The 141,026-nt window shown below is 52.0% G+C and overlaps 3 protein-coding genes across 5 annotated transcripts; 1 reads left to right on the top strand and 2 right to left on the bottom strand.

Annotated features, from left to right (window-relative positions):
• Positions 1-48,621: 48,621 nt before the first annotated feature.
• Positions 48,622-50,667, bottom strand: C23H1orf109 (chromosome 23 C1orf109 homolog). 2 transcript variants are annotated; one of them, XM_035562199.2, is made up of 4 exons: positions 50,366-50,667; positions 50,116-50,295; positions 49,918-50,036; positions 48,622-49,549 (listed from the first exon to the last, which is right to left on the bottom strand). In XM_035562199.2, the coding sequence occupies exons 1-4, from the start codon at positions 50,638-50,640 to the stop codon at positions 49,509-49,511; spliced, it is 615 nt and encodes a 204-aa protein (XP_035418092.1). In that variant the 5' UTR covers positions 50,641-50,667; the 3' UTR covers positions 48,622-49,508. The 2 variants fall into 2 exon arrangements, with proteins under 2 accessions (XP_035418092.1, XP_035418091.1); XM_035562198.2 differs by having other exon boundaries at positions 49,820-50,036.
• Positions 50,668-50,837: 170 nt separating this feature from the next.
• Positions 50,838-56,706, top strand: CDCA8 (cell division cycle associated 8). Of its 2 annotated transcripts, none has more exons than XM_035562280.2 (10): positions 50,838-50,983; positions 51,861-51,989; positions 52,251-52,291; positions 52,750-52,825; positions 53,155-53,294; positions 53,672-53,751; positions 54,088-54,186; positions 54,370-54,496; positions 54,934-55,020; positions 55,371-56,706. In XM_035562280.2, exons 1-10 carry the CDS (start codon positions 50,902-50,904, stop codon positions 55,413-55,415), a joined length of 906 nt encoding a protein of 301 aa, XP_035418173.1. In that variant the 5' UTR covers positions 50,838-50,901; the 3' UTR covers positions 55,416-56,706. The 2 variants fall into 2 exon arrangements, with proteins under 2 accessions (XP_035418173.1, XP_035418174.1); XM_035562281.2 differs by having other exon boundaries at positions 53,158-53,294.
• A 24,500-nt stretch (positions 56,707-81,206) lies between these two features.
• Positions 81,207-119,506, bottom strand: EPHA10 (EPH receptor A10). The gene is made up of 18 exons (XM_035562187.1): positions 119,410-119,506; positions 118,215-118,279; positions 116,380-117,049; positions 100,285-100,440; positions 98,862-99,200; positions 93,712-93,836; positions 91,248-91,410; positions 89,897-90,005; positions 89,597-89,652; positions 88,847-88,972; positions 87,093-87,278; positions 84,861-84,922; positions 84,549-84,752; positions 83,066-83,215; positions 82,738-82,916; positions 82,493-82,657; positions 81,723-81,924; positions 81,207-81,280 (listed from the first exon to the last, which is right to left on the bottom strand). Exons 1-17 carry the CDS (start codon positions 119,504-119,506, stop codon positions 81,810-81,812), a joined length of 2,967 nt encoding a protein of 988 aa, XP_035418080.1. The 3' UTR covers positions 81,207-81,280; positions 81,723-81,809.
• Positions 119,507-141,026: the final 21,520 nt, after the last annotated feature.

A 141,026-nucleotide genomic window follows, 5' to 3' on the forward strand; every position in this document is an offset into this window, starting at 1 on the left:
CGAGGTGGGGGCTGGAGGGAAGGATAGCTGGAACAGATGTGAGCTAATTGGAAGCACAGCAGCAGCACCAGCAAGTGCCGCATGGCTCTTTGCAGGCTGAGAGCAGCCACAAAGACTTTGTCACACCCTATTTGTGAATTACTCTGGCCGTGGGGAGAAACTGGGAAGGGAAAAAGATGCCGGGGTCGGACGGAGGATGCTAAACAGTGAGTCTCTGCACTTCAGTGTGTGTTTCAGCCCTCCTCACCCTCACCCACCATCAAGCAAGAGGAGCACCAGGTGTTGCCCAGCTCGCAGGCTTCTCAGCCCAGCTTTGAAGTTGGATCATTCCGATCTCCATTTGGTTTACAAATAAAACTGGCTGCGCAAAGGCAAATAGGCTAATGGCTGCAGAAAACAGATCCTTCTGATTGTCACTGCTGCTGGGATGGGGATGAGACAGAGCCGGGGGGCTCGCTCAGCAGCGTTTTGGTGGATGGGCAGCGTGCTGCTGGACAGAGACATCCCCTGCACTGCCTTGTGTGGAGTGGGATGAGGTGGGATGGGATGGAATGGGATGGGATAGGACAGTAGGCATGCCTCCAGAGTGACTCATTGCTTCTCACACTGGAGGCCACAAAAGGATTTTGCAGAAAACACCAGGAATAGGCATAAAGACCCTTTTCCTTCATTCCTGCAAAGACGGCACTCTCTAAGCACCTCCACGCCGCTATGGGCAGCGTGTGGCTGGCTGGCCTCTGCTTGTGTCCAGCAGGTGCTGAGTCCCCAACATTTCCCATGGGAAACCACCCAGATCCCCAAAAAAAGAGCTCAACCCCAGCACCCTGAGCTGCAGGGCTTTGCTGATGGGCCATACGCAGGCCCCTTCACTCCCCCTGTCCTTCTGCATGAGCCAAGATGGTGAGGGTCTGATGCTGATGCTGTGGTGCACGGCCCTGTGCTGCAGAGCTGATAGCAGCAGGAAGGGGCAGGTGACAGAAAGCGAGGTCCCTGGGGCTGCTGGAAACGCTGCATCTGGGTTAGAAACTGGCTGGATAGCCGGGCCCAGAGAGTTGTGGTGAATGGAGTCAAATCTGGTTGGAGGCCGGTCACAAGTGGTGTCCCCCAGGGCTCAGTACTGGGGCCGGTCCTCTTTAATATCTTTATCGATGACCTGGATGAGGGCGTCCAGTGCACCCTCAGTAAGTTTGCAGATGACACCAAGCTAAGTGCGTGTGTCGATCTGCTCGAGGGCAGGAAGGCTCTGCAGGAGGATCTGGATAGGCTGGAGCGATGGGCTGAGGTCAACTGTATGAAGTTCAACAAGGCCAAGTGCCGGGTCCTGCACCTGGGGCGCAACAACCCCAAGCAGAGCTACAGGCTGGGAGATGAGTGGTTGGAAAGCTGCCTGGCCGAGAAGGACCTGGGAGTATTGGTTGATAGTCGGCTGAATATGAGCCAGCAGTGTGCTCAGGTGGCCAAGAAGGCCAACAGCATCCTGGCCTGTATAAGAAGCAGTGTGGCCAGCAGGTCTAGGGAGGTGATTGTCCCCCTGTACTCGGCTCTGGTGAGGCCGCACCTCGAGTACTGTGTTCAGTTTTGGGCCCCTCGCTACAGGAAGGACATGGACGTGCTCGAGCGAGTCCAGAGAAGGGCGACCAAGCTGGTGAGGGGTCTGGAGAACAAGTCTTACGAGGAGCGGCTGAGGGAGCTGGGCTTGTTCAGCCTGGAGAAGAGGAGGCTCAGGGGCGACCTTATCGCTCTCTACAGTTACCTTAAAGGAGGCTGTAGTGAGGTGGGGGTTGGTCTGTTCTCCCACGTGCCTGGTGACAGGACGAGGGGGAATGGGCGAAAGTTGCGCCAGGGGAGTTTTAGGTTGGATGTTAGGAAGAACTTCTTTACCGAAAGGGTTATTAAGCATTGGAACGGGCTGCCCAGGGAGGTGGTGGAGTCGCCATCCCTGGAGGTCTTTAAAAGACGTTTAGATGTAGAGCTTAGTGATATGGTTTAGTGGAGTACTTAGTGTTAGGTCGGAGGTTGGACTCGATGATCTTGAGGTCTCTTCCAACCTAGAAATCTGTGTCTGTGTCTCTGTGTCTGTGTCTATCTTCAGACCTGCTGAGGAGCCTGCCCTCTGCATTCCTTTCTGCTGGAAAATATTTGCTGTACCACAGCTACTTTCGTCAGGGCAAGTCTTAAAGCTGCCAGATTATTCATTGCAGTGATTCAATACTCATAATATTAATAAATACCACTCCGAGACCCAGCTAACAAACTTCCGTCGAGGCAGGCTGGCAGCTGTCGCTTTCATAACCTCATCACCTCCTGCTCCTTTGAAGCAACGTGCTGGAGAACATTGGGGGCAGTTCCCAAATGTGGATTAAAGCCCTAAAATCCCATCTGCACAGGAAAATTACAGTAGCAGAGACATTCAGCAGTCAGTGAACTACACTAGCTTGTGACAAGCATCACCTCCTTGTTTTGCCAACAGCAGTGAAGGGGCGCTGAGGCTGGTGTGAGCGATCACACCTCTCCGTTGCAGCAAGCAGGGCAAGCAGGAGCATGGGGGATTGGGGCTGATGATGGGGGCACAAGCCTGGGAAGCTCCTGGGGAAGAAGGTGAGCTGCTCACTTGTCTGTCCACGACAGCACGGAGCAAAGCACAGCCAGGCTGCCTGTAGGGCATGGCTAGAGCTTGCCTTGCTTCCCCAGACCAGAGCAAAGCTTCTGTTTCTCTAAATCCTGAAGAAAAAGCTCCGCCACGTTGGGAGACCTGCTGGTGCCTGCAACCTGCCCCAGCCCTGCGCCTCGCCCCACAAGGCAGGGGGAATCCAAGGGGTCCACACAATAAAAATTCAAAGCATCCCAATCCAATAACCAGATGGAGCTGCAGGTGCTAATGAGATTGCGCATTGTCTGTCGTTCCCCAGCTTGCATCTGTCAAGATCTTTCTATGCCCCACCATGGCAACATTTGCTTTAATTAAAGAATCTCCACGCCGCACCAGAGGGCAGATTCACCCCAGCCAGGATTTGCTGCACTTGCCGAGCCGCTAGACAGTCTGTCTCTCGCTAGGGATTAGGCTCCGGGAAACTCTCAGGCTGCTTGGCATAGAAAAACAGGACAGTTTCTGTGGGAGTTTGAAGGCCAGAGTTCAATTAACTTTTCTCACTCTCCCTTTGGGCCAGACGAGGGGAATGTCTGGTGGCTAGCACCCCTGGCAGGTGACGAGGCTGGGGATTAATTACGGAGCTGACATTCCCGGGGCCATGCTCTCCCAGGAAAGCCGCCTGGCGCTGGGAGCTGCTGGTTCCCAGCCACCTCCAGCTCCTGCTCCCACCATCACCTGCCTCCGTCTCCATCACGGTGCTGGAAAATCCCATCCATCATCAGGCTTGCTGGCACAGCTGGAGAAAGCAGGCATGCTGCAGGTCAAACAGAGCCTGCTCGCTCCAGGCCTCTGCTGCCAGAAAATACTAGAATAAATCATAAATAAAATACTGGAATAAAGACAGAAATGGGAATCTGTCTGCCTATATCTTGCACATGGTCCTTCCAAAATCAATGTCCCCTGGCACCTTTGGGAGTGCGGGAGGGGGACAGGCTCTGCCCTGAGCAACCAGTTGGGGATTCCCCAGCTCCCCAAAACCTACAGCTTATCCTTTACCCATCCAAAGCTGCCTCCTGCCAGGACTCCGTCACCTGCAGCCCCCAGGGAGTGCCAGGACCTTGATAAATACTGAGGGAAAAGGTCCAAAGCCTCAGGGAGAGGCTGGGTCTGTGCCCAACCTCCCCAGGTGAACTTCTGGGGGCAGTTAGCTCCAGGGCAGGAGGTGACGGACCCACCCATGGGCACCCTCGGAGCCTGTCAGCTGCTCTTTGGCTGCAGCATGGACAGCTTTCTCTGCACCATCAGGACGAGGTTCCTGCAGTTCATCATTTTCAGTTGTTTCTGCTCTAATTGGCCTTGTACCAATAGGACACGGCTTTTACCGTGTGTTGGAAACCAACCTCCAGCTCGTCCATCACCTCTCCTCGGCAGGTGTGCCGGGCAAGCGCGGCGCTGACCGACCCTCCTGCACCACCCAGCAATGCCATTTGTCAGTGCTGCATCAATGCTGCTGCTCCTGGGGCATCCTGCCAGCCTGCAGGGCTACCCTTATGCCCCAGCCCTTTGCGATAGCAGCTTGGGAGACTGCAGCGGTTCCAGGTCTTGGTGAGCAAGGTGCTGGGAAGTGGAGGAGCCAGGGGATAACACAGGCAAAGCAAGAGCCTGCGCTCTTTTTAGGCTGCTGGGTTTGGGCAACAACGGGGAGACTTGCTTGGATTTTTGGGGGGGGAGTATTTTGAGTGTCCGCCCTCAGCTCGGCTTCCCCACTCAGCTTTTAGGATGCGAGGTGCTGAGGTCGGAGCCCGCTCAGCAGCGAGTCTTAATGAGTGTTGGAAGAAAATATTGGAACAGACGCAGCAGTGGGAAATGCGTCTGCCCGTATTCTGCCAGAGCACACAGCCTGGCTTCCAAAATCACAGCACCTTGTGCAACCTGGTCGATATAACCAAAATGTCTTTCGAAAGAGATCTGGAAATAGCCTGTTGATGCTATCAAAACATCCTGTTTTGACATTTTCTGAATGAATCATTTTGATTTTTTTATTTGAAATGACCTCACTGCATTTTTTTTTTTTTTTTGGTGGAGTGGAATAGGTTGTAGCTATTGAAATGTTGTTACCAAACCAAACTGATTGATCTGTGCCTCAGTGAAGCGTTTGGTCACCCCTCCCTCACAATTTCCTTCAAGGTTTTATTTCTTGCAGTGGAGAATTTCTAAATATCTGAGTTTCGTTCCAACTTCAAGCCAAATTTTGCAGTCTCAGGATGAACCCATCGCTCCGGACACCCAGCTCCTGATCCGGCATCTGGTGGCTCAGCACCAGCAGGGTTTGTCCCCTCCTGTCCCCAGGGACCCCGCGCCGGGTGGCTGGGGAGAGAGTGGCGACGGGCAGCCCCAACCTGGCTGGGGTGACCTAGCAATTAGCACTATCTGACAACGTGTTAGAATTAGAAAACTCATCATAAAAATCTCCAAAATGAACGCTTTTTGGTGTGTGTGTGCGAGTTAAGCTTTTCTGCCCCAACCAGGAACAGATGTCTGAACTGGTTGATGAATTGGAAACATCTGAAACAACTTTCCAAGCTGAAGTACAATAAATATACCTTTCATCACAATCCCTGCAAGAGGGTTTTAGAGGCAAAAATCACTGAAGTGTTTAATATGGCCCACGGTGAAGAATCATTATAACAAATGAACCAAATTAAATGAGCATTTCTCCCCTTCTTAGTGACTTGCCTGGGACTCCAGGTGTCACCTTCTGAGCTCTGTCCTGCCAGCCTTGCCCAGGTCGCTCCTTGTTCGCTTTACACCATCCTCCTCCGTGGGCAAGGGAGCGCACCTCAAGGTGCTCCTGGGGTCTTTGTGTGTTTCTGCGCCGAGGCAGGCAGCTCTCCTCTCCTGGGAAATCTGGATCTGCACCCACCAACAAAGGGAGGCCGAGTGTAGGACAGGTGGCACAAGCCCTGGGTGCCTTTGCAGTGCTCTGGTGGCTGCTGGTGAAGCTGGAGCTCCACAGAGCCCTCTGTGCCCCACTGCCCATCACCTCCACACCGGGTGGGACACTTGGACATCTCCCCCCTGGGTGATGCCCAGGGCGATGCTCTTGGCAAAACCAGTGCCTGCCAAAAGGATGGAGCTCTCTGAAGGCTGTGACTGCCTCCTGCAGCCCCATGGCCATGGTTCCTGCACGCTGGGGCTTGCTTTCCGTCCAGGAGCGAGTGCTGTCAGGACCAGAAGCAATCAGCAAAGCATCCTCATGGGTTTGTGCCAGAAACATCTGTCAAAGCCATGGAGGGCTTTCTGCCAAAGTTCAAGTGGCTGCCATTCTTGCTGTTGATCCCATGACCTGGATAGATGAGAATCTTTCAGCAGGAGTTGTCAGAAAGAGTTTATTTTTCCATGTCTCCACTTGGCTTATTCCACTGAGCAAAGCCATGTTCTATTGATTTATTCTGAAATCACATTTATTTTCCTTCAAGAAATAAAACCCAATATTTCTCCCTTCAAAATTCATGTGCATTGCATGGGATTTGAGGGTCAAATTTTCAGGCGTGAGTACATCCATAAAAAGCTCATGCGCTGGCAGGTAGCGTCATTTACACTTAGGAGCCTGATACTGAGAACATGTGCTGGTGCTCAGTGAGCGAGGCGAGTTACGGCATTGCAGCAGCTCTGCTTGGAGGAGAATTCGCTCCTGTTTGTGTTCTGCAGCACCTCGGGGCTTTGTACAGTGGTGGGCACCCACCCATGGTGGGCACACACCTGTGATGGGGACACACCAGTGGTGGGACACACCAGAGATGGGACAAACCAGAGATGGGACACTCCAGTGATGGGATAAACCAGTGATGGGACAAACCAGTGACAGGACACACCAGTGATGGGACACACCAGTGATGGGACAAACCATTGATGGGACACACTAGTGTTGGGGACACCCCAGTGATGGGACACAGCAACCCCTGCTGTCACCTCCTCACGGACTCTACTGTCCTGGAGCACTGCTGCAGCATCCCTGCCAGTGCCACCATCCCTGCTGGTGCCACCCTCCCTGTCCCCACAAGAACAGGGGACATACGGTGCTAGATATCAGCCGGGTACTGCTTTTACACAAATACATTACCAGAAGGGCTAAAACATCCCCCAACACGTGCTCTGACCAGAATGAGTCACTCAAACATGACTCATAAATAAAGCAGACACCTTTGATGTCTCCATTTTCAAACGTGCAGCGAGCTGGCCGGCACAGCAAGGGCTGGGGAGCGCCGGGGCTATCATGCAGATGTCCGTAATGGGATACCGATGCTCACACATCGCTTCCACGCCGTAAAACGATGGTGCCCCTTCTGGAAAGGAAGCATGTGCAGGGATTCATTTCCTCCAACTTGCTTGGCTAAAACTTCTCCGGGGCTGCCTGCTAATCCCCAGCAGCGCTCAGGGAGCAGCGTTTGCTGTTGCTGGGGATTAGGAGCGGCTCCCCGCTGGGGGCAGGACGGTGAGATGTGTGCGCAGCCGGGGTCTGGCAGGTGCTGCTGGCACATCCACGTGCTGGCCAGGCAGGGCTGCTCGGCTCTGGCTCCCTTCGTGTCCTTGCATCCCTTATAACAAGCCCTGCAACATCCCAGCAGGAGTTTGTGAACAAATTGGTGGGAGCTGGGCTTTAGCAGCGCTGGGGCAGGATGCTGCTGGCACCTTCTCCCGTTCCTGCACCCCGACCATGGCCCTGCGCACAGCAGCAGGTCACTGGGGCTCCGTTCCCAGACCCAAAGGGTTGACCAACCAAACCCCATCCCCGCTAATCACCTGCCAGCTCCCCAGCTGCCGCAGCCCGCGGTTTGCTTTCGGGAGCCGCGCATCCCTCCCAGCCCAGCCCCTCCCGTGCCAGCAGCTGGGCTCTGGGGACACGGCGGTGACAATGCGCAGGCTGTGGTGGTGCTGGCTGAAAACTAGATTTACTTCTTTTTAATTTTTCTGCTGTTCTCTGTTCTATTTTTTTCTATTCTGTTTCTACATAGAGACAACTCAAAACCCTTCCCCGGCCCTTATAATAAAAAGCCAGCGGCAGAGAGGCCATCCCAAGGCTGCCAGGCACCTTGCACTACGAGCACCCGCATGTAGTTGCTCTGAAATTTGCAAAACGCAGCTCAGCTGGGCTGACATTTGCTCGACTGCATGCCTGCCTCGGGATTTGTTTTTTTATTTCATTACATTTTGCTTTGTTTTCTGGAAGGTTGCACCTGAAATGGTTCAGTTGCATCTGAGAATGATACTAATGGAAGAATTTTTACAATGCCTTAAAAAAAAATATTCTGGCAACCCCCTTTCTTGAGAAGCTCTCATACTTCCATGCCCTGAACCAGAGGATTGAAATTTGGCAGAGAGCAACCTTCATGTCAGGGATGCAGTTTTTGCTGTCCTTTTGGAAAATAAAACAATACTTGGCCAAAGCATAAACCTCTGAAAATATCCGCACACGCTCATCAGAGAGATGTTGTCTGCCACACCGACCCACTACAAACTCCAGTCCTTCACCCATCGGCATCGACAGCATCGTGCAGCTCCTGGGCAGCACTGGGCGTTGCCGGGGGGAAGCGGGGCAGAGGAGAAGCCCCCGCTTTTCCCACTAGAGGCTGGGCTGTGCCTGGTGCCTGCTCAGCACCCAGCTCCTCCCAGCACCCGCAGGGTGATGGCTGCTGCCCTGATGGGTGCTGCCGGGGCCTGGCACTGGTTGCTTGGAGCACGGTGACTTGTCGTCTGGGTTCAATTCGCTGCCTGCTGGGTTCCAGGCAGGGCTGTGCAAAACCGAGCTCCTCCCTGCATGTGCTGAGCCAATTTCTCCATCGCCCCTGACCCCAGCCAGCCAGGAGGAATGGGATGGCAATGCCCGGAGCACTGCACCCTGCATCTGGCACCTTACACCATGCGTCCTGCACCCTACACTCCACACCCTGCACCCTGCACCCTGTATCCTGCACCCTACACCATGCATCCTGCACCCTACACCCTGCACCCTACACTCCATACCGTATATCCTACATCCCTCACCCTTCACCTTGCACCCGACACTCTGCACTCTCCATCCTGCGCTCTGCACCTTGCGCAAAGCACAATGCACAATGCAAACCAAACCCTGCATCTTCCTGTCCCCTGCACCCCTCATCCTGCCCCCTGCACCCCACATCCTGCACCCCGCATCCCTTATCCTGCCCCCTGCACCTTGCAGCCCTGCATCCTATACCCTACACCTCCCACCCCACACGGGGACAGTCCCCTATCCCAGGCAACGAAGCCTGGGCTGCTCCCCACGTCTACTCCCCAGTGTCCCCAGCTCCCCAGCGCTCCCAGTGCCCCAGCAAGCCGGCGCTGCTGGGCTGTGCTGGCTGTGGCGGAGGGCAGCATGGCTCCTGCTGTGAGCGTGGTGAGCTCAGCCTTTGTTTTCCTTCGCCTGTTCCCGTTCAGATGCAGCTCGGCCCCAGCCCAGCGTGCCTGCATGAGAACCCTCTCCATCTGAAGCCGCTTTCTCATTTAAGAAAAAAAAAATATTTTGGAAGCTGCCGCCTCCCTCCTCTTGCCAGCGAGTTTAGGGTTTCATGAAGCCCATGTGGTAATAGGTTACAAATGTACCTATCAGTTTTACATTTGTTTTCATTCAGGCCTCGTGAACGCCCCGCAAACCCCGGCTGAGGCAGGGAAAGGCCGGCCCTGCCCTGCCTGCTCCTTCCCTCGCTCCTCTCAAAACAAGGCCACGAGTGAATTGTTCTTCCATAATCTAAACCAACACTCCTCCCCGGCAAATTGGATTTCGGTTAAACCCTGTGACTTATGTGCAAATCCTCGCAGCCGATCGCCTTGCGCAAAGCTCCCCACGGGGCGCACGGGGGGACAACGGGCACGTGGAGCCGGGGCCTGCCCAGCTGCCAGCAGGTCTGCAGGCGTTGCACCCATGGGTGCTGGGCACTGCAACCCCACGTCTGGCCACTGCAACCCACAGGTCATGGGCATTGAGCTCCTGGTCCTTGGCATTGCGCCCCAGGTCCTGGGCATCGCACCATTGGCTCGGGGGCACCCCCAGGTTGTGGGCATCGCCTCTCTGATAAGAAAAAGAAAAGTAATCCCAGTGACAAGATAAATGGCAAAGTCTTGAGTTCAAAGAGCCTCATTTTGATGTCAGAAATTCAAAATATTAAACTTATCACGGTAAAAATCTCAGCTCCAGCATGGCAGGCACTAGTGAGATATCATAAAAGATATCTTTCTTCCGAACGTTTTTGAACTTTTGAAGATATAATAAAGTGCAGCTCCCAGATGAGTCAACCAAACAGGTCTTGTTTGGATCATGTGAAATTGAAACTAAGCAAAGTCACCCATTTCTAATTTAGTTACATGGTGATTACATGGGTTCTCGGCTGAAAAGCAACAAGGACTTTTATTTTCTATGATGAATGAACATTTTTAGTGTCTGGAGTAGCAGCTGTCACACAGCTTGTTTTTTCGCCAAGAAAGTAACTCCGAGGGGAAATATTCATTTTGGCTCTCCTTTTTTTTTTTTTTTTTCTTCGTGATTTTCAGATTTGGGACAGGAATGTGACCGAGTGAACCAGCTCTGGGTCGTGCCTTCGGAGCTGTTAAGACATGAGCCGAGCTCGGCGCGAGCCCCAGCACTTGCAGCGCTGGGAGGGGGCGTTATAAGCGATGCAGTGCAGCCCTCTCAGGGCGTTATAAGCGATGCAGTGCAGCCCTTTTGGGGCGTTACAAGCAATGCAGCGCCTGCACAACGCCCCCGAGCACCACGTGTGGAAGCAGCGGGGAAGGAGCCTGTGGACGCTCAGGTAAGGACCGAGGCACAGCCGGGATGTGCAAGCTCAGTGCCCGGCCATGGTTTCGGGTCTTTCTGTTTGCCACAGCTCCGCAACACCGGGGCAAAAGCAGCAGCAATTAGTGAGACCCACTTCCTGCACAATTCTTCGGAGATATTATCGGGTCCTCTGTGATTGACTCTGCTGCGGAGAGTTCTCAGATGGAAAAAATCTATTTAGTTTTGTGGTCTGTTAGCAATTTAAGTTGAAGAAGTGGTGTTCGGTTCTATTGTTTTCAGGCTGCGATGTTCGTGTGAAAGATTTCTTTGATTCGGGGTGCTGCAATATACGAAGGAAACTCCGCGCTATACAGTAACAGCACATTTGTAAAAACACAGATAATTGATCAGGAGCTGATTGGTAGCGAGATACCAATGTTGTTGTTTGTTTAAAGGGATGTCATCAACTTAAAAACCATGTTTAATTTATAAGTCACTTCGCATGCTAAGATTGGAGAGGTCTTGGAGCACTCTTAAAATGACTAAATGAATGAGATCAGAAACTGGTATTTTTCTCTCTTTCACCCATCTTCTGGTGTGCTTTTCGCTGCATCTTGGCCGTGCCCCGCGTTCCCCTAGCGTGCAGGCTGACACGCACAGACCTCGGGGGAAATCCTCACCGTTGTAAAACCAAACATGTGTGCAGCCCTGCCAGGGCGGGGCCCATGTGCCCGGGCAGCTCTGAGGGCTTCTCCCACACCTTGTGCCTCACCTTTCCCTTGGGGGCAGCAGGGGGGAACGCTGCTGCAGGTCTCCCAGCCTCCCCACAAGGCTTCCAGAGGGCCACGCAGTTTAATCCTATCCCTGCCTCCTTTTTTCCCAATCCCATATCTGGTTTGCATTAATCAGCTCCATTGTTTTAATCAGAATATCTCAAAGATGAGCAGCAGTGGCTGCAGTTGTTTCTCCAGAGCCTCTTCCCGGGTGTGGGAAAGCCGGTGCTGGACTGCTGTGGGGTCCTGTGCCCATCCTGCTGTGGGGTCCTGTGCCAGTCCTGCTGTGGGGTCCTGTGCCAGTCCCACCACAGCAGCAAACCCAGTGGGGGGCTCATGGGGAAGCAGCAGGGCAGCAGTGGGGCTGCGGGAGGGAGCAGGCGAGCTGGGCAGGTGGAAGGAGGAAAGGCAGTGCTGCTCTGGGATGGGGCTCCTATCCCCTGGTCCCATCCACACCAGCCCTTTGCTCCTTAACCTGGGGATGCCCAGGGCAGAATTATTTCCGTACTCTTCAAAATTGCATATTTGAGGGACGTCCACCGCATCTGCCCACCCCCAGACTGAACAAGCTGGGCCCTTCTCCCAGTCTCCAGACCCCAAACATTTTCCCAGCCGGGTCCATCTCGTGCTGCTCCCCAGCAGGCAGGCAGGGTGGGCGATGAGCTGGGACCCCCGGCTTTGCGCAAGGCGATGGGCAGCCGAGCCCCAATTCCCAGGGCTGCAATCGCAGCCGCGCTGACGGGCTGTCCAGCGCACTCTGCTTTTATGAATTTGATTGAAGCAGGGAAAGATCTCACTTCATCCAGCCCCCGGCTGAATTACGAGCAGCAGTCCTGGGGCTCTACTCTCGTAAATGAAATACATGCTGCGATGACTGCTCCATTTGCCAAGAGGCTGTTAATCGGTGACCCAGCGCAGTGCTTATAATCTGGTGTTTTCCTGATTTCACCAACCTCCTCCAGTAGTTTATGAGTACCAAGCGGTACCAGAAGAGCCCCACTAGGTGTAACCTCGCTGCTGACACATGGTAACACAGAAAAAGGCTTTTTTTTACACGGGCAGGCTCAGCTTTCACAGATTGCTCGTTGGTTTGGCTGCTCTTAGATCCCCTTGCAGAAACACAGCGAAACTTCTGCCTGCTCCGCCAGCCACAGATGCCACCGGGGTCCACAGCCTGGTGGCTGTGACATGTGCCACCAGGGCTGGGGACCACATGGGGACTGCAACCATGACAGTCGACAAGCCAAGGAAGCAATGAGACCTGCCCAAGGATGAAATGACCAAAGTACAAACAGGACTGGGCCAAAACATCCCAGCTGCAATTTTACCTGCTCCGACAGCATCGCATCCACTGCATTCACTAACACTTAGCATTTATTATGCTTTATTAGCATAGGCGCTGATGTAGCACATAAGGCAAACTGAACTTGGCCCACTAGCTCCAGAGTGACATTAAGCAAATCTGCTTTTTATTATTATTTATTTTATTCATTTAATGAAGCAACAGGGACAGCTCCATAATTAAGGTCAAGCTGGGTTTTGCACTCAAAGTAAAACTCTCATTGCAAACTCTCCCTGAAACTCCACCACTTTAGAAAAGAAAAGAATGCCGCTTCTGAGATTTTTACAAGCAAGCCTCTTAGGTCAGTAATTTCAGTGGGAATTTTCCTGAAGGGGAAGATTTTATATATACCAGGATCAAAGGAAATAAAACCTCTCAAGTTATGAAGAATAATGACTAAAAGTGTCTATTAATGCTGAATAATAAAAATTGCTTTTTTTTTTTTTTTTTTAAACTAGCCATTCTGCTAGCTGGGAAAGCAGAGCAGGGGGTGGAGGTGAGGTGCACGTGTGTGCAAGGGCACGTGGAAGCAGAAAGGCATCGACCAGATCTTTCTGCATCGCCCTCCTGGCTGCAAGGAGGGGATGAGCTGGGCTGCTGGCCCCAGCCGCATCACCTAAGGGTGTGTGGGTGCAGCACCTTCCATCAGGGCTTTCCAAAATGAGGGGTTTGACCCAGGCCAGGCGTAATCTTGATTTAATCCTTACGAAAGGTCAGAAGAGCAGGAGAATGCAGCACACTAGTTCCATGGCAGGGGGTTTGACCAGGTGATTTTGAAGGCCCCTTCCCACCCAAAACACGGGTGTCCCTCGTCAATAAACGCAGGGAAAGAAAAGCACGTTCCCTTGCCAAACTACATAAACACTTTTTGGTTAGGGCTGGAGCATCCCTGTGAAGCCAGCACCAAGGGACACGGTGCTGCTGCCATCCCCTGGTCTGCCTGCACTCCCCAACGTGCCCTATGGCAGGAATGTCACCAATGTCACCGCTGTCCCTCGGGGCCGTGCTGGTGACATCTGTGTGAGAGGTGCCTGTGCCTGTGCCAGGCACCTTGCAGCAAAAGGGGAAGGGGATGGGGCAATATACCATTTAACAACACCTTTATTAATAAAAAAAAAGAGCATTATATTGGCCTGTAGTCCTCTTGAAACTTTAATAAAAGCTGAATAATAGTTTTTCTTTTCCATTTTCTAATGCTGACCTGCACTGGAGACAGACCACGACTGCTTTTAACCTGGCCGGAGGCACACTTGGTGCACAGGAGGTGGTCCCAAGCTGCCTTTGTCACCCTGCAGTGCGTGAGGATGTCCCCATGCCTGGCCCCATCACACAGCGATGTCCCACCAGCCCCACGAGGTCCCACCACACCATGTCCGTGCTGCTCCTTTCAGCATGTGGCAGCGTAGCAGTTGGGATGTCCCTGTGAAAGCAGCATTTTTTTTCTTCTTCTTGGAATTCTGATTAGCTGCGCTTGGTAGAGATGATGAGATTTAACACAATGCAGTTTTGTAACTTTAATGAAACACAAAGATCCACCAGCATTCTGGAAACAGATATCCAGCAATCGGCTCAGAGACTTTCAACAAGGACACACACACACACACACACACGCAGTCTGGCCGCGCTCACAGCTCTGCCCTCAAGTCCAGAGCTAATTCTCCTGCCTTTCATCAAGCCCTTTTGCAACACCAACTCATTTTCCCTGCCTCGCTCCCCACGCCGCCACCAGACGTGTCGCAGGGCTCCCTGCTACCGCGAGCCCCGCACCGCACCGTCCCGCTCCCGAGCAGGCGCTGCCAGGAAACAATTGCATTTCGTCTTCAGATGGGATTAATCGTAATCTGTTTGCATTGGCCTTAAATTCTCTGGAGGAGCTTTAGCCCTAAATGCAAGCCAGGCGGGGGCTGCGCTGCAGACCTCTGCGGGGCCCCCACTGCCCGGCCAGCAGCGTGGCTGCAGGAGGACCTGGCTTAGAAAGATGCTAAGGAAATGTATGCCCAAATGTACAAGGAAAAGAGTGATTTAGGCTTAGAATTGCCTGAAATTCTTTGTCACTGGGTTTCTTAAAATTCAAGTGTGTGGCTAAACCTGCAGTCCCCAGACCTTGGGGAGTTTTCTGCATGCTTTTTTTGCCTGCCTCATTGGGTGTGTCCTGGCTCTCTGATTTATCCGACAAGAAAAATTTTTGAGCTGTCATATTAAGATAAAGTGATTTATTTTTTCCTCATATCATTGCACCTCTGTGTTTTTTCTCTCTGTCTGAGGACTGCTCTGCTCCTCCTGCCCGCAGTGTGCTAAGTGTGCTTGGGCCCCCGCTGCACTCAGCCCTCTGGGGCTGGCACGGTTGTGTCCGACAAGCTGGGATTCCCATTTGGAGGAAAACCTCTGGGTTTTGTAGTGTGAGATCTGAGAGCAGGGAACAATGCTGCTGGGTGAGCAGGCTTCACTTAACCCTTCCCGAGGCTGCCCAGGGCTGCATCTGCTGAAGATAATAATCCACAGTATTGCTCCCAAAAAATTCTTTAAGCTTATTAAAGTGGCTTCATAATCTACCTCACCTGCTGTGGTTGGGCAGCAGGTGAGAAGTCCCAGCCAGGAAGGAGCTCTCATTCCCAGAGACAAGTTAAAGCTAAAATCTTGCTACTAATTTTGAATCCAGCCTTCAGAGAGGCATTATTTTCATACAGAGATGTCAAGAAAAATGGGACAATTATTATTCAGCGGGATGTAAAGACACTCCACTTGTGCTTTTCACATTTTTCTTATCCATTTCACAGCACCATACTGAAGTTGGCAAAGCAAAGCGTCGTTTGTAATCCTAATATCATTTTCTGAGTGTGGGACCCTCCTCAGACCGGACAGATCCTCAGCTGGTGTTAAAGGTGCCACTCTGCTAAGGCCAAGGGCTTCATGTTGGCACACATCAGCAGCTCATCTGGCTCAAAATTTAGGTCCTTGCAAATATGGGATTGTGCAAACCAGGAGAGGAGAGAGACAGACGCAGGTGAAGGCAGGGGAAGCTGAATGAGACCGGGATTTGTGCATTTCTCCATGCTCTGTTCTTTTTAGACTTAATGCCCTCAAAGCCTGGCCATGCAGCTGCATGCAGACTTCCAGATCAAATCCCACACTTACTTGGTGGAAACAGCTTGATTTGCCAAAGGATAAAGGAAAATGTTTTCCATTAACACATCTAACACCCCCATTAGTGCATTCTTGGTTGTACTCAAGTGCTAATGAGATTTCACTCTTACACCAGAGGAGGAGATGGCAGTAATTGGGGCACGTTTCATTTGCACGGCTGGAGAGGCTGAATTAATTGACTGAGATTAACCCTTCTGCATGAGACAGCAGCTATCCTGGACGGTAGCAAGGAGGAAATTAGTGACTACTGCAGTGATTATTAGATGACTAATAACAGGTGCAAAAACAGGTGAAAATGAGCAGTTTTGCAGCAGCAGTGCTAGTTTGTGCATCCCACAGGGAGAGGGGCATGGAGACCAGAGGTGCATGCAGGGGTGTTAAAGCAATTTTATTTCATTCTCTAAAGGTTTTGCACATGCAAAAATCCCCTTTACCTAGGGAAACTCAGGGCTAGCTTGGGGAATTTCTCTCCTAGGGCAGCTCTCCCACTGCCTAGGAATGCACCGGGAAGCTTCCCTAGTCGGACGCAGCTCTGGAGAGAGACACGTCTCATCTTAGCAAATGAGAAAAAGGCAAAATAAGGTGAGCAAATGTTTTATTTAATGGAGGGATTAATTGCTGACATCTGTGATAAAAGCTCAGGGTTTCTTTTGTTTTGTTTTTTGTTTTCCAAAGTGGAATTTGTTTCTATCTCAGGATGAAGCAGGGATGTGGGGGCAAATTCTTTGGAGAGTCCCTTTGAGTCCTATCCAAGGAGGATAGCGAATAAAATGTGGCACATGTTAAACATGTAAATGAGGTACTGATTTACTGATTTATCTGTTTCTCGCATGAGATCTTCTTTGGCTGCATCAAAATTACTGTATTATTTATAAGCCTTAAACATTTAAAATTAGATGTGTGGTTTTAAAACAAAACATCAAAACCTTCATGCAAACCACATTGTTTCAATAAGAAATTAGATTAAAAAAAAGCAAATTGAGAATGTTTCTGTGCTGGATCAAACCTGCACCTCATGTGGTTCACATCCACGTTGGATCCATTCTGCAGGACTGGGTTCTCTTTGCAATGATTTGCAACAGTGAACTCAAAATAAACAGATCTGGTTTCATTCAGGAATATTTCCTTGTTATTGAAAAGCATCATTTTCTACACTGTCCCCTGACATTTCACGGGGAAATACTGGAGACTCGTAACACATCTGAGACACCGGGACACCCCACTGGAGCCAGCAGCGCTGCAGCAGCTGCTGTCCCCGATGTGCAGCCCAGTGCTCGGGAGCCACAGTTGGTGCTGCTCTGCGCTGGAGCAGAGCTGCCATGGGGATGAATTTTTGCAGTATCTCTGCTTGTTTCTTGGTACAGCATCGTCTGTGCTACCAGCTTGGTCAAGGCTTGCCAGCTCCTGTTTTAGGTTGTACAGCCACCAAGAGCTGATGGTGCCAGCGGGTTGTTGGCTTTGCTGTGAAAGTCTGCTGAAGGTAAAGTGTGTTTCTGAAAGGAGCTGGTCCTCACGGAGCCAGCTGACAAAGGATTTGGAGGAAACTGCAAACCAGGGCTTGTCATTTCCATTTTGTCCCACAGAGCATGATGCTCATCTACCTTCACCAAAGAAGATGCTCTGAGCTAATGAGTCTGGCCTTGTGCTGGGGTTGGGGTCCCCTCTGGCTGTAGGACAGCCTGTAGGTCCCACCCCATGGGGGCTGCCATGGCCATACAGAGCTGGTAGTCTCAGAGGAGTGATGTGCACTGAGCTCAGCATCCATCGGCTTGAGGTTTTGACGTGCTGGTGTATGGCACCCTGAGGCTGCGTGAGAGATGTGCTGCAGCACGTACCCAGCAGACACTATACCTGACACCGTATCTCATCCACCACGTTGTGCAAGCAGACGCTTGGACATCTACGTCATGGTTGGAATTGTTCACCAGAGGTGAAATAAGTCCGCCCTGGGAGGGTGAACCACTGAGCTGCGTGCTGGAACGTGAATGTGGGCAGCCTCCCAGCCCCTCTGCATGCCCCTAGGTCTGGAGAGGACATGTGGGTGCTCGTAGTCCAGCTTAATTCTCATCTCAGTCCCCACCATCACTCCCTCCCTTTCCAAAACCAAGATGAAGAGTAACTATTGCAAGTACCTTGCTGATTTGCTTGCTTGTAAGGGGTTGGCTGTTGCATACTTTTCCAAAGCCAGGCTAGGTCTGCACCTTGGTGATCAGAAGAGCAGGGCTGGGGCTGCTGTGGCCTCAGACCTTTTAGTGAAGCTGTGAGAATCATGCCTTGGAGCATCGCAGGGTCCTGGATTCACTCATACCACAACTTCCAGCTTCTGGCTGTTCCTGCAACTTGTGCGTTCTTCAAACAGGGGGAAAAACGCCGATGTCTCTCGCTTACTATCACGGGCCGTTGCCCCAGCATCATCACCCCATAAACATGTCAACAGTGAAATGCAAACCAAATTACACTGGAGAAGCACAGCCATAGTCAGAGTCATGTTAGCCGGGTTGCCGCTCAGCCTGTAATTGAAACTGAAATGAGAAAATGGTTGAGAGAGGCTGAAGGACTCCAGGGCTCCTCGTCATGGGGTGAGGCACAGCTCAAGGTGTGCTGGGACCCGTGCTGCACCTCTTCACGGGCTTGTGTCCCATGGTAGTGATTGGTGTTCCCAGCTCATGGGGAAAAAAGTTACTAATTTGGGGAAAAACCAACATCCCCATCCAACCACAAGGCCGAGCAGCCTGATGGCAGGCACAGAAGCGGCACGATGCACTGCTCGCTGGGCAGCCCCTTGGCTATGGCAGCAGCAGCACTCAGCTGTCCCACAAACAGCAAGATGAAGTGCTGACCCACAAAAAACATCAAGCGAAGAGGCAGGCTGCTCTCCAGGCTGCCCTCTGCATGCTGGTGGGTCTCGTGTGCCGCTGCCCTTTGTCATCGTGGGGTCTTTGTCATCCTTTCTTCGCTGACCCTGATGTATCTCCTCTGCTCCGAGCCCCATGGTGGCCAGCAGCATGAGTCATGGCTGCCCTCCGTGGCCCTTCCCCTCCATCCTTCTCAGCACCCAGAAAACCAGAAATCTTACTGGAGGACAGGAAGCATTTGCTAACACCCCATTTAATGCATTTTTATTTTATTTTATTTTTTTTTTTCAAAGAGCAATGGAGGAGTTGAGGGGAAAAGCAAGAATTGCAGGAATTGCTCATTCCATTTCCTGTGGTTTCATAATTTTGTTGCTTACCAATTTTGAATTTCACGAAGCTTGTGGTTTCCCAACAGCCTTCGTCTGTGGGGAGGATACATTTCAGTAGCATACTGAACTGACATGAAATTCCAAACAAAAATAATATGACAGCAATTGGCATTCTAAACTATGTGAAAAAGAAATACAAATACCCCGCTGGCTGACTTTGGCCCAGACGAAGGAAGCAGAGCAAAACATCCCAATGTCAGCAGGTCGCTTCTGAGCCGTCAGAAACTGAGATCATCCGAGATCCTCGGTCTCCATCTACATGTGAATTATGGCCAAGGGTGGGCTGGGGGGGTTGCAGCCACACTGCCCCACAACTGAGCGCTGGCTCCCAGGAGCGGAAAGCGCCCGATTGCATGTTGGAAAACCACCGCGTGTTTCCACTGACCGTGGGTGCTGGCAGCAGCCAGGTTGCAGTGGGTGGCAGGAAGGAAGCGGAGGGGGCTTTGGTGTGGTTTTCACCCCCCCAAATGAAAAGAAGAGGTTTGCACTTGGCACCCTCTGGCTGTGTTTCTCTGCCCCTTGGGGTGTGCCCGCAGCCTGGTGCATGGCTCTGTGTTCGCAAAGCTGGGTTGTTGCTCCACAGTGATCCCAGGGACAACGATGAAAGGCAACCAGGCAAGAGAAAAATATCCTGCTAAATAAACAGAGGAGCAGGAGTGTGCTCTGATGATGCTTTGCATGAGCATGGGCAGAGACATCACGATGAGCAGTGCTGCTGAGCCAGGCTGGGGATCCTCTGCATTGTGAGTTTGTGCGGAGGAGCTGGGTGGGTGCTCCAGGGAAGCTCCATCCTGCTGCAGCCCAAGTGGGGCTTGGGGATGCCAACAGAGGGAGTCCTGGTGGCCTGGGACCAGGTCTGTAATGAATGAGACCCTCCGTGATGCTCCCCACTGATCTCAGAGGCTGCAAGGTGAGCCTTGTGCAATCCCACAGTGCTGGGACAGAATTAAAATCTGTTCCTAAGTGTCCTGCTGGAACAGTCCGTGGATCGCAGTTGATTAGATACAGTAATAGCTGCTAACATCCTCCTCTGGAAACTGCTGGAGATTTAGCTTGTGTTTATTGAAAATAAACTCTCAGAGGTGAAGAGAAGCCTATTGGTGACATGAACTTGCAGCGAAGAAAATACATGTGTGAGCTCAGAATTTATAGCCTGCCTCCATAAAGCTGTCCAGAATCTGTGGATCTTTGCTTTAGATACTCATGTTAAAATAATTTTCATTCTGTTAAATGAAAAGTGCTTTAAGTTTGGCAGGCCTGTGCTGCTCATGCTCTCACCACTTCATAAATAATTCTTTATAATAACAGCTCAGAATAAAACAAAAAAAAAAAAGGGGGGGGGGGTAGAGGGGCCAAGGTCTGCTCCAAGCTCTCCTTGTCGGCTGTAAATACCTCTTGCTATGATGTCAGCGTTGCTCTGACAGCGTATCTGCCCAAATCACTACCACATGTGTAGCCAGGGGATGTGTTTTACCTGGACTTTCCACTTATTGAGTAATGTGGCTCGCAGTCCTGGCAGCCCTCTGACGTGGCTCATGGTTCCAGGCTCCTCTCGATTTTCCTGTTAATCAGTTACTAATAATGGACCAGGCTATTTCATTGGATCATCTTCTTTCTGCTCTCCCACCGTTTTTTCATCCTCTAAATAAAAATTGCTTCACACTTTCCCGAGTGCCTCAGATATGACTTAATTCAAAACACGCAGTCGCAGGAATGGGACAAGGATGAGCGCTCTTCATCTGGACAAAAACCAGAGCCCACGTAAGGACAGAGAGTGGAACAGCCCTCCTCTGCGAGGGCAGGGAAGCAAGTGTCAAGAAACCAACTCCTCCTCACTGCCGAAGATGCGTCCAGCCATTTGAGGCTTTCCTACAGCATTACAGGACTGTCCTGGGTTGAATCTGTGGCCGGAGACACCCAGTTGGTGTCCCGTGGACTGCTAAGAGGCACCAGATGCGGCTCGGGGAGGCTGGGAACACTCAGTCCTTCCCTCCCTGCTGGCCAGTGGGCAGAGGCAGCATCCTCTCAGCATCTTGAAATGTTTGAGGACGTGCAAAAGGAGCCGGGGGAAGTCACAGCCTCCCGCCGTATCCACTGGCAGTGTCCTGTTCTGCCATGTGCCCCGGCTCCTGCTGGCTTGCAGGCAGCCCGAGCGCACTGGTCCTACTGGCAACCCAGGGATTTTAGGTTCAGTAAAGCTTCTAATGACCCTTGAAAATTGTTTACCAGCCCTTGAGGGGGCCAAATTAATGAAATCTGCCCAGATTTTGCATGGGTGTGACTGAGACCAGGGAGGAACCCACCGGTCACCCTGCAGAGTAGCCTGTGGGCTGAACGTGATCCCCTCACTCTTTGGATGCCTTAAAGAGGGCTTTTTCTCCCTGCATGGCTTTGTACCCATGATTTTAATTAGTCTGCTCTGTGAAGTGGTTTGGGGATGCAGCTTGTATGAAAGACACAGTGAAAAAGAGCACAGTCTGGTACTAAATAGCAGGAGGACGTGTCCACATGTGGCAGATGTTAGTCACATTGCCGAGCCCATTGTCTGCAAGGGCTCGGTCACATACTGCCTGGCTCTGCGACCACGAAAGGACAGGAGACAGCTTGTGAACTGAGCAGGCGCTAAAAAAAATGGAGTATTTCAGCCAAAAACCTTGAGAAATACGTGTATAATAGCCCTTCGCTAATGTCTAAAGGCAGCAAGGCATTTCTTAGTGCGTGCTTGCCTTGAATCCTGAGCTCTCTCTTGCTTGCACCTCCTCATCCAAGCTGAGCTGATGCTCCAGGGTCGTGAACTCCACTTTGGTTGATGCGGGTGCTTAAACTTAATGGTATGGGTTGGTGTTTCCCAGGGCAGGGCGAGGAGGCCTGGGGGGCTTGGGATGCTCGGGGGCAGGCTGGCCCCCAGCCATGAGCTTCGTTATCCAGCCCAGCCACGGCTCAGCCGGCTTTTGTGTTAGTGGGAGGGAGATCTCTGAGGATTTGGCTCAGAGCAGACAATGATGCCATGAGCGCAGAGTTCTTCTCCGTGCCAACTAGTCTAACCTAATAAAAGGGGGAAATTTCCACTGACCCCAGGGGAGCAGGATGGTTGAGACAGAAAAAAGAGGTGGAAAATTATTTATGACAGTGTAATTGCATTTGAGACAACTTGTGTCCAGCCAAGATTCCACAAGAAATTTAGGAAAGAACAACTTTAGGTCAATCTGATTTGTTGTCCTGTGCGTGGGGGGGTAAATTTCCCTTGTGAAAATTGGGCTTCGTAACCATATAAGAACTCATAATCAAAATTAATGTGGAAAATAAATTGCTGGCTGGCATCCCTGTCAGCGATGGACACTCGCTTTAACTCTGCTGTCCTGAGACCGCTGCGTGTCTCAGCCTACCCAGCCCCACCGAGCTGACATTTTCCTTTGGTTCCTTTAAAATCTTGTTTTATTGTCCCTGGGGCTGGAGGGAGGAACAAAAGGACGCCAGCGCTCGGGGCAGGGTGGCAGGAGCTGCGTAATCCCAGCTGGGAGAGGAGGGGACAGCTCACAGCCCGGGCCGAGGGCAAAGCACCGCTGCTCCTGGCTGCCTGCCCCAACAGGGCAATGCGTGGCGCAGCATGGGCGCACTAGGGCTGCACCTCAGCTTCCAGCCGTGGCAGATGCCGGCCACATTTTCCTGACCATGCTACAACTCTGCTCGGGTTTCTCAAGCATATTGAGCCTGGCTGGTGCTCCCCTACCAGTGCTCAGAACCCCAGTTTCGAAAAATGGATATCTGCTTCTCCTTAACTCCAGTTGCAATTTTAAGTCTTTAATGGTATCATATTTTCAAGCCTTTTTATTCATTTCCCAAGGAAGCTAGAAACCTTCATTTTTCTCAAATAAAGGTAAGAGTTTTGTGAACTCTCGTGAATCTCCCTGTCTCTGGATGCATTCACTCGAGTCCAGAAGTTGGAGCTTTAAGGAAAAAAACATTGGTTATTGCAAAAATTTGCATCTTTGTAAGGTCAAAGGCTATTTGCTCTCTTTCCCAACAGAGAAAGGAAAATTCTGAGAGTCCTGGGTCATGCTCAGAGACGCAGTGCTTGGGCACTGGAGGTGCGGTAGAGAGGTTACGAGGATGTGACCCAGGGATTTTAACCTGGCTCCATTAAAGAATGTGCTGCTAATTCCAGTGGTTAATTTTATTATGTGTCATTTCCCTCCATTATTTGGTTCAAAAGATGAAGACTAAACGTAGATCTTAAAATTGTCCAGATTTCAGATATTGCCCTTGGGAAAGCTTCAATCTCATCTTTTGTTTTCATTTAGTTTTTTTGCAGGTCTGCAAATGTGTTTGTTTTAATAATACAGCTGCAGGACAGATTAAAAAAAGCAAGTATCGCTGGCATTTAATATCTCTAATCCAGCAGTAAGACAAGCCTGCCGACTGTTTGCTTAATGTTTAACATCCCTTTCTGATTAAGCAAAAGGTTTGAAGTGATTATAGTTTATTTACAACAAAAGTGGACTTAAATGAGAGTTAATTCCTCCCCCTCCTCCCTCATTGGGCCCTTTGCCAGTTACCATGTGTCTGCTCTGCTCCCTTTTCAAGAGCATCCACAGAAGCCAGGGCAGATGTTTCCACCAGGGCCCTCCAAGAAGGGCTTCTCCCCTGGGTGCTGGGGGTACTGGCTGCCCCCCAGCATGTCCTGCGTGCCTCCGTGCCCAGCCATGGAGAAAGGCTGGCAGGGACAGGAGAAAATCCCTGCAGCTGAGCACCTTCCCAGCTGAGCAGGAGCAGGATGCTGCCCTGCACCCGGGGGACAGGCAGTGCCGCTCCCCCCAGTCCCAGTTTGGCCCAGCTCCACTGCGCGTTCAAGCCACTTGTGTGCCAAGCAGGGAGACCCAGCTCATGCTGCCGTCAGCCTTTCTATGCCCTGTTCCATCTCCGGCCTTTTTGCCTAGCTATCCCCCTGCCTTTGGAGACATCAGCTCTCAAAATGTCTCATCACTGCTGCACAGATCACTGTTATCAAAAATACTAAACAGAGTTTGATTTCTAATCTTTTTTTTTTTTTTTTTTCTCCAACAGAAATCAACATTTGCCAGAATAAAAATAAATAAATAAAAAATAGCCAGAGGAGCATCATCCGGGGGCTGATTTCCAGTACCACGCCTGGGACTGCCTGATACCACCCGGCTCTGCTGCAGCTCACGACCGCATCCTCACCCAGAGCACTCATGCCAGGGTCTGGTGCAAGTCCCAGCCACGGGGCTGTAACGAGATAATTATTCAGCACTGTAATTGCATCCAGTTGGCACAGAGTTCTGGGTACCTGACAGGTAACCACATCACTGGTATCTCTCTTTGCAGCCTCCTGCAAGGTCGTTGCGGAGGAGGCGATGCTCGCGAGGAGGAGGAGGCAGGGAGGCAGCACTGGGTGACCTCGGTGCTTTCCTCCCTGAGGGACAGGTGCAGTTTCTGTGCTGCTGGGAATCTGGTGGGTCTCAGACCTCTTTGAGGAGCAGGAGGGTCAGGACAGAGGACAGCAGTACGACTCACTGCCTGGGGGCTTCGGCTTCGCGCCCGCTGCACGAGCGCAGCTGGAGACCTTCGCTGTCCCCGTCGGACAACTCATCATCCCCGAGCGCGGAAAGCCTTATTTGCAACTTCCAAAGGCCTCATCTCTTTGCTAATGGGAAGTAATTTTCCTATAAAAATGTAAAATTGCTTCTCCAAACAAAACGTCCGGCGCACGCTGCACGCTGATGTGGTGAAATGCTGCGAGCGTGGCACTGGCCCGAGCCGGCGCAGGGGTCGGGTGCTGCGAGGCAGGGCTGAGCTCGCCAGAGGCTCCCGCACTCCCCAGCTCCGTGCACACAATAAAGCCCCACGGGAGCCCCAGGGGAGGCTCGCCGACATTGCCCGTATTACTACCTAGAGGATCAATGGAGGCCCCAGCTCTCACCGGCAGGGAGTGCGAGGAAGAAAGGCACAAAAGCTGCCGAGAGTGAATAAACTCAATTAGATCGCTGTAATTGCAACAAGAATTAGTGTGGGGGTCGGGCACATGTGCCGTCTCGGAGCAGTAATTAAAAGCGCAGTGTTTGCCGTGCTGGGGAGGTGGCCTGCTGGGTCCCAGCAGTGCCCTTTGAAAAGCTCCATGATGGAGCTTCTAGGCTGGATAAATACAAATGTCAGTGCCTCGCAGCCCGTGGGGGGACTCTCAATCCACAGCCCAGTGGGAGAATCCCCTGCTTTACATTCCCAACAGTTGGGCTAATTTCAGAGTCAGGCTTTGATGTGCTTTGGGGAGCCCTGTGTGCTACACACTTTCCCAGCGAGGCGCCCCCTCCCTTTCTCAAATGCTTTATTAATTTTCTCCTGTGGTTTTTTTTATCCTCCCTTTCTCTTGGGCCCGCCTGCAACTTCTCCTTTGTGCTCACACAGCGGGGTTCATAGCGGAGAATTTATATCATTCTGAAATATATATAAAGAAGGGATAAAAGAGAAGATGTAGGAACCTGCGGAGACTTTAGCAATAATCGGTCCTGGGAGCCAGGGTCCTCTTCCTCCTGCCACCTCCCCGCGCGGCTCTGCTAACACCAGGCCTCCCGGCAGTCGCAGCGCCGGCTGCAGCAGGGCTGCTCCTCCCCTGTCTCCTCCATCAGCGGGGAGACGAGGCTGACTGATGCCCAGGGGACACACAAGTGACACGGCTGTTAATAACCAGGGCTGCTGGAACACCAGACCGGCCGTGCAGTGGGCAGGAAGGCGCAACCAAGTCTTCCCAAAATGGTTTCTATGAAAAGCCACGCTGGGGGTGCCTCGGGGAGCAGCCCACAGCCACCCAAAAGCACAGGGGAATGGGGTAGGGGGAGACGGGGAGGGGATAAAGCCCATGGGGCTGCTCATTCCTGCATGTGCAGGTGCATGCATGGTGGCCACAGCCAAGGGGAGAAAGTAGCCAAAGGGAGGAAGTAGCCATGGGGCTGCTGCACCCACGGCATCCGCTGGCTGTTGGCGGGGCTGCTGGTGGGCAGGCGGTGGTCACGCAGGCACAACTCCTGATGCACCAGGGCAGGTGTGCCCAGCACAGCACCCTGCCCATGCTCATCCCGTGTTATCCTCATGCTCCTGGTGCTCTCCAGGAGCATCTCACGCCCACCAGGTGCTGCGGCCATTGGGAGCATCACTGCCGGTTTGTGCAGACTCACGGTGCTTGATTTCGCCGGGGCCGAAGCCCCCCTGTGCTGCCCCAGCCCTCTCCCCTCGTCTCCCCCCCCCATCCCACCCTGCTGCTGGGCGATGGCGACATCCGCATGCCGCAGCGAGCAGCCCAGTGCTGCTCGGCTCTTGCGAAGCTGGCATCAAGCTCCTTTCCTGTTTCTTATTATCAACTGAATTTGGCATGGAGGGGATTCTCTCCCCACATCCCGTTGGCACACAAAAGGCTCAAAAACCAGCAAAACCATTGTTTGTACTTGAAGGGTGGAGACCAGGGTGAAAAGAACAGCATGTTTTAGAGCCCAGAGCTAGGAACCATTAGAGCATCTGGAACAGTTAGTGGGACAGGGGCGTTACAATTAAATAAAAATGGGTGATTACAGAACCGTTCCCTCGCTCTGACATACACAAGGGAAGCAGCGGCACATGCCTGAGCATGCACTTAAGGGGATTCCTCTCCTACAGGCCCAGAATAAATGGGGTTTTTCATCTGGAAGGCTTGAGGTCAGTGCGACTGCCTCGCGAGGGACGGAGGAGTTGCTGCTGCCTTTCGCCAGCTGCGGCCACGACAACGTGCAGAGGCGTTTGCCGCTGGAGGAGACAAAAACGGGTGCAGGGAAAGGAGCCATGATCCTCGGGGCCAGAGAGGCACAGGAGCCCTGGAGCAGGAGCATCGGCTCACGCTCAGCCACGGCTGCAGCCGCTCACTCCTCCGCACAAGCCGACGGAGAGGCTCTCGCAGCTGCCAGGCTCCCCCACCTCTCACCCAGCCTCCGAGAGCGCGGGGCGTTCAGCCTTGGCTGTCAGCTTGCAGCTGGGATGGAGCTCCTCGGCCAGAAATTGAGCTTTCTCTTTTAATAAGTCCCTTAGGAGCGTTCATGCCCCGTCCCTCCAGTTCCTGCTATTCAGAGGGAGCTGGCAGGACTGGACAGCTCAGCTTTTGCAAAGATATACAAGTCCTGCAGAAAAAAAAAAATATTAAAAAAAAAAAATCCTACTGTTCAAGGACCTCAGCCCTGTCCCCTAAAATATGCTGTTTTCATTAAAACAGTGAAATCGGATTTCAAAAAAACCAGGATTTGGATAGCGGCCCTTGATTTGGGCCTGATGAACAAGATCCAGAAGCAAAACAAAGGCTGTTTCCACAATGGTTGGAGGGAAAGGGAACCAGTCCAATTGCAAAACTTGGATCCTGGCACCGAGGGAGTCTTTGTGTGCAAGACCTGTGGCAATGGATGGCAATGACTTCGGGAAATTCAATACTCGCCCAGCTCATAAACAGAAAACAAGGAAAATAAACTTGGGCAGATGGGAGGAAGCAGAGAGCCAAGCCGTGGATTTCTGCGAGGTTGGACAAGAGCCCGGCCGGCCGGGGCAGCGGGTCCGGGCTGCACGGTGCCGGGCGCTGCGCGGGGCTGGGGGCACGGGGAGCAGCTCCTGCCTGAGAGCCTCAGCACAGCCCCACTGCGGTCCTGAGCTGCGAGATGAAGCAGAGGGGGCACAGCTGCAGCCCCCGCCATGGGATGGAGCAGGAATGGTGTCCGTGGCCAAGGGACAGCCGTGGCTCAGCCCCTGCGGAGTGCGGTGCTCGCCCCAGGGCGCAGTGCAAGGCGAAATCGCCTTGTGCTCTTTCATGTCGAAGCCCGGGAACGCTTGGCTGCTGCAGTGGCAAGGGTGGGATGACAATTGGAATAGAAAAGAAAAGAAATTTCTCTGCCAGCCCCTTCCTCGCTCTCTTTGGTGCATCGTGCAGCTGGACTCCTCTCGTAAACTCCCGCAATTGTGCAACTTCCCCGTGCAACGCCTCGCCTCCGCGCCGCTACCTCATCTTCTGCCTGCTCGCAGCCTTTCAGCGGAGGAGATCAAAGATTTATCTGTAGGGTGCCTGCAGGTGGGAAGTTATTCCTCTTCAGGTGAAACCATTCATTTTATCCACTGTGTGCCAGAACAACCACCCTCGCAGCACACACAAGACAGAGACGTGACAGCTGAGGATGCGACACGAGCAGGGAAGGACTGTGACGGGATGAGAGCAGCGACTAAAGGTTCAGTGCAAGAAATGACTTTTGAAAAAAGGTTCTGAGAAACAGAAACGATGACTCCATAAAGCCTCAAACGCCCTGCCAGATGATGCTGCCTTGTTCAGAAACACAAGAACTGACTGTTCCCTTTTGGCCACAGACAAGAGGAGTCAGTATTTAGATCATTTATGGGCCATAGCGGGTCAGCGGAGATATGAAGTCTGTGGGTTCATTGAATTCCCTTGTTGCCACAGCCCCACATTTGCAATTACAGATTCATGAGGCTCTGCTCCCCGCCTGCCGCGGAGAGCTGCCTGCAAACACGTGGCAGCAGGAGAGCCGCTCGCCCTCCTGTGCCACACCGGGCACTGGGGACTGGTGCTTGTGACAACAGGACACCAGAAATAAACCCAAATCCGGTGCTGGAAGCTGCAATCGTCACAAAACTTTAACGCACGCCTCCCCGGGCGAGCCGCCACAGAAGCAGTTTGCGTGTAGGGAAAGCCTATGGTATTTTTATGTCCTGACAAATTTTCATTCCTTTGGCACAGAAAGAGAAACAGCGTCCTCCCCTCAAATTAGGCAATTATCATTGTTTATTTCAAGTTTTAAACTACTGGCTCATAAAAGCAAAGCAACCAAGAGCAGAGAGGCACGTCTGAGCCGAGCACACTGCAAGGCGGCACAACCGCCGGCTGCAGCAGCCGGGGAGCTGGGGCTGGGGGTGTCCCCGTGTCCCCCACCTCTTCCCAGACCTGAATGCTCTCCTGTGGGGCCAGCAGACATGGGGGCTCGTCGCAGCAGCCCAGTGGCTGCCCCTGGTGTGCCCATCGCAAGAGGGTCCTGCTGCTCCTGGGGGCTGGCCACCCAGCCATCACAAATCGGGGTCCGTGTTGCCACCTCCTGCTTGGCAGCAGGGACCAGCTGGCATCTCTGTGACAAAAGATGTGATATCAGTGTCCCCTCCTCATCACCCTGAACAAATCTCAGCTTCCCAGCAGCTTCCTCAGGTCCCTAGGCCAGTCTGAGCAGCATCCTCAGGGCTCTGCCCTGCTCCACCTGCCAACATCCACGCAGGAGACGTCCCAAATTCTGCTCATGTGTGTACCACCCCACCAACTTCAGCACTTAGGTCAAGGAACAGAACTTGGCTGGCCCTAGACCTTTAATAATCATGCCATGATGAAGTCTTTGCCTGCCTGAACCAGAAAAATTAAACTAAAGAAATCCAAGCCAGCCACCTACTGCTCCTCCTTGGAAATTCATAGAAGCATCTTTGGTCTGATCTTTGTTTCTGACAAAAAAATGGCGTGAGAAATACTAGCGATAAAATACAGTGGATACTTTGTTAGAGAAAAAAAATCATAAATCAGTATGAGAAGCACACTTGAAGCAGTATTTTAGAAGAATATGTCAGATACACTGGCCAACCACTAAATTTCACAGGTTCAGTTTAAGAACTTCAGGAGATTGCTGGCATTGCCTGAAAGGGAGAGGAAAATTATAAACACATGTTTCGGGCTCCGAGTGAGATGCAGAAATCTGGAGGATAATCCTTATTGCTATTCAAGATAGAACCAAAGAGCCACAATAAAGAATTCCCTTCACCTTCCCGCGGAATGACTGACTGTAATCTTTAATGCCAGCGAGATGAAAACCATTTCTTTCGGGTGAGCAGACCTGACAGTTTATGACGATGTGGGTATTGCTCAGACCTCATCTGGCCTTCTTCAGCCCACGCTCCCAGCCGATCTCCTCCTGCACCGCTAGTCTGCAACGTTGCATAATTGATCCTGTGGCTGCGAAGGCAGATCCCACACCCCGAGGGATCCCTGGGGGGTGATGTGTGCCGTGGGGGGAAAACCTTCTGGAGCTGCCCCTCCGCCAGGAGGAACGGGGTGTGGTGTGGTGTTGGTGGGCAGAAGGCTGCTTTGGGGGGCAGAAGAGATGCTTCCTGTGGGATGCAGAGAAGATGGAGCCTTTGGAAAGCTCTGGAAGTGAAATCAGGCAGGGGGAGGTGGGACCCAGACTGGATGGGGTCATTTTGGCTGCTGGGACAGGCTTGCATCCAGATTAAATGGAGGGAGGCCAGGACGTGGTCCCGAAACCCGCCCGGAGCCCCGGAGCTCTGCTTAGAAATCAGCATCTTGCCTGGGCTGTGCGACGCAGAAGCAAAGTGCTCGAAGCCCGAGAGCAGCCGTGTAGACGCAGTGGAAAAGCCAAGGAGCACCGTCTGCACGGGCTGCGGAGCTGGGAGCCTCTGGATCCAGGCAGATTGTTACTATACTTCAGATTATATAAATAACTTGCTGAATAAAACCACATGTGACCACATTCTGTTCTCCATCCCTCAGTGCTCTGCCGACAGCACACAGGCTTTTGCAACACTTGTTTACTAGGGAGACTGTATATAAAGTGAAAATAATTTGCTAGGTCTTATGTTTCCACTTTAATTCTCAGTGTATAAAAAAAACCTGTGAATTTGCTAATGGGCTTTGAAAATGTATTTTTAAAGCTAGGGCAGCATGAGTCGGTGAGTTGTTACAAAGGATTACAGAAGGAACAAGGTTTGCTAAAAAAATTATTCCCTTGAGAAAATCTGTAACAGCTGAAAGGCCAGGGCCTGTTTCTTTCCAAGAAAATAAACACACTTCTGCAACCAAAATCAAGTTTCGTTTCAGGTATGAAGCAAGCTTGTTTGTTCTTTAGTGTTTATGTACTCCCCATAGGCTTTGGTGTTTAGTTTAACATGTTTGAAGGCCAAACACACACTCACAAATTCCCTCTACAAAGGAAGATTCCTGTTGCATCTTTAAAGCACACTTTTGGACAGAGATAAATGGCTACAAGCTTTGGGAACGTTAGAGCCAGATGGTCAATTGAGATCTCTTTGTACGTTTCTGTATTTCACTCCAGAGTTGATCTTGCATAAAAAATATTTTTTTAGCATTTGCTATGACTTGCAGACCTGGGGAAACCTTCTGGAGCAGAAGGATTTGCAAATGCTCCGTGCTGAGGGGTCACAAACCTTCGGCTCACTTTTTCCTGGTCATTAAAGTCTACACACTTTGGGGGTTTTCCTACCAGGGTAATTGAGAGCTTTTGATTTGCTGGGTATTCTCAGTTAAACGATGCCCATGTGCGCTGAGAATAGGTGAACCTGGTGTGAGCACTGCATTTTTCCAGATAGTTTGTGATGATTTCATATCTGCAGCCTAAGCCTTCTGCGAGTTGGTGAACATGTTCTGAAATTCTCTGCAACATTTGCAAACTCTTTATCCAACAGACAGGAGTACAAGTGGGAAGACATGAAGAGATGATCAGAATCATCATTTTACAAGTTAATTGTACAAGAAACTAAGCACAGGGCAGACTCTCAGCCGCACTAAGCTGGCGTGTCTCCTGGCTTCGGAGGGTTTTACCAGCTTCCCCCTTTCAGTGGCCACCTCTATTTCTGGTCTGGGGAACGTCCTTGATTTTCTGCATTGCTTTAATTACAAATAGCTTGATTTGCTTTGGAAAGGAGCACACCGGTCCAGCAGATGGGGGCTGTGGTTGGCATTAATTGTGGCTAAGATTAACGGGGTTTTTAGGACTGCCAACTCTGAATGGACACAATGAAGACCAGCAACCAGCACCGACTTCTAACAACCAGTGACCAGTGGCGGGAGGACATATGGAGGCAGTGTGGCTCAGCTTGAAATAAACCCTGGAGGTGTCAGGGCAGAGGGATAAGGACTGTGCTGGCAGCGGGAAGGTGGAAAAGATGAAATTCTGAATGTTGGGGAAACAAACAACGCTGCCAGCCTGGATGTGCGTGTGAGCCTCGTGTCTCTATTCCAGCCTAAGGACCCTAAAACACTGCATGCTAGTTGACTAACAGATGCTGGCTTGTTTTGAAAAGGCCAACCCGTGTTGCTGCAAAACAGCTGCTGGCTGCATGGCTCCCAGGAGGGCCACATCTCCAGCAGGGAGCCAGGCTCCTTTGAACCCAGCTGCAGGAGCCAGGGTGAGAAGCAGAGGACAAAACGAAGAATCCGGGTGTGGGGTTTGACTCCCGGGGGACTACAGCAAGGCTGCACGTCCAGCAGGAGAGCGGAGGGACCCACGGGACGCGCCAGTATCCGGGCACTGGCCGGGCAGAGCCACCTCCCTGGGGAACACGGTTTTATAAAATACTTCCCGCAAGGCAGCGTGGTTTCCTGGCCGGGGACCGTGCTGCTCCGAGGGCTGTGCCTTGTCCTGTCCCTCCTGCGAGACGTGGCTGGGGTCATGGGGGGACTGTGCTGCCCATCCCCAGCACCGCCACCACGTCTCCACCGGGTTCTGCGGCTCTGGGGAATGCAGGGGACTTGCTGTGGCATCTGCCCTGCCTCGGAGCAGCTTTTGGAGACCCAAGCAGCAGTGGACATGTTTAAAGCTTGTAAATTATCTTGCAAACAGTTCCATTGAGCATGGGCAGTGGTGCTTGTATGGAGGAGCAATGGCTAAGTTTAAACATCTGGTTCTGTGAATTCCTATATTGCAATAAAATAAGTCTTCCCACAGATTTCACGTCATCTTTGTCTGGGCATCACTGAACTGTGAAGGGAGAAACTTTTTTGTGGTTTTCAGAGGAACAAAGAGACAATATGCATCTGGTGAGGTGTCTTGGCAGCCTCCTACACCAAGCCTGCATCTTGAGCTGGCAGCGTCGCCCCATGTCATGGGATGATAACTGCTGACCCGCCGCACCGAAACAGCACAGCCTGGAGGGGTCCTGGGTCTCGAGGGCTGCGGAGTGCCAGCTGACCTCGCTGCAGCCCACAGAGACCGAGAAGAGCAGCCCTTGCCCAGCGAGATGCGCCAGGACAATGCCTGCAATCTGGATCCCACCTTTTTGGCTCCCGTTCAAATGCAAGGGCAATGAAGAACATCCAACAAACTGGGTAAAAACTCTCAGGTTTTAATCAAGTCCAGAAAGGACTGTTCCCTTCTGGTCACCCAGCGCCCTGCTTGTCGCAGCCTCCAGCCCCTCGTGGCAGCACTGAGGCTGGCAGCGAGGGCACATGAAGCTCCACCAGCACCCTGCCTCACCTGCAGGTATTTCTGCCTTGGCAGAACTATTGATTTCTCATCCAGATGGTCTTCAGCCTTTCCCTTTGGTACCAGAGCAGCTAGGAGCATCTGATGGCTTTCAGTGGATGGAAGATGGGTGGATTTGGGTGTGATGCTCAGCCTCGCATTGCCAGTGCTTGCCTTCACCCAGGGGAGGACAGCTGCTGAATCTCCCTGAGGCTGCCAGGCAGCAGCTACCCACAGGCTTTGTCCAGATGCTCGTCGTTTTTTGAAGATCTTTGCTACAAAATAGGAATCTGGTGGAGCAGGTGGTTAAGCAGAGGGAGTGGGCACAGAAACCTGCTGGGAGGTGAACAGTGCAAGCTGCATTGCATCAGGTTTTTCATCAAACCTCGGGCTGTCTTCATCCCACGGGAATAGATTCAGAGCTGCGCGCTGCCAGACCTGGGGAGCAGCTCGTGCATGCCGTGGGCTGCTCCCTGTGCCCATCCCAATCCAATGCTCTTTGCCTTTGATCATTGCCTCCAGACGTCACAACGGAGGAGCTGGCTGGCAGGTTTCCCAGCCTGATGACCTCCTTTGCAGACAGGTGACTTTCCATCGCCAGCAAAATACAAAGAGAGCCCCCTTCTCCTCCTCAGCTGGATGATTCTCGGAAATGCAGCCTGTAACACATCACACCCGCTCTGTTTACTCGGAGGAAGGCGTGTTTAAGAGACCCCGGGCTTATCTTAAGTCCACCACTTATGCGGAGAAGAAAGGCCCCCAAGTCTGTTGAAAGCCAGCATGGACATTTGGCCGCAGCCACCCCTTGTGGGTGATTAATGCCTGATGGGGGAACACAATTGCAAACGGGACGAACTCAGCCATAAACGAGCTTGGATGAAGTTGGTTTGACGAAGCCTGAGCATTTTGAGGAGGGGAATGTGACCCCGCTCCCCAGCCTCGCCTTGCCCAAAGCCTCCCTTGCCTGGTAAATGTTCGCATGCGTCGCCCCTGGGGAGAGCAGAGAGACCGCAACCATCAATCTTCAGGAGCCATTTTTCAGTGGGACGAGGTTCCATTTAGTCCACCAACTTGCCAGTCTGTTTGGGAAAAGGGATTTCATTCCTTTGCTTCTTTTTGTCAGGATGGATTTACTGATCCTGAGCATGTTCCTCACACTTTATTTAGGGCTTAATGTGCATCATTTACATCACCGAGCTGTCACCAGCCTGTCTGAGCTATATAGGCAGACAGGCAATGCATTTCCCTTGCCCCATTGCTCTCCCTGCCAGATGTGGAGTCTGTGAGGATAAAGCAGCAAGGAGATCCCTTGATAGATAAAATTTGCCTCTTGGGGAACTCTTGCTTATTCCCCTCTGTACAGGGGACAGGCTCAGTATGGATGGATATTTTCCTACATTCCCACCGACAGGTCACCTGTAACCTGCAGTGCTGCAGGAGAGAACTCGATATTCTCATTAACGGGGGCCAAGCGATGGCTGTTGAGCCCAGCAAAAGCTTGCCTCTTCCTGCATCTTTACAGAAGATCCCAGATGCTGATACATGTTCACTGGATAGTTCACATCTGCGTACAATTTAAGAATTCTTTCCCGAATTACGGGAGTTACAGAAATTCCAAGTAATTAGAGAGGGTGCTTAGAAAAATAAGATGGGCATCTAATATGTAATGAAAAAGGGCAGAGGATGGGGGTGGGGAGCTCACGAGGCTCGTGAAACCCTTTATAACAGCTAAAAAATGACCAAATCTGATGAGGACCCAACTTCACCAGTGGGCCCCCTCTCCCTTTGCCCCCAGTGAGGGATCTGTTCTCCTGTCTTCTCCAGCGCTGGCTGATGGAGGCAGCTGATGGAGCCTTTCCCTGGCTGTGCTTGCAGACACAGGTGTTTGACACCTGCTTCTCTCTGGAAAAAAAAGAAGAAAAAAAAAAGCATCATTTTTCTAGCCTCATCCCAATGGGATGTCTACTTTAGACACGCAGCTCTACAACAGGGCTCCTCGTGTCAGAGCTGTTTGCAGGCAGCCTGTGGCAGTGCCCCAGACGAGGCAGCAGCTTGCTTTCGGCACCCTGGCTCCTGATGTTCCAGATTTACAAGTGAGACAGATGCGTGGGAGCACCCTGCAGCTGGCACAGCTGCCTTCCCCAGGGCTGACAAGAATTATACATTTTGTCACTCGTTTCCTATGAGAAAAGCTTCCTTCTCTTCTTCAGGAATCAGTCCCTGCTCAGGACTCTCCTTGCTCTTGCATCTTTGCTCATAGCAGCATCTTCACTTGCTCCAAGCCAACTATCTTCCTCTGCAGCCACAAGCCATGCTAATTCAGCAGCTTGCTTCACCACCTTGTGCACAGCATGATGAACAGAGCCAGAGATCCCAAATCTCTCCACCTCCATCTCCACCTTCCATCCTTATGGAATCTGCAGCTTCTCCCAGGTCTTCCAGAACTGAGCTGCCGACCTCTGGGAGCTTTGAAAGCAAAAGGAACAAGCACCGCTAGCGTGATCGATCCCTGATGATAACACAGAAGGGAAAACAGGCAGGATTTAGATTGTGTCCCTTACGAATGGTTTGGCTGATATATTAGAAGCAGGATAGAGCATAAAAATGGAATTTATTCAAATTAAATGCCTGCGAATGTCATACTACGTTGAGCCAGAAAGTCTTCCTACATGCAACAAACTGAATTTCTGCTTCTAGAAAGCATGCAATTTTACCTGCCACTTCCGACAAATGACATCCTTGTCCTGGACTTCTGATTGCAAAAATAAAGAACAAACAGCACCGCCTTGTCGTGGTGCCAGGATCTATCCAGAAAGATTTAAGAAAGGCAACATATATTTCTCAAATTAATTGAATGAACACTGTTTCTTTCCAGGTGAATAGCGAAATTATCTGCAGATGTGACTTTAACAGCAGTTGCTAACATTTAACATTTGCCCTGCAGCTCAAAATCACTAACTCATGAAGTGAAAGGGAAGTCATGCCGTTTTAGAGGAGGCCGGTGACTAGTGGGTGCTGACACGGGCATGCCTCAGCAAGAACGGATTACAATGTGGAGGATCTCCCTTCCAGAAGGCAGATCCCTTTCAAGGCTTTTTGGAAAAGGACCCCGAATCAGAGATCCCCGCAGAGCCTCGGGGCTGCAGAAGGGGTGCTGCACCGAGTGCTGTCCCCAGGCACAAGCAGGCTGTGCTGACCTGCCCCAGCAGTGTCACTCCAGCCCCAGCTCCCCACCACGAGCAGCACCTTCCCAACCCTGGCTGGAGGGTGCTCAGCACATTTTCCTTTCATCTGATGACAAGAGGCAAAAAAAAAAAATCACATTGCTTCAGAGTGCATTATAACTGCGAACTACTCATTCCTTTTTTAAGTGTGTTCATAGGGCAGGTACGAGCTGGAAATTCTTAACAAATGACAAAACCACCAAGATCAAGCAAGCAAAGCCTGAGGATGCAGTTGTTCATGGACTGGAAGCACACTGAGGGGTGCACAGGAGTGTGCTGTGCCCACCAAACCCATTCTGCCCATGGCTGCTCCCCAGACCTCTCTCCCAGCCCCCAGCAGGGTCAGATCTACACCGACAGCAATCAGCACAGCCCCTGGCATCCCCTTACCCTGCCCTTCTTCAGACAGCATCCCCTGCAGCCCTGAAGACACTGCACAGTGGCCAGCTCATATTTCTGAGGATTTCCAGCGCGGAGAGCAGAGCTTAGCACCCCAGGCCTGATCAGTCCCTGGAGCCCAGCTAGGCCGATGGCTCCCATCCAAGAAGGACTTATTTTAAGCACATGACCGGCCTGACTCGAGATAACTGGATTATCTTTCTGCCTGCTGCTAAATATATATTAACGTTAGGCATTTTTGGGCTAGGGCACGGCACTCAGCACCTTGGTTGTGCTCGCTGTGGGAGGTGCATGGGCTGGGGCTCAGGTGGACACTGGGGCACCCGGCAGCTATCATCACACGTTCCCCTACATGCTGAGCCTGCTTAAATCAATGGCTTGTAAACGCAAAGCTCCATCTCTAGTTACTGTTCCTCTGAATCAGCCAGTCCCCTGCTCTACATGAGATATGTTTCGAATGATAGCATTTGTCTTTAATAAATGGTCACTCCATAAACTGCCTCCTATGGAAAACCTGGGATGTATAAGTAAAACCTGATGTTTCCATTTCATTATAATGCATTCACTCTAAGATGAATACCAACTCATCCTCTGTTTAATATCAGCCTAAGGTGTGCAGTGGTTTTGTATTACTATTTATGAAATTCATGTAGCTGGGCTTAATCTGTTTCAGATCCCACAGCTGTATCTGCATCAGCACCAGCTTCACCTGAAACAGGGATGTTCATCTTTGCTGGAGCCCGTGGCATCACTAACATTCAGAGGGGATAAGGAGCCAAGCCCTCTGCAACACCACGGCAAGTCCAACGGTAGGATTTAAGTTCTTTAGCCAAATGTTTGCCTCTGAATTCCTTCTGAGCTGCTTTATTTTTAAGGCCAAACCTGTCTGTTCTTGTCCATGCTCTAAAAAGGAATCTGTGATGCATAAACAGCTTTCATACTACTTTTAACAGTAACTCGGCATGCCATACTCATGCATGTACCGTAATCCTATAACCAGACTACCACACCGCATACACCAACACTCAAATTCTCCCTGCTTTCCCATAAGCTAGCCCTAAACACACCATGCTGATCACATACAGCTCATATCTTGGCACTTCAACAGCAAAAATCTTCATAAGTAAATGACAGAATTTCTCAACCCTTCAGTAGACATTTACAGCATCACGTTAAAATATTGCTCATCGAGTACAAAACTCATCCAGAGGATAACAAAGTGGCACAGGTAGTCAGCATATTCACATCCTTCTTTGGCTTAAACGAATGTAAAGCATGCGCTAAGCCGCCCCTCAAATCCAAGCTTCTTGTTTCACAGCCATCAGTCATGTTGCGGTGCTGCATCACTCAGATATTTCCAACAAAAGCAATGAGATAATCTCTGTCCCATGAGAACTGCCTCGCTGGTATCTCCTGTGGCTTAAAAGGGGAAGCAGAACTCGACTTAATCCCCTGCTAATCTGTGCAGGGGCTTTTCTGACTCAGTCTCACTAGGGACTGAAGGTCCCTCCAATAACCTCATGAGGTTGAGAAATTAGGTTCAGGGAGTCACTGCCGATTCGTGCTACTGCTGGAGAAAAAAACGGATGAGAAGTATATATTTTAGCTCGATTGCTTCTCTTCCCCTTTTTTTCCAGGGCTATATAGACAAATATTACCACAGCAGAGTAAATGAATGAAACCACAGAGCAATTAGTTGAATTTTCCAGCCCTGAAGATGTCCAGATTGGGTTTAGGCCAGCTTTAGCAAGACCTCAGATTCAGCAGCATGCTAGAGTAGACAGATTCGCATCTGCGGGGGGTGACGCTGTCGTGCTGGATCCCCAGGGCTCCCCAGGGCTCTCAGCCCCTCTACCCCTCAGCTCCTGGTCCTGAGGTCCCCCGGCGAGGACGAGCTCTACCCACCAGCAGCCTCGGGCGCTGGGCAGATCTGCTGCAAGCCAGAAGATGGCTGCTTAGCATTTCCTCGGCAGGGAGAGTTGTTCGAAGCTTCGACGTGGTTACTCACAGGACTGGCTTGTTTCACAAAGCCACGATCGGAACCTATAGTTTATAAGTTCATAGCAAATGCCCTTTCAGGATGGAAAAAAAAAAAAAAAAAAATGGACTGACCCATTTGAGTTCCATCTGTTGGAGTTTATAACTGTTCTCCTTATAATTGCCAACAGACAATGTGAATTGCAATTAGCTAATTGCTTGCTAACTTTCCGTTCTAATAATAGTCATGTTCCAGAGTTATACAAGCTTGGAGACTGCTGCTGTTCCCTTGCAACTGGCAATAATAAATAATACCGTATTCCCTCAGCATTGCCCTTTCTTCCAAGTTTCATCCCCATGCAAATTGCTCCAGCATGTACTAATCCCTGACGGGATGGCAGAGGCATCAACAGCATTTATTTGGAGTTCATTGCGCTCGGCGTGTTCAACACTTGCACGATGATGTGGCACCGGGAAGCTGCCACTCCTGTGCTCCACTTGTCCCTTGCACATGGCAAACGTGGTGGGCTGGGGAGGTGCCACTCCGTGGAGGGTGCTCAACGTCCCTGGAAACCCAGCCCTCTTGTCAATATGTGTTTGGTTTCATTTTTTTGGGGTTTTTTTGTGTGTTGGGTTCTGTTTTTGTTTTTGTTTTTTGCTTTCCCTTTACAGGATCAGATGTGGCCCTGGCCCCTGTAGTGACATGCTTTATTACCAGTAGCTTCAATAATGTCAGCACAGACCTAAACTGGAGCTTTTAGAGAACACACGCTCCCCAGCAACAGAACAAGCTGTACAATGTCACTGCTGCGAGCTGCAGCAATAAGGAGGGGCTTGGATCCCAGGAGGGTTTCTGATGGAGACAGAAGTCAGGTTGGGTGCTGAGCCCAAGCCTTCCCAAGGTGCCGGGAGGGGGGATGCAGGGAACTCCCTTCCGAGTGGCTGAACTCCTTTGCACCCTCCTCCAGGCTTTCTAATCTCCAGCGTGTTACTGTTGTGCAGATGCGGCTAATTGAGAAGCAAAGCAACAGCCTGATCCAGCGAAATCAAGGCAAGCCAATGAAATGAGCAATAGCATTCCCTGGCGCTCAAGAAACTACTGAACGCAAACCTGCCAGCAAAATGACATCTCCAGAGCTTACAGACTAATCTTATTAAACTCAACCAAAAAGCCTTTTAGAGTTGGGGGAGCAGTGTCCAGCAAAAGCTGGTCTGGATTATTCCCCTGGTGCCTTTGCATTTTTTCCACGCTGTTGGCTCCCCATTGCCTTGGGTTGGGGACGCAGGGCCCCCCGGCCACGATGCTGTACACAGCACGTGTGGAAGGGGCACTGTCTGACCAGGACCCCCTGCTCCGAGGGGCTCTGCCCTCCTGAAGTCGTGCATGCCGCAGATGTGATGAACACGCATGGCAGCCTCGGATGGTTTCAGGTTCCTCATTAGCAGAACAGCTCGGTCTCTGTCTTCGATGTTCTCCCAGCCTCCTGCTCCAGGCACATCAGCTGCAAGCTCTTTGGGTTCCAGAATTCCTTCAGATTCCTCCTCTTTTGTGCACAACAATCTGGACTTTTCCATCCCTTACTTCCCTCCTCCCTTGCTTCTGACATTTGACTCACGGATAGATTTATTAAGTTTAAAAGCAGTCCTTGTGCAAGCCACAAGAGCATGTTCCCCACTCCACAGCCTCTTCTCCTCTTTTCCACTTGCACAACCTGCTCTGACCCTCTTCCCAGTGTTTTGGTACAGAGGCATCAAAATCATGCCATGAAACAGAGTTATCCCAGGCAAAACCACACCAGGCGATCTCTGCTTTGCTTTGCGTAACAACATGGTGATTTCTTGGGGGAGGAGAGCTCTGCGTACTGGCCCAGACAACCCAGGATTCCTCTTTCAACCTTTTTCCCCTTTCTCAGCCTTGTCCCCAGCAGAAATTTCTGGAATTTTCAGGTTCTTACTCCCCTGTGCACCATACCCGCAGATACACAGCTTCACCCACCACAGCTCTGCACCTTTCTCTCAGTGAAACTCTTCTGCTCCTATTCCCCTGCCCTCCAAAACTTACTGCTAAACAGAGGCTGATTTGCAATGCCCAGAAATGAGTGAAAATTGCAAGGTTCCTCAGGCAAGAAACGTCGTAGAGCCAACTACAACTTGTTGCAAAAAAAAAGGTCATACATGGCAAATTAGCCCCATTTTTGAATGGCAGGGACACCCTCTTACTGCAACAGAGGGAAAGTCAGACCGTTTTTATCTTCAGAGTGTGTAAATCAATGATGCCTTTACAAGTCTTGATGGGCCAGCCTCTGATTTTCTGTTTTGTTTTCAGCTCTATTTAAATTACTTAGCCATTTCAGTTTCTCGGTGAGGAGAGAAAGACAGTCGAACCACTTTCGAGGGTAACGTATAAAGGACGGAACTGAACAATGTTATTTCTCAGACACCCAAAAGAGTGAAAATCATAGGATTGATTCCAGAATCCCAATTCCTCCTGCACTGAATGGAGCCACCCTTTCATTTCTGAAACAGGGATGCACAATTTCTGCCAGTGAAGGCAAGAAATAAAGCTGTGGTCGTTGCTGTCCTCTCCCCCTAGTTCAGGTGCACGAAGCAGGAGCAGCTTTCCCTTCCTCAAACGAAGTAGCAGGACACAACGAGCTGGAGGAATCCAGCCAAAGGAACAGCTTTGCTTACTTCTGCTTTGGCTTCTTCCTCGAATGTTTTTTTCCTCAGCACTGGCTGATGGATTTCAGACCGAGGGAACATTAGGAAACGAAACGGAGAAGGCTGTGACACACTGCGCGCGGTGCCAAGGAATGGCAGTGACGCACGGCAGCTGGTGAGGTCCCTGGCACGCACCTCGCCACAGGACCCCGGCCGGTCCCAAGCTGCTCTTGGTTGCTGTCTTCCAGTCCCAACGGGGTCTTCTCCGTGCACATCAGCAGCTGGGGCATCAGCAGCTGAGGACAATCACCTGCTGCTGCTCTGCACCTCCCGCGGATGTGCCACGGCCCCGGGTTATGTCAAGAGGACTCTGGCAGGGTTTGCAGCATCTTCAGAAACCTTCCCCTTGAAAGCCAAGAAAAAAAAGGGGATCAACAGGAAAACTGTCGGGGCCTTGCACAGCACAGTTTGTTCCCGGAGCTGGCGGCGCTTTGCGGAGAACAGCATTACTTTTGGAGCAGAGCAGCAGGCAGGATCACAGAGTCAGGAAGGAATGAGGCATTATCAGACTACGCCGATAGCATCCCCTCCACTGCGCCACGGAGGTCACATTGGTTACTCCCCGCAGTCACTGCCAGGTACCCTCTGAAATGAGGCCCTAAGGTTTGACCAGCTTGAATTCATCTCCTAACCTCCAGAGAAAAGAGAAGAGGTCCTATTATGCTCAGCGCAAAGTTGAATCTGGTCTCTGGCTGACAAGTGGCTATGGACTATACACAAAAATGCTCTAAAGATGACTGCACCAAATGTTTCTTCTCCACCTAACGCAGTTGTTTGGGATTCGGTTAGAAACAAAACTGCATCTTGTAGTTTTTAATAAAGCTCTTGGCGAACAGTTCAAACACTGGAGGGAGGAAGCAGGAGAGAGAGGTTGAATTTATGGGAGCGGGAGGAGATCGTTTGCTTTCTTAGGATTGGAAAAGATTAATAGTGTGCAAAGGCACTTGGATTCATTCCTCACATAGCAGAATGGTTAGGAGACTTACCGGCTTGATATTCTTCATTCTCCCTTCCCCAGGTGGCCTAGAGACTGTCTGGACTGCAGGAAAAAAGGAACAGGGAGCCATCCCATATCAGCTCCCAGTGAGGAAGTAGCTGTGGTACGGTAGGGAAGGAGGAAAACCAGGCCTCACAGGGCTTGCTCTGCTGTGAAACTAAAGACCTGCTTACTATTCTGTAAGCTCGGGTCGAGGGGGAAGGCAGTGGTGACTGTGGAGGTGGCAGGGAGCAGAGCACAACAAAGCAGATTCATCCTACCAACATTTACCCATTCCAGGGCCCCAGACCACCGATGGCACCAGCTGTTTCATAACAACAATCTGAATTTATGGAAGCTCCCTCTCTCCTACCCCCAGTATTTTGCAATCGATACATAACACACCAAGGTGAATCCCAAAGCAAAGAAAATTTGAAGGAAAGAGACAGGAATTTCCCAAGTCCCACTGAACAGCCTAAAGCTTTCCAATATCCCCAAAACAACAGAGTGCAGCAGAGTGAAAAACAGATTAAAAACACAGTGGAAAAGAGATGAAAAGCCATTGGATGCACATGGGGAACCGCAGGACGTGACTTCAAGGCAAGCCAGAGGCTGTGTTGAAGAGGCAGTCTCCAGGATTGTAAACTGACTTATTCATTACTTCCAGTCTTACAAATCTCATCAACCCTCTGGACCTTGGGATGACAGACAGTCCTTTCCTCCCTGAGGCCCACGTCGAATGTGGCTGTTATGCACTGACCATGAGGTTGCATGCAGCTTGATATACTCAACAGCAAAGACAGAAGACCGCAAATAGAAGCCACTGGCCCTCTCCCCCGGTGTGAAGTAACAGACACCTCCCCAAAACCAAAGTTATTCTGGAAACTAGATGAGAGGACAGGCAGGGAAACTTGGTTTCCGTTGTTGGCTCACTGTTGTCTCAGTAACATCGGACAGATCTCCTAATTTCTCCATGCTGCTGCAACTGGGAAATTGGAAGCTAACATCCCTGTCTCTTGGCTGGGTACAAGTCCAGCACCGAGTGCTTTCAAAACGCCACAGAAAGCCATGGAGTGTAGTCGGATACAGAAAATTAAAATTGTAATGATATCTGTGAATATCTGTGGAGCTCCAGTTTGTAGGCAGGAGGCTGCAACGGTGCTTATAACGCTGTATTTTGAGGTGACAACTGCTTCCTAGAAGGCCACGATCAGCCTTATTTTTCAAATAATATTAAGAAATATAATGTTTGCTCTGTCTGAGAATGAATGAGGAACTTGAGCAGAACTGCTAAACATAAAAGTTCCTGGACATCTGGAAAGGATTAGTCAGGAAGGTGCTTGGGACGAGGAGTTCAGGCCAGTTCAAGAGACACCTACTGTAGATTTGTTTCCACAGAAGGAGGGAGGAGGAGTGAAAGGGCTGAGGGGAAAAGCAGGAAGGGAGGATTGAAATAAAACCTACACAGGACTGGTAGATAAAGCGAGGGAGATGAGAACAGTCTGCACTCCGCTGAAGCGTGAAGTGCCAAACAGCCAGTCTTTGAGGGTCTGCTGAGCAGGAAGGGCAGGATGTAGCAACATGGGCTAAATCACAGTGGCAAAGAACTGGCCAAAGAAATGTTTGTGCCCATCTTTGCAAGGCCAGACAATGCTCCCTGAGCTGAGCATTTCCTCGCTGCAGGAAAGCACATCCCTGCTTCGCAGCCAGATGTGTTCCCATTCAACTCACGTCGATAGGATTAGCAGATTTTGCTCCCCTTAGAGCCTACCAACAACTCAACAGGGCAAATGCTGTGATAAAGTCAAGAGCACTAGAGAAACATTAAAGCGTAGACAGCCGAGTGCTAGGAACGAGAGCTGCACATTCAATTAATGTAGATGGGAGAATGTTTGTTTTATTTCTGAGTGGATAAGCACTCAAGCAGCCTCTGGGGCCCTGCAAAATCACAAAGGAGTTCTGCTCCAGGCCAAGATGAAAGTCACAAAGAATAAGCATGAAAACCACAGGGGCTTGTGAAACTCATGCTTGGTTTATTAAATGACTCACGAAGCTTTTTATCACATATTTCTGCCTCCAAGTAAAATCAAACTTAAATTCAGGTGCCAAATTCTCTACCTTTTTTCTAAATATGGAAATTCAGTTTTGAAATCTGTCTGAAAACACATGAGTTAATGCTGGAGCAAAGCTTTCGGGTTTCTTTTAGAAGTCTGGAGTTCTGAACCTGGTGCTAAAAGTCCATATATTTGGTTCCAGCATAACCCTGGGCAAAGATGTTGGGAACCTGGAATATCCAGAGATGGGCACTAACTGTTACCACTGTTTGGAGGATCGGGAGGGATATGATGAATGAGAGCTTTTTATTGTCAGTATGGTGGCAAGCTGGTCAGAATCATGAGAAGACAGAAAGCACAACTGTACTCTATTGCACAGTGGGAGAATGGGGTGATATAAATGTGTCAAAAATAAAATTACCCATAATTGGTCTCATTTCTAAAGCAGAAATGTGTAGAGACATCACTGCATAAGAAGCTAACTTGCACCCTACATGAAAAAACAAACTAACCAGATAGAAGTCAGATGCTTTCCATAAATGTTTGTGGGTATTTAAATTTAGTAACTGATTTTAGTTTGTGCTTTCGCTGTAAGTTAAGAATAACTATTTTCAAACTACGTTAGTGGGAGGTAAAGCTGAAAATCAAAGCATGAGCTTTGTGTTTCCTGAAAATTTTACTTCAGCAAGGTAGCTCCAGCTGCTAACTTTGTTTTATTGCATTCCTAAAAGACAGATCTCCATGCAAGAATACTTTAAGAGCTCTGTTCCAAAAATAAAGGCACTCATTTATTTTTACGGTTAGGTATATTTTATCAGTCAGTCTCGGAGCTAGCAATGCCCTTGGCATTGCTGTTACCCACTGGCCTCACTGAGGCATGGCACAGGCCTCTGTCCCCACACACAGCTTCCTCCAGCCCCTCTGTCTGCCAGGTGAACATTGCTGCTGTCCTAGCACTAAAACACTGAAATTTTTCAGTGATGAGAGCAGGCAGACCTGACTTGCTAATGGTGGGCCACATTGCAGCTGTTTTGGAAAGTTCAGGCACAGAAACAAATCCTGAACGAGCCAGGGACCTTCAGGACGAAGAAGAGAGATGAGGGGAGGAAGAGCAGCACCTACCTCAGTCTGTCCTGGCTTCTTGGAGCTGCAGGCTGGGACAGCACCGCAAAATGACATCCAAACCGCCTGTCTGTAGGTGGCTAACTCAGTGGGGCAGGCTCCCAAGTATCTGAGGAGGAGGAGCGGCCTTCTCACTCGAGTGCTCTGAAGTTAAGCACTTGGATATGAAATACCCACCCGGACTGTCGTCACGGTGGGACGCTTTGAACCTGCAGAGGTTCTCCAGCAAATACAGGCTGAAGGGAGGCTCGCACACACAAGGAATGACATTCTTGTTAACAACTGGGGATCTTGGCAGCCTTCCTGAACTGCAAAGTACAGATCTTGAAACTGAGCAAAACTCACAGTTGTATCCAATTAGAGAGCTGTGATGCAGAGGTTCGTTTGTGCCCTTGCAGAACACTGCAGACAAACGCAGCCGATGACACGGCCTATCAGCCATAAACAGTCCTTTGTAATTAATCACACCAAAACTTCAATGAGCACCTCCTTCACCCCATTTCAGTGAGAGTCGGAGTCAGGTCATGGCTAGTTTTAATTCAGAAAGCTCTCTCAGCACTTTTAACAGGGCTGTTGTTAACCCAAAAGACAGATACTAGAGGGCCGGACTCCCAGTAGAAGCAGAGAGGCCACCACTGAACTGTTCTGAAGACCTTCCAAAATTTAAATCCATTTATTCTTTATGCAGCTGTAAGACAGACTGCCAGAGAAGAGGGGTGTTGAAGGGCTGTATAGTGTGTGCTTATGTAAACACAATTTTGCATCCACAAACACCACGATTTACTGTTTTTGATGATGATACCTCAAGGCCCAAAGAGGACGATACCCCAAGATTCACCCTACAGTCATCTGTCTTTACCCCCTTCATGCCATATGTAATGAACATAAGTCTATACAGCTGTTCCCTGTTAGTCTGCCTGCCCTCCCCTCTGGCTTTACACTCTGCCATTTTACAGTACAGTTTTTTTGCATCCTATCTTCACTGAAATATATCAGTACGGGGTTTAGCTCAAATCATGGCAAAGGGGCTAAGTTCAGAATACGTCACTGTGCTTCAGAAGTGACAGTAAGAAATGCAAACTAGCATCTACATAACTCCTATTGAATTTCAGCCCTTTTCCTCAAACCATTTTATGGATTTGGGTAACCTTCATTTTACTTTTTTTCATCTACTTTGTTATCTGGCAATGTGGGATGAGTTTGTTGTGGAGACAGATCACCTTGGCCCGTCCTTGTGTGATTAAGAAACTCAAGATGTTTATGGATGGCAGTCTTAAGCTCAGAGAGCCCTCGGACAGCAAACCAAAGACAAACTATCAGGGGTGGTGACAATGGCTGCAGCAGTACACACTAATCACATGTGGAGCCAGGCAATGAGCAGAACTGCCGCTCCTGTCTGCCTGGTGGAGATGTGCAAAACAGAGGCGAGAAGCAAAATGCACCAGCATGCACTGAAAGAATGTCAACAGACTTGAAAACTGAAGTTTCTTTCTTCCCATCAAAATGCCTCCTACAAGGCAGCAAATCACACAGCTTGGCAGCACAGTCCCAACACAGGCAATACATCTTCACTTCTGCCACAGGTTTTTAACTATCAGAAAAGAGACAGGGAGATGGATGGGAGAGACTGTTATCATCTTTGCTCTCTTCTGTATCACAACATACAACCTCGTTTGTCAGATGCATTTCAGACTGACAGCCTCTGCAGACACCGGCAGTCAGCTGTCACAGAAACAGCTAGGAGGTAATCTACATAAATCCACTGCAGTCTCCCACAGCAGACACTCATCCTTTCCTTAAAATCAGAAGTCAGTAATGTCCCTAAGGAAGATGCATGGGCTGAACACTAACAGCAGGCACTAGCTAATAAATTTAACCTACAGCACTTCACTGACTGGAACCTAAATACTGGGAAAGTGAGTCTGAGTTTAAATAATCCAAAGGTAGAAAGTGAATATCTAGAGCTGAGAGAGGAATTTGTGGCTGGGAGCAAAGTTCTGGAAAGGGACATTACATGAAATCGCTCACCATGCTGTGGACATGAAAATAAATGCCTTACACTGAAATGATACCGTGATGCAACCTGCTGCACCAGAAGCAAACTGGCAAAATGAGTCAGTGACAGGTCACAGTGAGACAGAGCTACTCAAAGATGGGAAATGCTTCGCATGCAGAAGCAGCTGCATCGAGACTGCTGTACATTTGCTAAATAAACTGCATTCTTGGCTCATCTGCCAAACCAGTATCTTAAATGTATCATCTGCTTTATCTTAAACCGAGGCAGGAGGAGCCCATTTCTCACTTTCCTAGCAAGGAGATGGCCAAGTGAAAAGCTCCAGAACAGTGGCACATTGACTCACAGCAGTTAAGCTGCACTCTTGCACAAGGTCTGTAGGGAATGCGAAGAGCAGAAGCCACTCATCCAGCCACAAGAGCCACTCTCGCAGCAGGCTGGAGGGCAGGATCAGCACCGGCAGCACTCCAGGGCCCTGAAGCAACGTGGGGCATGCAGGCACAAAGAGGAGCTGCTTACAGCCGTGCCAGCAAACCAGCTGAGCGCCCCACCAGCCCCCATGAGCAGCAGCTGCCTGGAACACCAGCCCAGTATGCGTGCTCAGAGCAGAACTTGCCTCGCTTTCCCTCTGCTTAATGCCATTCCTTTGACAAACGCTGATTTCATCAGCCGTGACACCCTGAAGCCATACCAAAGCCAAGAGGGTGATGTTACTTTTCTTTGCAATTAAAACTGCATATTAAGTACCATTCTAAAACAGTTGTCAGCTGATGGGGAAGAACTGGCAGCACCAGTCCTGCACAGCCAGCAGCCTCCAAAGGCCCTCTGAACACAGCTCTCCGTAGGTGGAGCAGTGCCCTCCGGTGGTCAAATGGATTCCCCGCGGTTTGAGATCTATTTTGCCCCCTTCCCAAAAAAAAAAAAAAAAAAAAAGAGAAAGAAAAATGTACTCAAGCACATCTACAGTCACAATTATTTATTTGACCTTCTCTGACAAGTTACAGCTCTTATCAAGTAAGTTACAGACACGAATCCCATCATTTCCCGTGAACATTACAGAGGATCAGTTTCACGGCCAACAGAAGATGACCCCTAACTGACAGCAGCTGCTGCTGCCACAGAGTGTAAAGTTTTAAGGCTGAATTAAACATATCAATATTTGTCACAAGCAAGTGATTTTAACTGGTACAGACACGTCTTTCTCAGAAGCATACTGTAACACACTCAAAAACTGCCCATATTATCAGAAGTCAGGTGTTTATGCTAGATCTGTGTAAACGTAGTTACAAAGGTACAAGCCAAATTTGCTCCTTCCTCTTCAATATACAAGGGGGATGAAAGCAAACACATTGCTCAGAAGCACAATGTACAAACTGGTTTTAATTCCTGACTTGACATCTTTATTTAGTGTTAAGGATGGTACCTAAAAATCTTTATGTGGTATCAACCTGCTAGACCTCATGTTACATTTATTTATTTGCAGTGCATATCACCATTTGTTTACAAGTCAGTAAGTTTCAACTTTTTTTTTTTGTATACAAAACACCTGTAGCAGAAAAAAGAAAGGATGACTTCCATAGTTGAAGATGCTGGCTCCCTTCTATTGCTATGACTTGATCAGCTCAACCTCTTCTTCAGACGTTAAGTCCATCTCCATTTGAAAACGGAACAGTCCAAGCATTTCCTACCAATGCCAACTCATTCAGCTTCCAAAACACCATCAGTAAAGCTTCCTCAACTCATCCTCCTCTTTGTGGTTATCTTGGAATATACCAGGCACTCATAGAAGCTGGTCAACATCAGTCCTCCTTGGATTTTCCATCTGGAGCCTGGTTAGCAGGGCAGCTGTCACTGGTTGTCCAAAAAGAGAGAAACCTTAAGAAGAACATCTGAGTTGGGGAAGAAAAAAAAAGCCATTAGTTTAACGCATTTTATTTGTGTTCCGTACCTGCAAAAATTTAACTTGAAACAACGAAGAAAAATGTATATAAAGCCAACTTCATAGAGCTAGTGAAATGGATCACTAAGCCCCCATTATAACGGGAGAAAAGACATCGCTCCCAGACAATCCTTGGGTGCAAAGGTAGTATTTACCACCAAATCATTTATGAGATCTGAGCACAGATTGCAAAGAACCAGTGCAAAGGAAGCAAGCTCACCCACTGCTACTGAGCCCAACACAGGAGCTGGGTGGTTGGCAGGCCTTCAGCCTCCGGGGCTGAGAAACACCCTTCAGGTCTGCCCTGTGAAGAGCTACCTTGAACAGTGTCTTCCTCGTACCGCTCCAAAATCCTCTTCCAGGCCTGCGGGAGGGCTTCCATGTCTTCTGGGCTGTCACAGCTGATGCGCAGCAGGAACAGCTTGCTCTCCAGGTACCTGCGGGCTCCGTAAGGCCAACACACACATAAAGCAGCACCTGCCACCCCCCCCGGAGAGCCCACCACCGCAAGGATACAGGTGCCGGTAGTACCGCTCCACATCCTGCAGCCCTTCCAGCACATCAGCCAGCGACGGGCGGCGAGGCCCGCGCCGCAGGCTCTCGGCCAGGCCCAGCTCCGCCGCTCTCTCCTCGTAGAGCCGCAGCACGGCGGCGGCGCCGGCCCCGACGGCGTCCCTCAGGGCTCGGAGCTCCTCCCTGCGGGGCACAGCTCAGCCGAGCCTCGCACCCCGGCACCCAGCCCGGCCCCGGCGCCTCCCCCCCTCACCGCCGCCGGCCGAGCTGCTCCAGCAGCGCCTCGGCCGCGCCGCGCTGCTTCCTCCACAGCCGCTCCCGCAGCTCCCCGAAGGCCCCGAGCGGCGAGGAGCCCCACGCCAGCCTCCGCGCCGCCCGCAGCTGCTCCGCCAGCCCGGCTAGAGACACCAGCAGCGGCTCCCAGGAGGCCAGCGCCTCCCTCCGGGCCGCCTCCTGCCGCGCCGCCGCCGCCGCCCACTCCCGCAGCGCCGCCGCCATCACGCCCTCCGCCGCCGCTGCCGCCGCCATCTTAGCGTCTTCCCGGAAGCGCTCCCCGCGCCGACGTCACCAAGCGGCGCCAGGCTCGGATGGCGGCGCCGCCGCCGAGCTCGGCTCTGATTGGCCGCGCGGCGCGCGCCGGGTTCTGATTGGGCGGCGGGTGGGCGGGGCTTGCGTTTAAACGCGGCGCGGGCGGCGGCGGCGGCGGCGCTGGGGTTGGGGGGGGGGGGGCCTGGGGCTGGGCAGGCCCCGCACGGCGGCAGCGGCACCTCCAGGCCCCGCGGCCCCGCCATGGCGCCCTCGCGCAAGAAGGCGGCCGGGGGGGCCCGCGGCAGGAAGCTGGCGGCCTTCCTCAAGGACTTCGACCGCGAGGGTGGGGGCCGGGAACGGTTTTTTTTTTTTTTTGGGGGGGGGGGGGGGGGGGTCTGGGACCGGTTTTATTTTGGGGATGGGGCGGCCCAGGGACCGGTTTGGGGGGGGCGGCGGCACCGGACCCGTTTTTTTGGGGGGAGGGAGTTGGGGGGGGAGCGTATCCGGGCCTGTTTTTGGGGGGGGGGCCAAGCCCGGTTTTGGGGGTAGGTGGCAGCCAGGTCTGGTTTGGGGGGCGGCTCGGCCCGTTATTGGGGGGGAAGGAGGGACCTGGTTTTGGGGGGGGGGGGGGGGTTGAGGGTGGTTGGGCCTCGTTGGGGGGGGGGGTGGTCGAGCCTGATTTTGGGGGGAGGGAGGCGAGGGTGGCCCCGGGCCTGGTTTTAGGGGTGGGGGTCGGGGGGTCCTGGGCCCAGTTCTTGGAAGGGGGTGGCGGCGGTACCGGGACCGGCTTTTGGGAGGGAGCGACCCCAGGCCCGGTTTGGGGGGGGCGGGGCGGTAACGGGACCGTTTATTTTTTTGAGGGGGTTGGCCCCAGGCCCGGTTTTGGGCGGGGGGTGTCAGCCACGTCCAGTTTGGGGACGGGGGCCTGGGTCCATTTTTGGGGTGCGGCCGGACCCGGTATTAGAGGGGGGCGGTGTCGATGGTGGGATCCGGTTTGGGGTGGGGGGGGTTAAGAAGAGGGCTGGCCTGGTGGGGGGGGGTAAGGGGGGGTGGTTGAGCCTGGTTTTGGGGGAAGGGGGGTGGTGGTGGCCCTGGGACCGGTTTTGGGGGGGTCCCAGGACCAGATTTTTGGATTGGGGGGGGTCCTGGGGCCGGTTTTTGGGGGGAGGGGGCATCCTGGGCCTGGAGCCGAGCATGAGCCTGTGCCTCTGTCCCCACAGTGAGGAGCCGGGTCGAGCAGCTTCAGACAAACGGGCAGCGCCTGGTCAAGGAGGCAGAGAACCTGTACAACATCGAGATCCTCCGGCTGCCCGTGGCGCTCCGCGAGATGAACTGGCTCGAGTACTTCGGTATGGGGGTGCTGGGCTGGTGGGGGCGTTCCTCCCTTTAAACGGTGCTGAAAGGGCAGCAAAAAGTCGAGGCGAGTGGACTTGCACAAGCAGAAAGCCTGGGGGTGTCTGGGAGTGCTGGTATCCATCTGAGGCTGCTCGCTCACTGCTAGGAAAACCACTTTGTGCTGCTTTTTGTTCTAGTGCAGTGTTAAAATATAGCTGCGTGTATTGTAGGAGCTGTTGTGGATCACTCTTAAAAAAGAAATGTTTTCTTTCTAGCTAAAGGTGGGAGTAGAAAGGTCTTGGAAGCGGCAGCGACAGTAAGTATTCAACATAAATATTAAACTTGCTTGATGGTGTCATATAGCCCTGTAGGAAACAAAGGGGTTCTTGAATCTGTAGGAGTGTTGCAGTGATACAGGTTACACTAAGAACTTTGTAAATGCTGCTTTAAGACTTATCAGTAAGAGATCCTTCCTGTATCCAGTATAAGATTTGCCTGCTCGTACTGCTCCTTGCCTGGCCTGCTTAACTTCAGTCTTGTGTACCTAGAGGAACACAGAGTCTTCAATACACCAAAGCATTTCTAAACTGGTTGAACAGCAGGAAGATCTAATACATTGTGACATCCCTAATAATAGGGATGGTCCCCATTTGAGCTCAACAGAAGAATATGAAGGTGTTTTTGCTATAACATCCTTAAGGATTTGGTTAACAGTTCTTATTAGCGATCTATCCTATTGATAATCCTAACAGTATGTTGACTTTTTAATTTTAGGCAGACTTGGAGATAACAGAAATAAACAAGTTAACAGCAGAAGTTATCCAGACTCCTTTAAAAGTCATCAAGAAAGGTCAGTTTGTTTCTAAGCATTGCGATGAGCTCAGTAAGAGGAAAGCATGTCGTGGTTAGCATACTGTGAATAATAATTCAGTTCTTAAAGCTTTCAATGTGTTTAAAGATGTGGAAGTAATTTTACCTTTATACTTGTTATCTGAAGTAGCTTTACTTCTATCAAAATGTTCAAAATAGTGTTGTGTCCACCATTTTCATTGGAATTCAGATTTTAGAAGCAAATTGTTGCCAAGGATGCATGTACTAGCTTAATTTTTACCTTAGGTGGTAGTCAATAATGTAAAATTACTGCGTGTTCTCAACTTGGATAATGCTTTCTCCTTCTAGTAGAAAAATCTAAACAGGGTATTGAAGCCATTGAAGAAGAAGCAGAGTCTCCTTTGCTTCCTGTAGCAAAGAAAGCAAAACACGATAGCCAAGTTGTTCCAATGCTAGAAGCTGAAAATACTAATCCAAGAATGGGAAAGGTAAATAGCTACTCTTTGTGGTTACTTTATTCCCAAGATATAAGCTACTTACTGAGATGATGATGCCTTTACCAATAGTAGCATGTAATTTTTTAATGGATTCATTTTGCTCTGGGCAATAATATGTAAATGAACAGGACTGAGTCAGATCAAAAGTTCACGTATCCTCCTTAAGTTCTACAGCTGAACTTAAGGGAGAGAACTAATACTTGGATGGGGATGGTCTCAGAAGTTTATATGGGGTTTGTTTTGGACTCTTGTGTTTTAAAAAGGAGCCTATTAAGTCAAATGTTTTGTATGGAAGCATTTGTTCCATATTTGGAACTCAGCTGCCACATGAGAGGGCGTTAACTGATTTGGGAAGTAATGTGTTTCAGGTGAGAGCATCTATTAAAAAAGCACCAGTGTCCAGGAGCAGAAGAGCTCCTTCAACAAGAGTGAAACGCATGAGTAAAAGGTAAGAAAAGATATCCCTTATTACAGGATTTCAAAAATGGAGATTGCTAATGTATCTTTTACATGTAATGGAATGTGGCTTAGTAGGCTGGCTGATGTAGGCATGCCATGCTGGGGACAGGGTGGGGAGGCAGTCCAAATGATGTGACAGTGATGGAAAGTGGTCAACTTCTTCTCTTGTAACATCCAGCTATCCCTAGCTTTGGGTTTGCCCTGGATTAGTAAGAATCTCTGATCATCTCACCTAAAATTTTGCGAAGATGCCACTTGTACCTCTCTTAAAATGATTCTTTTCTGAGCAGTAGGGCTTTACTTATTTATTTTTCTTTTAAAACAGGTCGAGCAAAAATAACTTTATCACTCCAGCTACTGGTCGAATTGTTGATTTCTGTGTTCAGGGAGGTACTTCCATTGTCACACCCAGGTTTGATTCCAGGTCTGTGTTCTATTAAATAACTCTGTTAATCTGTTATATAGATGAGTGCCTTGCTGCTTGCTTTACGTATCAGTCATCTTTATGCAGAATATTCCCCAGTGTCTCTTTGAACCTGAAATAAGACTTTTAGTCAGTGTTTTAAGCAATTGCAGTAAAACTATTTACCTATAACTTTTGTTTCAGAATTTTCAAGACCCCGGGTTTGCGCACGCCTGCAGTAAATGAACGTGTTTATACCATCTCTGCCAATGGCAGCCCCCTCGCTGACGGCAATGATATCTTCATTACAGTCCCTGTCGGAGGAGGGGAGGTAAAGTCAGGAACTTTAACCTGTCCAATCCGTGCTGAAAGGATAGCTTGTAAATTCTTGGGCATCTTATCAGTTTCTACTGACTCTTGGTCATCCATTCTTGTCTGTTTACTTGTGCCACTACAGGTTATCAGGGAATAGTTGTAGGTTAAAAAGAACCTTAAAAACTATCAGTCAGAAGTGGGAGCTGGCCTAAGCAGAATATAGTGTGATGTTTTGCTGTGCATTTATGTATAATTAAAAATAGCTTCTGCTGGCAGTTATGTTGGTAACACTGAAATGCAGGTATGAGTTGAGCTTCTGGTCAAACTGGATGTAGATCTTTGCCTGTACATGGTCTTCTAGTATGCATGGATTTCTTTATTTTTTTTTTTGTCTTCTAGCTACTACAGCTACCCAAACAGGAAACCTAAGGTTTGTTTTTGGTGTTTTTACAGAGTATTCGTTTAACAGCAAGTGATTTGACCAAGAAGAATCTTCTTCATCTGAATCCGGAGGCACAAGGAATTATGAAGAAGCTATCAGTAAGTCTACTTCTTTTAATCAAGTCCTGAAGTTATAATGCAGCACTGTCTCTGTCATTAGTCACTGGACTATTGACCTGTAATAGCTTCTTATTTTTTTCCCCCTTGTCTTGTATCTTGGCTCATGTCACTGATCAAGAGAAAACATGACCTGAGAAGGGAAGGATGGGAATACCTTTACTTCACATCTAGCTTATTCTAAACAATGGATTAAACCATGCAGTTGTTGGGAAAACTATTATTGATGTTTTGAAAAACAAAGTGTCTTCCACTTCAGGCAGAATTTCTAAGTGTCTGTGGGATATAATAGTATCTCTTAAGACTGCTGATGAATTTCTCTGTCTTTCTAGGTTCGTCTCGCACAAGCTTGCAGTGGTGCAAAAACCCATAGATGAAACGTGATGAATGTTGGCATCCCTCTGTAAATATGGAACTCTACATTTAGGACTACTCTCGTTAGTTCTTCTAATCTGTCATCCTTCTATTAGCTTACAGAATGGAAGTTAGGAATTCTTTTTTTACCTATATGTGCTGGGATTACAATGCATTTTTTTACTTAAAGTATTCAGGTTTTTTTTAATTGTTATTATTTCCTGTTTATTCTAAGGTGGAGACCAAGGCACACTTACCTTGGGCTTGTAGACCAGCAAGCTGAGTAGAAAGGCTATTGTGATATCTTGCAAAAGACAAGCAGTGGATGCAAGTGACTGGAGTTCACTTCTGACTGGGAAAAGAAACCAACAGATCAGATTTGTTGCACTTCCTTCCAGGCATGGCCTTTCTCTGCTGATGGCTTTAAAAGTGATGACTATCTCAGTATAGTATCTGAGACGCCTCAAGGCAAGTTACAGGTGCCCGGGATTAAATGGAAAGTTTCTTATAGTTTATGGTACTGCCATGAATTTTAAACATTTTGGTTTTGAGGTTTTATAGTGGAAGTATTCATTTTATTGGTTTAAAAGAAATAAAAATCACTAGTGGTTTAACAAAATCTGCCAGCTAGCCTTCTGGCTAATCAGATTCCAGTAGCTGTAAGGTTATTCAGTGATGTCTCTAATGTGAGAGAACTTTGCTTTTCCTATATACTTCTCAAAAGCTTTAGGAGAAGACATTCTCCTGAAATTGAATGTAGACAGGGAAGAAGGAAGTTAAGACTAGTCAAACATTGTTTTTCCTGTCTACTCATTTAAATTGAATTGATTCACTGCATTTTCTTAACAAAGAGATAAATCCAACAAATACTATTTAAACTGAATAAAATAACTTCAGTCGTTAATAATGGCATTTTTTCATCATTGCTTATAGGAAATAAGCAAGATTTCTCTCATTCCAAATTTAGGAAAACTCACCTTTAACACTTCCCCAAGAAGCTAGATTTAATGTATTTATATTAAAATGTAACAGGAACTCTTATCTGGCTTAATGCTTTGTGAAATGAGGCTGGAGAGGCAAGTCTTGTATTTGCTTTCCTGTAACAATGGTCTTATTTTCTTAACAGCTTAGAAAGGGCAGAGCTCCCTATGAAGCACCAGCTACCTATGGCAAGGTGGCATGATGTCTTATAGTGCAAAAGATGTCTCTCAAAACCCAGGGTTCCATTTTCATTGTGAATCTTTGTGGGAGAGGACACGTATCTTGTCTATGAAATAAAAATATGTAATTCCTTAACAGCATCATTAGCTTCAATTCCCGAAGTGTTGTTCTCTACTAATCAAAGTCAGATGTGTAAAATGGCATCTGCAAGGGACAGCCTGATAATCCTCCCTCTGTTTCAGCTGAGGGAGTTGACACAAAGATAAGAAGGGTGTTCATGGTAAAGAATTTCGCTTTGCTAACTTTGTCTAAGAACTTTATTTCTAAAAATAGGCCTATTTCTTCCTTAGCTGGCTCTTTACAAAGATACCTTTTCACCTTTGATTCAAGACACTTTGGAGGGACTATGGAGTTAAACATGGGTATTTGTTGTGACTTTGGGGATTTTTTTTCTAGGTTTGGAGAAGTTCTGCTTTTGCCAAAGCCAAGCCTGCAGCATGATTTAAAAAAAAAAGACTGGGAAATGCTGCTATTGGAGGCAACTTAGTGTGTTGGTGTAAATCTTTATAGCCAAGGAGCTAGGGAAAAAATTTATAGAAACAGCATTTGTATATGAATTTAATTTAAAAAGCAAACATGTCACTGTAATGCAAGCCTCAGCTATACACTAGGCATTTGGAAATCACTGTTTATCAGGTTTTGGCAGCTTCCAAGTCTTAACTGCAGGTGGCAATATTGTAAACTACTAGGTTACAAGTATATTTCATTTACTGTTTTTGAATTCTGCTACTATTCATTTAAAAATTACTTGAGCAGTTGCATTTTGTTTAACAAAACTAGAACCTCCCTCTTCTATTCAATTCAAGGATTCCTGGGGCAATACAGGGAACCTGGTTGACTTTTTGTGTGTATTGGGGGGAGGCTTTGTTTTGTTTGTATATTACTTGCGTGCTAGCCTAGCTGTACTCTGAATCGAGTGGTGGGAAACAAAAAGCAATGCAGCAAAACACTGCCAGGTTGGAAGAGGCTGCATCCCTCACTGGCAGGAGCAGTTCGGCCTACAGAAAGAGACTGGCATTAGCTTGTCATCTGAGCTGCTGCTAGGTCTGGTGCTATGGGCATGGCTTCAGAGACTGCCCTCAAAATAGAGCCAGTCTTGAAGGGAGAGCTAGAGGACATTGAGGCCTTCTCAGGATATATTTTTTGTATGTTCCTCCCAAGAACCAAACTGTGATGGAGTGTTTGTGTCTTTGTTAATAGGTGAGGCTCTGTAGAAGGAATTAAGGTCCCTGTGTTTTGCGTCTGGTTCTGTAAGAAATAAAGTTTTCCTGGCTGTAATTTTCATTATAGATCTCAGCCCTGTGTAGTATTCATAATGGCTTTCTTGTAGGAAGGGTGGTTTGGGGAGTAACGGCTGAGGTTTGATAAAAGATTGCTGAACTCTGTTTTCAGATCAAAACCACAGACCTGAACTAGTGCTCTTTCAAAGTCTCCTTTGTGACAAAGCAAGCTGAAAAAGGAGAGCTTGTGGAGCTTCCAGCAGGGAGCAAACAAGCAGTAGGGAGCGTCTGTTTGGTGAACAACTACAGTCTTGCAGGGGGAATAACATTTGTGCCTTCCCTGGCTGGCTGAGATGTCTCCCTCCGGACAGGAGCTCCCGCGTGCCCCAAGCAGTGAGTTGTGCTGGGAGGCTTCCCGCAAGTCTCCTCTTTCACTGCAGCTTTGCTCTGGGCACGCCAACTCCAAAGTTCAGCCCAAATTCATAATGAAAATGTGAACCTATTAATCTAGAGAAATAATGAGCAGAATAGGTACCCGGTGAGGTGCCTTCCCCAGGATGTGCTGACATTGAACTCCCTCAAAGGGACTGTGTTAGATAATGATCCTAATAGGTGGCTCCTCCAGGCAATTTGATAGATGTGCACTATCAAGCATTGTCAGAAATAGCTCCGTATACAAAGCAAGCGTTTATCATCATGGACACCTTGCAGGTGGTCACTGATTTGGTGACATTGTAAGAAATAAATAGATAACAATTCCCTGCTCGCTGATGGAAGGGACGATAGTTTAGAACAAATTAGAGCTGTCTCTAGGCAATTTTTTCATAGAGGAGTTTTTGATTTGAAGGTGCAGGACAGCAACTCCTCCAGCTGACCTGTATAATTCCACCTAAACCCCATGTTCCCTGGGCCAGCTGAAGGCATAAGAAGTGGAAAAATTCCTTAGCATCGCTAAAAGAGGCATGGAGGAGCTGGTTTTCTTCTATTTTCTAAATTCTTCCTTCTTTCTTAAATAAGTGATTGTGAGAACTGCAAATTAAAGGGTGAAATGCCTGTCTGGAAACACCTGCTGTTTTGGTGACTTGGGTTGAACAGACAATTCAGACTCTCTGAACTTTATATTCAATGGCAGCGTCCGCAGCTCGCAGTTCAGATATTTTGTGGACCAAAAATTCACTCATTTATGGAATTTGAGTCGTTTGGGGAAAATGAGCACACAGATCACAACCTCAGGGATCAGGGGAATAACAAGAAAAATGTATTTTCAAAAAAAGGCCCTCCTTTAATCAATATAATCAAAAGGATAGCTTGTCCTCATCAGGGTGTCCCTGGAGTGACTTGATGGGTGCGTTCCATTCCCACCCCAGTGTTTTTTCCACTCCAGCTGAACTCCAGTCTGCAGCAGTGATGTCACCCCAGCTCTGATCCAACTTAAATCCTTCCAGCAGCGTTCACAGCTGAGCAACGAGCAGCTTTTAATGAGGCAAAAAGATCATCTCCATTAAGGAGATGAGGCTGTGGGTTGTACTGACAGTGGGTTTTTATCTGGATCCCAGGCTCTCTGCAGTAACCCTGCTGCAGCAGGCTCCAGCCGGCATCCCTCGTATGCTCATTGTGTTCAGCCCCTGCCTGCTTCCCACCAGGCTCTCTTCATTCTGGGCAAAGTCCTGCTGGAAGCACTCGGCTGGGGGCCAGGGGCAGCTTCCAGCAGCTTGTTGTGACTGCTGAGATGCTTAAATATTAAATTCAGCCCAGGTCTTGCATTTGATTGCTTTACAGCGCAAAGCCGGGGTAGTCCAAGGATGGAGCATTAACCCAGATGTTGTGGCTTGCTGAGGGGCCTGAATGCTGAGCCTGAAGTTTGGCTTTTAATGTGTGGGTGGTGGAGGGTGGGAGGTGAAAACAATTACTCAAATTAACAGGCTTGTAAGGGTTTTGCAATTTAAGCTTCTGTAACTTTGCTTTTTTCTTCCTCTTTTTTTTTCCCCCCTCCTAACTGAGAAAGACTTAACATTTAATTAACCTGACATCATTTAGCAGTTGGGCATGCAATTAGGTAACATCTATTAATTAGGAGATGCGACTGGTGGTGGCTTTCCTGAGCTGGCATCTTGCCGCACAGAGGCTGTGCGGTGCTGAGCGGTGCCTCGGAGGGGCTGTGCAGCCAGGCGCCATACCGCGACGGTCCCCCGGGACCTTGCAGTCTTTCATCCCATCCTGTATCGCATGTCGCAGGCAGCGGGGACTTCAGAAAACACATCAAACAGCGGTGTTTGCTATGGATTTAGCTGCAGCTTCTTCTCCTCTAATTGATTGTACTGCGGGGCTCTGGAGGAGTGCTGGAGCTGCCTGGTGAGCCTTGCTGTGATGCTTGCTCATCTTCTCCGTGTGCGTGCTCAGGAGCAAGGCAGGTGCTCTCTTCTGGCGAAGAAGATGGTACCCGCTGGCTTTGCAGGGGCACGTGGTTTAGGAGAGATGCCTTCGTCCACCTTTCCTGAAGGAAAAGCCGCATTCCTGCCGTGGGGGCTGCTCCCTGCCTGGGGCTAAGGATGCCAAAAGCCTCACAAGGGACACAGCTCGCCCCGTGGCTCGTCTTGGGTGACGGCTCGGTCTCTGGGGGTACAGGGAGCGGTGCTGCAAGGCACAAAGCCAGGGTGGGTGCTGGGGGTGCTTGGTGGGAAGGGTCCCTGGCAGGGGACCTGCTGAGATAGAAGCGAAGGCAGTAGGTGCAGTGTTGGATTTTCCCTTTATTTGCGAGGTGGGTGTCGTCTCTGTCCCGTGCTGCTTTGTGGCTTCCATCAAGGCAAGAGCAGTTCAGCATTGCTGTGAATTTTATTTGCAAGACTCCGGTTTGAGGGAGCAGTGTAAGAAGCCAGAGGGGCTGCAGCTTAGTTTCTAGGCAGGAAGGGCTGGCAGGTGAGTTCCTGGGAAGCTGCCTTGCTCTGTGAGGTCTGTAGGTGCACAGCACCCTGGTGCATCGCTGCTGGTCCCACGCTGGCCACCATGAGGAGGATGGCATGTGGTCATGGCCCATCTCTACGGGCTGCCAGCGGCCACCTGGCAGACCAAGAAGGGCTTTGCCTTCCCTGTGCTGCCTGCCTCTAAGTGCCAGAACACTTCAAAGGATCGAGGGAGAAGTCCCTTGCCCAAGTAGCCAAGTTCTCTGAAAAGGAAGGGATGAGCACAGCTGCTGTCCAGCTGCAAAACTGTCCTGCAGGGGCAGGCAGAGCTGGGGGACGATGAAGTCGGCTGTGCTGAGCCTCCTCCAGCAAGACAAATACTTGTGTTGCTGTGTTGCAAGCCCTTTCTTAAAATATAAATCCAGTATTTCCTTCTGTGAGAGGTGATCATGAGGCAGGATGGGTCCTTTCCTCGCACCAGGAACAGGAGCCATGGGAAGTTTGAGCTGTCAGGAGCCCAAAATGAGTATATCCAATTTATTCATAGACGGCAGCTTTCTTAAAGGCAGGCTTTCTTCCACAGCTGTGGTGCAAATCAGATCCATATTGTCCAGTGAATCTCATTTACAGCAAGATAATGTGAAAACTGGTGTGGCTGGGCCTCGCTGTGGGATTGCAGGGTGCCACTGCTCTGCTGTCACATCTGAGCTGGGGGAAAGCATAAATGTCCTCTTAAAATACAGCGCTGGGAACCAGAGCTTACAGGGTGCAGACTTCAGAGCGATTTCATCCCTGGCTCTGATGGGAGTGGGGATGAAATTCTCTCTTTTTCCCAGAAAATTAGTGCCCATAAGCCATGGAACTTTACCCACCCCTCGCCCAGAAGCGTTATTATGCTGAAAAATAGGATTAGACAGAATCGCTAATTTGAACATCGCACACAGAGACCAAAATCCCAAGCACCCTCCCTGTCTCTCCAGGGAAAGATTTATTGCCTGCTACAGTGTAATTAATCTAATTTCCCTTAATAAGGGTGAGCCAGTTAATAGGAAAGTCATGTCCTCAAAGCTGGGTGCCGCCTCTCAGCCCAGCTGTGCCCAGGAGTGCAGCCAGGGGAGAGCTGTGGTTATCTTCGGGGAGGAAAAGATGCTCTTGCAGCACGATGTTCTCACGGTGCTGTCGTCGGCCGCGCTGCTCGCGTTGCGCAGCCTTGCAGCAACTGCCTGAGAGCAGCTTTCAAGGGAAAAATCGATATTTACTAGTTATGGGTCAATCTTCCTTCTAAAGTACAAAGCCTGCTGATTTCGCGCAGTTTGGAGCCGCGCTGAGCCGGGAAGCCGATGCGTTTTGTACACGATTTGAACTTAATTCCTTTGCTGCGAAGCAGGGAGTGGAAAGGTTAATAAAATGTAGCTGCTGTCGTGGGCTTGGCTGCCCCAAACACCAGCAGGTCCCTGCTCCAGGGAAGAGGTGGGGTGGGGGAAGCGATGGTACACCCTCGGGGTTGGGGCGCAAAGCTGGTGGAAAAGAAAAGGATGATTTATCCTTGTCTGCATCCCTCGTATAAATAGCATCGGGGGGGCTTGTGTGCTAATTGCAGCCTATCGTGGCCAGCTTAGCAGATTACAGGCAGCATCTGCCGGGGGGCTGGAGGGCTCACCCAGGGGGAGGATGGGCAGCCGGGGAGCTCCTCAAGGGTCTCGGCAGCTGCAGCTGGGGGAATTGCAGGGTTTTATAAAGAGCCAGCACGTTGGTAAGCATCGCTCCTCCTGGGGAGGCAGGCAGGCAGACACTTGGGGAAGGGAGAATACAGGAGCACGGCTGGGTGCTTCCTCCAGGCAACCAAACATCAGCGAGCTGGGCTCATGCTCATCCCTGCTTCCATCCCCAGAGCCCAAGGCGTGCCCCCCGTCCTGCTGTCACCCCTGCCAGCCCTCGCCTACACGTCCAGCTCCTGCGGTACTCAGCCTTCTGCGAGGGGCCTCCGTTCACCTTGGTGAGGAGCGCCCATCGCGGAGCAGTTCGGCGCGATGCACGCCAGCAAACGGTGCCCTCGAGGAGCAGCACCGCGTTTCCTCCCGTCGCTGCAGCCGTGCGTTGGGGCTGGAGGCGTACCTCATGCAGCTCGGCCGTCCTAAATGTGCAAGTGGTCAGGGGAGAGCTGGCTTGCACCGTCCCTTTTCTGCCTCTCCCCACTCTCAGGTGGCTTTGACTCATCTGTGCGGAGAAGGTCGGATCCAGATCGCTGGCAGGGTTCGTGTTTCCCAAGTGCTGTGACTTTCTGAGCAGACACGTGGGTTTGCTTGAAAGGGCTGTAGGCAGAAGAAGCAGTTTTGGAGGAGCAAAAAGAAAGCAAAGCGCCACAGCTGGACTTCGCTCCCAGCGCTGGGGAGCTCGGCTCTGCACTTCTGGGGGGAGCAGGGATGCTGTGCACCCCCCCATGAGATAAATGCACGCCACGGGGAGCTTTAAATCCCACCCAAAGCAAGTGATGGCCCGAATTTATCCCTAGAGGCAGGGACCACAAGCGCTGGACATTCCTCCACGTAGCCCCACAATTTCCTGCCAATAAATGGTGAATTTTCCTCCTGGTTATCCACGAAATGGTCCTTCTGGGGGTCCAGAAATGGGAGGCGGGGGGGACAGTGACTAATGACAGCTTGTGTACTGGTGGCCCTCTCGCCGCCGCCACGCAGCTGGGATGCGGTGGGAGAGGGACGCGAGGCGGGCGCAGCGTCGGACGGAAAGCTCATTTCCCACCGAGGGTGACCTTGTGGCCCGCGAGCCTGGGAAGCTGAGGCCTGATGGCACTTGATTGATGGCATGCGAGGAGTCGTTCTCCCTCAATGTCAGTCAGCTCGCCTCCGCTGACTGCAAATGAAGGCACAAGAAATTGGAGAGTAATCAATGCCAGATGGAAAGTGCAATTGGAAATGCTTCTGTCTGGGCTGTGCGGCCCGGGAGGAGAGCTCGGCTGGGCAGCGCAGAGCCCGGCTCGTGCAGGCTCACGAACGCTCTCGCTTTCCCTTTCTGCTGTTCAATTATCGCACACAAAGATGACAGGAGCTGCATCTCCATAGGAACCTGCTGAAGGAGGAAAGCACTCGCCAAGAGCTGCCAGCTCCAGGTCCTGCCAGCTCCGAGCAGCTCTCGCAGATAAGAGAGGCGACGCCGTCATCCCACCAGCCAGCAAGGGGCATGGCTCTGGAAAGCAATAGCTTCGCATTTTGTGAGAGCAATAGCTTCGCACTTTGCACAGCACAGAGCAGAGAGAAGGAACCGGGCAGCTGTGAGAGCTCCTGGGGAGCGGAGCTGCTCAGAAACCACCTGAGCATCCCCAGGGAGCTGGGCAGCAGCGAGGCTTTCGGTGCATCCCCTCGCAGCTGAGCATCACCCACGCATGGTGCAGGAACCTGCTGCTTTCCGTGGCCAGGGCTGCAGACATGGGAGAAAACCCTCGGGAAAGCCATATTTCCTGGGGAAACAAGGGCATTTTTAAAGAGGAATTTAGCAATTTTAACTTTAACTGACAGAGACTGGGGCATAGCATATGTCAGCAGAAAAATAGTGCCGTAAGTGATGCTATTCAAGCGCTGCATTTGAAACACTTGTTAAAATTAAAGGCCTGCATTAGTTTGTTATAGGGAATTGCCTCGGGCACATTCAAACGCATTAGCTCCTGGAGCTCTGCTGATGGAAAAGGCCATCAGAGAGCGCCGGTGCCATGAAATGCATTAGAAGCACCCGGTGGGACGGAAGCTGGGGCTGTCAGGAGCGGGGTTTCTCCAGCCACGCAGATCCATCACCAGTGATGGAGAGCACTTTGCAAGGCAGAGCTGTGAGGAGCCTTCAAAGAGCAAAAAAAAAAAAAACCTTTGGGATAATGGGAGTGCATCCTCTCCCGCATGGCTGGCATGGCTCAGCCCTGCCAGAAGAGCATAAAATGAAGGGAAAGCCGGGCTGTGCTGAGCAGCCACGAAGAGGAGGCAGAATGGGGCTGCAGAAGGGTTGCCCATTTTTCCATGGGGCCCTTCTGCTGCAGCTGGGATCTCCCAGCTCAGCATTTCAGCAGCAGGGGAGCTCAGACAGAAGCCGTAAATTTTATTTGGAGTAGATAAATGTCATTTCCCAGCATGCAGATTGGCTTGGTCCGTTAGGCAGAGACAGCTCAGCCCGTGCAGGGCAGTGCTGGCAGTCCCAGGGGTCCCTCTCCAGCAGCAACCACCTCGTCTGATGGGATTAATGCTGGGAAGCAGCAAGAGGGGCTCTGCTGTGTGGTAATCACAGCTGTTAAACGGCGTGGTTAGGAAACAGGGTGATTAACGGGAACCCAGCAGCAGCCAGCACGGGGCTGCTCCATCCTGTGTTTGTGCAGCCCTGGACAAGGGCAGGAGGCAGCGAGGAGGATCGAGGATGGAGGACAGAGGATGCTCCAGCTGGTGCCACCTCCTGCCCCTGGAAGGACGCGTCCCTGTCCCGTGCCAGCACGGTATAAAACAGCGACAAGGCTCTGCTTGCTTGCTATAAATAAAAGCCCTTGCAAGGTAGAACCAATTTCCCTTTCCCCTTGGGACAGTGCCGACTGAGAGTAATCCCATTCTTTTTGGCAAATAAGACTCCTGGCAGGTGTTTTTTTTTTTGCGTGTTTGAGCAACAAGGCACCTCGCTGCGAATCAGTTACAGGTTCACTTTCTCTTCCAATACCCAGCTCACCTGGAAATAGGGAGGCCCGATGGCAACGGGAGGAAACTTTGGAGGCAAAGTTTGATGCTAATAGCCCAAGTTAATTGCCAATTGTTGGGAGCCGGGCTTATTGGAGCCTACAGCTCGCTCCACGTCCTGACATCTCCCTCCTTTGCTTTCACCCATCTGGCACTTGCCATCTGCTCTGCACCACGCTCCCCGCCTTACCGGAGGGCTGCTGTAGGAATTTGCTCTGTGCCGAGCGCCGGAGCCCCGGGAAGGGCAGGGGCGGCCCAGGCAATGCAGGAACGAGCTGAGGATTTCATTAAGTAATTGGTGCGGGCGGGGGCTTGCAGGCTGCGGGGAAGGTCTCTGCTCAGCTTTTCTCCTCTACCTCCATTTGCTAATGACCTGGCTTTACCTTCTCACCTCCTTTTCTGGTTTGATGCCGCAGTCAGTTTCTGCTCTTTGTATCTATTATTGTCCTAAAAAAAAAAAAAATCTATTTTCTTTTGGGTAGAAGTAGAAATACTATTTTAATGCAGAACCGCTGCATTGCTTTTCCTGCTTCCCAAAATCACCTCCTGCAGACAATATCCTCTTCCTCTTTGGAGGCTGAAACTATTTGCTACAGTCATAATTTCCTTCCAGCTCCAAAGATTACTTTTGAATATTTCTCTGTGGGTATTCAATAGCGATGCTTTTCTGGCCATAGAGGAGGTTTCAACAGAGCTGCGAGGTATTTCCCTTCCTGACGGAGCGGGTATAATCCATTCGGGGCTAACTCCTGCGTGACCACGGGCTGGCTGTGGCAGGAGAGTGCTCCGGGCACCCACAGCTTAAAGCAATGCTTAAAGCTCTTTCTCCGCAGTTCAGCAGCAATAAGATGGCGAAGGACCACTGGGGCTTGGGACAAGGCCACATGCAGAAGGGAAGGGACGTGAAGGCAAACTGCAGGGCCGGCCCCAGCCCTGCCATCCGTCTCTGCCCCGCCGCAGGAGCTCTCCGAGCAAGAAGCAGCAGTGAAGCTGCTCGTGATGTTTTTAATCAGCCTGGGCAGTAAAAGGAAATCAGTCATGTTAAAGGAGAATCGTAAAACAGCTTTGAAAACCACAGAGCCGTGTAGAAGTGTTCAGCTTTGTTTGTTTAGAGCGCAGCCATTTTACAGTGCCATAAACCTCCCGGCACGTAGGCTGCAGAGCGTAAATCCTGCTCCAGCTCTTTTATGTGCTGGCTAATGATAGGGGCAATGTGTGGACTCAGACAAGTGATACGGGGAGCCGGGGCACTGTGTCTCCGTGTCCTTGGTATCTCCCAGCCAGCCTGGCTGCATTTATTTTTTGCCAAGCAGACAACTCCGCGCTCCCAGGACGCAGCAGATGCTGCAGCTTCACCCTCCCTGCGCCGCTCATTTCAATGCAACTTGCTGAGCTTCTGGGCTTTGGTGATTTTCCACTTTGTCACCATTCTCCCGGTGAGGCAGCTTCCTCTCCTTGCTCTCGGCTCTGGCCCAGAAAGAGCATCGTGGCTCCTTATCTGGTTACATCGTTATCTCACAGAGAGGTTTCCCGCAGGACTGGGGTTTGCTGGGCTGGTTGTGCTGGAGGAGGCACTGATGCAGTGTGCTCTGCTGGCACTCTCATCTCCGCTGGGATCTGGGATCCTTGAGCTGAGGGGCACGGAGAATGCTCCCACATCTTCTCCAGGCTGCTCTCCATCTCTCCTGGTTAGGTCCAGCCAGGGTTTGCTGCAGCACCAGCCGGGGCGGGTGACAAATGGCACGTGAAGGTGTCGCGGGAAATATGCACACCCAGTGATAGAGACGTAATGAATTAAATGTTGGTGAAATTGATGTGGGGCTGCTGTAATGAATGTACACGTGTTGTGAGGATTAGGACACAGGTGTGATGAATATTGTCTATCAGCTGTGATAAAAAGCCTATCATCCCCAATACATATTTTCAAAAACTAATTTAAGGCTGAACGAGATTATTAAAAATGAGGAGAGGAAATTGTCTGGGATATATTTAGAGTCCCTTGGTAGGTAGGAAGTGGAACTACAGCCTGTGGCGTGAAAAGGATAGATGTGGGCATTGTGGCAGCCTCTGATAAGGGGACAGGGCTGAGCTGGTCTGAAGGGGAGTGGCTGGAGGGGGGATTAGAGCTTGTCTGGGGTCTTGGTGCTGCATGCGGGGACCGACCCCCCCTGGGGCTGAGCAGAGAATCACACTTCTGCCAGCAACATGCATCTGTCCCCGTGCTCAGTGTCCCTGGTGTTTCTTTCTTACCTTGGTTCCTTTCCTGAATCTTTGACTGTTTTGGGGCTGAGCAGAGAAAAACGGAGAAGTTGCAAGCTTTGTTCCCTTAGGGGAAAGCAGCTTCTGCAAAGCAAGGGCTAAGTAAGTGCCACCTCTGCTGGAGTTGGCAGGGAGAGAAGCCCCAGCCCTGCTGATGACAGGTGGATAACGGGGCCTGTGGGCACCCCAGGACCCCGACCCGTGGGGCTGGGGCTGTGCTGGTGCTTCCCAGCGGGGCATCCCTCGGCAGAAAAGTCCAGCGCACCCATGCACACGCGGCTGGGAAGGCTTGAGAGAAGCAAGCATACAAAAGCGGGGTGGCATATAGGCCATCCATTGCCGAGAACGCTAATGTACGGCAGTATTAGCTGATACACAGGGGACAAGAGGAAAAAGCCATTGCTGTACAAAGAGCCTTAACACTTTCTCTCCAGCACTCGATGTTGTTCTTGGCCAGACTTGCCTGTTGCCTGTCTTGGTGAGCTTTGCGGCAGCCAAATCCCCGCTGGGGGCTACTGGGGCTACTGTGCAGGTGCCAAATGCATGCGATCCCTGCAATGCAGTTACGTTTATATGCATATATATGGAAAGGTTTTGTGGCAGGTAACAAGGTACGAATGTTCCAACACACGTGTTGCCATGGGCATTTCTCTACCAACAGCTGAGCGGGTCTGGAAGTCCTGGCGCAGTCCTGTGCCTGCCCCGCAGCTATGGGTTTTCCCTTGCTGCCCTTTGCATTTCCCCATGGGGTTCCCGGCCCTCCAGTCGGGTTCCTGGGGCCAGGACTTTCCTGCAGACACTTGGTGGCACTGGCCCATGGCTCCGGCCATCCGAGGAGCTGAGTTTTGCTCTTGAGCGTTCCCCCCGTCTTTCATTTAATCTCGCTGTGGTGTTCACTATGACAAGATCATTAGAAACCGAGTTAATGTTGCAGAGCTCTTCCTCCCAAGCAGTGTGTAACCACGCAGACGATGCCTGCAAGACAAGAGACTTAATTGTGTTCTGTCGGTATCCAGGGGGATGTCAGCCAGCCGAATTTAAAGCCAGGCTGGATGGGGGTGGGAAATGCACCTCCATTACTCACCCAGGCTGAATGAGGTTTCAGTTTTATTATCTCCTGAAATAGCCAGTGCCTGGGAGGTGCTGATTGAAGCCATTTGAAAACATGACAACATCCTCGGGACAATAGGTGTCTAATCTAATGAAGCCAGAATGCATTAGCTAAGAGCTGCGTAAAGCGAAGAAAATGCAATTAAAGCATTCCTGAGGACAGATGTCGACCTACGTAGGGGACACTGATATGAAGACGTCGGCAGAAGTCTAATGAAAATAAATGATCTGTTTGAAGCATTCCTCAAATCAATAATGGAGTCCGAGGCACCACTGCTCCGCCTCGGCTCCCGGCGCTGTCACCCCGGTCCCTGCTCGCTGCCCCCGGTGACATCTGTCCTGGGCGGAGGGCAGCCTGGGGACGGCAGCGAGGATGGGCTGCGGGCTGTCCCTGCCACCCTGTTCCCCTGCTCTGCCCTCTCCTCTCACCTGAGTTTTGCTGTTAGGAAAGCCGGTTTTTTTCCCCCACCTGTGCAGGGGAGCTGTGCCCGACAGGGCTGAGGTCCTGCATCGAGCCCTTCGAAATGCGACAAGCAGGGCGGAGGTGGCAGTGGACAGGACATGAACAGTTCTCTCCCTTCAGAACCGTGTAGTTTTTGTCTCTAAATAACCTCCATCCCGTTAAAATACCCCAGACTGCTGAACTGAAGTCTCCTCTTGCCCTTCTGAAAGACTAAATCAAAGAGGAGCCACAGCCATCCTCCAGCGCAGTTACCTGAAGGCGCATGGAGCCAAATTTCAGGTTCCAGCAGCAGCAGCAGCAACATCTTGCTGTGCCTTGTATTTTAGGATCTCAGCCTTTCTCTGACCGATTTCCTCTTAGTCCCAGCTCCTCGCTGACAAGGGAACCCCGACAACATTTTGACTCCAGCCCATGCATCTCGCTCGCTCTTTTCGTCTCCGCAGTGCTGTAAAAACCCACGGGCAGCTGCTGCAGCCTTCCCCATGGCCTCGTCCCTGCTGGCTGCTGGGGAAGGTCTGGCCGACGGGACCTCCTCTGCTGGGACCTTGCTACAGGAGGGCTGGGGTTACTGCCTCTCTGCTTCTCGGGGACAAGGCTGTAACCTGGGACAAGTCGTGTTCCCACTGCATCGCCACTAACCGAAATGGCTCAGTAAGTCACAACTCTCAACTGAAATTACATAAAATGTACAAATCCCTTTTCAAGCTCCCCAGGCTGCTGAGCGTGAGCTGGCCGCATGCCTGCAGCTCGGGGAAGCCTCAGAGGGTGACTTGTGGGGTTGTTCACACTGCTGCAGCGATGGTCCTGCCCCACATTCCTTCACTTTCTATCTTTCTCGCTCTTTACCCCATCACCCAGGAGCTGCTTTGGGCACTAAATGGGCAAAGAGCCGGGGCAGAGACTGCCAGGTTTTGCTGCACTTTCACAAAGAGGATTCCAGGGTTTCTGCAGGAGCAGATTAGGGCCGGGCCATCTGCTCCCACCTCCTAATCCCGCCATCCGGCACCCTGCCCGCTGCCTGCTGCAGCCCCCCTGCTGCTGGGGCTTTGGGGTTTGGGGGCTTTGGGGCCACGGAGCCCCCTGTGCAGGGGGCGATGCTCTCAGGGGGTACCTGCAGGAGATGCCGCTGTTACCTCCCCGCTTGTTTGGGCAAATGGGAAGGGAGGAAATGTTCCTTCCCTTTATTATTCAACAAAGATTGTGCTCCGCTCTCTCTCAGGCTCTGCTATATTGGAGCTACGTCAAGGATGTGGGTTTTTCTGTTGTACAGCTAACACACGTTTAGACAGAGACACCTTCCTCTCTCTGTACTCCTACCCACGTTATAAATAGTGATTAAAACCACCCACTTCTGCAAATTGCTGGCAAAAGTAACTCGCATCAAATCACGATTCTCTGGCAGGAGTTTTAATTGACAGCGACAAGTTTATTTCTAGAGGAAAGTTTTATTTTTGGCAGTTTGATTCATTGTGCCACGTCACACTCGGATGTGGCGCGATGTGCTACCTGACACGTCGCATTTCCCTGCAAGACAAAGCGGAGATTTATACTTTGCTTTGTGTTGCGAGACAATGCGTCAGCTTCTGAGAGCCACCCTGCTCTTCTTGGGCAAGACAATGCTCTGCTGACAATAATTTTAACAGATGCAGGGAAACTCAGCCTTTTGTAGGCAAATGTTACAGTCAGAAGCTTCCTTATAAAATAATTCAAGTGGGAACCGGGACCTGCCCCAGCTGCAGGCGTTGTGCACCCCACTCTGCACTTAACAAGGATTAGGAAAGCAAAGATGCTGCAGAGCTGATGCAAATGTCCTCCTGCCCAGCTCAGCACAGCCAGCTGCCCCAGGAACCCCACCGCCACCTGTGCTGCGGCTGGAGAGGACATGGGGACATCTGTGGGGTGACCACGGAGCCTCTCCTGCACACCTGGTGCCAGTTCAGCTCCCATCTGGGGAGGAGAGCTGCAAGATGTGTGACCCTGAAGAGAACAAGCACAGAGTAATTGCTTCAGGAATCCTGGTTAGGAAATGATGGAGAGGGAATAACCCCGTCGCTGTGTCTCACACCAACTGCTGTAATAATTCTGCTTCTCCTGCAAAGCTGCATTACATCGTCACTTAATTTAACTTTGCCCAGAAGCAGCCACAGTGAAAGCAGCCTGGGTCCCCGAGCTTGTTCCTCCCCAGAGATGTAAAACATCTCCCATTTACATACCTCTTACCCCGGGAGCTTGTATTTACAGTCACAAACCGCTATTTATCCGGCACGCCAATTGCCGTCACCCCAGAGCACCTAAATCTCACAAAAAGCATTTTTATTGCCCTATTAATCTCTCCCTCTCCCGTTGTTTAATAGAATTCACTTAAAAATATTTAACAGCCTAAGCCCCCCACGGCTGAGTGCCAGTCCTCTGGCTGCCTTGAGGTACTGCTCCGTCTGTTGCCTGTGTGTTGGGGACACCAGGAGCAGGGTGCTTTTAGGGGAAATTTCCCATGCACCAGATGCGCCTCCCTAATTTCAACACAGCCCATCACAGCCTCCCTTCCCAGGCATCCCGTGGCTGCCACAGCGATGTTTTTCTAGCATGGAGGGCAGAGGATGGACACCGGTCCGACGGGAGGCAGGACATTTGCATGAACACTCCCGGCTCTGCCCTGACTCCTGGCTTTACGTTTTTGCTTTCAAAAGCAGAAGACGTGTCCCAGGTCAGTGGTGTCCCTGCTGCCTCTGACCCCTGTGCAGCGGTGACGAGGACAGCTCACTGGCCACAGCCACAAAGAGGGTGCAGGGGACGCACAAACAAATGAGCACCTTGCCCTGTATCGCTGCCTTGGGCTGCTTTCGTGGTGCCCTCCCTCTGGCGCTGATTTGGCCCACAAGGACCCAGCCTGACCTTTTATTCTGGCCTCAGCAAATGCAAAAACCCCACTGCTGCCCTGCTGCTGCCCCTTGTGCCTGAGCGCCCTGCTCAGCACCCAGCTAAGAGATGCTGTATTCCCCCTGGGAGCACAGGCTTCACGGCAGAGAAAAGACTCGCAAGAAAACCTGAATTGCCCAAGAAAAACCTGAATTGCTCGGTTTGAAATTCTTACCCAAATGCACAAGGTTTCTCCCAAAGAAGCTCTTTGTAACAGATGATCTAGGGCTCTAGCGGGGATAAGCTGCTGCTGCTTTATTTCGGTTCCATTATGGAATTTAAATACTGGGCAAGTTAATGGAGATGTTTATGGCTGCACATAAAGCAGAGAGCTGTGCTCCCGTCCCGCTGTGCCGCGAGCTGGAGCCGCTCGCTCCCTGCTGCCGCTGCCAGGGCTCGGGGGGAGGCGGTGCCACCCGCAGCACCCCAGGGTCCCGGGAGGGGGGGGGGGCCAGATTCTGCCCCTCGGTTTGCAGAGCCCGTGTCCGGCTGCCCTGCAGGGAGCTGGGCTTTGTTCCCGGTGCAGCCCCACGCTGTTCGTCTGTGCCCAGCGCTGGCAGGGAAATATTTTAATTGCCTGTTTGTAAAGAGCGACTTAACGAAGAGCCGTGCTCGGGTGATGTCCCCGAGCCCAGTGTGGATGCTTTGCTAATGACTGCCTTCGCTCAGCTGGTGCCAACTGCCAGCACTTCGTGGAGTTTCTCTCCTCTAATGAAGGTCTGATGAGGTGCAATACAGATGTGTGCACGCAACTGCTGGACCCCTCCTGTCTCACCGCCTCTTGCAGCTCCGGGTGCGCTGCTGGGGACAGAACCCACCCCCCCCCCCCCCCCCCGGGGCTGTCAGAGAAAGGTGCCACTGCTGGTGCCCCGTGTGTGGCCATGGGGTGCCAGCTGGTCCCTCAGCAGAGGACATCTGCTTCTCCTGAGAGTGCCAAAGCTGCCTGCTTGCTCCAGCATCCCACCGGCATCCTTCCACAGTGCCCGAAGAGCCAGCAGCGCTGTGACACCAGCACGGGGAGAAAGCTGCAGCGGTGCTCCCAGGCACTGCAGGGGATGCCAGGACCACCCTGAGCCCAGGCAGAGCACGTGGGGATACCCAGCCCTGGAGACACCCCACTGTGGTGGCTCTTCATCGCCACAGGAACACCCAAACCCCTCTCTGTACCTTTTCTTTCTCCCTTTGCCACCAGAGGACCGTTCCCAGCCTGGAGGAGGACACACATCCCCAGCCAGCTGTGCCAGCCCTGCTGCAGGTGCATTTTGCTTCCAAACACCACACAAAGCTGAAAAGGCCGCACCAGGGGCACAGCTCCTGTCAGCCCGCGGATTCCTGCTGTCAGGGCTCGTTTTGTGGCAGGCTTTTGGAATGCAACAAAAACCAAGGCAGGAGAAGGGCCAGCCCTGATCCCCGAGATGTGGCCGTGCAGCAGCAGAGCTTGGGCAGAGCAGGCAGCTCCGGGACTGATCCTCACCCCCTGACTCCGTTTCTCTGCTTTTGTTCACGTCTGTCAGACGTGGGCAGCAGCCCAGGACAGCAGCCCCTGTGCCAAGCGATAAGGGCTTTGCTTTGTCTGATTCCGAAGGTGCTTGTCAACCTCAGCAAGATAAAAAGGCCAAACACATTTATAATTGTGTAATTAAATGGCTCCGGTGCCTTCCAGGCATCTCGTGCAGCTGGGCAGATGGCTTTAATGCCAGCAGCCTGGAATAAGTGCAGAGGCAGCTGAGGTCACCGTGGGGTGGTGGCACCCAGACCGGGACGTGCGGCCGAGCCTGGGGGTACCTCGTGGGTCCCAGCTCTGCACTCTGCTCCTGCTGGATGTGCCCCTGACAGGCACCGCTCTGCTCATCAGGGGTGGCCCCATCCCTGTCTCATCCCCAGCAAGGAGAGGAGAAGGCACAAGTCCCTGCAGGCTGTTCTCTGCACTGAAATGATGTTCCTGCATCCCCTGGTTTCGTTCAGAGTGTTTTGAGCAGGTGTTGCTGGGAAAAAGTGAAGAGAAAAGCCAGAGCTGGATAGGTGAACCCATCCCGAAAAAGCTCTGTCTCTTAAACTTCCCTATCGTGACTCTGCTGACCACCAGGTTAATCCATTAACTTCAATGCTAGGGAGCCCTGCGAGGCCTCCAGAGGCCTCTAGATTCCAGGAAGAGTCTTTATTTTGCCTCTAGGGTACAAGAGGAGGCTTGTAGGGCATCCCAGTGTGCCCTGGGAGGCCTCTAGGGCATCCTAGAGGACACTGTGGGTCACTGGGAAGCTTACTGGGGGAGCTAAGGGGCACTGGGTGGCCCTGGTAGACCTGTGGAGGATCTAGAGTGCAGAAGACAACAGGAGGCCTGCAGTGTGCATGAGAGCTCACTAGAGAGCACTGCGAGGCCTCCAGAGGCCTCTAGATTCCAGGAAGAGTCCTTATTTTGCCTCTAGGGTACAAGAGGAGGCTCATAGGGCACCCTAGAGTGCCCTTGGAGGCCTCTTGGGCATCCTAGAGGAAACTGGAGGTCACTGGGAGGCTTTCCAGGGGAGCTAGAGAGTGCAAGAGGTGGAAACAGGCAGACACAGGGAGCTTTTGCTTCTCCACACGCACTGGCTGCTAAATGGAAGCCCAAGAGCTGCGGGACGCGTACCCCGCTCCCAGGAGACGCCAAAAGCTGCCATGCAGACTCTGTTCCTGCTGCTGGGCCTGCTGCTGCCATCCCCAGGGCTCCCTCCACCGCTGGTGGCCGTTTGCAGGCCGCAGGACGTGGCCCCCACCCTCACACAGCACCCTTGGGTGCGCTTGTCCCGGGGGGGGGGAGGGCAGAGGCACAGGGATGGCGGGACATTAACCAAAGGAGGGCCGATGCACCTGTTCACACCACACTTGAGGTGACAGATCACTGATTATGATGATAGATAGCACCGGGTCTTCCCGATAATTAGCAGGTGTTCATATTTAAATGTAACTCTCCCTCCGGAGCCAGGCTCCTTTTAATGTCCCCTGGGAATCGCTCTTCCCCTTCCCATGTTCACCCTAAAGCAGGGAGGATGGAGGACAAGAGGCAGAGCTGGGCTGGTCCTTGCCTCAGCCACGGCACCTGTGGCTCATCCCAGGGCAAGGCAGCACACACAGAGTCCCAACATGATCTACAGCTGTGCCAGCACCGTGTATGCCCTTGCCCCACCGGCACCTGCCCCTTTCTCAGGCTCCTTTGCTCCCAGTCTGGCCACAGCTGGTACCCGGAGACACCTCAGATGTGCACGGAGGGGAGCAGAAGGCAACGTCGTGCCCAAAGGGAGACAGGACAAAATGCAAACATCAAGGTGACAGACGCTGCTGTCCTCGGAGAGCTGTGACATGATTTTCCAGATGTTTTCCAGAGCTAGTTTTCTCCCTCAAAGCCATTGCTTGTGTCAGAAGCTGATACATCCATTGCTGGCTATACAACACACACAGTTGCAGCCCAGGCTGTAATTTCCCCCTCAAACCTCTGTATCAGAGGACTAAAATTAGATCATGAGAGGTTTGCTCAGGTCTGTTGTGCAGAAAATATTCATAGTCCAGTCAGCTCCAACAGCAGAGAATGGGGGGGGGGGGGGGGGGGGTGGAGAGAAGGGAGCAGGAGCTTCAATGTCAGCCAGTGCAATCCATCACTGCAACAGGGCAGTCGCAGAGCAGTGAGCAATAAGTTATGAAGATAAAGGTTCCAGCTCGGAGCAGGGACACGCTGACACCACGCAGCACAACCGCTTGACCCAGGAAGCCGGAAAATCGGCCTCCATTTTAGAAAGGCAGCGAGCTCCTCAAGCGTGGGCCTGCCCTGGGAGGGCTGGGGAACGCTGTTTCCTTGGTGGCAGAGAGTGGAAGGGGCTTTTGCCATGCACCTGCCAGCCCCAGGGGGGTTGATGGAGACCTTCACCACCCCCAGCATCCTCCCTGTCCCCTCCTGTGCCCCCCAACCCATGCTGGAAGCATCCAGCCCCCACCCCAGCAGCACAGGGATGCCCAAGCCCCCATCCCTACCATGAAGATCACAAAAATAGGGGTGAAAACATCACCCATGGGGCACAGGAGGCAGCAGCGCAGGTAAGGCTGGGCAAAAAAATACCTCTGCTTGGCTGGGGCTTGCGATCCACTATTCATAAACCTGCTTCAGAGCTCTAATTATTTTTTTATAGTGCCAATATAGCCCTGGCTAGGCTCCTAGTGAAGACTGGCTGAATTAATTGATCGACAGAAGGCAAATAGACTTCACCCGTTTTAAGCACCCATTCAGTTCCTTTTTCGTAGCAGCTGTCACTGTTGTCAGCACACTGAAATGAGGCTTTTGTACATGCTCTTTGGCATTAAGCAGCTCAAGAAAAAGAGAAGAAACGGGAACCGCTGAAAGAGTCGCGCTGCATTATTTCTAAATATTATTGTTTGTGCAGCGCTTGCATTTAACGTGCTGGCCATACCCTGCTTTCGTTTACTCAGTTAAACAATTAATTGCACGCCTTGAGCACGGGAGCTCGACAGTGTTTTCCCTCTGCTCAGCAGCATCCTGCACTCAGGGTGACGATCGCGCCAGCAGCTCCGCTCTGATCGCGTCCAAGGTTGGGGGCTCCCAGGGGAACAGGGGGCTTCTGCCTGACTGACCACAGCTGGCCCCACCGGTCAAGGGCTTGGCCTCTCCCTCTTCAAAACACACAAGCTGTACCAGTTAAACAATGTTTTTTTTTTTCCCTACGGAAACATCAGTAGCAAGAAACAACCGCTGCACTGTTCCTGCACACTCTGCAAAAAGGAGCAAAGGCTCTTGTTTTAGCTCACATGCTATTTAATAAAACAAGGCGTCATTTCACACCTTGCTGCCACTTCAACTGTTCATTACCTGATACCTGCTATCCTCGCTGAAGCGCTGCTTTTCATCACAATGCCAGAAATAACCCACACGTGCAAGCCAGGGCAGAATTAGTGGTTGTTTTTACTTAGTTATATTTAGGTATCTCATTATTGCAATCTTCAAACATAGTTCAATAAATACAAAATTAACAAAAATGTCAATAGATCTTTATTACCATCTATTATTATTATTATTGTTCTTCCAAATCAATGGTGATTCCCTGGAGATGTCCGACTATAGCTCAATCATGAAATGTACACAGTGTCCCTTACAATCTTATATTACATTTGTTCCAAGCTTATAAAAATATATATTGACTTCTCAAGTATGTATTTACAGTATATAACATGTGGTTAATGAATATCAAAAAGCAGCTAGAGATGAACCAATGTGACCCCAGTTTTGGTTTTATGCTGGGGGGGGGGGGAAGTTACGTGCACCAGCTCTCGAGGAGCCGCGTGCCCAGCCTGTGATGCTGCCTGAGGCTGTGTCCAGCACTGTCCTAATTCTGGCTCCAGAAAATTGTTCCTGACCAGGGGCACGGCTGGGACCTGTCCTGCTGCCCTCAAGGAAAACAAGACCCAGCCCAGAAGGGGAGGATTCCCAAAGAGGAATTCCTCCAGCACAGGCAGAGCCAGACCCCCAGGAGAGGCTGTACTGCGCCGTTTCTCGCTGGCCAAGAGGAACATCTAGTGGAGACATCCTCGTTAGGAATACAAAGCCCAGAAACAGGCGGCTTCCTGCTGCTGGAGAGGGCGGCAGCTGGAGAACAAAATGCATTGGGTCAAATGCACCACGGTCTGAGGAAAGCAAAGCCCCAAAGAGCAAAGCCCCGAAGAGCAAAGCCCTTGAGTGTGCCTGCATGGGGCTGATGCTCCTCGTGATGCCCTGGGGGCTAGCCCCAGGTCCAGGACATGAGCTCCAGCAACCTCTTCCAAAAGCACAGCAGGAACCCAAACATGCAACCCCAACCCTTTTGTCAGCTTCAGAAGGAACTTTGCCCTGTGTCAGAGACAGCCTGGAATAAGAGGCTGAAATCGTTCTGAGGCATTTCCCTTGGTTGAGCAGCTGCAAAACAGCATTGCTAATTAATTTAATTATCAGGCATTGAATACTTCCCCAAAGAGGAGGTGCTGAGAGGGCACAAGTTAATTTTAAAATTGCAATAACAATTTATAACTTAATCTGCTGATCTGATTAGTTCCAGGGCTGATGAGGAGCTCAGTTAGAGGTGTTTGTTGTTGCCACCAGCTAGGCTAGGAAGCACACTTCGGTTACGTGCTCTCCTCTCCCTTCCAGCAGAGGCCAGGAGAGCCAACACGCTGTGCTTCTGCCACCTTAGAGCACGGTCCCAGCCACAGAATGCTGCTGTCTGGAAGAAAAAGAGCTCGCTGAAACACCGAGCCCAAGTCCCTCACTGTAGTAAATCAGGAAAGTAATTAAACACGGAATTTCTTTTGGGACCAGCTAGAGAGACTCAGATGAAGAAATGTCGCTTCCAGTTCTGATTGTGCTGGAGAATGCAGTACAGGAGCCCAATTCAGTAGGGGGAACTCTTAAATGATTGAGAAATGGTCTCATTTTTAATTGGAGCACTCTAGCACAGAGAGAGCACTGTACAAGTGCCCAGCCACGTGGATTAAGAGGCCCCAGGGCTTTGCTGCAGGGCTCAGCTGCTGGGGAAGGACAAGGACAAGGACTTCTTCCTCACCCTAATGTCCCACATTGCCTCTGCAGGGAATGCAGAAAATGCATCCAAGCTTGCCAGGTCTGCCACTTTTGTCAACGTTGCCTTTGGTTGTAAGGCTCTTAAATGACAAATAAAACCCAGGAGCGTTCCCAAGGAATAACATTTAATCTGCTGGAAAGGGAACACCACACTCTCTTCGAACTTTTGCTGAGAATTCATTATTCTCGGGCACCTCTGCAGAGCTGTGCACGCTCTCACTCCACCTGATCTCCCTCGCTAGGCACACGAGAAACCTGCATGGCCTCAACCACCACCCAAACACAAGGAACACCTTGCCCAAGAGCATCCTGCTACCAGCAGTTGCCTTCCAGCTGGTTCACGGAGCTGTCCTCAAAATCACCTCAGCCTCCCTCAACAGGTTACAGGGTTTATTTACAGTGATTGGGACACTTCCCCTGAGGTCTCTGTAGCTGTTGACTACTGTCACCATTTCCAGAATTTCCTTTTTGCTGCCTTCACTTCCCTACCCTTGGGCTTGAGATGCTCAGAGTGCCCTCAGCACCTTCCTGCATGTCACAGAGGGGTCTTCTGCACCAGGCAGGCTGTGCGCTCATAGCCAGCTCCATTTTCCAGACCGAGGGCATGGTGTCACCTTGTCACCAAGCCCTGGCTTTGCCCAGAGCTCCGGAGAGCAAGCACAGCAGCCTGGACACAGCCTGGGCTGCAGGAGGCTCCGGGGAGCTCCCACGAAAGGGACAAGAGCAGGAGATGTGGGAGAGGATCAGGAATCACGTTGGTTCAGCTCCCTACCTCAAGAACTAGAATATACTTTCTCTATAGATAAAATGTAAACATAACGAGCATACAAATTGCACTTGATCCTTGGGATCTGGCATTTCTACCAAATGAAGGTTTCAGTTCACAATTATTACTCTTCTGGGTGTGAAACATCAGGATGCTGAGCAACTACCCGGACCGGACATAGGTGAAACTTAAAGGTAAGTTATTTCCATAAAAAACTGACCGAGTGACACTGGGGAATGCTGCTTAAACTTCAGAAGGAGAGCACCGAGAGCTGGTGGCAGCTCACTGACATTACCTGGAAATGGCAACACAAGGCAGAAAAATGAGAAGTAAACATTAGCTGGCACCTTCTTGATACCACTTGTTGGTGAAGTTCAGCTCTGATCTCCAATGCAATCATGCTGAATAGTTGAAAAAAGTGAAATCTTGTAGTCTTGAGCACTCCTGACCTTCAGCCAGCGGCAGCAGCCAAGCCGGAAGACTCTGAGGGCACAGCATTCCCCTGGGGCACATGTGCTGGTTCGAAGAAAACCACCAGGAATGAGGCTTTACTGAACAAAAGCTGGATCCCTGGAACGATGCGACCATGTGTCTGGGTGGGGTGGGTGCGACGCCGGCCCCGCAAGCAGGCTGCATTAGCATCCTTCAGCTAATTGCCATTTAGATTGCATCCCCTCGGTGCAGACTACCTGCAGAGCATCCGAACCCAATGCAAACACACTTCCAACTGCATCGTGAACATCCTCTACAGCATTCTTTCCCTTTGTAAATCTTTGCCTTTCATCATTAATAATTCACTTGCAATACTTTGAGATGATAATAAAAGGCCTACAAAGCTCCGAACAAGGCTGCAAAGACCCATTTAATTAACCAACTTCAAGGAAACTTGTAGCGTTAAGCAGATGCAATTAAAGTCTTCCGTCACGGATCAGGCCTGTAGCAGTGGGAACTGCCAGTGTGTGAGGCACACAGTGCTGAGCCTCTGGCTGCTACGAAATAAAGTGCTGATGTGCCGACCTGCCCCAAGGGCTGCTCATCCCCAGGCTCCAACTTCACCCAGGTGGCTCAGCCCACGGCCGCACGGCGATGCTCTGCCCGCTTCGCCCCCCCATCACTGGCTGCATCCACCTGAAGCCCCCTCTTTCTCAGCGTTCACCTTGCTGCGGTTATTTCTCCGCTGCTGCCCTGAGCCACAGCGCCTGTGCCCGGCTGTTCGGTACAGCATTAGGACTGCAAAGTGAGCACCATCGCTGCCAAACCTTACAGGGGTCTGGGTTAGTGCCGAGGGTGAGCAGACCCCTCTTTTCCAGGCTCCTACAGACATCCTCCTGCCCAGCAAGCAGCAGCTCGCCACCACGGACACAACTTGCACACCTTCCCCACCGCCCTACTGCCTCGCATCCCTCCTTGTGCCGCAGCCCAGAGCGGTCGGAGCCACCGCGCTTCCCCAACAAGCCAGCGAAGGATGCAGGATGCTCTGCCCAAGAGACTTTGCTAGGCAGAAAGCTTGAAGGCTGAGAGCATCAGCAGGGCAGCCCAAGGGCGCCAGTGCTCACCCTCTCTTGGCTGTGGCCTCCATTTCCTCCGCTGCAACCGTCTTGCCAGGACAAGAAACGTTCAGCACCGTTTGCTCTGCGCTTCGGTGGAGAACATTTGTTTTTGTTCACCAACAGTGGTGTCAAGACTCAGCGAGGTGACTCTTGGAGCGGAAGGGATGTGGCTGGGAAAGAAAGCTTCCTTTCAGCATGCCAGATGGGCAAAGTCACCTTCCCAAAGCAGGGTGCTGGGTGTGAGCTCTGCTCCAGTCTCTAAAAATAAAAGCAATAAAAGCTCCTGGTGGGGTTGGTAGAAGATGTGAGCCTGTATAAAAATACCCATGGATTTCACCAGTAGGATGCTAGATAGGAAAACGCTGTCAGCTCTGGATTAAGACAGTGCACAAATGTCCATCCACCCTGTTGACCTGATTACCATGTGAAATGGCATCGTTACATTTGACTGGTCTTACAGAGCAGTGATCAGGAGAACCACAGCCGCCCAGGCACACCGTGCCTGGTGTCCCAGGGATGCTCGGCTTCCCTGGCACAGGGGATGGGACGCCCTGCCCTCTTGCCACATGGAATGACTCGCTGGGCAGCAGCCCAGTGACTCCTACATCCCACCTGAAACTGTGAGGTTTCAGAGATTTGGTCCGGTTTGGGGCCAGCACATGGCTGGCGCCTCCTCCCGCTCCGGTGCTCCGTGCTCCGTCACACCTGCACGCCCCGGCCGTGCATCTGGATCACCTGGGCCCGCAGGGTCTGGATGCCGCTCAGGATGGTCTTTTGGTGCTCCGCCAGCGTGATCCCCAGGCTCAGGACATCTCTGCAAAACATACCCTGCATCAGCCACAAGGAACAAGGCCTAACTGTGGCATCCTGTGCTGACTGCTCTCCAGTACAGAGCAGTGAGGACTTCAGACCATCGGGCTCCTACGGACGTGCAGGAGTAAGAAATCCCCAAGCTGTTGTCCCAGCTGAACGGCACGGACCTTGGCAGGGAGCCTGGGGTGACACAAGCCCACAGTACACAAGAGCTCCCACCCTGGCTGCTGGAGCTGGAGGCCCCGTGCTGCCTGCAGAGCCGGCTGTTGGCAAATCGCTCCTCGATTTGACCCTGCTCTCCGTCTGGGACAGGTAACACTCTGTGCCTGCCAGAAATGACAGGTTAAAATCCAAAGCACAGCTTTCAATCGGCTCCAAAACCCAGCAGCTGAGTCGCACAGCACATGCAGCCCGACCCACACCATCGCTGGGACGTGTTCTCTTGCTCTTGCAGACGTATTCTGGAAGATTTGCCCTTTCATTCAGCACCAAGTGGCTGTTATTTAAAAGCACAACTCCCTCCCCCTGCACCCAACGACGCCAGGCTGCGGCCAGCCCCTCTCACTTACTGCGCCGTCATCCTGGCCACGGACTCCAGGTAGCAGTAGCCCGCGGCGGTGAAGTTATCCCGGTACCTGCCCATTTCTATCGCTTCCAGCCACTCTCCCACCGAGCTGAAGGCCGGGAAGGCTGCGAAGGAGCGCTCGGCCAGGGGCACGGCGGCACCGCGGGACCTGAGGATAGACGGGGGGTGAAGGGGAGTGGGGACGGTGCACAGCGGCAGGGACCCACAGGGGAAGGGACAAGCGGGCACCTGGTGCACGGCGGGGGCTGCGGGCTCTGCACCATCTTGCTGAGGACGTCGTGGATGTGCGAGAACTTGGGGCGCTGACTGCGGTCCTTCTGCCAGCAGTCGAGCATGAGCTGGTGCAGGGGAGGCTGGCAGTTTGCCGGGGCCGGCAGGCGAAAGCCGTCCTCCACCGCCTTCATCACCTGCAGAGCGGGACGGAGAGGTGAGGGGACAGCTCTGAGATGCCAAAATACAGACTGCACCCAAACCCAGCACCTGGGAGACCCTCCCTCCTCACCGCCCGCCACCAGCCACAGCAATGTCGCCGTCGGGCACGCAGCGGGGGACTCACATCCTGGTGGGACATGTCCCAGTAGGGTCTCTCGCCGTAGGACATGACTTCCCACATGACGATGCCGAAGCTCCACACGTCGCTGGCCGGGCTAAAGTGGTGATACTGGATGGCTTCGGGGGCTGACCACAGCACCAGGCTCTTCCCATGCTGGCCGGGCAGAAAATGGGGTAAAACAGCGTTGTCACGTAGGACAGAAGGAGGGAGAGGCCGACACACGTGGTGGCCCTCCGGTGCACCCTCTCCCCGTTTCACAGCCTGCGTAGCATGCACGGGTTTCATACTAAGAGAAAACTTGTGCCTCGATTTGTTTTAAAATGGGCATGCAACAGTATGCTACATGGGAATGTGAGTCCTGAAATATTAATGGGAGAGAGAATGGCTCTGGGAAGAGCTGATGGCATTTTACACATTAATATTTAACAAAACCCGTCTCAGAGCTGCACAAACACACAGTCCCTGCACCCCAGCTTGCTCTCCTGTAATTAGCCATCCTGTCCTCCACCTCTGCAGATCCCTCTAGATGTACTGGGCACAGCAGGTGACAGACACTGCAGCTAATTGCAATTAACAGGGGGGAGACCTCAACCCCAAAGCCACAGCTCGGGCTCCCTGCACCCAGCAGGCTGCTCCGTGCCCACGCTGGCACCGAGGGAAGGTTTCTCCCATCCCTGTGGGCACGGCAGCCAAGCTCTGAGCCGCAGCGCTGCAGGATGCTCAGCACTTGGTCGTGCTTTGCCAGCGACTCTACAAGATAGGGATGCTTTCCCCGAGGTGTCTCCCTGGAGCTCATGATAAAGGCTAAAAAAAATCATATCGCAAGACTCTTTCTGTCATCAGCCTGCTCAGGGCTGACAGAAAACCACAGCTCCCGACAGATTGTGGGGCAAACCCCACAAACAGGCTCCTCTCCCCGGGATGGCCGTGCCTGGTGCTGGGACACAGCACCGGGTACCTGTGGCCGTGCCCACCAGCTGCTGCCTCCCTGGAGCAACGTTCCCTGCAAACAATAAGGGCTCATCTGACTGCGGAATCAGTGCTTTTTAAAATATTAATGCCTGGTTAATGCGACGCGCTAACAGATTCAGCTGATATGGGGCGAGCTGATGAGGCGTGTGAAGCGAGCAGGACTTCGGTCCTTAATTGAAAACGATGAACTTCATTATGAGTGATAAAGTAGACATAACGAAGCCTGAGGCTGCCCTCAGCCACCGCCTAGGGTTTGCCCCCACATGCATAGAGCACTGCTGTGGGGCAGGTCCCCAGCTAAATGCATTAATTTCCAGTTGGGAAAGAAACTGTTACGATGCAGATCCTTCCTCAACGCTCAGAGCAGGCTGCGAGCCTCCCAGTGCTGCCAGGAGCCAGTCCAAGGGATTCTGGCCACGGCCAGGCACGGACACCAGGGGACATCTCCGCAGGTGTGCCGTCAGCATTTTGCTTTTGGGAAGCACTGAAAATTAAATTTGGAAAAGCCTCTTACCATGGTGGTGAAGATGGTCTCCATCTTATCTTCTTGCGGCTGCCTGAAACCCGTTATTTTGCATGCCAGGCTGCTGTTCACAAGGACCTTGTGGGCAGCCAGGCTTTTATGTATGTAACCCATCTCTGCCAGGTACTTCATGCCAGAGGCAATCCCCTGCAACATGCTGATGAGCTGGGTGGATGTGAACTGTCCCTCATGTTTCTGCAAAAAAAAAAAAAAAAGAGGAGGAAAAGCCAGAGCTGAGCGATGCCTGTTGAAGCCCGGCGGGTGACAGAGCCCGGCAGTTCCCACCAGCTCCACAGCACTCACCCTGAGGAAAGAGTCCAGCACTCCGTTCCCCATGTACTCCATCACTATCATCATGGTGTTCCCTGCATGGACAGACAAGGAGCACCGCGTGAGTCCTGCCTCCTGCCGCAGGCAGCTCTGTGCCGGTGGTAACGGAAACGCGGAGCAAACCTCCCAGCCCTCGAACCTCCCCTCCAAATATAAACGTTGTACATTTGTCAGATTTTCCTTGTGGGATTTTTGATGTATCCAACCTGCATCACAAACTCCACCAACGAGGCAACAACCAGAGGAGATTAACCTGATTATCTACTAGGGATGGCTGAGAGGGGAATGGCAACTCCTGCTGCTGAGCCCCACCGATGCTTTGGCACCGCTGAAGCTGCAGCTGCTGCTGGAAGCATTGCTACAGCTCGCCCAAGAGGAGCTCGCAGTGGAAGATGCTGCACATTAAAGACAACGATTCTCTCTTCCAGAATTATTGGGAGCGCAAGCACGGGACCCTGAGAGCTGCGCCAGGCTCGCTGTGCTGCCAGCAAGGCTTGGGGAGGAGCAGGGGTCTGGCACAGCACCACCACATGGGCTGAGCACGGTGCGAGCGGAGGTTTGGTGGGAGGATGAGTGCCTCCCCTGCTGCAAAGCGCGAGGCTGCCTGCACACGAGACGTTGCAGTTAAAGAGCAGGCACTGCCGGCATTAATTAAGCATGATAAAGTGAAGATCCGGCTAACAGGAACGGAAACACGGTCGCCAATAGGAAATTCTCATTAGCTGGAGAATTCATTCTCATTTCTACGGCTGCTCTGGAAAGCTTGGTACAAAGATCGTGACACAGACACAGGCTCAGAGATAGCCTGCAGCTCATACACAGACTTATCAAAGAGCAGGACAAGATGCTTTTAGGGACTCTGCGCCTCTTGATAAGCTGAGATTAGAAAAAATACGTTATTAATTTACCAAACTACACAAAAGTGACCAGCTCAGCCCCGGACTCGGGACAGAAATACTTCCTTACCTAATAAAAGGGCTGGTTCGAGGCACGTGCTCGCATGCCTTTGGATTTCCACGAACGTCCATTTACCAGCAGCACTGAGCGCAGCTCAGCGAGCACTCCCACGAGGGCTGGGAGCTGGCAGCCTCATCCGTTTTACTGACAAAACCTCACTGCAATTTGCTTTTATTAAGAGCGCACTGTTTTGCTGCTAAACCAGTCCCGCTCCCCGGCTTTATTAATCGAGCTGTAAGCATTTTATTAATCATCAGAATGCTAAAATGGCTAATAGGTGAGGAAACACTTGATATCCAGAGAGCAACAGTTTGGCACCTGCAGCAGCAGGTCATCGCTCTCCGCAGCAGCAGGTTCAGCGCATTGCCTGAAATCCACGGTGGATCCCTAAACGAGTCAGCATCCTTGCAGCCTTCTCCCAGGAAAATCAAACCGAAATCTCCTCGAGCACCACGCAGCAGCGCTCTGCCCGCTGCACACCCCACCGTACACCCACCAGCCGCTGCTGCAGGTCAGCCAAACGCCTCCTTACAGCTTCAAGAGGTTACAACACTCATTTCTGTGCTTTGCCAGCAGCGTTGGGTATTTTCTGAGCATACGACTGCACCATTTCCATGCTGATGGAGTACCGGAGCCCGCTGACAGCGGCATCGTGCTGTCAGGGCTCTTTGGAGAGCGAGGTGCTGGCAGCACAGCTGCCAGCACGCCCAGACGCTCCTGCCACGTGGGAAAGTCGCTGGGAAAAAAGAAATTAAAGCTGCAGAAACACCTTGTGGGGAAAACTCTAGAGCATTTTGCATGCCGTGTCTCCATCAGACAGCACCGACATCGTGCCTCTTGCGGGGGTGCTTTAATTACCCTGCGTGAAGGCCGCTGCACGACCCCTGACATTGCCGGACCCCCCAGAGCAATACCTGCAGGCGAGGCAGCTCTGTGCAACCCCACAACCTTGCCCTCTGAAGCAGGGAGCGAGAAAAATGGAATTTAGCAGGCTGAAATGACAGGGCAAACAGCAGTGCCACCTTAGGTTGAAGATATTAAAAAAAAAAAAAAAAAAAAATCAAATCCTACAGAGAGAGCTCATTCATCCTTTTCCAATGCACTCGAACAGGCAGGGCTTGTCAGCAGGTACTAACAGGATAACAACACACCACAGAGGTGGGATTTGCTTCGCTTCTCCTGGAAATGCATACAGAAGCCCTCCTCCAGCACGCCGAGCCGTCCCGCGCGACACGAGGCCCCCTTTACCTCTGGTGATGACCCCCTCCAGCCGGATGACGTTGGTGTGGTCGAACTGGCCCATGGTGCACGCCTCGGCCAGGAAGCAGCGCTGCTGCTTCGCCGAGCACCCAGCCCGCAGGGTCTGGATGGCCACCGGCAGCTCCCGCTTGCTGGGCAGCTTCAGGCAGCCCCGGCAGATCTCGCCGAACTCCCCTGCACGGCAGAGAGACGCGTTAAGCAGCACCCGCGCCATAAATTCCCTCGCCTTCCCAAAGGGCCCCTTGCACCAGCCCGATGTCTTTTTCCAGACCAGGAAAGAAGGAGCTGCCTGAAGCTGACCCTACGGCTCCCTCGAAGCTGTGAGCAGCGGCGTGCGAGGCTGATGCTGCTGCAATGCAACGCTCCTCTTTTGGGAAGGGGGGTTTCCGTCAGGTTTTCCCCCTCCTCCATTTTGGGAACACCGATTGCATTTCTCCAGCACAAGCCATGTCCTTGCTGTGTACACAAGGCACACTTCCCATTGCTAACCGGAGGATTTGCCAATCCTTAGCCTCAGAAATGCTTGGTGCCCTGCATGGACACAGGTTTCCCCCTGCCGAGCTAGCTGTGCTGCCTCCCCTGACCCCACAGCCCTGCACACAAGGCCAGCACCAGCGTGCAACACTCAAAAACATACAGCAGGATGCAGATTCCTCCTCTGCCTAGCTCTCCAAGCCATTCTCTCCATGATCTGCTCAAGTGCATATTGCTTTTTTTTTTTCCAAGAAAAGAAGATTAACCCCCAGCCACCAAGTTCATGCTCCCCAGGTTCGGCCCTTTCTGCCTCCAAGCTCAGCGAACACAAGCTCTCTGCTTTCCACAGCAACAAAGCAGCAGCGCCAGGAACGTTTCTGCAGCGTCTGAGGCTGAGCATCCTGCTCCTCGCAGCCACACGCTTGGCAACAGGAGCTACCAAGTTTGTAACACAAAAGGCCAATATTGGCTTTATAGTGGGAAAAAAAAAAAAAAAGTGTAGACCTGAAAAGCTTTACTAATTTCAAAGCCAGGTACTTGTTAGGTCAGCAGTGAGACAAACACAGCCCTAAATTCTTTGCGTTTAAACACTTTCCTGACTAATTTCTTTCTTGATCTTTCAAACACTGATTTGTTTCTCAAAGTTATGTGGGATTGCGGCCTCAGCTGCTCCACCCAGCAGCTACCAGGAAGACTTCTTCCACTTCCACTGCTGCCCTCTGAGCTGGTGGGAGAACCCTCACCCCTGCCCTTCCTCCACCTCTTCTTTTTCCATAGCTGAATTTCTCTTTAGGGAAAAAAATGACAAAGAATAATCGTGTTTCCCGTGTTCTGCCGCACATTAGCAATTAAAGCTCTAGGGCCTGGTGTGGGGATTTTAATTTGCTTTTAAGTTTTAGGCAGTGAGGTTGATGAAAATCAATAAATCATTAAGTTCACATATTTATAAATAGTTCCTGTGCTGCTGTCAGACTGCCCAGATGCAGATAATTGCTGATGCTTTCTGGTGCGCGCCTCAATCCATGGCCTGTACTTGGTGCCTCAGAAAAAGAAACAGGGAACAAGAAACCCAGCTCCCGGACAAAAAAGCAGCCCCATTCCCCATGGGATCATGGTACTGGTGGGGACGGGGGGCGAGGAGCTTCCCCAGAAGGTGCTGGCGAGGTGGGCAGCTCGGGAGGCAGGAGGGTGGCAGGAGCGGCACCAGGCTGCCGAGGGGGGGGACAGCCCCGTGGGGACACACGGAGGGGCCGCGAGGGGGAACCTGCCTGTCCCGATGATCCTCTCGATCTTAATGCTGGCATTATCCAGCTCTTTGGCAAAGAGGTGCACGGCCTGCATGGGGTCTTCGCACGTGTCAGGGTCGATGTACGTCCGCCTGGTGGGTATTTTAACTGCAGGAGAGCAGGGGAATACAAAAAGAGCATGTTAGAGGCTCGCCTGCCTGGGATGGGGTGGCTGCTGTGCTCCCCTGGCTCTGTGCTGAGCAGAAACCCTCCCGTGAGCAGCTCAGCACCCTTCGTGATGAGGTGAAACAGCCAAAATGCAGCCCAAGAGCACAAGGGCTCTGCTGCTTCCGAAACACTCCAGGGAGCAGAAGAGCCTGTGTGTGCTTAACGGGCATATGCCAGGCATCAGCTAAACTCATCCGTGCTGGCATTTGGATTTCCTTTGACAACTGTTGTCTGTAAAATTACTGCTGCTCAGTAACCAAGAGTAGCCCCAGAAAACAAAGCTGCATTCTCCCGTAGCCGTTCGGAAAAAGCTGACAGAATAATTCATGTGACCCAGGGATTGCTGAGAGCATCCCAACCTCCTGGGCACGCCGGGGACCTGCGTGAAGGACGGACACTGGCGTGGATGCTGCTGAGCCCACGGCCCCCAGGGAGCATCGCTGCGCTCAGCCCTGCCCTGGGACAAGGCTGGGTGACAACGCCTCAACAGCAAGGGCTCGTGGCAGCAAGAAATACAGGGGACCCCACCAGCCATCCCGATCACGGCGGCCGCACGGCACTTACAGTGGAAGTAGAGCTCCTCGTCCCCGTCCTGGCTGGCTTTGCTGTACCCACACTGTCTGCAACGAGAATCGGGATGGCATCAGCGCCGGGAGCAGCCTCCCACGGGAAACCAAAGCCAAACGCAACCCAGCGCCCACGCTAGGGCCCCTGAGCACGGCTTTGAACAGGCTCCAACCCACGCTTCCAGCCCCTCCGTGTTACCCACGCCGCCTGCTTGCATCTCCTGTGGGCTCAGCACCACGGGGGCTCTGCGTGGGCCCCCATCCCACCTCCTCCACACCATCACGCCGCTCCGCTTACCTCCTCCAGACCATCACACCGATGACCATGGACACCAGCACCGTCAGCCCCGCGATGGCCACCACGGCGATGATGAGGACGGGGTTCTGCTCGCTGGAGGCCGCCGTCACTGCCGGGAGGGAAGCAGAGGCATCAGCATCGCACCCCGGGCACGTCCCCGGTCCCGCACCTCCCCGTGCCTGCCTGCGGCCTCCAGCAAGGCTGGGGACGATTCCCCAGCAGTGCCAGGCTACTTCTCCCCATCCACATGAGGATTCACACCCTGGACCAGTTCTCAAATCTCAGGCTGGTGCCACCAGTCAGCACTGAGCAAAAGTTCCTGCTTGGTGGGGAGAACAATTTAAAATCGATGGTTTACCAACGGTTTTCCTTCACCACGCTCATCCCTCCCCTTCCTGCTTTTGCAAACAGGGGCATTAGAAAGCTACATTCTATATAAAGTTTTTATTGGCTTCAATTCATTCTGAAAATGTCTTCTGTGTGGTAAATGGATGCAATTTAAAGCCCTGTTAAACACAATCTGTGAGAGTCGTACTGAGCCAGCCATCTCAGGGCTTTCATTTCAAGCCAGGGTAGGTTATTAAACTGAAACCCTACCATCTCTCCAAGCCCTCTTTTAGGCAGTGAAATAAGATGCTTCTGGCCTACAGTTATGAATGGAAACTGTGAAAAGTAAAACCCTACTAAATAACCCTGATGCTGGCTGCCCTTACTCAGCCACGGGACCGAGAAGCTGAGTGCCCGGCGAGCCCGGCGGCAGCGGGTGCAAGCAGCCGCCCCGTGCCTGGGGCACGCATCCTGCACCAGATCTCTGCCTGAGCTGCTCTTGTCCCCCCCTTTGTAGCCACCCCGGCTCTGCAGCGCCTGCCACAGCTGCACAGAGCCTGGGCTGGCATCGTCCCCTCTGTCACTGCGCTGGCAGGGACTGATGTGCTCCCCTCCGGTGCCTGCTTGCTGGCCCCCGGTGAGATCTGTTCTGGTGCTAACGCCACACCAAGGGAAAGCAAAATCCACTCCACGGGCGCTTTCTTAGGTGATCCAAAAAAAAAAAAACAGAGACCATGCCCAGCCTCCAGAGCAGAGCAGAAGAGCCACAGACTGACTGTCCTCGCTGATGCTGCACAGGAAGGACACAAACCTCCAGGCCAGGCAGGCCGGCAGCAGCAATCGTGTTAAAACAGAATGGGAAAATGCGATTAAAAGCAAGTCCTGGAAAGCACCTGCTCTAAGATCCAGGGTGGCAAAATGAGTCTCACTCAAAGGGGAGAGAAACCAACACTGTGAAACCAGCAGCATCACGAGCAGGAGCATCCTGTGTGTGCGAGGGACCACGAGCATCGCCGCCACTCACGCTCTGCCAGCGTCTCCACTTCGATACTAGGGCTGTAGTTGCCGTAGTCCTGCGAGGAAGACGTCCGGATTTGGAAGATATAGAGGGTGCCAGGCTTCAGGTTATTGACTGTCACAGCCGTTGATGTGGTTTTCACGGTCGAGTAACTCTGATCCCTTTGATCCTGCGAAATAATGAGATGCCCGACATCGGATGGGACCAGCAGCTGCGCCACGGTCCCGCCAGCCCAGCCGCACCTCCGCCTCGCCGCCAGGTCCCACCAGCACAGCCCTTAACAGAAAGGATGCATTTCCTAGATGGCTCCTTAATAGAAATTACATGGGTAGATCACGTGAAATGGCAGGGCCAGATGATGTGCTATGAAGACAGGAGGAGGACGGGGCGGTGGGAAGCAGCTGTGTTCCCTGCATGACTCCTTTCCATCCCTCCTGGCCCCCCTGCACTGCCCCAAATGGGGGGGCTAAGCTGCTGGCACCCTCAGACCCTTTCCTACTCCCCTGCTACGGCTTCTTGAGCCCCAGTGAGAACAAACAGACCTGCTCCTGCCCCACCAGCAACCCCCCGTGCCACACCTGCAGTGATTTTATCTCAGCACTGTCACTGCCCCACCTGATGGGTTTGATCTACCAACCACACACAGGTACCAGCGATTTCTTGCCTCAGGTGGCCTGGAGCTCTGTGAGATCCCTTCCACCCGCCCCCCACACGCCAGGACCAGCCTCAGATGCTCTCAGCGCCGCATGCACGCAGCAGGAGAGCAACCGCACTGGGCAATGGTGCAGGGCTGAGGACGAGGTGCCACAGCAAATGTGTGCAAGCACACCGACCTGCGCTGCTCGATACAGGGGCGAAGCCGTGGGGAGATGGTACTGAGCTCCCTGCACTCAGCTGGCACGTCGGGGAAGAGCCCAGCTGGAGAGGGCACAGAGCAGCCGCGGCTGCAGGGTGCTGAGCTCCGGGAGCTGCTGGCAGCAGCAACAGGGATGCTCTCTCGGGAGTAAATAAGCGTGCGTTAGCACACACTGAGTAATCGCAGTTGGCAGATGCATTCGCTAATGGTCCTGTTCCCCGGGCTTTTATTCCCTTGCCCAGAGACCTGGAGATGTCTCTGCTTCGACCAAGGGAGACGGCGACAGCCAGAGCCTTCGTGCAGCTAGCAGCAGGCTGGGCTCCGGACCAGCCCCGCGCTCTGGCACGAGGCACGGCGGTGGCAGCGGCACATCCTGCAGCTCCCGGGGCTGGGGATGTCACCGTGAAATGGGTTTTCTGTTTGATGCGCTCCTTCACTCGAATCTCCGTAGTTCAAGTATGGCTTTAAAAGCATAGATTAGGAACTAAGTTGATTTTCCTGTCAGCATCAAAAGCCTCATTGCAGTGAATAATTGCTAAACTGTAGTTTAAATTTTCTACCCGAGCAGGATGTTTCCTCATTTCACATACCCTGAGTATCTTGTTGCTGCAGCCCATTTGCAAAGGAATTACCGTATTATGCTCAGCGCTCGCCCTCACTCCCAGATTCCTCCTTTCAAATCTATCAGATGCTCAAAATCATATTAATATGAATCAGCTTCAAGGTAGCTTGTTTCTAAATACAGAATGCCAACATGTCACCTGCACGGTTTGCTCGACAAGCAATCAGTTTCATAACGAGCCTGAGCACACGCAGATAAGGTAATTTGCAGAACTGTGTCATAAACTGCATTTATTTTGATTTAGAGCTTTGTCCCTGCTCTCTGCCCACTGGTATCTTTTCTGAAATTCTCATCCCACTGTGTCTGTCAAATAAGAGCTATTTTTTGAATTAACAGGCTGTCATAAAAATGTTTGCTCGTGTCCCCTCCAGTGCGCCAGGCCACTCACAGCTCGCTGAAGTCATGGGTTTGGTGGGACTCGGTCCTAAAGCAGTGAAGACCACAGGTCCAACACTTTCCGAGAGAACAGGCTATGAATATAGGTGTCACCTCATCACAGATCTGGAAAGACCGTATGGTTTATACTTCCTAGCTGGTTAATGGCAAGCACCCAAACCCCGGATTTCTAATATTCTTGAAAAAAAGCCATCCGAAGAATGAATGAACGCAAATTATTAGCTTTACTCTTTCTCCCAGGGAGATGTCAACATTAGGACTAGATGAAATCTTGCTGCACAGATGGGGTAAAAAAAAAAAAAAAACTCTAATTAAAATAAACTCTACAAATAACCCAAATTTCCTAAAACTTACATAAGCAGATTGCATAAGGCTGTTGGAGAGGAAAAGCCTTTACTGGCACCCGTTGGAAGCGCTCCTGCCACTCTTAGGTGCCAGTAAAATCATCGCCGTGCCGCAGTCCCCGCACGTACATCCCATTTTCCACCGCACACTGTTTAAGCCGCAGGGTGCTGAGAGCAGCAGGAGCACGGCCACACGCAGAAGCATTTGGGATGCTTCATGGGCAGAGCCCAGGCACGTCCCCAGAGCCCTACCTTCTCGTAGTACTTGACCTCGTACTCGGTGCTGTTGGTGGTTGGGAAGCCTGGCTCCTGCCACGACAAGGAGATGCTCTTCTGCTCGATTTTATCCGTGCGGATGTCGGTGACGGGAGTTGGCGCTGGAAGAGTGGAGAGGAAAAAAGGGTGATGGCAGAGGCAGAGCATCCCCAGCACCCACCCCCCAGCACAGCCTGCCTGCCTGGGAACATCACACTGCCAAGCCCGGGTTGCCTGTTAGGAACAGCCAAATTAATAACTGCAACGAGGAGAGCACGGGTTAGAGGCGGTTTTATCACTACCCTCACATTCATGGCCACTTCTTTTCTGCTTTTGTCCTCTGTTGTCACAGTAAAAACTTTAATAATTTGAATGGCTGAAGGGCATGCACCTTGTGCAGACCGCACTTCCCTCTCTCTGAACCAGGACTGGAATAGGGCAAACTCCCAGCTGGTGATCGTCCAACAAGAGAAGACCGTCCAAATACAACTGCTTTAGGAACTGGGCAGCAAGTAAGGCTCTACCCCAAAAAAAAAAAAAAAAAAAAAAAAAAAAAAAAAAGGCAAAAACACCTAATGGCACCCTCCACCCATGGTGCTGCAGGGGTACCGGCTGACATTGAGTGCTCTGCGCCTGCTGCTAACGATGTCCAGGAGATACAGAATACAGACTGTGGGCTGGTAGGAGACACCAAGTCCACCCTGGTGCCCTGTGCAAGCTCTCCCCCTCGCCATCCCACCCTGCACAAAAGTTGGGAATTGGGCAGAGCTGCCTGCCCTGCCTGCTCCCGAAGCCAGCTGTTTGTTTCTAGCTAGCACACTGCACGCTGGATCCTCCTCCCTGGCCTTTCTGCTCCCATTTAGCTCATCTCCCTGTGCAGGATGCACTTGCCAACTCTGCCTGCTCTCACCACGCCGGCTCCTTCCCCGAGCCCCTTCTCGTGCCTGCAGCCTGTCCCAACACCCCAGCCTTCCAGGCCAGCAAAAAGCTGGCTGGAGCTGCCAGAGCGTCTGCAGCATGGCTGGAGCTTGCCAAGGAAGCGATGCTCACCCAGAGCAAGACAGAAGCAGCACGGACGCGATGCTCTGCCTGTGGCCAGCACACCCACTGCTCGCTCTGCGAGAGCAGGGAGGATGCAGGAGATGCTAGGGCATCGGTCTTTGCTGCAGAGGATGCTCCTCAAGACAGGCACTGCGTGTTTTAGCAGGGAAAATAAAATCTGTGCCTGGTGCTTCTGTTGGAGCCCTATTGTGCTCTGGATTAATTAGGAAAAACGACCTCCCCGCGCCAAGGAAAGCCTTCCACCTGTGTCATCCTTCAAACATTAGGGGGTCTGAACACCAGAGTAAAGGGTCTGCAGTGACCAATTCAGCCACTTACACCCGCAGCCCTACAGCAGGCCCAGGGAAAGCTGCGTGGGGAATGAGCTGTTTGCAGTCCCCCCCTGTTTCTCCATCAAAGCAGGACCCTGGCTGCCCCACCGGGACTCCCGTGGAGAGGAACAAGTCCCTGGAAAGTAAACTCAAGTATCTGTGAAATTTCGTATTTATTACTTAGCTCATTAATCTCTGCTGCAGAAAAACGTCCTCCTGATGTTTTATTCACGATGATTTGCTCCTTGATTCTGAGTCCTCTCGGCTCCTTCTGAGAACACGAGGACCTGAGCTGCAGCCCCGCACACTGAGGGGCGAGCAGGGAGCTCAGGGCTCGTGCCCACGGCCCCTCCACGCTGCTCCCTCCTCACCGTGATCTGCCTAAACATGGTTTGACATTTTAAAAAATAATTCTCCAAATAAATACGCTGGCCCCAGAGCTGACCTTTAAGGGGATATCAAATTGTTCACGCGTAAAGGAGGAGGAGCAAACTCATTCCAGCAGCATGAAGCAAGGCAAAAAGGTTGTTGACAGCCCCGCCAGGCCAGGCAGAGCACGCTCCCAAAGCCAGCCTGACACTTTGTTTGGTTTTTGCTCCTGTAAACTAAGTTAAGTGCTCCTTGCTGTTTTATTTGATTCCCATCAATAAGACATCACACAGATGCCCTCCCGTATCTCTGTATCCAGCAAACGGACTGCGAAAACATGAACAAGTGGTCCTGGCTGTTAACAAAGCCATGAGGAAAAATCACGCTTGCTGAGTGCTTTGCCGTGGAGCAGCGCTCGTGGCACATGCCAGGAAAGCAGGGACCAGCCTCCAACACGCTTAAAAGGGATTAAAGAAAATCACACAGACTATAAAGCATTTCACACTGTGGAGAAAAAGAAATGTGTTGCCCATCAATATTTTAAGCTCCCCGAACATCGCCTCTATTCTGAAAAAGCAAACATTAAATTATTCACCACTCTGCCTGGTTTTATACACTCCACTCCGTTGCATCTGGGTTTCCTCCTCTCCGTTAGCCGCTGTGCCAGCAGCAAAGGCACAAAACCAGGCACAGGCACCGCATCCTGCCTGGACAGCCCATGGCGTCCAAGCGAGAGTCTGGAGGAGACAGGCAGCAGCGCCATCGAGGACATGGAGGCTCCAAGGCCAGGACAGACAGTGGGCTTGCAGCCCGTTGACTCATCTTTGTCCTGAGAAATGAGCTTTAATTATCTGGTTTAAGTGTCCATTTTGTGTCCATTAATAACATGGTAATTGAGCATCGCTCCCTGCAAACAGCAGGCTTCAGAGGCAGCTCTGTCGGGGGAGACAGGGGTCAGGAGCTGAGCACTGCCAAACCCACAGCTACAGCACGGATGAAGGTGATGCCCTGAGGTCAAAGAGCCAGCAAGGAAAGATGAAGTCACGTCAGAGCTCAGGCAGTGGAAGATCTTTGCCCAGACAGAGCTCGAGGCACGCAGAGATGCCAAGGCAGGGCTGCGAGCCCCCGGGGAGCGCTGACGGAGAGTGACTGTGCTCTGGTGCAGACCCCTTTTCTGCTTCACCCCATGGCATTATGCACCCCAGGGCCCTGATTAGTGCAATCACTAATTGCTTAGAGGCAAAACCTGACTGACCACAGGGTCACACGGCAGAGCAGAAGCAGCAATTTGCACCTGTTAATTCGTGTGAACTGGCACCAGAGAGCTGCGAGCTGCACACCAGCATCCCAGAGGTGCCCAGGAAGCCTGAAGAGCCCAAGCACGTGGCAAAGCACAGGGCAAGCTCCAAGGAAGCAGGGAGCCTCCAAGAAAAACCATGCTGGAGCCGCTGCAAGGCTCCAGTGCCACCCACTGCCCCTTCTGGGAGCTCTGCTGGGGTGCATGGAGCAGCCTGCTTCAGAGCCCCCCGTTCAGCACGATCCACTTCTCCACCATCCCAGAGAGGAGAACGCCTTTCTGCACTGGCTGCATTATTAATCTGCAACAGATTTAAAAGCCCTTTAAGATAGGAGCCGATCCCTGCCGGGAATATAAATGACATTGTCCCACAGCGTACATTTACATAGCTAATGCTGCTCCACTGCTGCAGGTAAACAGCTCCGTTCAGTCCTCAAACACTTTTGTTTAGTCCCATGCTGGGGCCAGATTAGAAAAAACACAGGTATTAATTTTGCCTCCTGCAGACTAAATAGCATCTTTTCTTTTCCCCTGCAAATACAATGAACAACTGCTAATTCCCTCTTGTGAATGCTGAAGGGGAAGGGCAGTGTGAAAGCTGCACTTAGAGCTATATTTAGAGGAGCCGGGATCTGACAGCTAAATAGGGTCTTGTTTCTTTGTTTAATTTTTTCCTCTGAATCTGCATATCTGGAGCCAGAGCCTTCCTGCTGCTGCCAATGACATCCCTGAGACCATCGTATCGCAGCCATGAAAGAAGCCACCTCTGCTTCAGGCATCCCTGAAGTCTCGCTTTCTCCTTATCTCCAGCCCCATCCGGCACTCCTGCGCTGGGCTTGAACAAAGAGCAGCCCCAGGGCTCCGGCCAGCGGGGCAGGAGAAAGGAGCAGCTCCAGCCTGGGAAGGGACACCTTCAGCAGCAAACCACTCGAGGCTTTCAAGGAGCTTCCTGAACCTCAGCTGCTCAGCTAATTCTGAGCCACCATCTGCATCCGGAGGCTTGACAGCTCGACAAGCGACATTGATTTGGAGCAGATTACAAGATTAATTATGCCATATTCTTTACGCATACTTCAATTCCTTCGGGAGTATATACAGCATAGAGTAAGGGGCTGAGATTCCCACTTACCCAGATGAAAAGTTGCACCGAAGAGCCTCAGAGCTAAGGCACGGGCTGGTGTCACGGACTTGTTGCTTTGTTCCCTTTGGAGGGCAGGGACCTGCTGCCCTTAACCTGCCTCCTGTCCCAGGCTCTGCCCCGCCACCCACACAGGAGCCTCTGCAGAAATCCCTCCTTACCAGACACCGTTAAGCTCTCGCCCTATGCTGGCTCAGGAATAACCTGGGCTCTTCCCAGAGCAAAACCTCTCCTTGAGCAGCAACGATCCTAATGAAGAATGACACCTCTGCTGAGGGCGGTCTGTGGCACAGTGTCCACCAAGCAGATTCACGGAAATGATGATAGGGGAGAAAGCAACAACACAGGCAAAACCGTTTGATCAAGTGGTGGGAAAATTATTTATAACAAGATCAAAGTTTAATCCCTTCAGATGAAATTGTTGGCCAATTCCTGCCAAGAGGTATGTGAGGATCATCTGTCTCCATTAACCGTGGCTTGGCAAAGGGTTTTCATGCAAATTAATAACGTAGCCACAGAGGAGCAGACAAGGACGCGACAAACCAACGCTGCTTTTCCCCAGGCATGGCCAACAGCTGAGCAGAGAGCCCCCTGCAGCCAGCCAGGGCCACAGGCAGAAGGGATGCTTGCTTCCCCTTGTGCTAAGGGGACAAAATTTGAAACCTCAGGTGGGACACTTACTGCCAGAAATTGTGCTGCAGGCCAGCATAGAAAAGAGAAAATCATTTCTGTTCCCAAAGGGTAACTAATATCTGAGTTACTCTTTATGAATGGGCTGAAGACATTGTCTATTTGAAGGTATTATGGTGACCTGTAACTCATCCTGAACCTGCTCGGAGCAGCCTCGTCCCTCTCCCAGCCCAGGCCATCACCAGCTGCTGAGCATCTCGAGGGCACCAAGGGCAGCAGGTGACAGGACAAGCACCTGGAGCTCCTCCAGCACCACATCCTCACCCCCCCCCGACAGTACCTGCGAGACCAGTGGAGACGTTGACCTCGGCGTACTGCTGCCCCGCCAGGGGACTGACGGCCGAGACGCCGTTGAGGGCCGCCACACGGATGGTGTAGTTGGCGTGAGGCAGCAGGTTCACCAGCGTCACGGTGCGCTCCACCAGGCCCGTCTGCTGCGGCACGAAGCCCACGCCGCTGCCGCACTGCTCGCAGCCGCCCCGTGCCGCCGGGCAGCGACCGCACCACAGGCTGTAGGTCAGGTCGCTGCGGCCGCCTGCATCCGCGGGGGCACTCCACTGCAGGACCAGCGAGGAACGCCGCAGGCTGTAGACGAGGTCCCTCGGGGCCGATGGAGGACCTGGAAGGAGAGGAACATCCATGGTGAGGCCGCAGCTCGAGTCCTGTGTTCAGTTTTGGGCCCCTCAGCACAAGAAGGACATCGAGGCCCTGGAGCGTGTCCAGAGAAGGGCTACGAAGCTGGTGAAGGGCCTGGAGCACAAGTCCTGTGAGGAGCGGCTGAGGGAACTGCGGGGGTTTGGGCTGGACAAGAGGAGGCTCAGGGGAGACCTCATTGCTCTCTGCAGCTGCCTGAAAGGGAGGTGTGGGGAGCTGGGGGTCGGCCTCTTCTCACAGGTAACCAGGGATAGGACCAGAGGGAATGGCCTCAGGTTGTGCCAGGGGAGGTTCAGGCTGGAAATGAGGAGACATTTCTCCTCAGAAAGAGCGGTCGGGCGTTGGGACGGGTTGCCCAGGGAGGTGGTGGAGTCACCGTCCCTGGGGGTGTTCAAGGAGAGATTGGACGTGGTGCTTAGGGACATGGGTTAGTGGGTGACGGTTGGACCAGATGATCTTGCAGGTCTCTTCCAACCTTAATGATTCTATGAGCTGCCTGGGATCAAGTGTGAACCTATGGCTTCTCCGCAGCTGGGGTCTGGGGACATCAGCAGGGACACTGGTGGTGGGGGAGCAAGCCCGGGTCCTCAGGCAGCGGCCACAGGTGGGCTCTCAGGATGGAGAACCCCACAGCAGGCTCCTCACTGAAGGAACGTGCCCTGAGCAACCAGCCACAGCTTGCAGGAAGTGTGGGCAGCATCCAGCCATGCTGGGCACCTCTCCCTGCCATCCCAGCCAGGCTCAAGCCCAGCCACCCATGGGCAGAGCGAGCTCCTCACCGCTGCGCAGGCACTTCTATCACATCCATCACTGGAGGAGCTGGCGTCCAATCCAATTAACTAGAGGCCATTTAATTAAAATCTGCAAACTATATTAACTACATGACTGAACCCTAGTTTTACCAGTGAGTGCCTGCAAGCCTGCCTGCGTGTCCTCCTCACCAGCCCTCAGGCTCGGCTTGGGAGCCCCATGGAAGAAGGAGACCCCTCCATACTCCCCGCAGTCCTGCCCTCTGCTTTACAAAGAGCCAGCGCTTCAGCGAGACGTACGCGTGCAGGAGGCAGATGGAGGGTCTGATGGGGACCTGGAGTAGTTCTTCTGGCACGAGCAGAACGTGGAGGCTTCCTCGTGTGTGAAGCTGTGCTCAGGGCAAGGAGAGCAGAGAGGAAGACGGAGCGAAAGCTTGTAAAACCCGGGAAGGCACGCTGGAAAGAGAGAGAGGAAGTTACAGAAAGAACAGCACAAGCTGAAGGGGGGGCCACAGCTGATGACTGCACTGCCCTGTTCCCTGGGACATCCTTTGCCTGCTGCTGGCCAGCAGACATCACCCTCTGAGCTACTTTCTATGAGTGTTTGCATGATCCTGGCACCCAGAGAGATGCTCATTTGGTTTGATCCACAATGGACATTTTGATGCTGTCACTTTGAGCTGACCTCCAGGGCTGTGGGACCCTTTCAAGGGGCTGTAGAGGCACAGGAGGAGCCATGTCCGCTGGCTGGACACCAGCAGGAGCGATGCATGAAGGGGGCTGGAGGCTATGGGGGGATTTGGAGGAGTAGGCAGCTGCAGAAGGAGGCAGGATACAGAAAATACATGGTTTAGTGTGCACAGTCAGGTAAGCAGAGCAGAAATTACACAGGAGACGCAGCAAGACTTAGCAACAACCCAAAAAGGGGAAGAATATGGCAAATTGAGAAGCTGGAGAACTCATCAGTCACCAGAGCCTTGTGTAGAAACCCAAGCCACAAGGCCACGTCGCTGGCAGCTGCGGGTTCATCACTACAGATTATGCAGCAGTCACTGCAGGCAGTGAGGTATGTACCGAAGCCAAACGACAGCAGCAGAAATTGGCTTTTCTAGGCCATACACAGGCTTCCTTTATCCTTTGAAAAGCGTCTTTGATATTCATACAAGTAAGTGGTTCACACAGTGGTCAAGGATTTGCTTGATCTTTACCACAAGCAGCACGCAGAGTACAAGTAATACCCCTAGCAGGACACCCAGGAGCTAGTTCCGCATGGAAAACATGTTATTTTACAAAACCAACAGAAAACAGGCTGCAAAACCCCATAAAGCGGTTTGCAATAGCTTCAGTTTGACCTTAAAACAACATCTGAAAAGGAAGCAGCCTGCAAACAAACGCATTCTGCTTGGCTTCATCTCGGTGGTGTGGGGCTGCTGCCTGCTACCCCTTCATCAGCTCCCTGAATATTCAGGCTTGTGAAGTTCCTAGACGAACAGCTCCCTGAACACAGTCCCCTCTCTCATCATTTTTAAGGAGTTGGCTGCTGAGACCGTTCCTTTTAAAGCAGATTATTCCAGTGCACTCCGGTTCATTAGCTTTCTGCGTGACATAAAACTGGCAGCTCCGGCTGTGATCTGAGGACAAAGCACCAGGCAGCACTGGGGCAGAGAAGATTCTTGCACGGGATGCTGAAAACGAGCAAACGTTTACGGGGGACATTATTTCATCTGCTTTTAGAAATTCAGCGCACTCTGATCGTGGACAGGGGGGGAGCCAGCACTGCCGCTGTGGCTCCCGCTGGTCCCTTCGCCCCCGGCTGCTGGCACTGGGACAGCCAGCTGCTTGGCAGAGCCACGAGCAGCAACGCACGGGAGAGATTTCTGCTTTTCTTACGTATCAGATGCAGCCCTTCAGTAGCCACCTGAAAGCCTCAAATCTTGCCACACAAGGTCTCTGTCACCCAGTGCAAGCAAAGCCCCCAGAAAGCAGCAGACTTGCAGTTGTGCCCAAGTAATGAAGAGAGGCTTCCTGGTATCTGGAATGGAAATGAGTATTTTCCAAGAGATGGGGACTCAATGCTACATTTCCATTGTAAAACTGAATAGTAAAATTGTTTAAAATGGAGGGAAAAAAAAAAATGAAAAAACAGCCCAGCGTGGGACTGGAGAGCCAGCAGCCTTGCCTCTCCCAGTTCGCAGGCTGCACGCCTCCAGGACCAGATAAAGATGACCTTTAAAAGCACAGGCTTGACAAACACAGCCGAGGAGTAATATTAAGACGGCGTGCCATAATGCGCAATAAATGTCATTCCCTGCTTAGGGTGCTAAATAACACGCACAAAACTAGCAGGTGCTTAAATTACTTCCAAAACTTCCAGCTTCCTCTTAATATTTGAGAAACCAAAGCAAAACTACTGTTACACTAATAAGCATAGCAATGTATTTAGCTTGCATTTCCTTTGGTTCAGCTGTACTGACCACAACATGGGGCACAAATACCATCAGCCAGGGATCCCACAGCGCTTCAGGCACGCCGTGGTGTTTGCATGCAGACCCCAGGCTGGGCTGAGCCCCCGCGGGCTTTGCTGCTGCTCATCCATCGCACTCCACTGGGAGAAGCTGCTTGTTATGGCATCAAAGCCTGAACGCCAGCATCAGGTTGCTGCTCGTACCCTTTGTCAGGCGGAACAGAAAAATCAATCTTGTTTACAAACTTGATGGGACCTGAGCAGTAAAAGCAGTGAATACACGGCCGTCACAGCCCAGAGTGAACGGCGAGCCTGGCAGTCACATAAATTTGACATCTCGCGTTAGGAAATTGAACGTTTTCAATTAGAAGCATCTTTCAGGCAGTTCTTCCCTGCCTTCTGATAGCTAGGAGAAGTAAGCGTACAAAAGCCTCTCTCAGACAGTATGTCAGCTAATAACTGCATGAAACACCTCCATCTGTACTTCCCAGGATCACAGGCACCATGACGCTGTGGGGCTCAGCCCCAGCTGCTGCACAGCCCCTGGTACGATCACAGCCACCCCCAGGGAGGTCTCACCCTGCCTGCAGGGCTGGAGTCTGGCAACCCACAGCCTTTACCTTCTTTTTAGTCTTCTCCAGATCAGGACGAAGCAGAACTCCCCTGACCTTCCTGCAACACATACCAATGCCCAAACGATTTAGAAGTTGCCAAATTCTTTAGTGAAATCACAGCCAGTAACAAGGAGTGCTGCAATCTCGATACTTTCTGCACACTTGGTAATTTTGTTCCTTTGTTCCCATGCTCCAGAAGGAGAACAAAAGCGCCCTGGAACATTTGATGCATCGTACGTGCATCGCAGTTTCTTTTCTCAGCTAAACTCCCTGTCTCCTCCACCTCATCTCGTAAGTGTTTCTGTCGGACCCCAGCTGTTTTAGGCATCCCTGTTATTTTGCACTGCTCATTTTTGCACTGGGTATGTGACAGCTCTCGAGAGAGCAGGCCATCAATTTATAGAATGAAATTCTTTTTTGTACACAATTTTCTATCCTTGTCCTCTGCTACCATCACAACTTAATTATTAAATAATAAAATCAAATAATGCCTCAGCTAGGAGCCAAAGAGAAGCAGCTGGGTGGGTCAGACAAATTAATTGCCTCTCTCCATCTCCATCATCTCTGCCCACGCGAGATGCTTCCCGTCCGCCAGGCATTCCTGATTCGTTTCACCAAGAGCACCACGCTCCCTCCTTGCTCCCACACTGCACGCACACACAGCCCAGCCAGCAGCAGCGCAAGCAGCGTGGATTCGTGCTGCAGGCTGGCAGGTAGGCTGGCACGCCGCACCCCCGGGAAGGGTTCCTCTTGCAGACGCATCTGCTGCAGCTCCCGGACACGAGCAGATGACTCTATCAAAAGCCAAAAGCAGCATCCTCTCCCATGCACAATCGTGGACACAGGGAGAGCAGGGGCAGTTAGGGTCACAGAGAGGCCTGACAAAGACATGGTTTCCTAGTTAGCTGTCACGGGACAGCCTTAATTCCCCCTCCCCAGCAGCACTCAGGCAAATCCACCCCGCAGCACCACAAAGCCTGCCCACTCGAGTTCCCCAGCAGTGACTCCCAGGCAAAACCTCCCTCTGCAGCCTGGACCCCGACTCACAGCCCCAAGGGATGGGTGAGGCTCCCCCACCACCGAGGACCTCGGCATTTTCTAAGCTGCAGCAAGCTAAGCGTACAAGTTTCACCTTTAAAAATAGCAAGAGAGATCCCTGGCTGAAATCCTTATTTATCGGCAGAGAGGCATTGGAGTTTGAGCAGCTTTATCTTGTTAATTGATGAGCAGTGATTAAAAGCGACTCACTAAGTGCATCAAGCAGGACAACTGACTGCAGCTCTGCAAGCTGCGGACTTGATTGCAGTTTCTGTTCAAGTGAAGCATGGCCAAGATTTTGCATGCAGCAGTGAAATGAAGTTATTAATCACCCCAGCTGTATTTACCAGCTGGCCAGTAGCCTGTTATTAGGTGCACTTATGAAACCCATCGTTGCAACAGTTGACTACCTCCAACAATTAATTTAACCTTTGTTTTCTTTATGAAGTACAGGAACACTGACCACACTCCAGCAGGGAAGCTGTGGCAGGACAATTGCACGATTTGCACAGAGTCAAAGAAAAATAGGAGTGAGAACGGGGCTCAGGTCTCTGGAGTTTCAGTTGTTCACAGCCAAAGAGAGAAGCTGACCCTTCAGGATTCACAGTCTTCCTTTGCAAATGTTGGTTTATACACACAGAGAAAAATAAAAGGTTTTTTTAACCAAGGGAGAGCAAAGGACTGGGTCCTACCCCAGCAGCCTACCGTGCAGGCACGGCTCCTGCAAGCTGCACCCCGTGGAGCAGATAAGCTCAAGGTAAAGCTGCTGTCAGAGAGCATCCCGAAGCCCCACGGCTGCCCGGTGCAACCTGATGGAGAGCAGCACCGAGCAGCACGCCTCTGCCTTGACTGAGTTGGCAGCAAGTGGCCTCTAGGAAAATGAATCCTCTGAACAAGCAGAGACCTGGGTGAGCCTCCCCAGAGGAAGGCAGAGCAGATGCTCCCCAGCTCAGTCCTGGCACACTCATCCCCCACGTCTCCACTGACACGACTTCGCTGCAGACGTCCGTCACGTCCGTCTGTCACTTCTGTTCATCCGCCCGTCCTTCCCCAGGCTCGCACGAGTGTCTGGCCGCTCCGCATAATGGAGCGGCATCGGCTGCAAAATGTTTTGTGAGCTAGGCAGCGGGCTTTAACAGACAAATGCCAGTAAGGAGACAGTCACTGACACCGCCCCAGACAAGTCAGCGGGGCCCAGCGAAACCAAAAATCTATTTCCTGCAGCTTATCAGGCTTCTAATTAAAAAGTGTTCATCATTTTGCAGAGAGGAAGGGGCCAAGACTTAAGCAAATACTGAAGCTTAGCATAAAATATTGAGAGAATGAGCATAGATGGAAGATTAAATACTAGGTGGAAATTGCATCGTATCATGGATTTAGGAGTAAAGCTACTTAACCCAGACAACTTTGTGTTAATGCCAATACAAAAATCAGACAAAACCTATCAAATACTTCCCGCCTGCCTCCATCGCTGGAAAAATGTGTGTGCATGTGTGTGCAGGCGTGTGTTTACGTCTTCGCCTTCCCAGCCACGCTGTGCTATGCCAGATCATATGAAAGCTTCCCTTTGAATCGCAAGCTTTAGTTTTTACCCAAAGTTAAAAGCACCTACTGCATTTTCTGTCGAGCGGAAAGCTGCTCAGTGGTACGCTTCATCTCAGCTCCGAGAGCTTCAGCCACAAACACTGTAATGGAACTTGGGTGCACGACGAAACGCTCGCCGGGTTTGTCTCCCCTCTTTTGCTCTTGGAAAGCCTCAGATGCACCAAGTCCAGAAGGAGGCTTTACCAGCAGCCAGAGGACGATTGCTTTTCTCCTAACCACATTAACACAGCAGCTCCAGGACATGCTCCCAGCCCTGCAGAATAGTTTCCTGCTGCCCTGTATGAAGCGCCTTGGCAGCAGGAGGAGCTCACCATCATGGCCACGCTCACCCCTCCATGTGCTGCTTGACACCATCTCCTCACGTCAGACTTTGGCAGCTTGGTTTTGCCCTCTCAGCATTCAATCTGAATGCTTTTGATGAGCTCTGCCTCTTTGCTTTTCTACCCAAGCTGTCTCAAGCCAGCTTGTTGACCCACAAACCTTGCAGATATCTGAGAACAAAGGAAAAACAGGGAGGGCACTGCCCGAGTTAGCACTATTGAACTTTCTCGTGTTGCTGAATTCCTGCAGATAGCGGAAGAGCCGCGTGCTTGCCAGCAGGAATCAATAACGCCTGCAGTTTCACCCAAAAACGCCTATACAGTCATTTATAATTAACACTACAACTCGGTTGTCTTCCAAAATCAATTCCTTTCCATTTTTTTTTTGTCAAGAAATTGTATTTGACAAAGTTCATCCACTTTTAATGCGCGTTAATTTCCTCTGCTGGAATACGCATCCAGGAGGCAGCGGATGAGGAAGGGCAGCAGCCAGGTAAGGGAGCAGCTGGGGCTGAGGAGCACAGAAGCAGGACCCCACGTCCCCAGCACCCTCCAACACCTGCTCAGCATCTTCTGAGGCTTTTTGGGTCTTGCACCAAACACCAGTGGCTCCCACGGGAAGGACAGCTGCATCCCCATCATCTATTTGCTGCTCAGCAGCACTGGCACGCACCTCCCGGGGCTCCTCCATCCCACAGCAGTGCGGTTGGCCTCAACACAGGGGTGCAGCACATTCCGAGGGCTGCACACCATGGGGAGGTCAAGGCACCCCCAAAAAAACATGGGTTCCCCCCAGAGAGCGACCAACTCAGAGGACCAGCCCTTCCTGAGCTGTTTGGTTTGCATCTGGCAGCGGTTAAACCTCCAATTGCAACCATCAAAATAGGAAGGGAAAAAAATACAATACAAAAGTCTGTGTGATACTTATAAGGGTCTCCAGTCCTCCTGCCAGCACAGTTCTGTCACTGCTCTTTCTAGGATTTCCTTTCCAACCCTGGCAGCCCTTACAAAGAAGATCACAAGGAGACAGGCTCTGGAGGACCTCCTCCCAGCCCCTCTGCGTTCTCACCTCCCCTCATACCTTCACCACAATCTTTTCAGCCCTCGGGGCTTGCTTTTCCCAGAGGTTTTCCTTACAGCACTGTGTTGAGGTTTTACAAACCCTGTCCCACACGAGAAACATTAACAGCACACCCAGAATCGCTTCCCCAGCTCGAGCAGGGCTGAAACACGAGGACACCCCAGCAGAGCAGCTCTGCACCGCAGTGAGGGCAAAAGCTGAAAAAATCCACTCCTCTTGGTGTGGAAACGCAGATCTCTGTGCAGATGGTGCACACAGACATTATTTCCAGGAGGACCAAGAAGAAACGTGCCCGTCCCTGTGAATAACACACATTAAGGTACGCACGAACCCTTCCCGAGCACCAAGGAGCGCCCTCTGCTCCTGACGCAGGTTGCCAGCGAACAGCGCACGCTGAGCCTGCAACCGTATCAATCCCTCCTGCCTCTACAGACTCACTTTCTGTTATCACCAGTCATATAAAATATGAAACTGTCCTCACTGCCTTCTCTCACAGGAGCTATTGCCAGGCTGACCCCCCCCCCCGGACCAGGCTGGCACATCCAGCCCCCATCCGTCTTAATTCCATTATCAAGCCGAGCAAGTCACTGGTTATTATGTTCCAAACATTTCATCGACGCATCGGCGGAGATGCGCTTCATGTCAACACAGCAGGACTGACAGGGAGAGGCTTTGTGCGAAGATGCCCGTGTCCCCCAAGCACCCTGGGGCTCAGCACCCAGGGGAACCTCTGGGTGCTTCTGCTGCCAGCGAGCTTGCAAGCTGGGGATGAGGTGGGCTCCTTCTGGAGACCCAAAACCTTCTGCACGGGGGTCCACAGCACCTGCTTGTCCCTCCTGGGGCTGGAGCAGAGGGGCTGGGTGCCCCCATGCACCCACCAGACCCTCGCTGCTGACCAAGCTGCCCCAACAACCCCCAGCAGCACCCACGTGGTCCGTGCTCACCCGTCCCACCCCACCAGCAGCAGGATTTGGCCATGCAGGCAGTTGTCCACATCTCAACAGCCTCAACAGCAGTTCCCACCCCTAGGGCTGACTTTTGGGTCCCCACACTGCTTTTGCAAACTTTTGGCAGGGAAGGAAGCAGCCACGAAACACCCCTCGGGCTCTCAGTACCAAGGAATTGACACCGGGAACCTTCTCCGGGAGGGCGAAGGAAAGTCAGGCAGCAGCCCGAGCGCTCAGCCTCTGCTGAGCTGTTTTTTCTGCTCAGGTGAGCACATCATTTCTTGCGCTTTCTTTACGAGGTGATCCGGCAGCTGGGTGTGCAGCCAGGGGGGGGGTGCAAGATGCGAGACGATGCCAGCCTGCACCCTGCCCACCGTCACCCTAGGGAGACGGCGGCTGCTGTAAGCTCTGGCAGCAAATCTGCTCAACCCAAGCGACCCTAAAAGCCAAAAGATGGGAGCTGGGCCCTAGCAGAGCAGGGTGGCTCAGCTTGGATGAGATAACCAAGAAGATGCAGCGCTGAACTCCATAAAATCACTAACAGCGTGGAGAAGAGAGTGCTGTTATTCAGCGTTTCGCAAAACACAAGGATGAGGGTGCAGCTAATGCAATTATCAAGCAGCAGGCTTCAAACAAACAAACAAACATTCCCTTCATACAGCATGTAATTAAATTAAACCCCAGACAGACTTCGGAGCCTTTCCCTTCTCAGAGGCCTTGTTTCCCTGAGCACTGCAGTTAGCATCGTCCTCCGATTGCTTCACAATTGCTTTTTCCCCCCCCCCCAACTTCAACAAAAAGCTCAGCATCCGTGCTGATGCCCTGGAAGGACGGCTGTCAAGGAGCGCACGCAGACAAGGACAAGCCGCCCCAAAGCAGACAGGGCGCCTTGTGCAAAACACAGCGCCGGGGTAAAGTTCCAGCTGTATATTGAGCTGCTGAAAGCCTTGTCAACACACGGCCTCGGGTAATAGAGAGGCTCCCGCCTTCGCCGTACATGCTGGGTTTGCAATCTTGCCTCGTCTTATTGCAAAAACTGTAATCAATACTGTGCAGGCGGCGAGCGATACGGTTACAGAGCCCCACTGTGAGGAAGGGAAAGAAATCTTGTCCAATCTCCGTGCCTGTGCAGGAGGGACAAAGTCAGCGGGAGCGAGAGATCGATACGAGCACCGGATCAGGTCCCCGCTCCTCTCATCTTGGTGCCTTACTGTTGTGGTTTAGCCCGGCTGGCAGCTAAACACCACACAGCCGTTCGCTCACCCTCCCCCCTCCCTCTCCGGGATGGGGGAGAGAAACGGGAAAGTGAAGCCTGTGAGTTGAGATAAGGACAGTTTATTAAGACAGGGAAAATAATAACAATAATAATAATAATAATAATAATAATAGTAATAATGTGTACAAAGTGATGCACAATGCAATTGCTCACCACCCGTTGACCGATGCCCAGCCTATCCCCGAGCAGCCGGCCCCCCCACCCTGGCTAGCCACCCCTATATATTGTTCAGCATGACGTCAGATGGTATGGAATACCCCTTTGGCCAGTTTGGGTCAGCTGTCCTGGGTCTGTCCCCTCCCAGCTCCTGCTGCACCCCCAGCCTGCTCGCTAGCAGGACAGAGCGAGAAGCTGAAAAGTCCTTGGCTTGGTGTAAGCATTGCTCTACAACAATTAAAACATCAGCATGTTATCAGCGCTCTTCTCATCCTAATCCAAAACATAGCACCCTGCCAGCTACTAGGAGGAAAATTAACTCTGTCCTACCTGAAACCAGGACACTTACCTACCAGGATGGGTATTCCAGGCTGTGCCAGCCTAAAGAGAATTCAAAGGCAGTTTTTGTGCTGATTTTTTCTTTAATAACCGTTTTTCAATAATACTGCTCAGCAGCCTTCAGTCCAACGCGTTTCCAGCATCCCTGAAACCTTTAGGACAACACTACTCTATAATTTTAGCTCTTGTTAAATAATTTGAGAAGTACTGAAATGAAAACCTACGTCCAGAGGCTAGATCTTTGTGCATCTCCAACAATGAGCTCTTAATAGCTGAAATTAAATTCAGTGATTTAGTCTAGAGGAAAATTAAATACCCAAGTATATTTAGCAAGGCAGGCCTGAAATATCAAAATTCATTCAGCACCAAGAATACACTCGCTTGAATTCACTGCCACGGCAGCTCTGAAGAGAAACTCATTGCTATTTATGCAGGAATTTTCCTCAAGGACACGCTAAGGCAGGCACATCCACTGAGCCAAGTGCAATTTACTGTTGTCTTTCCCAGTTCCCTAATGCACCTCCCAAATTACTCCCGTGCCGAGGGCTGGCTGACCCGCGTGTCCAACACACCCCGCTCCTGCCAAGGGCTTTAGTCCATGCACAGCTCCCTTCGCCGTGGGCAAGACAGGTTTCCCTCTGTATTTCAGCCGAATAGTGGGTGTCCATCCAGCAGCCAGGTATCTATAACCTTAAGCCTGACAAGAATTCCGCAAACGAATTGTGATGCTTGTAATTTTCTGAGTAGTTTGCTCTAAAATTAAGTGCCATAGAGTAATTTGTGTCTGGCTCTGCCACAATTTCCATAGCCATAATTATTTCAGACACACTATAATACAGCAATATAACATGCAATCCAGAATAATAAATATCTCCAAGCTTGATCATTACTCCAAAAAGAGAAAGCATATTTTACATGGGCGTTTCATCTGCACAACTGATGGAAAGCGGCGTCTACCATAAGGCATCACAGCTTCCCCGGAGGCTGCTAATGGCTGCAGGGAGGCGGATATTCCAAATTCATTCAGCACCATGCTCTCCACACCTTACAAATGGTCACTTTGCTCCAACCATGCTCTGCTACAACCCAAGACCCGGAAAGGGAAAGCCAAACCATAATTCAGGGAGGAAACCGAAGTATAAATTTCCTCCCTAACTCCTCCTTCAGCAGCAGATTTACTCCCTCAGCCCCCTCTTGATGCGCTGCCCTCGTTTCACATCCATTTCCACCAGCATGGCCACGGTGCACCCAGCTCCAGCCCCGATGAGCACCGCTAAATCTGAGCTTCAGCTCCGTCCCGCGAGCAGACCATGGCTGTGCAGGATGGAAGCAAAGCCTAGTGCTCGGTGCGGGGTCCCGGGAGAAAAAAGAAATTTATTATGCATAATACCCTGGCATCAGTCAGAGGATAAAATAAACTCCAGGAGAACATGCAGGTTTGTAAGCTAATGTATAAAAGATGAAACAAATCAAGAGCCCTAAGCGCTGTGCATTTGGATCCATCTTTTTTTGTACTTAAATGGAAAAGCAGACCTCAGGCTTCAGGAGGCATCTTTGTACTAAATGGCAGAATATTGCAATTTTTTATCCTAAATCTCTTTAATTCTCAATCAAACTATTTATTTTCCAACTGAAGACACTGTAGAGACACGACGTTTTGATGGGACACACGCACGTTACGTGCTGTGCTGTGCCAGAGCCTGGATGCCTTTTTACACCAGTAAATGCATAAAAAGATGCGAGAGTAGGGCCGCATCATCGATCACATGCCCTGAAGGATTCACGGCTCATAGGGACCTGTGAGCCCTGCACCTCGTCTGGGGACGCAGAACACCAAACACCCGCATGTTCAGCCAGGAAGAAGGAGGCACTGACACCCCAACTTCCCCAGCAAGGCAATACTTTGGGGGAAAGAGTACACGAGGGAAGAAAAAGAGGTTCCCCCCAGCTGTAGCCAGCATAGTCTCCCTTCATCCCAACAGCCTACATGTGTGCTGCTTCTCTTCCTACCACTGGAGGGGTCATTTTTGGTTCCTATTTGGCATTTGAATGCCTGTAGTACTTTCAGCTAGCATTTATTTATCGGCAGAGCTCTCGCTTTCCAAAAACAACTTCCCGAAGCAGACAACCCCTGCTCAGAAAGTCTCCAGCTCATACCATCTTCACATGATTTCCATCATTGTCCTCTGCCACCAGACAAATTCACATGGCCGATTTATGGAGTAACACGAAGGACTCGCAGTTGGTTTAATGCACTCGACGCTCTGCAATTCCAGCCCGAGGCTCTCCCCAGGCACCTGCAGCAGGAGCATCGCATCGCTGACCGCCAGCCCCACGCAGCAGGGCTGCCGACGTGCGAGGCAACGTGCAAGGTGAGCACACAGCCCCTGAGACCCGCAAAGACACCAGCCTCGCTTGCAGCACTGTCATCACGAGAAAGATGGTAGCTGTAGCTCTCAGGGATGGGTCATTAGTGTTTGTTTTTTTTTTTATTTTAAATTGATGTCTGCATTTCCCCAGTCTAAGGAACGCACGTGTCTGGGAGGCACTGAACGAGCCCAGCAGCAGGGTGGCAGCCGAGGCAGGGCTGCTCCCTGGGCAGGAGCTGCCCCCAAGTCACAGCAGCTCCCAGAGCCATGGCACGGTCCTGGAGCTGCAGGCACAGCTCCTGTGCTGACACAGCCCCAGCTCCTGCCTTCGGTGCTGCCTCTCTCTGCATCCCCACCTCGCAGCGGACACAAGGACTGCACAATTTCATTCCCCGCTCCCAAAGAAGGGCGAGACAAGTGCCTCCGTCCAGCACAAGCAGCCGGGTATCAAAGGCTCTTCACGGATGTCTCAGGAGACCTCTGTAAAGCAAACAGCTCCCACCTCAGAGCCATCGCTCTCTCCACCTTCAGCCTGTGATGCTCAGCAGCGCAAAGGCAAGGAGTCGAAGGGGAGGTCCAAGGGGACCCAAGCGGAAAGACTGCTCTTTTAAAAAAGCAAACACTTGCCCTATTTTAGTGCTTCCCTTTGGAAAACACAAATCAAGGACTTTTACTGTAATCTTGGGTTTTGCAGAAAAACGTCCTGCCCTAGCCAGTTTCGAGGAGGACGGATCTGGCCATGGGGCACAGGCACTGCTTTGCCCGGCGACGCTCCCTGGGATCTTTTCGGGCAGTTTCTGATGAATCGCCCCAAGCTCACCGCAGCTGCTCAGTGCCTGCCGCGCAGCGTCCAGCGTGCATTACATTTCCTATCACCACGAGCAAAGGCTGCTTTCTTCTAACTGGCCCCCTGTGCCCTCCACCTCATCCCTCTGTTTCACGACCAGAAGTGCCAGCTGCTCACCTCACAAAGCCCCAAAATCCTTCACACACTCGTACCAGGGATGAACAAACCAAGGATGGTCCCGGAATGCTGGGGAAGCATCGCAAGCTGTGCCGGAGGCACCAAACCTGCCCTTTCTACCCACACCAAAATCACTTGAAACCGCATTTGAAAAATCCCAGCAAAGCACTAGCAACTATTTTCTCCCTAAAATTGGCTTCAGTAAGATCATCCCTGCACAGAAGGGATGCAGCCGGCTACGGGCTGAGACACTGGCACAGGCTGCCCTGGCAGCACAGCGCCAGCTCCCACCGCTCCCGTCAAAAGCAGAGGGAAATAAATTGAGGAGACCTAACTACAACCCGAATTTACGTCTCTGTCAAAGAAGAGTGGCTGACAGCTATTTTTGGAAACTGGTCTCCATCATATTAATTCAACGTCTGGTTGAGGTTGTCTCATTTGCAACAAAACTGGCTGGTAAATATTAACCTTGGGCTTTGTTGAAATTCTCCTTGCAGATATTACAAGGGATCGGGTGGAAGAGATGAAGCACAAAAGACAACTTCACAGCAAACATCAGGCAGATCCTCCGCATCACAGTTTCATTTACAGAAGCTATTGCAATACCCTGCAAAGCAAATGGCATGAAGGGGCCACGGATCATGCCTGGCAAAATTAAGGGTAAAAGACATCAACACCGAGAAGCCAACTGCAAACGAAATAAGGACGGACAGATGATCATCCACAGTTCAACGGGACTTTCCACCTGCCCACCGCGCATCTGCTGGAAATAGGGTTTAAGATCAGAGTGAGCACAGGCCAGCAGCTGGCTATAGATATATATTAGACAAGAAAAGCAGTTTAAATGTATTTACAGTGACAGAACCTCTCCTCTTATTTGAGCGTAGATGTTAAACAGATGCTAAAGCTGCTCGCTTCCACCCTAGAGACGGCTGCATTTCAATGATCACTGAAATGATTCATCAGAAATGTGCAAACCCAGGAAAAGCCTGTCAGGTACTCCGGGATTTCTTCAGAGAAATGGTGTTATATAGGAAGATGGACAGTAAAAAGGCTTGGCTTTATTGCAGCAGTAATTAGCACTGCCATAAATCCTATTAGTCTTTTTTCATCTCCCCTAATTTCAGTGTGAGGATACAAATGTTCTCTCGGCAGCAGGATGATTTCAGCACCTAAATCACCAGTACAAGGAGCTTTGGGATTTCATTCAAACGTGGATTCCCGAGTTCAGCAGGAAATAAAGCTAATGCTTCCTCACACAGAAGCCCTGCACTTCCCCGGCCTCCTCTTTATGCTCTGCTCCTGCCACAAAGCTCAACCCCAGCCCAGCCCTGCCTGTGACCCTTCCTCTCACCAGCATTCATCCCCATCACCCTCGTTACACCAACGGCTCCTGTAGCAGCATGCCTCAGCCGCATTGACCAGTTTGGCAGGGATTCAAACTGGCCAAAGGCCCCCAGAGTGGAATTTACTCCGTTAACACGACCTGCTCAGCCTCGTGGCACCACCCTGTCCTTACGGAGATCATCAGTGCACACTCGTGGTCCTGGAGCAGAGGCACCTGCCCTGGAGGTGACTCCTCATTCACTCCTGCCATCCCATTTCCTTTGAATTCAGAGCCGGTGAGCTGCACCATGCTCTTGGGCTGCAAGAATCACAGCAGAGACCACAAGAGGATGCATCGGGCTCACTCCCAGCACAGCCCTCTTACGGACTGTGGCAGAAGAGCCAGCCCCGCTGCGTGTCGCCCGATTGCTCAAGCATCCTCCAACACCCACTGCATTTATCCACCTCCAGCTCAAGGGCTTCTGTCCTTGTTGGGGAATTTCTGCAGCCCGGGATGCTTTCATCAGGAATCTTTTCAAGTTACTCACTTAGTGCCGTGCTAATGCAGAGCTTAAAAAAAAAAATAAAGACACATACACACACACATAAAAACTTTCAACTCTTAAAAACTATTTTCTGATATTTGACCAGACATCAGACGCTGCTCCGCAGAGAGTGACTAATGACCTGCTTTCTGTGAGAGGGGGGAAAAACTTAATTATGTCCATTAAATTACTTCAAATATTTTTCCTTAGAGAATATGAATTATTTAAACTCAACACAGAGAAACCTGAAACATTAGCAAAAGCCTTCTGGGACTCACTATGTAAATTCCCACTCCAAACAGATGGGGAAAGCGTGGCGAGCTGCCATGCAGCCACTGAAGCAATGAACAATGCCGAGATTTCAATTCGATAGTTTTAATAAGGTCTTTTAAAGGAGGGCACTGAGTGAAAAGCCACTAGTGGGGCAGGCGAAAGCCTTGCCGGGGTCAGGAGGAAGGGGCACAGCCGGCACCACCGACACCTCCGCAGCCTCACCCAGCTCCGTAAAAGCAGACCGGGTTCCTCCAGGAAAGCTCGCTCCCCTACCACAGACCCGGAGCACCCTGTACCTGTCTGGGCCATATTTACCTACTTTCCACCTACCTCCAGCCATAGTGCTGAGAGGCTTCAGTCTCTGAGCCGCCTCTCCAGAGGCCGCAGACCCAGCCAACAGACCCAAGACACCAAAAGGGGCTTTTCCACCCAAAACATATTCACACCAGTACAGTCAAAGTGGCTCCAGTCACACCAGTCCCTCCGTGCAGGCCCCACGTGTTCCTTAGAAGGACATCAGCAGGAGGAGGCCTCACCCTGCACGCACCCCTCGCCCCCACGGGCGCACACCCCGCATCCCATGGGCGCACAGCCAGAATCACACCCAGCTCCTGCCCGCCTTGGAAAGCCAGACCGAAACCCTCACAGCACCGGGTCCGCTACAGAGACCCCCGTGAAGGCCGGGGTTAGATCTGGTTTTACAGCTGTCATTAAAGGCGACCTCGCGAGCTGTAAAGCCACCAAACGATTACGCTGCGTCTACAGCACTGCTGTGGGGGTATTAACGGGCTCGAGTAATTTTACGGCTACCAATAAAGCTCGGGGAAATGCCTGACGGCATTCAGAGTGCCGGCACATCTGCCCGGCCAACACCACGCTCCAGCCACCAGCAACACACCCCACGTCCCCAGCTGCCACCTTCAGACAAAGCTCTGGCTGTTAGCGGCAGACTCTCAATTAGCTAAATGAACAACATCACTGACCAAGGGCACAGCCACCGCTCCAAGCCGTGCTCAGCACCCGGCAGAGGAGCGCAGCACAGCCACCGGCTGCAAAAGGATGCGAACGGCCACGTTACCTCTGCACCTCCCGTCCCTCTCCTCGAAGCCGGGGCCGCACACGCACTTCCCGATGGGGACCAGCCACTCTCCCTCGGCGCTGCAGTGCATCCGCGGGGGGTTATCCACGTCCACCTGGGCGTGCTCCACGCAAGCGCCCTTAACTTCCACCAGCGTGGCGAAGGCCGTCTCTGCCACCGTGTCCGGAAAGAGCGCCAGGTTCTGCAGGGTGGCGAGGCACTTCTTGTAATAGACCCGCACGGAGACGAGCGCCACGCAGGCGCCCACGTCCTGGAAGCCCAGGTGGAAGCCTTGCTTGCTCAGGTGGCCGATCTCCCGCAGCTCCGTGTTCAGCTTCATCTTACGCTCACCCAGGTCCCCCTGCGTGAAGCTCTCATCCGCAGCGATGGTGTCAATCTTTGTGTGCTTGCTCTCGTGGATGCTACGGCCCAGGTCGGAGTCGGACTCGACGTAATACAGATTGAAGGTCTCCTTGCAGGTGCCCATCACGCCCGGGATGCTGTTGCAGTCCCGCAGGGTGAACTTCAGCTCGATGAAGATCCTCTGGCCGTCTCGCCTGGCGATCCAGCCCGTCTGCAGCCAGTTGTTCTGGTTGGGCTCCATGACGTTGCAGACCTGGTAGGTGCGGATCGGCTTGTAGTTCTCATCCACCCCGCTGATTTCTTCCCACTGTGGAAAGAGCACAAAGGCTGTGAGAGCCCAGGGGCTGCCGTCAGCGAGAACCAGCCGCCCAAGCAGAAACACAGCCGTCGCTATAAATACCACCACCAAAAGCCTCTCCACCTACCCGGCCATGATAGCACAGACACTTGAAGTCCCTGATCCACCAAGAGCATGAGCTGTGGGCACAGGGCTGTGCTGCGGGACCACCCAACACAGACAGGGAGAGGGCAGCAGCCTCAGCCCTTCTGAACCCAGGGCCAGCGCAAGAGCAGACACATCAGCTGCTGAACAGCCCACAGGAGGCCAGCATCTCCCACATGTGCCTGAGGTTTCCCGTCCCCAGGGACGCACATCAGCTCAGCACGATGCAGCAGCAGCTCACCTGGGTGTTGAGCCACCCAGAGAAGGCAACGATGGCCCAGGACATGCAAGGCTAGTCATGCCACAGCCCAAGGACAAGCACCTTCACCAGCAGCAGCTTCTGTCACGCGAAGTTTTAGCTGGAACAGGACGAATCCTCTGCCTGCCAAGCGCAACGGTTTTCCCCAAAGTTACCAGCAGAGATTCTGATTAGCAAAACGATGATTCAAACCTCACAGCCTCAAGGATGACCTGGCAACTTCCCAAAGCAATTCTTTCTGGGGGTAGATTTATGCCAGATTGCCAAACGCACCCAAAACAGAGTTTCTTCTGCAGACTAACAGCTGGGGAACGCAGATGACTCCAGGATGTATTGCCATCCACCCTAAAAGCTTTGCTTCCTTTCTGGAAAATAAACCTGAAGCAGCGAGGAACACAACTCTGGCTTTCCTGCCATTCTCTGCCAAAAGCAGCCAGGGACCAACCCCGGCAGCACAGAAGGGAGCAGATCAGGCAGCCCCAGTGCGATGCAGGATCCCAACGATCCCATCCCTGTCCCAGCACTTCCAAGCACAGAGAGATCCCAAGAAATCAAGCTGGGGCACAAACCACAACACACAGACTTCACTGGCTGGTGTTTATTTGCTTATCTCAAGAGCTTAAGATGCATTCTGGGGAGGCGTTGCACCATTAACACAACCAATACCTGGCCTCTGGCTCTCGGACCCCTCCACAAGCCGGTGCTCACCCAAAAAGCACCGACCGCTGCCAAGCAGCCACGGGCAGCCCCTCTCCAGCCCCACGCTCTTACCCCGTTGGATGGGTGCGAGGTCCAGCCCAGCTCTGCTTGCGATTCCTTCGAGTCCAGCAGGACAACTGCAAGGAGGACAACACGTTAACAAGCCAGCTCACCCATGCGTGACGCCCTGCAAAAATCCCACCCCGTGGGCAGCTCCTGCCACAAGGTGCTGCCCAGTACCAGCGCTGCGGGGCTGGGGCAGAGCCGGGGCTGGGGGATGTGCACCCAGCTTGGAGCAGAGTCATCCCAGACCCCAGTCCCAGCAGGTACCGATGGCACTTTTGAGACCCGAATTTCCTTGAAAGCCTGCACCCTTGTTTCTCGATAAGTCTTTTTCCACGGAACAGCCAATCCTTTGCGTGACATGAAGATGCATTTCCCCTGAAGTCAGAGTTCCGTGAGCTTCCCACGGGCAGCGAGCAGAATCGGTCCCTGCCCCAGCTCCACCACGCTGGGTGCCACCCGTGTCCTCCGACAGGCATTCCGCCAGCGGGGCCACCCGGTACCCGCACTGCCAGCGGCGAGGGGCTGCACTTCGGGGGATTTCGGTGGCATCCCCCAGTCCCCTGCAAGAGCTCCGTGAGAGCGGGGACCACCACAGCCCGGCTGCGCACCGACCCCAGGCAATGCGCGCCGGGGAGATGCGCCCCGAGCCCAGGGAGATGCGCCCCGAGCTCCGGGGAGATGCGCCCTGAGCCCCGGGGAGATGCGCCCCGGCTCCGGGAGATGCGCACCGGCTCCGGGAGATGCGCTCCTAGCCCCGTGAGATGCGCACCGGCGCCGGGAGATGCGCCCCGAGCTCCGGGGAGATGCGCCCCGGCTCCGGGAGATGCGCCCCGAGCCCCAGGAGATGCGCACCGGCCCCGGGCGCCCTGCAGCTCCTCCCCAACCCCTCGTTTCTCCGCGCTCCGGTCGCTGCCTCCCGCACCCCAACCCGGCTCTCCACCCTCCCCGCGGTGCCCCGCGCCCCCCCCCCCGCCCCCGTTCCTCCGGAGGGCTCCCGAGGGGTCCCCGCTCATCACCGGGGGCTGCCCCGGGACCAAAGCGAAACCCACGGAGCGCCACCGGCACCCGGCACCGAGCCGCGGCGGCACCGGGCGCTGCAAGCCACCGGGGTACGGGGCACGGGGACGCGACCGGGGAGATACCGGGAGGGTACCGGGTGGGGGGGGTAGCGGGGGTCGCGCCCGCCCCCCGCCCGGCTCACCCTGCTCGGCGGCGGCGCGGGGCAGCACCGGCAGCAGCAGCAGCAGCGGCAGCGCCCGGGGGAAGCCGCCGCCGCCGCCGCCGCGCGCCCTGGCCATGGCGCCGCCGACTCCGTGCGCCCCGCGCCGCCGCCGCGCTCCGGCCGCCGCGCTCCGCCCCGGGCCCTCTCCGCCAATCCCCGTCGCCAACCGACGAGGGGGAGGGGCCTCGAGGAGCTCCCGGCCAATGGGGAGGAAGGGCGGGGCGAGAGCGGGCGGTAGGGGAGGAGGGAGGCCGTGTTCACTCTGAAGCCTACTGAGGGCAAGGCGGCTGCTCCAGGGCGGCTGAGGGGCTCGGAGGGGCTTCGGGGTGCCTGTCCCCGCTGCCACGGGCAGGGGTTGGCCCCCCCACGGGAGCCAAAGGGCTGCTGGGGCACGCACAGCCCTTGCTGGAGCTGAGATGCGGTGGTCTTGTGGTCACAGCCCTAATTAACTGGGCTACAGGCACCCCCGCTGGATGAGGTTTGCCTCCTGCTGCCATTAACACCCTGTTCCCATTTCGAGCGGGGGGGGGGGGGTCTGTCCTGCTCGACCCCACGCAATGGCCACTGCATGACCACAGGGACAGGAGAAGGCAGAGAGGCTCAGCTGGCATGAACGCATCTGCCTGCAGCGGGGCAGACACCAGGCACAAACAGGGGCCCTGTGCTGCCCCCACCATGCTGGGGCGGGTTCTCAGCCTCTGTCCGCTGCAACCTGAAGTTAAATGTGTCCAGCAGGTCCCTCTGTGCTGATCTCTGCTCCTGCCCTGGCCCCAACACCTCTGTCTATGCTCTTACTAAATGCACCTGACAAGGTCAGGGCTCTGCACCAACACTCACGGGTCTCACTACTGCCTTCACCTGCACCTGGAAGTGCCACGTTCATGTCAAGCCTCCGCTCTGCCTCTCTGGGCTGGAATCGGAGAGGCAATTCCAGCTTCATCTCAAGCTCCCCCTAGCCCAGCAGCTGCTGTAAAAGTCAGAGTGGCCAAAAAGGAACACCAGGAAAGCGCAGCCCTGGGCAGGGCAGGTCCTGCACACACGGCACTGGGCTGCAGCTTGAAGACAGCCCGTGGGTGCTCACGGACCCGCAGCGGGGAGGAACTCAGCGTGCTTCAGTTATTGCTAACTGTAGGTGTGCAGGTCCTGGCAAAACGTTGACAGGCTGAACGCCCGTCAGCCTCCCAGCTGATGGCTGTACAACCTGCCGCCAAAGCCTGCTTATGTAGCAACACTTACTCCTGGGGGATGTTCCCCACGCTGTGATTATGTGCTGTCAGACGTAAAACATTGCAAGTCGGGAATAAAAATATTGAAGCTCCAGCTGAGGCAGCCAGAGCCGAGGGCTGGGTTGGGCATGAAAAGAGAGGTGCAGCGAGGTCTGCTGGAGACAGGAGCACGGTGACAATGCCCGCAGGAAAGCTGGCAGGGGACACGGCGCTGCAGGAAGAGCAGCGGCTTGTATCCACACAAACCCGCTGTGCTGAACCATCTTCAAGTGTTAGGCACTAAAGCCTGGGTTCTGCAGTGCCTCACACATGCATAAGTTCACCGGAGCAAGTAGCCTATTGAAGCCTGCTGCCAATCAGGCTCAGATTTGCACGTTGCATAATTAGATTAATTAGATATGGTGATTGCAGTTCGTTTGCCTTGTGCCCCAGCTTCCAAGTACACTCTTCCTGAAGTCAATGAGACCACCCGTGTGAATAAATTTAACCATATGCAGAAGTCCCTGCAGGATCAGGAATCCTGAGCAACCTAGGCACCAGCTCAAACCCCCAAGGGCAATGTTTCTTTAATCTCATCTTTCCAGGCATTTTTTAACACCTAAGGCACATTTGCTTACGCGAGGTGTGGGAGGCATTGCGTCTGAGAGCAAATCTGCTGGAAACCAGAGGCTCTTGGCCAGCTGAGAGGCAGGTGCTGCTGCTGCGGCCATTCTGCACAAAGGGAGGAAACATTTTTCAAGCCCAACGAGTATTCACAATCGGATTTGACAATATGGACCTCTAACACTTCTGCTTGCTCTCCAAGCCTGCCTGCGCTCCCCTCCTACCCAAAGCACCGACCCCACATACTCCAGCTCAGCCCTTCCAACCACAGTGCAGCTGCAGCATTACTTTTAGCCCAGCAGATCCAGGGGTAGGGATCTGTAAGGGGACACAGAGAGCCCGGCTGGATGCATGCAGCCAGAAGGTGTCTCCAGCCCTCTCCATGTCTCAGCCCCTCACCAGGAACACGGCCACTGCATTTCCTCAGTGTTAAGCCAGGCAGCAAGAAAATCCCCATCCATTTATCACTGCTCTTCCCGATGGGAGAGCTCAGCTCGGACCCACAGCCCAGCCCCTGGCACACCCCGGGGAGTCAGGTAACAAGCTCACATGATTAAAATTTTCCCTTTATCACGTTACAGGGCAGGGAAGCAAAAGACGGGGTTTATTTATAGTCTTCCTCGAGTGGGAACCGGAAGAAGTGACCCATTATTACTGGAGGTTTTTCCAGCCACCCAGGAAGAAAAGTGATATTTAGTTGTCGTTAAAGACTCATAACTGCATAACAATTTCATGCTATGTTAACTTCGAGGTTTTCTTTCACATATAAATTTTTAAAGAGTAAAATAGAAAAACCCAGGCACTTGACCTTTAATCACAGTTATTTGTGTGATCAGTCAAGTGTGGGAAAAAGCTAGTTTGTGCTTGAAAGATGCCCTTTAAAACTAGATTGCTCTAATATGACACACGACTCACATGCCGTAATATATGGGATCTTGCTTACCAGCCTCTGGGGTACAACAGCCTCCCATTTAGCATTCACACACAGGATCTTGCTGCTGGTACATTGGAAGGTATTAATGTCATGCACCAAATCAATACAGACCCTCGGGACAGCTCCATTTACCAGCGAGAGACCCGAGGGAGGTGTATGCCTTCACTTCGTTGAGGAAACTAACAGGGAAGAGGATTTCCAACGTATATGGAGGATTTGATGTTGGAGATATTTCACTGGAAGAAGGGTATATCATGCTAATAGAGTACAAAGCTTTTCCATTTCTCTGAAATATTATTCCAAGCACTTACAAAAGCTTAATATTAGAACAGCCAGAGGTATTTAATTACGATTTCAAAGTAACATGTTGTGTTGGGGAAACGATCTCATGAATTTTTCTTTGGCAAGACTGGATGACTAAAAGCCATTGCTGGGGTGAAGGAAATGGCATAGCTTCTTAATTTTGGATTGAATTTATTCATTATCAGGCACAGACGAAGACCGGGGACAGCCCCCTGAACCCAAATGGGGGGCTGTAATGCCAGGCCAGTGCCAGGGACACGTCCCCAGCAGGTCAGTGAGCTGGGCAGGGGTGCTGTGCCTGGGAAGAGGGAGTGGGACAGGGATGCTGTGCCTGGGGACAGGGAGAGAGACAGGGATGCTGTGCCTGGGGACCAGCCATCTCTCCAAGCACCAGCATAGCAAGGGTGGCTTCTGTATGCAAAGAGGAATACCGGGCTTGTCCCATCCCCTCTGGCACACACACCTCCCCGCTCAGGAGCTTCCCTCGCCCTGCCACAGCCACGGGACAAGCCCGCAGTGCCAGGAGCGGGACAGCAGAGCCGCCTGCTTAGCCAGGCTTCAGATTGCCTCGAGAACTTCTGCAAGGAGCTGAGGCCAGCGCAGCCCAGAAAACATGTAATTCCGCGAGCTGAGCTATTACCTGCTGTAAGTGGCGGCAGAAGGATAGTTCTGAAACCACAGTGAAAATAACCCTCCTGGAAAAAAAAAAAAAAAAAAAAGAAATCAATACCAACACCAAGGAAAGAGCATAAGAATCCGAGACCATCAATTCCTGAGATAAAGAGTTGTAAGTCTCAGTGGGAGGACAGCCAGACCTAGACTGAGAAACAAAACTTTGTTTCTTTTGCTGACAAATGACATTTTATGTGGAAGGACAAAGGAGCCAGGAGGACGCAGGCCTCCGCATGTGGCTGTAAGAGCTGCCCTTGAAGCAAGAAGGAGCAGGCAGAAACTTCACAGATGCTTCTGCACCTCTCCTTCCTCTTCCACACTTGACAGGATTTTCCTCCAAGTGAAAACAAGAGATTTGTGCAATTTCGTGCCGTTTGGGGCATGTCACGGAAACATATTTCAGCAAACCTTTTGCCACCATGCTCTGAAGAGGTGACCCCCTCGGGAGGCTCACCCAGGACTCAGGCACCGCTCCCAGCACCCAGCTCAGCCCCGAAGCAGTAGGACTGTCAGATCCGCACAGCCTGCCGTCGTGGGCTGCAAAAGGAAAAGGCTCCATATGTACCAACTCCTTTTTACCTTCCATGTTGTTTGTCTGGAAATAAAAGCAGCCAGAGCAACGCGTTTGTTTTTAACGCCTTAATTTTTCTGTCAGATGCGTGCTCTTCCCTTCAGAAGCCCCACGTTATAAATGTTTTGCAGCAGCTCTTTAGCTTTTAAGGTAATCATATAAAAGATCCTTGACTACATAAATGCGGCTAATGTGGGTAAACGCCTTTAAACATCTTTACATTTTTTGCTAATGGATTTCTAGGCAGCCCACAGGGATCCGCGCTCTAGAAAATAACGTAAAAAAATATAGTAAGCGTCTAATTTTTTTAAAATGCCTCAGATTTGTCATATATTGAGAAAATCCAGAGCTCTGGGCAGCATAAGATCCTCATACTTATATAAGTAATGCTCCGTTCTGTCATCATGCACACAAAACCCAGCCTTTCACTAGGGGCAAACATCCAGTCGATGTTAAGTTCCAACTCAACTGGAGATAAATTACCACCCCCTATTAATTAGAGCCAGGCAGGAGGGACCCAGGCTCTGCTCGCTGGTGGCAGCACCCGCAGGACAAGCTGCCCTGAGCTTGATCTGCACGCACAGGGAGCGAGCCCTAGTGGGGAGGGAGCCACAGCAGGCTTTTTGCTGTGCAGAGCCAAGCAAAAGGTGAGCTCAAACCATTTTTTCGGGAGCGGCTCCCTCCCCAGGACTCTGCTTGCTGCTTACAAAGGGCTGAGCCTGTCGCCTTCCCCTCCTGGCAGAGAAACGCCAGTAGGAACAGGGGGCAGAGGGTGGCGTTGTCACCTCTCCGGGCTCCATCGTGCCCCGATGCTGTAGCGCTGAGCACCCCGCGCTCCTCCTGCTCCGAGCGTGGGGCCAGCCCCAACGCCCCCGGGAGGCAGAAAGCACCCTATTTTAGGAGCTGTCTGATGCAATTAGCTCTGCGGAGGAGGAAGCCGGAGGAGTGCAGACGGGCCATCTAATTCTGCAGATTTATTACTGGAGTTAATTAGGCTCCCCGCTCTGCTCCCGGGGGACAGCTCGGTGCCAGTGGCACACGGTGCCGGGGACGCACGGCGGAGCCGGAGCACGAGGTTGCGGCACAGGGGCCGCCTGGGCAAGAGCCACGCACAGGTCACTCAGATCAGAAAGGAGATTTCGAAGGATTAGGAAAAAAAAAAACAAAGAGAATCGGTTATCTGCGAGGAGGTTTCAGGCAGTCACACCTGTCGCATCAATCTCTGACAACAGAAGTGACACAAATCCAGTCACATCCCAGCCCCTAACGGCAACACGGATCCTGGCACGGCGCTGACACCGGGCTTCAACGCACGGAGGAGAAACACTCACTTTTTTTTTCTTTTTCTAGGAGAAAATGATGGCTTGCATTCACCAGACCTGCCTAGTGCTGCTCCAGCAAACCCAAGCCGGCACACGGACAGGCAGCTCTGCATTTTGGGGGGTCCGGCACCGGGACCCTGCCCTCCTCGGGCACAGCATAGCGCATCCCAAAATGCTCCGAGCAGGCAGGGGACGCGGCCATCACATCCCCAGGGCTCACAGCAGCCACCACACAGAGCACGAGCTTAGGGCAGTGGAAAGGAACGAGAGCCTCTTCCCTCCCCAGCAATGACCAGCACCATCCTGCCCTGCCGGGAAGCTTTGCTGGTGGTGCTGAGCACAGGGCAGGACCCCAGCACCCTACCTTTGCACACACAGGCTTCTCTGCACAAACAGACCCTCTGCTCGTTATTTTTCCTACCCTGGTTGAAACGCAGCATTTCGGGCTAAGAGCTCAGGTGTCTGAGCCCCTGAGAGCTGAGGTCTGTGATGGAAATGATGATACACCTCGAGTATAATGGTGCAAACAGCCATTATCATAATTTTGATACCAATTACATGTAATTTGAACAAAGGAGTTGTCCTAGCTTTGATTTGCTCTCCTTGTATTCCTGGCTGGTTTCATTAAAATCACTTATAGAGATTTGCAGCAGTTCTGTTTGAAGTGCTGTCATTAGGGTTTTCATTTGCAGTGGCGTCGGAAATAATTTCCCAGCGGGCTGTTTATGTTTTACAAAGGGCCGTGCAACGTGGGCCAGCATTCGTGGCCAGACGGACGAGTCACAGAGCCAGTCCTGCCGGCCGCAAGGCAGCGTGTTCCAGTAACACCGCGCTGAATTTTGAACCCAAATCTTTCTAAATTAAAAGACCCCTGGCCAGGCTGTTCCCTGCTTCATGTCTGCACCACCTCAGGTGGGGAACCCCGAAGCGTTAGCGCTTCTAGGGTCTGGATGTCCCTGCTCCACAGCATTTCCCCTATTTATTAACAGCTTTTTCACTTTTAAGTCTCTGCACTGAATCACCATTCAAAATCAATCACCAAGTTTTCTAACTTTATTGGCCCTCAATAACATGAAAATAAACCTCCCTTAACAAGACGGGCGCTGAAGCTGCTCGCAGCACGGCGTGCCGCTGCAGATTCCCTGGGGGGAGCGCTGCTTCGGCTGCCCTTCGGCAGGCAATCAGGGATGCGAGCTGCGTGACGCACTGATGAAGAAGGAAACACAGGGGCTCGCTCCATAACGCCGTCCCCACCAGCCACTCACCAATTATTCCTCAGTCAGAGCCCAAGGGTGACGGGGAGGGCACGCAGAGCAAGTTCTTTCCATTTGTCCGTGATAGAAGAGGGGAATGCACTTTGCAAATGACAATTAGCAATTTGCTCCAGCTGGGGCTAATTCCTAGATGCATTTTACTCTCCAGGACTCAACACTTGGGCAGACTCTAAATCAGGCACCAGCACGCTCTGTCCAGTTCCATTAAAGTTCCCTGGTAATTATGGAGCGCTGGGTGAGCCATGGAGAGCTGGAAGCCTTCCCAAGCCCGAGGGGAGCCTCTGCCCTGCTGCCAAAGTGCTGGGCCGGATGCGGCCCCTGGGGAGGGACCCCTAGGGAGATCCATTGCATGGATCCCACCGGCCACATCCCACTGATGGATGCGGAGCTCTCCAGCCCCACACGTGGCCCCGCACCTCCCCAGTGCGTGTTACTGGTGGCCAGGAGAAGCGGGGTGGGAGCACGGCCAGCAGCACTGGAAGGCAATAAATCCTAATTCACTTTGATTATAATGGTGCGCTCGCATCCCAGGGCGAGATTGCCATGTAGGTTTGCAAAAATACTGCTTAAATAAACAGAAAGGGAGGAAATATGGGAGAGAGTGTCCAATCTGCATTATAATTAGGGGAGAGAATAACAAATGGCAGAAACAACCTGTTCCCAGCTGCAGCTGCAGTTTGTTCCTGGTGCATCTGAAAGGCCATGCACCATCCATAGCAGGAGCCTTCTCTGGAAACGCGTGAGTGTTTCATTCAGGAAGGGTGGCAAAAAAAAAGAACATCTTTCTGCATGTATTGCAGATTCCCCTACAACGAAGCATCGGAGAGTTTTCTCAACCCGGCCGCTCACTGCTGTGCTCAGAGCTGGGAGTCCGGAGGCAGAAGCAGCGGCCTGAAGCCCACGGAGGGTCACGAGGGGGAGAAGCAGAGCGGTTAGCCTCGGGAGCTGGAGCTCACCTTGGCACAGGGCCGAGCCCTGTCCCTGCCCAACACCGTTCTCCTCTGTCCCTGCCCAACACCACTCTCCTCCGCACGGAGCTCGGAGCCACCAGGGTCACCACCTGGCCACCCGGAGCTCAGCGGATACACTTGGACTTCTTCAAACCCAGCCTAATTTATCTGTAAACCTTCCTAATGAGGCTGATAGCGTAGGAATGGCAAGAAAGGAGCATTATTATCTGTAAACAGCAGAGCCTGACAGCATGTTTAATCACAGGCTGCATAACAGCAACATCGGTGGAGGACGAGATTAGACACTTCTCCAATTAGTCATACATCAAAGGCACGAGCGCCGAGCCTGAGAGTCACTTAACCCACCAACAAGAGGAGCAAAGACCCTTTTTTTGCTCACCGTGGGCTCAGGGACCAGCAGGGCTGGATGCCCCCAGCTCCCCGTGTGCGTGGGTATGGCACAAAGCAGAGCCAAGGAGAGCTGCAGCCCCCCCGTCCTGGGCACCCCTGCTTCCTCCCAGCTCTGCAAGCTCCTAACAGGATTTTGCAGCCTGTGGTGGTGTGCTAATGGGATAGAGAGGTAAAGAGTTCATCCTCCTCACTTTTCTCTGCTGCTTTCCTTTTTTCCCCCCTCAGCATCTCTTTCTCATCCAGGTCTTCTCTGGCTCACCTTTCCAAGCCCGAGCACTCCTAAGGTCTACAGATCAAAAGCGCTAATAACAGCCAGAAATTATTACGAGCCCTATTTATCACAAAGCAGATGGCATCTAACGCGCAGCAGCCTCGGGAGCCACGGCCATTGGGCTCCAAGAAATGCTGGCAAAGCCACGGGGTTTCTCCTTTGCCATCCCGTGGGTGATGCAGTGGCAGGACGAGGGGAAGCACAGAGCGGGGAAAGTAGCTCCAGCGGGACACTCACCCTACAGCACCATTACCTGTAGCATGCAGCCTTCCCTGGAAGCTGCAGTTGCCCCAGGATTCAGGCTGTGCCCTGCCATCGGGGCTGCCCAGCACAAACTGCCTGGAACCACTGGATGAGCCAAGCACCACAGAACAGCAGGATGCGGCCCCAGTCCCAGGATAACCGGGGCTGTGGAAGTCCCGCTGCCAAGCCTGCTTCCACGGCAGGTGAGATTCCAGCACGTGGTCCCTCCTGATGCCAGCATCCTGGTAAAGCCAGCAGCTTCTCTGCGGTGGAGTCCAGGTGTTTTGATTTATCTGTGAGACATCTTATTATCAGCCTCTGCAACAAAGGCTCTGACCTTTCACGTCAGGGCCTCTTTGAATTTACTTCCTGCCCCAAGCTACAAAAGCAACTGTGAGAAATCAATTTTCTCTCCTCCAAGACCCCCCTAAGCTCCCCAAGAACTTTTAAAGGGCAGAGGAGCCATAAGCGGGACATCTCTTACCGTTACAAAGGTTCTCCATCACATTAGGTTTTGATTAATCAGCCTCCTGCTCTCCCTTCCCTTCTGCAGGGAGCACCAGCGAGCTCCTGAGCCCCGCTGCACAGAGGGAGAGGGGCCCAGGCCCCGAGGACATGACTGGCAGCGTCCCCTGTCTGCCAGCTGACACACATAATTCAGACAAAATATTCATTTAAGACCGTCTGAGCCATGGTAATAAAGCAGGCATTATGACAATATGGATCAATAAGTCCAGAGAGGATCCTTTGCTGAAACACGCCGCGATTGTTCAAACCAAGTCTTAATTGTGACAGGAATTGATTTCTCTTTTCTAATATCCCTGACTTTTAATTAAAAGGTAGTTAAGCTGGCGATACATTTCCAGGATCATTTGGAGGCAGAACAACATCAAGGAGCGTGCATTTGAAATGCAGATGCGGGGCTTTGTTAATGCAAGATGACGGCGACAGGTTTCAGAGCTGCTCCATGGGCAGACCGGGGCTCCCTGTCCCAACACCCTGCCCAGGTCCAGTCCCCAAATGTGCCCACAACAAGGAGGATACAGGGACCAAGGAGTGCTGCAGCCCCTGGGGAGGGACAGGAGGAGCTCCTCCAGCCTTTAATTTTTTTAATTTCCAGGAAGCTCCCAGTTGGCACGGGCGGCAGCGGCACGGCACAGCAAAGCGCAAGGGAGCCAAACCTGAATGAGCCAGACGCTTCTCAATCACCCTCTATTAGACTAAAATGGGCCAAAGTGACTTACACTGAGTGGAGGGAGGCCATTAACATCAGAGATTCCATTAAAAGGAGAAATGGGCCTTTTATCTACTCATCAAGAACCATAAAGGAAAAAAAAAAAAAAACAAAAAAAAAACCTTGGAAGCCACCCATAAATCCTCTGGGAAGCCCCGGCCTGGAGCACAGGGGCTCTGGCACTGTCCCACCTGCAGGCCTGTGAGGCCTTGGGGCAGTTTGGTACAACGGAGCCACAGATGCCCATATAACAGGCAGTGGCATCACACCGTGTGTCTGAGCCACCTTTTGGAGTGGCCAAGCAGTCCCTCAATGGCGAGCAGGGCTCCAAGGACAGATGCCAGCTCTGCCCGCAGCAGCCCACCCATCCCGGAGGCAGAAGCCCCTCTCCCGCCTCTGGGCTGTGGGGCTGCCCTCCGAGCCAGAGCTTTGCAGGATCAGCCCTGCCCCTGCAGACGGGACCATTACCTCCCATAACGCCAGCTTTAATAACGCAGCATTATCAGGACTAATCAAATCTCCCCTGCATTACCATCCAGGCTGGGTCCTGCTTGGCAAACACGTGTGATGCTGTCAGCAAAGTGGCATTTGGGCCGGGGCCATAAGGAACCGAGCGCTAACCCAGCAGCAACCTGGGGGCTGTGCCATGCCCACAGCCCTGAGCTGCCACCAGCCCCACGGCAAGGTCTGGCCACAGACGTGGCCTAGGCAGAGGATGGGGACACAAATGTCACCGCCACTGCAGCTTGGACCGTGGGACAGGTGGGGACCTGGCCACCCCCAGGTCAGCCAGGGGAGTTACAGAGCTCAGGGCCCCAGAGGAGCAAAGCCCTCACCTCAAGGCTGATGTTTTTAACCACAGGCATCTCTCATCATTCCCCATGATCGCAAGCAGCTGTTTACGCTCTTTGAAAAGCTTTTTCCCTTTACCCTCATAAATGAGCACAAGCACCAGTAAAGAGCTGTATGGTGAGCTGCTGTATCAGTTCTCATTACAAGGCTTTAGAGAGAGCAGTAATTACATCTCAGCACTGGAGTTCCCTGCACACACACCCTCCTCCATGCTGAGGAACCTGCCAGCATCTTGCACCGAACCAGCAGCAAGGAACTGGGAGCCACACGGAGCAGGGAGAGGTCCAGGTACCAAAGCCTCTGCCTGGGCATTAAGAGGAACTGAGGCAGCTTTTGGCCGTTGTCACAAAATACATCTGGTATTTATCCTGCTGGTGGGTGTCTAAGCGGTCAGACACCGTGGCACATCCTGCTTCCCCCGGAATGATTAAATTAGAGAGTAGAGGTGCTTGAGAGCCTGCTCCTATTGCCAGGAAAGACGAGCAAAGAGGAGAAGGTTCTGAGAAACATCCCTCCCCGCTCTTCTTCCCCAGAGCTGCCAGTTAGAAACGCAGAAGCATCACCTTTACAAATACACTCCGTTCATTTTATATTATTTGACTCATCAAATCCGTCTTCCCCTAAAACCACCTGCCTACAAAGAGGAAATCCAGCAGCAGAGAACGTGAGCTCTTCCCAGGAAGGGTGATGCTGTCTGGCAGGGCACCCATCTCCAGGAGGAGTGGAACAGCCCGGGTAAGCTCCAGAAGAATTGCTTTGTGTTATAATACCTCTTCATGCTGTTAAGCTTTTAATTCATCTGGCTTTGTTACCTTGGATATTTTGTTCTCTAAATTAATGCAGCCCCCAGAATGATAAAACCCTTCATTAATACCATTGGGTTATTGCCTAAAACAACAGCACATGATCTGGCACTTTTTAGTTTGATTTTGCTGTCACTTGGGACAGGATTAGAAGGAAATATATCTACTAATTCTTCCAATATCCTTCAGCAAGCATCAGTTCAGACCAAAGAGGACATGAGATGCCAGTGCTAGTAATTGGCAAGAAGCTCTTCACTTGCAGATGGTCGGAGACCCTTGATGGCACCCCAGGCTTTGACATAATTATCGCAGCCACAGAGCAGCTGCCAAACAGCACAGTACTTGAATGAAAAGGAAGAGAGCTGCTTAATCATACAGCCTCTGCTCCTAAAAGGGGACTTTCATCCTTGCTCAAATCCTTTGCAGGGGTGCTGTGGGAAGCACAAATCAAATATCAAGGAAGGGGCTTACGTGCAATTAGTGGCTTTTGTTTCTCAGACAGAAATTAGCATTTGTGCCCTTGAAGATGCGGAGGCAGTGCCACCTCCTGCTGCAGGGGAGCAGCTTGGGCCATTTTCTGCAGGCCAGAGGTTGTGGTGGGGACACCAGAGGGGGTCGTCTTAGGACACGCTGACAAGCTCAGGTCTTTCTCCAGTGCACCTGTTCCTAGCTGATGAACTCCCTTTCCAGCAGAAACTGTCGCCAGGCCAGAAACATGGCATTGAACTTCATAACAACATATTTCATCCCAGTTCCCTCATTCCTGCATCTTTCTCCAAAACATTCCAGTATCAGCAAGCCATCAACACCTCCCAGCTCCGTGTCTGCAGCTCTCTTCTTCACCCAGCTCCTACTCACCTTCCCTTTCTTGCTCTGATGTCAGTTTTCATCCAACAGTTTCTCATTTGATTGAAACGAATGCAGTTATCTCCTGCGCTCCTATTTAGCAAAGTAGCTGCTTCCACCCCTGCCCTGCCACGCTGTGCACAGCACAGGCCGCCCAAACCGCTTGCCGAGGAACCCGCAGCACATTTTATCCCACTTTCCATTTACTGCTATTTTTCTCAGAGCTGTTTATAATCCAACCAGCTCAAGCGTTGCAGTGGCCTTTCCCAAAGCAGCCAGAATTTTCTGGCCGGACACCTCTGGCTTTGTGTCAAGCTCTGTTTTCCCAGCCAGTGGGTCCCAGTGCCTGCCACTCATTAAAGCTCGCAGCACCCGGTCCCTCCTCGCAGCTGACAGCTTTCCGGGGCTGCTGGCACCCCTGCGGGAAGGTTTGGCCTCACCAAACACCTGTGCTGCTCCCCTTAAGGGAATGTAGGGATCAGATCCAGGATGATTTCCCATCCATCACTTCCCTATAGGCACTAGGAGCATTACCTTTGTACTACACAAGCATCACTGGTACAGGGCTGGGGGCTCCGAGCATCCCAGCGCAGGGAGAAGCCTTGCCCCAGCACTCAGATCGGGGTGCTCTCATTTTCTGCTTTGTTTTCCCTTGTAACTCTCTGTTTCCAACCTTGTAACTGTTAACTCTCAAAACCTGACCTTAAGCCTCGCTAAATAAATTTCGCCTCTCTGTTACCGTAAGGGCTGTGCGATGCTGGGAACAATGCTCAATCAAGGCAAGCTGGAGAAGCAAGGGGTCTCCGCAGGGCACACCGGGCACTCGCGCTGCCAGGCTGTGGTTTGCTTTGCCAGCACAGCCCAGCAAAAAAGGTAAAAACCAGGCCAAGAGCAGGCTGTGGGCCCCCACATGCATCCGTCCCCCCATAAAGAGCAAGAAAACCACATTGATGTCTGGGGAGGGGAGTGTGAGTGGAGCAGCTAGCAACAGCGCAGGCTTCAGAGAGCAGTAAAGTAATTAAGTATTGACTGAGAATGTCCTAAGCGAGCCCCGGATGCACATTACGTTCTGCTTAACTCAATAATTACCGTATATATTATCCCTTTCCGCACTCTGTCTTTATTAAGTTAAAAGGTCTGTAATTAGCTACTTGGTTTAAGTGTAAGATTTCAATTAATTCACATTATGAAATATAATTGCTTATTAGAGGTAATGTTGCACACTCTATCACACCAGTATCTCTTTGTAGTATTTTAGCCAAAATACAATAGTTTGTCACAGCAGGTGAGCAGAGGTTTTACTAATCAGGCACCGGGATGCAAAACATCCTCCATAAAGCCAAAATACACCAAGAAATGGGTACACAGAGCTGGGCTTGCATCTGCCAACCCACTCCCAGGATCATTCACCCATCCAAAACTGACCAGGACCCTCGAGACTGGCACAGCAGCACCGTTATGTTCCCAAAACACAGCTACAGAGGCTTTGTCCTGCTTTGGACCAAGGTCTGTGATGTCCTGCACACAGATCTGTGCCCAAGCACCCACACCATGGCGTGACGCTCCTGCTGAGTGCCGCAGTCACCACCGCCAACCACGCAGCAGTACGAACAACAGATGCCACCTCTCTAAATAGTCGAGAGCTTTGCCTGGAGATGTTTTTAGAAGCGGGCAGGGTTGACAAGGCTGTGGTTCCTGAGAAAAGATGGGATGGTTTCACGGCGTCACCTCCTCCAGGAGCCCCCTCTCTCCAGCAGCGGAGTTGGGGAGGCAGGAGCAGGAGCAGCAGCCAGTTTCGGTGGTTTATGCCACCCCTCATGGCATTCAAGGAACAGAATTTACAGGGAAGCGTGTTCTTCGCTTAATGAGACTTGTTAGCACACCTCACCTGAACTCGTTCCCAAAATTTTGCCTTCCCTTTGTGGTTGCTGTCAGCCGCAGCATGATTTAGCCAAGAGCACAGCAGCTCTCCCACTGCTGGACCCAGCACCATTGTCCCGCCGACCTGCCATGCACAGACGTATTTAGCCGATGATTTAAGCTTTGATTCCATTTAATTTAGATGTTAGAAGAGTTTTATTTTTGGTCTTAATATTTTATTTATGAAGGTATGTCAACACAGCATATCAATTTAGCAGCTGTTGCTAGTTTACTATGAGGCGCTGTTTAAGACAGGACAATCTGTCTCGCTATATAATGTCAGTTCTGTGGCACTTACACAAATACAAAATCACTACAACATTACAAAAAAAAAGCCCAACAACAGCCACACTAGAGACTTAGAGAAATACCTTGTAAAACCGCACAATAAATTATTGACTTTACGGCATTCGGTGCTGAATTAAAATGATAAACTAAAGTTTTTATCCACCGAAAGCCGTTTCCATGGCGTTGGAGCAGCAGATGGTCTTTCCTGCAGATAAAGGATTTCGAAGCTTTGCCAGTGCAGAGAACTGGAGGTTTAACATATGTATGGTAAAACTTAAGAGGAGAGCACCTGACGGCACAGCCTGACAGGGGCTGGCAGGGCTCTGCCTCACGGCGCCGCCATCCCCCGAGCAGGGCAAGAAAACATCGCACAGCCCAGGGCACGTTTATTGACCCAACTCCCTGCTTAGCAGGGATTCCTTCATACTTATTCAGGAGGGAAATACTAACAGTCACAGCCTTCCCTTCATTCACACTAACAATCTGTTCTGGCCCAGTTTTATGAGTCATTAATTCCTAATAAGTAGAAAACTGCACGATGGGCTTTGGGTATGAATAGTTTACTGTATCAGAGACAATTCAGGATCTAAATTACCAGCTATAAATCAATTGTTTGAATGTTGACGTATCTCTAATAATGATAAATGAAGAATTTATGGATGCTGCTAAAGTTCACGTGGAGATTTTGATTTATGGGCACGCAGAGCTCAGGTGGAGCCATCGGCCCCAGGCCCAGCACCTTGTCCCAGCTGTGGGCACCTGCGTGTCCCCCACCTGCACTCTGGTGGCTGCCAGCCCCTGTCCCCAACGTGATGTGGTCCCCAGAGACCCCAGCAAGCATCTGCAGCAGGTGGGGCGAGCTGTGATGGTTTCTGTGTGCCTTCACTGCCAGGCAATAGCACAGGGGAGCTCCTCAGCTGAAAGAGAGAGGCTGGAGGAAGACAGGCTGCAGACAGAGAGTGCTGGCTGAATGATGCCAATGGAGAGAAAAAAGACTCTGCCACATGCAGGGCTGAAGATAACCTCAGTTTCCAATAGCATTGTGGACGACAAGAGCACTAGCTCCTTTACAAGCTTCACAAAAACAAGGCAAGTGAGCAAATACGGACACAGGCACAACACCTCTGCCTGCCGGCTGGCTCTGGCTTTTGTCCATTGCGCCTACCTGGTGCTCCAGGACACAGCCTCCCGAGGCAGGCTGCTGTCCTCCTGCACACGTGCCAGGAAAGCTGCTTTTCATTTGATTTCAATTTACTGTTGGAATTAAGCTGGTGTAAAACAGTGTGTGGAGGGAAAAATTACCATGTCTGTTTAGAGAGCGTAAAATAGGTACTTGACTGTTTGACCACTCAGATGGCAGGGTCCAAATTCATTTTTACCCAGCTCACGTCCTGCCACCATTATTAAGCTGAAAATGATGCTTGTTAGGAACAAGCAGCAAACAATAAATAGCCTCAGTGCCTGTCACTCCTCTCCTTTGGGGTCGTCCTCCCCCTTTCTCATCCTGAGAACAGAGCATCCCAAGTGCCTCTTCCACCATGCCTGGGCCCCGCCACTGCCCGAGCCTGCCCCGTCCCCATCAGCTCCCCTCTTGGGGATCCCTCCTCTATCCCTCAGACCCACATTTAACAAATCCTGCCAGCAGCATGGAGCTGCTCATCCCCCACCAAGGCCATGACAGCTCCCCAGTCAGCCATAGAAACATTAATTGCTAAGCGAGTAATTAGTGCCTACAAAATATGACCAATACAATTACACTGAGCTTTTTTTTTTTCCTTCTCTCTCTGTCCAGAGCTGTGGCACTGAACAGTCTTATAATTAGATGACAAAACTGACAGGCAGCTCCAGCGAAACGGCCTGTCCTTGCATTTTGCAGAGGCTCCCCAAGTGTTCTGCACCAATAATTACTAATCAAGTTATTTCTTGCAGTATTAAAAGGACGTTTGGCAGACAATTTGCCCGTAACAGCAGGGGCCTGGTGCTGGCGAGCAGCCATGGCCCTGCAGAGCCCAGGGGCTCTGGGATGGTTTCAGCCCACTCCATCGTCTCTGGTATTCACCCATAGGTGCCAAAAAAAAAAATAATTAAGTCTGATGCTTTTATCTCAGGCCTGAAGCAGAAGATTTGCACCCAAAGGCTGAGGGTCATTTAAATATCGAGGAGTCTCTCATTTGGGTAAATTGACCCCAAAACCCTCTTGGAGTCACCACCCAGGTGCTGCTGCATGTCTCCCACAGCACCATGCAGGTGCTGCCCTTGTGCCTTAATGTGGTTTGGTTTATGCCTGACTGACAGCAGTGTAGCTGAGCAAAATCAATCCCAGTTTCCCCACTGCTGAACTTGCGGGCAGCTCAAAGCCCTCTGACGCATGAGAGCGCTTTTATCTCGCTCCGTTCAGCTCAGAAAGCAGAACAAAACCACAGGTTTAAGCAGAAAGGAAACATCAGCGATGGTTAATGACAGCCTCTGGATGCGGCCCCAGTGCCACTTCGGGCTGCCAGGCACCAAAGGCCACTTGGAACTAAACATTTGGACCAAACCCCCATCACTGTGCGAGCATTTCCCACAGCATCACGTAGCATTGTGCGGCAGAACCCATCAGTCCCGTGTCCCCAGGGGTATGGATGTGTCACTGCACCACTCACAGGCACACGGCCGGGCCCTGTGCTGATAACAGTGAAGTCTCCTCGTCCCCATCTCACCCAGTCCCCACGGGGAGATGTGGCCACATCTCACCCCAGATGCTCGCAGCTGATGCTGCTCTCACGTCCTGGCTCCGTGGCACTGTAATGATGTCATCCATCTGCATTTCCTAAGACTTCTCGGGGAAAAAAAAGTCTGTAATTTGTCATTATAATACAGACCTGGAGAACAGCTGAACAAACCGCTAATATTGAGCAAACAAACAAACAAAAGCCAATAACGGCTCCTATTGAGCAGAGGCCCACAGCTGATGGATGACCTGTAGCAACGCGGGAGAATTATTTGTGAATTGCTATCGATTTCCAAAATCAAAATGTAAATTTTGCCTCAACGTTGAAGCATCAGGGGAAGTTTTTGGCTTTTAGAAACTCTTTTTTCTCCCTGTGACTTTTTCCCTGTGAGGGGGGATGACATTCACTCTGGCCAAGCCCACGTTATTCTCAGAAGCCGGTAGGATTTTGGGACCTGGCCTGGGTGCGAGCATCCCAGGGAATCCTCAGCACCCTCTGTGATGCTGAAACACTGACGTGGAGGCCAAGCACCCAAGAGAGAGGACAAGGGCTTGGCGTGGCATTAGGGCAAACCCTGAGAGCCGCCACCACCACCGGGAAGGCTCCCAGGCCCTTGCTCTATTTCGGCACAGCTGATTGTGGGGTGCACCAGTTGTCCTTCCTGCGGCTCTGCCTGAGCCCCCAACAGCCATTTCTGCACTCGATCTGTCCCAAAACACTCCAGAGCTGCTCAGGATTTCAAAACTGACCATGCTGAAACACCCAAACCTATGTCTTAGACCCAAATAGATGCCCACCTGAAGGACCAAGCACCTGCCAGCCTGCCATGCCCCACTATTCAGCTCTCACCCGTTTTACCCAAACCACCCTTACGTGCGACCAAGGAGCTCTGCAGCTCCTGCCCGGCCACCTCCAGCCTGGCATTTGGGCATGAGCTCGGCATGTGGCTGTGAAATCTAAACCCACGGCACGCGCCCTGAGCGGTTCCGTATCATTAAGGGAACATCTGAGCACCGCAAACAGCGCAGCGCCTTCAGCGCGTCGCCCATCGCTTCTCGCTAACTGCATTAGTCTTACTTCTGTGAACACAGTGCGCAGCAGCAGCCCAGCGCCTGCTAATGCCTGGCAATACAAAAATGTTACAGACAACCTCTCTCCATCCCAGTGGGGAAGAGCCACTGGTGCCACTGGGAGAGCCTGCCCGGTGCTGCAGAAGCAGCAGCCCAGGGTGGCATTTCCCACGTCAGCAAACGTTGCTGGCAGTCGGCACCAGTGCGTGCCCTGCTCTGCTTCCAGCAGCTCGGTATCCGCCTCCGTCCCCCGCCTTTTATCATTATCTAACCCATGACAAACCTATTACGATGCTAAAGATTGGAATTACTGTGATCTCAGGCAGATGCCCAGGAACTGGCCCAGAGATACGACATTTCTTTGCACGAGGCAGTAATAAATCACTGAAGGTCACCTACGATTTATCACTGCTTCGGATTCCAGACAGTGACACTGCTTCACCCAGGGAAGCAGCCTTGTGGGTGCCAGAGCATCTGCTCGGGTCGAGCCTCTAACAGCGATGCTTTTGCTTATGTTATTGGATTGGAAGCATCCCCAACAAGCACAATGTCGGCACGTTTGAGCGATGCCTTTGCCTGAAGCCTCCTGCTCGCTGCCTACACCATCTGCCTGGCGGCGAGCGCGGCACCGCCAGGCGAGGACACGCCATCAGCCAGTGCAGCCCCAGCCGCCCATCCCCTGCATCTCCTCCACCAGCCACTGCTGCCTCCCCTCCACGCTCCCATTCTGCCTCCCCGGAAGCTGGGAGAGCCCGGAGCAGGCAGCAGGAGTCAAGGGCAGGGACACCGCAGAGACCCCGCAGACAGCTGCGACCTCCCGCTTCACAACAGGAAAAATAATCACCAACAACATTTCAAAGTACACAAATAGTTGGTGAGCTGAGCTGTTTCCATTACTGAAGGCTGGTTCAGCGATTCAGGCGCCTCAGTTGTTACTAGCAGGAATATTTCGGGCAAATGGAGCTCTACTAACACGCTGCTGGGAGAAAGAATCCAATGTGGGTATTAAACCAGCTGCCTTTGAGCGCAGAGAAATTGTTTGGAAAAAAACAAGCTCAGAGGCTGGTGAATCCCCCAAATGCATCCCTAGTGCAGGTGGGGTTGTTAACACCAGGACAGGACGAGTACGCAGAAAAAAAGGGAGCTGGGACTGGGGACGGCTGGGATGTCCGTGGGACCCCAGCAGCAGCAGCGAGGGACTTGGAAGACCCAGGGAAATTACAAAGAGCTCAAACATTCTTTTGCTGCAAGTGCAAGGGCTGGACAACAGCACACCAGCTGCCCCGCCTGAGCCCAGAACTGCTGCAGGGAGACACAAAACGCTTCCCCAGTCTGAGCCCTGCGACTCCCCAGGCTCAGTCCCAGCAGAGGCGAGCGCCTGCTGGGCTCCTGCAAGCGCCAGAGCCAGCTGCAGGTGACAGCGCTGCCAGAGGCAACACAGCGCTGCATTTTCATCTTCAGATTTCTTAACAGTGTAAAGCTCTTTAAGGCAGCACCGCCCGGGCAGAGCTTTTGTCCCTGTGAGGTGTGAGACACGGGGCTGGCAGCGCTGCCGGAGCCCGGCTAGAGCAGACCGGGTTCGGGGCTGTGGATCACAGGGCAGGGAGCTGCCAGGCTCTCAGCAGCAGGAGCTGCAGCAGCACTTCAGCAAGCGCAGCCAACGCCACTGCAAACCCCCCGGGGAACACGGGCACACCGCTGTTTACCAGCCTGCCTCCACCCGTACCCGTTGAATGGGAACAGAAGGGCATCAGCAGGGGCAAAAGCCCAGGGCTGGGTGGGATGGCAGGGGGACACCGCCTGGCTGTCCCGCACGTCCAGCTGCTGGCAGCGGCTGTGTTTTATAAATCCCTTTCATCTCATCAGGGGTTGCTAGGTTTAACTCCCTGCACTTTGGTGTGAAGGCAGGGGCCCATCCAGAAAGCAATTTGTGACTCCCAGAGCAGGCAGTCGTAACGTTTCCCATTAAAATGTAAATTTGGCTAAGTTTTCTGGCACCTCTTTTCCTTCCTTAAGGTAAAAAGAATATGAACTCGTATTATTTTTTCCATCAACGTTATCTTCCTCTCGGTTTTGCGCTAAGTAAAAAAGCTGCCTGATATACACTTACTGCAAATTAAATTTGAATCAAGTCTGACAGCACAACAGGGATCCGGATTACAAGAGCTGTGCCGGCCTAATTGGCATCATTTCCACGAGGTTATTCGCAGAAGCATTGAGCAGGGAAGCACGAGCAGAGCCGCAGGCTCAGGCTCTGCGCTGGTGCTGCCCCTTCGGAAGGGGCCGGATGCTGCTTTTGGGTTTGCTGATCATCACAGACTTGCAGAGGGTGGGCGAGAGCAGGGTCTGGGGGCAGGCGAGAGCCCCCCACCTCTTTAGGCCAAGCACGCTCAGAATTAAAGCGGCTGTCCTGCTCCCACTGCAGGTTTTTAAAGACGAGTTTCCCTGATTAAAACCAAAAATCCCTGTAGACTCACCGCTTCTACTCCCTTCAGGCACCTGGGAGCAGTCTCTCTGCGCCTCAAGAAACTTGTCAGAGTCTGAAGGGTATTTAAAGGATGCGACTACAAACCAAGGGGAAAAAAATGAAAATTACCTTTTGACAGCCAGCGACACCAGAGCCAGCAGGGACCCCGCTGCCCACCCTGGGGCTCCCTGCCCAGCACTGCTGCTTGACGTGGCTCGTCAAAGGCACGCTAGAGCAAGAGGCTGCAGAATTAATTAAGGGACCGTGGTGAATTAATTATCATCTCCAGCTGCATTTCTAGTTGGGATAATTTCAGGTGCAACGGTTTGAATGACACCATTTCAAAGAAGAGCCTCCCATTCTCCTGACTAATTTGAGGTTAACTAAATTTGTTTCTCACCGGGAGACAGCTCCTCAGCTCAGCCCCCAATAAGGATGGCTTCACCAGCTCTTGCAAACCCCTGGGAAGCTGTGGTTTGGGGTTTTTTCCCCAAGCAAGGCAGCAGGATGAAGTTGTGCTCCTGGGGTCTCCCACAGCCCCGTGCCTGGCTGCTGGGTCAGCTCACCACGTCCTCCTAAGCACTGCCACAGCTTTCTTCCCCTGGAGGTCTCTAAAATCTGC

Source organism: Cygnus atratus, chromosome 23, assembly GCF_013377495.2.
Source record: "Cygnus atratus isolate AKBS03 ecotype Queensland, Australia chromosome 23, CAtr_DNAZoo_HiC_assembly, whole genome shotgun sequence".
NCBI classification, from domain to species: domain Eukaryota; kingdom Metazoa; phylum Chordata; class Aves; order Anseriformes; family Anatidae; genus Cygnus; species Cygnus atratus.

Bases quoted from the DNA above. Each gene is read 5' to 3' on its own strand.
- C23H1orf109 (XM_035562198.2), bottom strand. From the start codon at position 50,640: ATGGCGGCGGCAGCGGCGGCGGAGGGCGTGATGGCGGCGGCGCTGCGG. The intron at 50,296-50,365 runs GTGAGGGGGGGA...TGTGCCCCGCAG, and splicing joins GAGCAGCTCGGCCGGCGGCG to GGAGGAGCTCCGAGCCCTGA. The intron at 50,037-50,115 runs GTATCCTTGCGG...CGGAGCCCGCAG, and splicing joins GAGCGGTACTACCGGCACCT to GTACCTGGAGAGCAAGCTGT.
- EPHA10 (XM_035562187.1), bottom strand. From the start codon at position 119,506: ATGGCCAGGGCGCGCGGCGGCGGCGGCGGCGGCTTCCCCCGGGCGCTG. The intron at 93,837-98,861 runs GTACTGTCGGGG...CCACTCTTCCAG, and splicing joins CGTCTCCACTGGTCTCGCAG to CGCCAACTCCCGTCACCGAC. The intron at 91,411-93,711 runs GTAGGGCTCTGG...ATTATTTCGCAG, and splicing joins AGGTCAAGTACTACGAGAAG to GATCAAAGGGATCAGAGTTA.
- CDCA8 (XM_035562280.2), top strand. From the start codon at position 50,902: ATGGCGCCCTCGCGCAAGAAGGCGGCCGGGGGGGCCCGCGGCAGGAAG. The intron at 54,187-54,369 runs GTCTGTGTTCTA...CTTTTGTTTCAG, and splicing joins ACACCCAGGTTTGATTCCAG to AATTTTCAAGACCCCGGGTT. The intron at 55,021-55,370 runs GTAAGTCTACTT...CTGTCTTTCTAG, and splicing joins GAATTATGAAGAAGCTATCA to GTTCGTCTCGCACAAGCTTG.